Source organism: Triturus cristatus, chromosome 6 (assembly GCF_964204655.1).
Source record: "Triturus cristatus chromosome 6, aTriCri1.1, whole genome shotgun sequence".
NCBI lineage: Eukaryota > Metazoa > Chordata > Amphibia > Caudata > Salamandridae > Triturus > Triturus cristatus.
Genome location: NC_140589.1, coordinates 1,436,132,601 through 1,436,276,779, shown reverse-complemented (window position 1 = coordinate 1,436,276,779; position 144,179 = coordinate 1,436,132,601). Strand labels below are relative to the sequence as shown.

The 144,179-nt window shown below is 43.6% G+C and overlaps 1 protein-coding gene across 2 annotated transcripts; it reads left to right on the top strand.

The window, feature by feature from the left end:
* The first annotated feature begins 33,773 nt into the window (after window positions 1-33,773).
* TNFAIP3 (TNF alpha induced protein 3) lies at window positions 33,774-138,059 on the top strand. 2 transcript variants are annotated; one of them, XM_085612499.1, is made up of 9 exons: window positions 33,774-33,821; window positions 103,155-103,456; window positions 119,992-120,182; window positions 121,230-121,377; window positions 122,225-122,395; window positions 123,193-123,373; window positions 128,417-129,336; window positions 130,272-130,492; window positions 137,569-138,059. In XM_085612499.1, exons 2-9 carry the CDS (start codon window positions 103,159-103,161, stop codon window positions 137,824-137,826), a joined length of 2,388 nt encoding a protein of 795 aa, XP_085468625.1. In that variant the 5' UTR covers window positions 33,774-33,821; window positions 103,155-103,158; the 3' UTR covers window positions 137,827-138,059. The 2 variants fall into 2 exon arrangements, with proteins under 2 accessions (XP_085468625.1, XP_085468624.1); XM_085612498.1 differs by lacking the exon at window positions 33,774-33,821 and adding an exon at window positions 92,566-92,850.
* The last annotated feature ends 6,120 nt before the right edge of the window (window positions 138,060-144,179 follow it).

Below are 144,179 nucleotides of genomic sequence, written 5' to 3'. Positions count from 1 at the left end.
ATGTATGTGTCCAAGCTGTTATAAAATCAACAGATCAGTGATAGGCAAATGTTTGATATATAGTTCTAATAGAGTAAGAAAACTAGGCATTCAGGAAGATGTGCACATATATTACAGCAGTGAAAAAGGCATGTTTGCCTTCCTCAAGTGTCAGTCAAATCACCTGTGAGTTAGCCACCAATCACAGCATTTGCAGGTACCATTATATCAATGGTACCACGTTTTATATTCAGGTTCAACTAAAACAATACATTCATAAGGTCACGGAATACTGCAAAGATATTGAGACTATGGTTGAACGAATTATCCACAACTGTTGCTGCTGAACACTTTGTTCCCTCGCTACACCTTGGAATTCACAATTAGGCAGTAACTCCAGTAACGGGCTAATTGGGAAATTCTGTGTGTGGGGAAGCCTATATATATCAATTAGAATTGAGCATTGTTAACAGTGTGCAGAATATTAATCCACACTCAAATTAACACGTGTATGCAGACATGATGCCTAGCACATAAAAAAATGAACTGTGCTGATTTTTCAAAAGAGATTAATATCAGTACAAATGAAGCACATTTTTTTTAAATCTAAAGTGTGCTGGAAACAAATATTTGAATATGAGAAAAACACAACAATACACTAGGTGTTGACTTATGCACACATTATTGTTTGTGTGGAGTTTTACCCCATTTTGGTATAAATGTAATGCTCATTTCAATTGAAAATGTGTTGTCTGCAATGGTAGTGCGCTACCACACCATGCATACACCACTCCACTTCGCTCTATGCCCTTCCACTCTGCTATGCCACTCCACTGTACAACATGCTACTCCACGCCAAGGCACTCCACAACATGCCGTGACACTCCACTCCCCTCCACTTACCCCACACTACTCTACCCCACTCCACCCCAATCTATTACACTCCAATGCACCCAATCTTCCCCACTCCACCCCAATCTACCTAGCTCCACTTTACATTGCCTGCACATTACACAGAGACACTGAATCATAGTGTGTAAATCAATGTATAGGAAATGTTACATCAGACAGAGGACTACAAGTTGTAGGAGTCACAAGGCATCCATACTGGTATACAGTATAGTTTAAAAGTTCTTGGTCTGAAAAAGCACACACTGAGAATTTAAAATGTAACACCATGGTTGGGGGTTGGCTTTACTAATAAGAATTGATTTGTACCCAAGTTAAACCTTTTTGCAGCATTAGGAAAATGAAAGACTGGAGGGGAAATTCATAATGCTCTAATCTATACCTTGCCGTTTGCATGCAGCTCTTTGATAGTTAATAGCTCACTTTTCTATATTAGGATTTAAACTTATAAACTGCAAGTAACAAAAGGGGCTCTCTGACAGAAGCAGTAATGCAGTGATCTATTTACATTGCATGCAATTTGTGATCTGCATGGTTCACCTGCTTTGCATCAGGCATTTTGATCTCATCCGCTACTTTATAATGAGTCAAAACTTCCACTAGACAAAAATCAGATCTCTCTGCAGCTGGTCCATCAATCTCCAGAGTTATCCAGCCAAAGTGAAGCGGAGATGCCAGTATTGAGCCCAGGTTTTCTGGTACCACATTGTTCAGTCACTCAGGGCCAGATGTAGGTGGCTAAATACCGGTCGGTAACGCTGAAATGTGGTAAATTTCAGCGTTACCGACCGGTATTTAGCCATTCCTAATGTAAGTAAGGAATCGGTAAATAAGGAATCGGTAAATACCGATTCCTTATTGATCTTGCATTTAAGGAATCAGTAATACTGATTCCTTAAATGCAATGTAGGAAGCACATTAAAGAGTGCTTTTGAGCCTTAAGAAATCGGTAATTACCACCAACTTCAAGTCGGTGGTAATTACTGATTTCCTTTAAAAAAATCACTGTTTTGTTTTTTGTTAAGTGCCACGTGGCACACATTCATGCCCCTTGGGGAATGTATGTGCGTCACATATGCACACATGCACATTTCAGGGGTGCAACAGGGTGTCCTTTTGACACCCTGGCACTCTTGAAAGTGCTCCCGCTATTAGCGATACGGTAATAGTGAATATCTTCACATTCATTCCTATGGGCCTCCAAGCCCATAGAAATGAATGGGTAGGTGTTCCTTATTACCGAATCTCAATTACCGATTCGGTAATAAGGAATATTAAGGATTCAGTATTTTTTACCGAATCTTTACCTACATAGGAAATACTGATTTCTTAATAGCGAATCGGTAAAATTCGTATTTCAGATTTACCTACATCTTGCCCTCAATGTACATACTTCTCCAAGTCCACCTTAACACCTCCCAAGTCCCTGACCACTACCCTGCACGCATCAGTGCGGCCCTCTGTCACACCACAACCAAATATTTTTGGCCCTTGGAAAAATATTTGCGAGTACCCTTGGTCTATTGTAAATGTGATTACATGCAAATGGGACGCGTATCGGTTAAAACATTGATATGGCAAAAGGTAAAGAAAATTCAGGAGAGTGGCTGGATTGTGTGGGGGGGTGCAGATAAGTTTAGCCTAATGGATGCTAATAATGAAGCACAGGGGCACGTGCCTATTTGCCTAAACTGGAATTCCAGGTAACTATTTGTTCGTTTTTCCTATTGAAGTATCTGGGCCAGTCCCATTCATTGTTTGTAACTCTTAGAGCCTTGCTAACCATCTTGTCTTCAATTGCAGGTTTGCAGTCTGTAAGGTATTTGGATTTGAATGGTCAGGCGTGAGTACCCACAAAGACAAGGTAATTCTGTTTACGTTCCACATTGGATTTGGGGGGTACTGTGTAAATAGATTCACAATCTGCACCCCTTTTCTTTGGCAGGTTTGTGAGACTGTGCTACAAATACAGTTGTACAGGCAGACGTGAGTACAGGCAGAACAAACAGGTAATTGTTTGGTAGAGTTAAACTGTTTGTGTTTTGTAGTATAACAACATACCTTACCCATGTTTTCTTCTGTTGTAGGTTTTGCAGACAGTATCCCACACATTCGAATGGGCATACAGGAGGACAAGCAGAGCAGGTAATTGTTTGGTAGAGTTAAACTGTGGTGCATCTTGTGCATTGTAGTATAACAACATACCTTACCCATGTTTTCTTCTGTTGTAGGTTTCGCAGACAGACACATTTGAACATGCATACGTGAGTACAAGCACAACAGGTAATTGTTTGGTAGAGTTCCCTTATGGTGCACATGGTATATTGCTGTATCACAAATTCACAATGTGCTGTAACAATCTTTACCTCTATTGCAGGCTCTACGGACAGTGCTACATTCAAGTTTGAAAGGGCAGGGCAGTGGACAGAAAAATCCAGGTAATTACACTCTACGTTTTCCCAGCGATGCCTCAGTATTATGTGACAGATTGCAATCATGAGCATAGGCATCAACTTTAGCCATGTTCCTTTATTTTGCAAGGCTTTGTGGCATAGCAGGCTAAACACAGTTATCGCAAATATGTTCAAGTGCAATGCTGTACCTTCTGCAGAGTGTGATGCTTCACCACAAAGGAAGAAATGTTGCCTTGTATTGAAGGAAGAGTGGATGAAAGAAATTGTGGAGGCTGAGACACAGAAACCACGAAGCAAGGTTCGCATGCAACTTGGGGAACTATTTCAATACAGTCCAGACGTGGGCTTGATTTGCAAAGCATGTGTCGCAAAGCCAAGATTGTTGGGGACTTTTCTACAGGGAAGAAATGGATTGATGGCTGGAAACTGGGGGCCAGATGTAGGTGGCTAAATACCGGTTGGTAACGCCGAAATCCGGTAAATTTCGGCGTTACCGACCGGTATTTAGCCATTCCTAATGTAGGTAAGGAATCGGTAAATAAGGAATCGGTAAATACCAATTCCTTATTGCTCTTGCATTTAAGGAATCGGTAATACCGATTCCTTAAATGCAATGTAGGAAGCACATTAAAAAGTGTTTTGAGCCTTAAGAAATCAGTAATTACCACCAACTTTAAGTTGGTGGTAATTACCAATTTCCTTTAAAAAATCACTTTTTTGGTTTTTGTTAAGTGCCATGTGGCACACATTCATGCTCTTAGGGCATGTATGTGCACCACATGTGCACACATTCACATATCAGGGGTGCAACAGGGTGTCCTTTTGACACCCTGGCACCCTTGAAAGTGCTCCCTCTATTAGCGATCCGGTAATACCGAATCGCTAATAGTAAATGTCTTCACATTCATTCCTATGGGCCTCCAAGCCCATAGAAATGAATGGGTAGATATTCCTTATTACCGAATCTCAATTACCGATTCGGTAATAAGGAATATTAAGGATTCGGTATTGTTTACTGAATCTTTACCTACTTAGGAAATACCGATTTCTTAATAGCGAATCGGTAAAATTCGCTATTAAGAAATCGGTATTTCAGATTTACCTACATCTGGCCCCGGATTACCTGAAACGCCATCTAATTAGCAAAGTTCACAAGTCTGCCATGGTGATATTGAGAAACAGAAGTGCTGCTGCCAGGTTTGGTTTTGGAGTTTGGGCAATGCTGACAGAAACTGCCACTGACAAAGCAAATAGAATGGAAGTAGTTGAACGACAAAGATCCCTGCCTGAGGAGATAAAGATTCTCATCAACAATGTGTTGCTTGGGGAGGAGCCAAGATGGCGACCGGAGCAGACGCTTGAGCGCCCGGCTCCGTCGGTCCGTGGCCTCGGACTACTATCCTGATGCCCATCCTCGCCGATTCTCGAGGTGCACCGTGTGCGAAGACGCGCTGACCGCGCTGCTGCTTTCCCGGAGTCTCAACCCGCCCGGATGCCCGAGTTCTGGGTGCTTTTGTCCTCGGCACTGAAACCCTGCGCCCTTACGGCCTTTGCCGGCCTCCTGGAAGCTCCGCAGTTACCGGACCAGCTAGCGCTAACCTGAGCCCCGCGGTCCCGATCTCGCCTCGCACCATGGATCGTTGCCGGATGAGCCCGGGGAGAGACGGCCGGACACCTTCTGCACCCTGTGCCTGACGGGCTGGAGCTGTGGGGTGGGCCCCGGTGCGGTGAGTCTCCTGCCCCGCTCTGAGGACCGAGCTGTGGGGGGCTGCTGCCCCCTTTGCCTATTGCCTAGCCAGCGGCTAGGGGGACCGGCGAGAAGATAAGCGACTGTCGGCCGTTCCTGTTGCGGCGTAGACCTGAGGGGAATTGACCACTTGCCACGACCCCCCCCCCCCTGGCCATTGCACCGTATAGCGGCAAAACATGGCGTTGAGTGCCTGCTCGCGGCTGGGGGGTGATACTCCGGTCTCGCCCGCTGCCCACTTCGCCCTCCCTCTTCCGGACACCAGCTCCACAGTGCCGTCCCGGATTGCTGCCGATGTTGGGGCCCAGCTTCCGCTGACATGCGGCTCCGTTCTGGCTGTCCTGCGGGACTTTCAACTACAGATGTGCGCTGGCCTGCAGGCGCTGAGTGAGAGGTTTGACCCCATACTGTCGGCTGCGGGCCGTGAGCGCACTGTTTGTCATCCACAGGGCGTGGGTCCTCCGGTGCTCTTGTCCTCTTGCGGGGACGCAGCGGCGGTGTATGATTGTGCTACACTGGTGCCTTCATCTAGCGCTCCCGGCGCCCAGGGTCCACCGCTCTCCACCTCAACTGCGGATACTTTGTCCCCCTGGTCATGGCTGCCTGCTTCATTGTTCCCTGCCTCATCGCGTCCGCGAGGCTATCCTGCTGAGCGATACCTAACGGCTTCGAGGGACCGTCTGCGGTGGCCCACTGCTGCCTTTTTGTGGAACTCCTGTACCTTACTTGCCAGGTTTGGATTTTATGTGGTGCAACAAGGGACCTCAATCGATGGTCGGCGGCCATTTCGTGATCCAACTTCCCCATCCTCTCACAAGCGGCCATCTTGTCTTTGTCTGCTCGGGACACGGGGCCTTCACGCAGGAGCTGGTTTAATCCCAAGCCCGCGATCGGGCCAGGGCTAGTCTGACTTCTATCGCTATGGTTTATGGACGGGCTGGCCTGGGACTGGGACTGTATGTATGTTTTGCGCGCACTTGTCGCGACTTGTATCCCTTGCTTAAACTGTGGTGCCATGGTATCTTTGCATGCCGTTTTTGGCGTAGAGGGCTCTCAGTGTGTGGGGGCCATAACTGGCTGATGGTTCGGGGCGCTCTGGTGTCTAGTGGGCTCCTCCCCACCTTCTTTTCTGTTTTCTTCCCTTCTTTACTCTGTTCCTACTTTCTCTCTTCTCTATATTTCGGGTTCCTTGGGCGACAGGCACTATGCTGGGGGGGGGGTAGGCCGTAGCCTCCGCATTGGTGTAGGGTGGGGGGGTAATACTCTGTTCTCAATTAGTTCTATGGGCCTTTCTTCTTTTATGTCTCTGTGCTCTACTTTCTTCGATTCGGGGTCCGGGTGTGGGGTGGATCGAGTGGGGGCGGCTCTGGAGGGGCGCGTACTTGCTCATGTGACTATCCTGATATATCTCTGCACCGCCTCACTGATTGAGATTTTACTCCCATTGTTGTTCTTACTGATGTTGCTGCTCGCCCGTGTGGTGAAGCTATCTTGCGGACTCGAATCTACTTTGCTCTTATCCTTCACTGACTTTTTTCTCTGATAAAATTATCAAAAACTTAAAATTAACCTTCACTTCTCCTTCCCCGGGTTTCAAAGATATCTCCAGTATGTGACTCATAACCTGTTGTTAATCCTGACCGTTGATGCACGGGGGCTGTAATGTGGGTATCAGTGCTTTACTGTATCGTGGCCGGCCTGACGGTTGTAGGCCCGTATTTGTTCTTTTAAGATGCACGAATAAAGGTTTTTAAAAAAAAAAAAAAAAAAAAAAAACAATGTGTTGCTTGCAGTCAAGATGAACACTTCAATGTTATCTGTACAAGACATCCATGACCACCTAGCTTTGTATGTGAAAATACCAGACAGCTGGAGGAGCAAGAGCTATGTCTTTGAGTTCCTTGAGGCCATCAATAGCGTGATACACTGTGAAGGTATGGCAGAACTTTGTAACGCTTTGTATCACACATTGATAACTGATGAGAGCACAGATATTTCTGTTACAAAAATGCTCATTCTGTACTTCAAGTTCCGACCTGTAATCTCAACAGAGCACAAAACACTGTTTGGGGGCATAGGGAAGCTGACTAGTTGTAATGCTGAGGCTATCACTACTGCTGTGAAGGAATTCTACACTGCCACTCAACTGGATCTCATGAAAATGGTCATGTTCACATCCGATGGTGCGTCTGTGATGTTGGGTAAAAATAATGGTGTTGCTACTCGCCTTAAACAATCCATTCCCCATCTAGTTGAGCAGCATTGTGTCGCTCATGGAGAAGATTTGGGAGTTGATGATGCCTGGAAGAGGGTTCCAATTATTAAAGAGATGGAGACATTCTTGAGGACTGTCTACACTGTGTTCTCCAGATCTCCTGCAAGGAAGTTCAAGCTGGATGAAATGGCATTGGTCACTGATTGTAAAGTGGTCTCTTTTCGACCATTGAATGAAGTCCGGTGTCTTTCAAGGCATTTTGCAGTTGGTGCACTAATTCGGAATTACCAGGCTGTTCTTAAGTACTTTGAGCATGAGAAAGTTGAAGAGAATGATCCAGTTGCTAAATATTGTTACAAAAAGCTATTGGACTCAAACTACCATATTTCCCTTGCAGTACTTAATGACATTCTGAGTGAATTTGCATCTTTGTGCAAACTGTTCCAAAAAAGTTATTTCACTACTGTTGAAGCTGTACAGTATGCAAGAGCAAAGATTGGCCAAATTAAGGAACAGTATTTGGGGGACAGTGTCTTTTGGAGCAGCTAAGTAAGAGTTATGATGGCGTTGTACAAGGAAAGGCAAGAGTTTGACAGTGGGCCTATTTTGTCTTTTGTTTCCCTTCTTTGTGAGCACATGCAAAACAGGTTCCCTGAGGATGAACTGCAAGAATGGGCAAGTTTTGAAATCCAGTCCATAGCAACACAATCACATTTTGATTTTGGTACTGAGAATATACAAAGACTTGTTGAAAAGTATAAAAATGTCTTGGTCCTGGGTGATTGTGAAACACCAGAAGATGTTGTTCGACAATACAGAGACTATAAATATGTGGTGGCAGAACATGTAAAGGGTGGTTTATTTACCACCTTTCAAGACATGGTGAATTTCATTGTACGCAATGCCGCTCAGTATAGTGTGGTGTCTCAGCTTGTTGATGTCTGCGCAACATTTCAAGCATCTAGTGCAGATTGTGAATGAGGATTCAGCCTCATGAATACTATCAAGAGTAAACTGAGGAATAGACTAGAGCAGAAACATTTGGATATGCTGATGAGGACAAAGCCCTACCTCCTGAATGGGAAAGTTGACCTTGATAAAGTTTATCAGCACAGGAAAAATTGCAAGCATCGCCATGAGAAGCAACCCTGTCACCCATCTAGTGATGCCACTTGACTTGTCTGAACGTCCCTCTCCCACAGTCCATGTTTGCCTGGATGTCAGTTTTACAAACTATCTCTGGCGGGATAGCCCAACATTACTCAGTAGCTTTCACATCAAATTGTAAATATGTTCTGTAATTTTGTAACTTATTGTGTATATGTGATATTGTATAGGCTCTCAACATTTCCCCACCCGATGAACAGTGCTCCAGTTAAGAATATTTTGTAAAATCTTATGATGGTACCACCTTTGGAGTCTTGTGCTTTTCTAAACCTGAAGTGTACTTGCCTGTGTAACCAATTCATGTCATGGCGTCTTTATCCAATTTGCAAACCGACCCTAAGACCCTTAACGTGGAGCTGTATGTGTGAAAATGCACCATCTTTTCACTTTTTTATGTAAACCTTTGGAGTGACATTTGGCGCTGCACATGCACGCGGTCTGGTTCCTGGCGCACATAGCCATAGTTGCAGCGCACAGAGACCCTCCACTGCCGCACACATAGGAAAAAAATTAGAGGGAACATTGCTGGTCACTAATCTCTTGGCATTGTACAAGAGATTGGTTAGTGCTCATTATAAAAGCTGCAGCACGCTTATCCCAAGAGATGAAAGACGAAATACACACACTAGAGGTTCGTCTAAAAACTTTCCAAACAGTAACAGAGCTGAGGAAAAGACTGGAAGAACTTAACAAAACAATGACAGAATTTGAGGTAACCCTGAAAGATACGAAGTATCAGAAATTTAAGAAATATGCCAAAAACTTTAACCATGACAAGGTGTATCCGTACACCAGAGATGACTAGCATTTGTCAGGAAGAAATCCAGGGTATAACATGCAATCACGGAGGAAGGATGAGTAATAGAGGAGGACAGGGTTATGGATGGCAACCATACCAACCACCACCGTTCCCTGCTCCCCCTTTCTGTTATGGCCCCCCACATTACCAACCACAACCATATACCTACTGGGAGTCAGCTCCTCAACCGGATCAATCAGAATCATTGGTTCCTTTTTTAGGACAAGGAAAAGGGACACAAAGGGAAAGAATGAAGAGAAGACCACTGGTACAATGGTCACACCCGCTGGAGTCAATGAGGATGACCATGATGAGTATGGGCCTACTGAACAACCCGACAACCAGCAACTATCCAGTTTAGTTGTCAACTTGTCAGGAACTACCCTGTCAACAACACAACTGACTTTTTGGGGAAAAGGATTAGACTTTGTACCTACACTGAATTTTGACAAGTTTCTACTCAGCTGCAAGCTGAATGAGTTTATACGAAAGATCAAGCTGCAAATATTCTTTGAAAACAAAACGACAATGGAAAACCAAAGAGGGGATACTGGTTTACATCAGAAATCAACCTTCACACCCCCATCGGTTACCCTACCGGTAGAACTCCTTGCTTTTGAGAAGGCAGTTCTGATGGAAGTAAGTGATATGGATCCTAGAACTATAAAAACATTCCACAACACCACTAGGATGGAACAAGAAGCGATCCGAGAATTGGCCAACAACACGGAAATCACAATAAAACCGGCAGAGACATACCGAAAGGAACGCCTGAGATTTCTCACAGATGAAAGGAACTACAAGCGGATCAAGGAAGACCCTACAGAACGCTTACGGATTGGAATTACTAGCATGGTGGAAGAAGCGTTAGCACATGACTGGATTACAAAGAAGGAAGGAGAATTCATAGTGAATACCCACCCAGTCATACCCTATTTTTACACAATCCGAAAAATCCATAAATTACTGGAAACCCCCTCGCAACCCCCCCCCCCCCCCCCCCCCCCCCCAGGGACGCCCAATCGTTTCTGGGATCGGATCGATTTGGAGCCACTTTCAAAATTTGCAGACGCCTTCTTGTGCCCTCTAATACAAAAAAACAGCCCCTACTTGAAGGACACAAAGGAAGTACTTTGCCTCCTTCGAGACCTACAGTTCAACCCAACATGCAATGTCCTTATTGGTTTAGATGTGGAGAGTCTGTACACTAGCTTACCCTACAAAGAAACCCTAGAAATCATAGAAGAGGTCCTCTATGGAGCGGAATGGACCTACCATACACCAAAACACCTAGTCCTTGAATGCTGCAAGTGGGCTTTGACGGAAAATTACTTTTGATTTGAGGAACTTCTGTTCCAACAACAGCACAGGACCAGCATGGACAGCACTTTTGTTCCAAGTGTTTCGGGACTATATGTTCACCACCTGGAAAAACACAAAATCTTGTCCGTTAGCAACCCACACCGCCAAAAAATTCTTGAATGGAAAAGGTACATCGATGATGTCCTCCTAATTTGGAACGGCAATGAATCAGAAGCCAATGGCTTCATTGGGTGGCTAAATCGATAGGACCCGTACCTGAAATTCACTCACACCATGAGCAGATCAGAACTGGTTTTCTTAGACCCAAACATCTACGCTGCAGAAGGGGCACTCAAGACAACAACACATTTTAAACCAACTGCTAAGAACTGTCTTCTTCTATACAACAGTTTTCACCTGAGACACCCGAAAGAGAACCTCCCCTTTGGGCAGGTCCTCAGGCTCAGGAGGAACTGTTCAGAAATGAGGGACTACAAAGCTCAGGCCAAGGACCTATCCCAAAAACTCCAAAAGAGAAAATATCCATTGACCATAATCAACAAAGCGAAGAAAAGAGCAGCAAACAATCATAGGGACGCCCTTCTTGAAACATACGAGAAGGAAGACAAAGAGAAAGACAAGAGACCCATATACATCACAACCTTTAACATCACATCAGACAGGGTTACCAAGATAGTCAATAAACATTGGCGTATCCTCAACAGTGGCAAATTGAATATCCCAAAACCAATGTTCTCGCATCGGAGAGGAAAAAACCCCAGGGACATCCTGGTACACACCCGTCCAAAACCTCCACTCAAAAACGACAACAACCAAAAAGTGATTAGTACGCTACCAACAGGCCATCACCCATGTGGTAATTGTAGTGTATGTCACTTAACTACCACCACTAAAAAGGTGACCTTCAACACAGGAATAACGTGGGAATTATGACAATTCACCACCTGCAACACCGCAGGGGTGGTGTACGTGATCACGAGCCTTTGTGACCCCCACAATGTGGGCATGACCACTAGGAAGGTCAGCACGAGGATATGTGAGCATCGTAGCAACACCAGATGCCACAGAGCCAGCACCAGAATGACAGCACATTTCAACTACATGAAACACATTCCAAATGACATGCGTTGGGTAGTGTTAGAGCACATAAAACACTGCGACAACCTAGAACAGTGGTTATTAGAAAAGGAGCAAAGATGGGTGTATAAATTGCACACAGACATGGCAGGCCTGAATGACAATATTCCGTGGGGAAAGTTCACTAAATGAACCATATTACCCATATATCACACATTCAGCCCCCAACCGCATTATCACCCTGGACGAATGTTTTGAAGAACCTCGATAATACATCTATAACACCCTAGATACTACATCCTTTTGTTCTACCTCTAATTTTTCAAACCCAAAATCAAAAACTCATGCTACCAGCAAGGGCCAACTGGTCTCATATTCAACATGACCGACAAACACTGAGTGAACACTCGTCTAAACTGAGTATCACTGTGCCCTGTATGAACTTTTCTCCTACAAGTGAACCCCCACATCGGCCCTAAAGGAGTGGATAGGTGAAGAGTCAAAAGTTTCAGAGACAAATACATTTGCAAAATTAACATGCAAAGTACCGTTTATTTAGCTAATACTAACCTAAGGAAATAGAGGAAATACCACCCTCTGACCACGTAGATAGTAAGGGGTCCCCTGAGACAGATTCAGGGAACAAAGATTAAATCAGGATACTGGATACAGGAACAGGAAACAGGTAGGCCTCTATCAGCAAACCGACGGACAGTGACGATCTCCCTCTATTTTCGAGAAAGCCTTCCTCCCCTCCCCTCCTGGCCACCTCAATTATACCCTAAAATCTACATGTCCAACTCACAGTAGTTGAAACATTTACGAAAACTCAGTCTCTCATTGGTTGATTCGGGGGTGTTCTATCACACCACCATAGTCATGATCATGTTTTCTTAGTGTTCTTTGTCTAATACACTCTCCCATTACACTATAAACACATTTCCTCGAGAAGGCAACATGTTACAATTGTTTTACATTTTTTATAATTCAGCACTGTCGCTTTTGACGTAAGATGTTTGTACACTTCCTTTCATTCCCATGGCCGTCTTTCTGTTACTTGGCAGACACGCAACGTTCTTTTGAAGGTTAACCACATTAGCCTCAGCCACTTCTCTCCTCTCTCTGTCAGAGCTCGATTTTCAGCATTTAATTTCATATTTGTTCGTTTAACTCTTAACATTCATGCAGAAATATAGGCCCGTACTTTCTTCGAAAATTAATGAGAACACAGACATTATTTTTCACGAAAATGTACTTCTCACTGTTTACCTCCCACCATTGCACTAACCCAATGTTAGGTTTTCCTAACAAGAGCATTAATGTGCAAAGTGGCATTATTTTATTAATTTTAGAAGCAGAATGAAAATGCGGCCTTGTCTTTAATGCATTAGTCTTAGCATTAGTGCACGCATGCGCAAAGCATTTCCCAATGTTGTTCGTGTTGTGCATACTATTATCACAGCACACTATTAGTAAATATTACTGGGGAGTTAATTTGAGCAGGTTTTACTTTCTCAAAACCCTGCTCCATTACATCCTAAACCACAAGACTGAAGCCTATTGGTCTGTAAATGTCACCAGAACAGCAAGGTTTTTACCTCGTTGTGCTTTTACCATACACTTTTTAGCATGCATATTTTTACCACGGTCATTCCTTTTACAACGCATGCCTTTACCACACATTTAAGGTCTCCCCCCACAGATACATTGTATTTATATATAAAAACAATGCGTGGTAATGACATGCGTTATAAAAGCATATTTGTGGTAAAAAACATGTGTGGTAAAAAAAAGCGTGGTAAAGGCATACGATGTATTTACCTGCGTTGTACCCTCGTACAACCGAACAGCATGATAGTACCATATGTACATTCGACTAATTTTACCAGTTATGTAATTTTTAGAAGACATATTTGTTTTGGTGCTATTAGCTTGACATTATAATTTCAATCAGGGAGCACATAAATGAATACCTTAAGTGAAATAATGGACTTTGCTGATTGGCTGTCCGTAGTAAAAAAAGAAAAGTATTTAATTTTTATTATCACAAAAAAAGTTTATTAGACTTTGTTCATATAAACATCTCCAACATCATACATAGAATAATCCTAAAAAATACCTTAAATAAAAAAGCGTTAGAATTAAGTACTCACTAATGCACTTAAAAATGCTTAAAAAGAATCAAAATTACATTTAGTTTTACTAATTGCATAGAAAAATAAAACTAATCCCAGTGCAACGTTCTGTGATCCTAAAGCCAATAAATATTCAAATACGCTATTCACCGTTTGTAAGCCAGACTCTTTAATAACAGGTTTGAGAAACATCTTCCACGATTCTAATGCTAACTGACAGAACAGCATGACATCATCTAACTGGAGAGGAAGGCTTCGTGTACATTGGCAACAAGATCGGTGAGTGCTGTTTTTTCAGTTGTAATAAATAGAAAATTTGCAGAGTTGAAAAAGTAGCATTTGACTCCATAAATTTGGATTATAGATGTTTAACAAGTAGTCTGCCATTCCAGGTTTTAATACTAGTTCATTATATTAAGATAAGGACTTTTTAGTAGCTATAAACGTCTTATCTGCTAAAACGATTTCTCCGAAGCCAACTGCCTTAATGCAGTCTTATTTACGAGCACTATGCCCCCTACAATTATTTCTTCAAAACGGATGTGCATATCATGATCTTCAAATGAGGTTTTAAGTAATTTTGTAGTTTTTCCCCCGAGCAGGCATCACTCTGTGACAAATCTTTCTGACAGTTGTAGCCACGGTATGATTACCATTGCTAGTCAAGGAAGGTAGAAAATGTATACATGTGATTTCACAATTGCACTGTAGTGAGGATAGAGCTGGTTCTCTGCCAATAGCTTTATTGCCTGTCCCAGAAGGTAGCCAGACTCAGGAAGTGACGCATGGCCTAAACTTCAAACTTCTTAAAATTGTGAGCTACTTCCAAAAGCAATCCTGCCATACGGTAAGAGAACATTGGTGCAATTCTGCCCTGGTACTCCTTTAACAGCGGCACAAGCATCAACCCATAGAATTGCCAGTTCAAACTTAATATGCCCATCATGGCACCCTTTGCTCTATCAGCAGCATAAAAGAAGTCTTCCCTAAAGTTAAATCTGTTACTACAGAGAGCGCCTAGGTACCTATAACTATATACTACCTCAAATTTTGAATTATTTTCAAACCACCTGAACAGATGCTTTCTGCCTCCAACTTGCATCACCAGTCTTCTTTATAATCAGTTTGTGGATGTTCAAAGCCAATCAAAGCCAATTTTTAGAGCTTATCCCCCTAAAAAAACAGGCAGTCAGCATAAAATAATGCATTTATAGGAAGCCCACATAGTTGTAGAGGATTAGCTCTGCTTACGCGAGCACTGCAAAAAGGTTATGAATCTATCTATCTATCTATCTATCTATCTATCTATCTATCTATCTATCTATCTATCTATCTATATATATATATATCCCACCAAATCTCCTCTTTGCTTCAAAAAGAAGTGCACCGGCACAGGTCGTGTCGTGAAAAAATGTGTTTATTCCATGGAACCCCACAGCATGAGGGACGCACACTTTCCCAACGTTTCTGCTCTCACAGTAGCCTTGATCACGGGACTAATCTCTGCATTTTGAAATGTTGGGAAAGTGTGCGTCCCTCATGCTGTGGGGTTCCATGGAATAAACACATTTTTTCACGACAGGACCTGTGACGGTGCACTTCTTTTTGAAGCAAAGAGGAGATTTGGTGGGACATATTCAGGCTGCCTCGTCCTGATGCACTGGCTGCCCTGTGAAGGTCGGGCTCTTCCGAGGCAAATCGGAGTTGGACAGTTAATGTGGGAGCCGGACCTGCTTGCCCCTGAAAGGTGAAGTCTTTCATGTGTGGAAAGTAAGGGAAGCTGTTGAAGATTTCACTGCTGGCTGTGTCATGGTTTAAGGAGTACCTGGAACTTTTAAACACTATGGATTGTTGGGACACACCGTATTTATGCATGTAAGGGAAAAGCTGTCAGTGGAAGGAAAATTATGTAGCGCTGTGTCTATTATTCTGCTATTCAGCCCATGGACTTTTCAAAAGAGCGCTCTTTTCTCCATGCCAGGTTTTCATTATTCCCATCATGCACTCTGTTAAGAAAATGTGCCTGCGTGTTTAAAAGGACCACGTGGGGTGATTCAAAATGCAGAGATTAGTCCCGTGATCAAGGCTCCTGTGAGAGCAGAAACGTTGGGAAAGTGTGCGTCCCTCATGCTGTGGGGTTCCATGGAATAAACAAATTACTGGGGGTCTTTTTGGTAAGCTACCCATCTTCCTGGCAAAATGCAGGAAGCCCTTTGCATACTACTAAAGTGGACTGGCCAGGGGTAAATGGGAGCAGCTACCTAGTGACTAATTTAATGGGAGAATGATGGATTCTGCTCTGACCAGGAGAGGGCAAGAAAGAACTCACTTGTCCCAGTCGCTACAAATTGCACTCCAATAGATCTACGATGCATTCACCAGATTGTTTTTGAAAATGGAATTGCCAAGAAAACTGACATACTTTGCCTTCGCCAAGCTCAGGAGTTAGAATCATTTGTCCTTTGCAGAAGTAGAGCTTCAACTGGGGTATGTGCTATGTTTACATTTGTAAGTGCTTCCTGTTGAGGTTTAATTTAGCTGAAATGTGCATCAGGGCCAGAACGGATGCTCACCGTTTTGTTTATAGAACAAGAGTCCACACTGTTGCACAAAATGTCTACCCAACCTGAGTACTTTCTACTGGTTAGTTAGCAAGTGGTACCTAGTTGGGTAAATGTCCAGTGTGTATTCTACACTATAGCACTATAACCTGATAGGATCTTGACTCGCTTGGGGTCACACGCTCCTACTGTCACCGTGCAGCGGATCTAGCGCTGACACGGGACCTTGCGCTTACACAGAACACCCCGCCGCCATCACCGGCGAGGCCGCTGGCCACGCCCCTTTCGAGGCCACGCCCCCCTTACCATCCTCCGTCACATATAAAAATGTGCAACTTCAGGAAGCGCAGCGGACGAGCGCAGCGGGCGCGCCGTTTGCGCGCTGAAGGCGCACCTAAGGCAAGCCCGTCTGCGCCCGTCCGCGACGGGCCGGGACTAGGGGCTACGACCCCTGATATTACACTCTTTGGTCTACCTCATACTTACTCTAGGGAGGCTCTCCTTAGCCTCAGGCCATTACAGTGTTCTCACTTTACTACTATGAATCCTCATTGTGTTCCTTTAACCTGCCCGGTTTGCTTTCTCCCCCTTACATCCTTCCCCTCCCTAACCAACATAGCCTCATCTGATTTTCCGCCATCACGCCCAAAACCTACATCTATAGACCTGCCTCAGACTCGGACGCTGATCAGCTTAAACTGTAGATCATTAGTCAAACATAAGAGAGAGATCTTTGATCTACTCGTCTCGGTGGAACCCGTAGCCTTATTCCTCACTGAGACATGGCTAAAAGACTACTCTGGCCCGGATATTGCTGCTGCTCTCCCTGACAATTACACTTATGTTGGTAAAAACAGATTAATAAAGGATGGTGGAGGGATAGCCATAATTTATAATAGACTGTACTCCTGCAAATGGGAAGACTTTGAACTACCTAACAGCGAAGCCGGTCTTTTCAAACTTTCGCTATCTCCCAACTTTACTCTCTCCGGGATGCTCATTTATCGCCCCCCTGGCCCAGCGAGTTCCTGGGCCGCCACCTTTCCTGAGTACGTAGCACCTTTAATTCAGTATTCGACAAACTTTTCAATTATTGGTGATCTTAACCTGCACTTGAATGATCTTTCCTGCTCCACCAGCAGCAATCTTTTACAGGACTTGGCTGCTGTAAATATTATTTTACATAATTCTGGTCCTACTCATAAAGCAGGGAACCTGCTGGACCCTATTCTTTCTAATTTAGAAACCATTATATGTGAGGTTCCTTTACCTATTGTATGGTCTGACCACTATATGGTGACTTTCTCTGTTACCATTGGCTGTCCACCGAACACCCTCTCTAATTCTACAGAATCTAGACTATCCAGAAATTGGAAAAAATTGGACTTTAAGAAACTCAACTCCTGTCTTGAGAATTCTAGACCTTTCACGGAAGTCACTAGTATTGACGCAGCTGATGCTGTTAATGCCTGGCTTGCACATGCTGCCGATGTCTGCATACCGCAGCACATGCAAAAACACAACCTTCACCACCCGCCTGCGCCCTGGTTTACAGCTGCTTTAAAAAAAGAAAAAACCATCTGCAAAAACCTCGAGCGCAAATGGCGCATAAAATATGATTCCAAGCAAATTTACAAAGCTGCCTTAACTAAATATCACTCTCTATGCAAAACTGCAAAAGTTGAACATGTCAACCTAACTATCCTTGAGGCACAAAATCATCCTAAAGCACTTTTTAAGGTAGTACAAAAACTCTCGGGTGCACTGTGTCAGCCCAAACCACCTTGTCTAGATACTGCACAGTGCAACTCTCTGGCTGAATTTTTTATCGCCAAAATTGATACCATTTATTCTGATTTTGAAAAACTTGCCCCTCCTCCTTCTCTGTCTCACCTACCAGCCCCAATCACATCTTCTGATCGAGTGACTTTAGAGGATAGGTCCCTTACCCCTGCACAGCAGACCCCCCCCCACAGTATCTAACCTTACGACCTCCTGTGATTCAGGGGTCCCACGGGATACCTGTCCTCCTGCTTCACAGTTGATCGACACATGGGATCCTCTTAACATCAATACTCTCTCTGATATTATCAGTAAAATCAAATCTGGCTCCCCATTGGATCCTTTTCCCCTCAAATATTAAAAATGCTGGACAATTCGTCCCTTGAACTCATTATGGATCTTCTTAACTCCTCCCTTAGAGAAGCTATAGTATCCTCTGCATGGAAACATGCGATGGAAGTACCTCTGCTAAAAAAGGCCAATGCTGACCCTAGCATTCCATCTAACTTCCATCCTATTTCACTTCTCCCAGTTTTCTCAAAAATTATGGAAAAGCACATCAACTCTCAACTCTCTTCCCATGTTGAATCCAGGGGAATTTTACATCCATCCCAATCCGGTTTTAGGTCAGGTTTCTCGACGGAATCTACTCTATTGGGGGTCTCTGAAAACATACGATGCCGAGTGGATAGGGGGGAAACCGTGGCACTCATTTTGCTTGATTTGAGTGCCGCATTTGACACGGTTTCCCTCCCCATTCTTATCAATGCCCTTAGATCATCTGGCATTACCGGCTCAGCCCTCAACTGGTTTGTTAGTTTTTTATCAGACCGTACCTTCCAAGTCTTCTCTTCCTCATCAGCTTCCCAAACCTATAAATCGGCGTACGGTGTTCCGCAAGGTTCCATCTTGAGCCCCTTGCTCTTTAATTTGTATGTCAGACCTTTGGCTACTATTGCGGAGCAAGCTGGGCTCTCTATTTACTCGTACGCCGATGATACCCAGGTCATCTACTCTCTTTCTACGGGTTCTCACTCCTCCCCCTCTTCCCTCTGCACAGGACTCAGTAACATCGCAGCTTGGATGTATGATAACAAACTGAAACTGAACGGGGAGGAAACAGGGCTTCTTCTGTTTGGCCATAATACCACCTTATGGGGACCCCAACACTGGCCCTCTCAAATGGGCACTCTACCTATTCCATCTAAAACAGCACGCAACCTCGGCGTCATTTTTGACGACCAGTTATCTATGAAAAACCATGTGGTTAAGACTTCCTACACTTGCATCACTATCATTAAGTGGTTGCGTAAGATCATCTGGATGCTCCCCCAGGATACTCAGAAAACCGTGGTCCAGGCCTTAATCACCTCTAGACTGGACTACAGGAACATTCTTCTCCTGGGAGTCCAGAATATGGCAGCGCGACTGCTCTGTAAACTCCCCAATACATCCCCTACCTCCAACTCTCTACGCACTCTGCACTGGCTCCGCATTGAAAGCCGTACAAAATTTAAGGCCCTTTGCTTCATGTACAGAATAAATGCTGGCCTTGCCCCACCCTATCTTAACTCCTTGGTACAGCACTACTGTCCCCCCCGCACTCTGGGATCATCTAATCAGCATTTGTTCTCGGTTCCTAGAATCAAAAGATCCAGAATGGGTGGCCGCTCCTTCACCTGGCTGGCCCCCTCACTCCGGAATTCCCTTCCTCTCCGGTTGCGAACTGAACCCTGCTACCTTAAGTTTCGCAGACAGGTAAAAAATTGGTTATTCAATATGTAACAGCCTTCCTTTCTGATTCTCCCCCTCTCATTTGGTTTTTAGCGCCGGGAAACCTACGGGTAGCTGAGCGCTTTACAAACTTAAATATAATAATAATAACACTAGAGCACTAGAGCAGAAGGAAATGTCTCGATGTTGTGTGCATTTGGCAATGTGATTGTTCCTTGTGCCTCTTTCCGCAGAAATCTGTGATAAAATGAATCCTCTTAAAGAGAGGACAATGAGACTACAAAGAGGTAAGTCTCCACCAAACAAGGGGACTTCCTCCTAACTATATGAAGTAAATGCTTCTTTTTTTTGGTGCAGATGTACTCTTATTCGTCGGCATTAGGAATGCATCATGAAAATGGGTGGGAAAAGCATTGGGGGCCCTTTTGGTAAGCTGCCCATTATCATGACATAAGGTGGGAAGACCATTGCATGTGAGGTTTATTAGTGTGGTTGCGTGGTGCGTACAGTAATATATTGCTTATATATATTTTTTTTTATACCTTTGGGAGTTGCGCACCCACCGTGACCCATCATGGTGGGGTTCTACTCCAGCGTGGTTTTGACAGAACCCAAACATATATACAGACAAGGTTTTGTTTAAGGTAAGTCGTTTACTAATAAAGCAATACAAGTAGTATAATTATAGCGGGAAAACATTTGAAAGGTCATTTCAATACCTTTTAGGGAGTCGCAAAGCCATTACGCACTGTGCCACCAATTAATTACGGATTCACCCTCGGGACGTGACTCCAGCGTAATTTCTGCAGCAGTAAAACAAATATATAGACACTTTAAAAATATTGTTTAAACTAAGAGGTTCAGTAATATAGTAATAAAAGTAGTATTTTTATAGAGCAAATACATTTTAAAGGTCGTTTTAATGTATTTTGCGGAGTCATGCCGCCGCCACTATATAAGCACGAATGCATTGTGCATCCCATATGATACCGGAACCAATGTATCTGATTGGTTGAACACCTTTCTATCTTTATTAGAGGAAGATTCCACCCCTTTTCCTCCATCTTTTTGGTGTGTCTCTTGGGTTTCAAACCTTTTGTTTTGTCTCTGACAATTCTATTTTATTTTGGGTGTTTGCGTTTATTTTTGGGGCACTTGAAGATGGCATCTGGTGGAGCACAGGGTTCAGAAGATAATGATAACATCTTGGAGGATGAAGAACCACCGAAGTCACAGAAAGAAAGCATTGTTTGGGCCTTCTTCACCATTCCTGAAGGGAAAAAGAAGGTTAATGCAGGAAAAGTGACTTGCAGCCTTTGCAAAAAACTATGTCAAGAGGGTCTAGAGATGAAATATTTATGTAGGACATCATCTATGACGAAGCGCCTGCGAATCATCCACCCAACCTGCCTTCTCAAAGAAGAGAGAGAGAGAAAGAGAAAGGAGATAGCAAGCAGTTTGTGGAGATACTGCAGAACCACGCACCTCATCTAAAAACAATTTTGTGTGTAGGGGAGCAATAAATCCCTGTGATTGTTCAAAGTATAAACACTCATAAATTTTAGGTTGTTTTCTTGTTTTGTTGCAATACACTGTGTTTGAAACTTTTTTGAAAAACTTTAAAAAAAACACCAAAATCGTTAGAAAATATAAAAAATGAAAAATGTTTTTTAAAAAACATTCTTGTTAGAACCAATGACACAAGGATCTGAGAGGCAGCATAAAAGATATATAGCACAGTAAAGGCAAAATTGCCAAACAAAGCAGATGAAGCGAGAGGTTTGTATTTGATAATTGTGTTCTTTATTTCATGTTCCATGAAGAACTGTAAAAGCAGCTAACACGTTTCGCCCGTATCTGAGCTTCTTCAGGGCATCCAAGAAGAAAAGGTACTCTGTTTCAAGTCTGTTACCAGTGCATTCCTCCTTTTAGAGACCATAAAGCTGTATGAAAAATCAAGTGTTTCACACACAGGAGTTTTTATAGTTGTTGACACTGAAGTCTTTCTTGTAAAGCTTTTTAGTTAGAGATCTGTGTATATATATATATATCAGTAATATGGAGCTTCATTATGCTCAAACCGTGTCAGGTTCCGGCAGCAGTAAACTGAGGGGTTCCATTGGACGCTGCCCAATGGAACCCCTCAGGTTTTTTTACCTACACTAATATAAAGAAATGTACCTTCAGACTTTCTCCTTCATTACTATACCTGGTATACAACTACTAATAAATTTAATCCACAGTTGAAAGTTGGAGATCCTTTTCAAAATATCACCCCTAGTAGGCTGAATAATGTCTAGAGCGATGATAAGCCATTTGGATGAAATACAATATATTACTTTTGTATCCAGGAATAGTAGATAGAAGTTTGTTTGAAAAAATAGGAGGTGGTAAATTCAAAGTTTGAAAGGTAGTTTTGGTGTCAATTGAAGGTTGCCGTGATTCCATTGTGTTCATCCTCTTGCAGCCTTTAATTAGGGAGTGTAGTATCTATATGCTACATTAACTCCTTTGTGGGAGATCAAAGGACTCTTGACTTTTGAAGAACTTTATGAAGACATCACCTCAGATAGCCTGAATGATGAAAACAAGAAACACCGTATATTACTTTTTCCCAAAAATGCTCCTTAGAACTTTGGTTGAAGAAACAAGAGGTAAGAACTTCTTAGTTTGAACGGTAGTTTTGGTTTGAATTTAAGGTTGCTGTCATTAGATTACGTCCATCTACTTTCACTCTTTATGTAGACAGTGTAGTGTCCAGAAGTTATGTTAACTCCTTCATGAAAAATAACAGCTATAGTACTATATTTTCTTCCAGAAATTGATATTTGATGAGCTTTGAAGTTTGTAATTTTGGTTTCCAATTTAGATCCATCTGCTCTGCATCATTGTAACATTAATATAAGGTATTTTCCATTTCTTTGTAGATGCATTATAGACATAACATCTGGGCTACAATTTGGGCAGGACTTTGGTTTGTGTTTTTAATCAATCTGCCAAAAGGCACAGTTTTGCATTCTGGCAGGGTTAAGTTAAGAAATCGCTCATAATTTATTTGAGTGATGGAGGTAAATGAGCAGTCTTCACAGTCATGGCTCCATTTGTAGCTCAATCCAAATAAGTCATCAATATATACTTCTTCTTCTTCTAGTACTCCAAGCATAACCATTATAAATTCGTATGTGCCTTGTTGAGTGTAAATATTAATGATCCACTACATATATCTAAAAGGTCTTGAATGCCTGAAGCAGAATGTATTACAGATCTGTCACTGAGTAAATGTTGGAACAAATGATACAGTGCAGAACACAATCTTTTATCTTGTTTTTCTTCAATTTGATTTACAAGATGTGGTCAATGAAACAGTACATTGACAACAATATTTGCATAGCAGTTGACACCTGAACTGTTTTCCAACTGGTATCCTACAAAATTTCCCTCATTTTCTTGTATTTTTTCTTAACACCTTCTAGCTTGTATTGGTTTGCTTACTTTTCTTGAACATCAGTCAACTCTTTGTGAGCTTCCGTTTTGGACATATTACCCGTTTCTCATAAATAGGGTACTGACCTACATGAGGAGCGTATAGACTTCTTAACCAATTGTACTCTCTTACACAGCTTGCACCACTACTAACTTTCTTATCATCAAATTCAACTAAAAACAAACCGGACAATGTTCTAACTCAGGATAATACTACATATGACATACCTTCTTTAAATACTATACTTCAAATATTAATAAAAAGCTGCATCTACATTTAAACCTTGAGATTTATGGATAGTTGCAGCATATGCTAGAGAGAATGGAACTGTTGCTGTCACACATATAAGTCTTTTACAAGCAAAAATCATACAATACAACTGCCAATCTGCTTCACGCCATCAATCTGATCAAATTTTATGGCAAAATACACAACCTCATCCATATTTGGAAAATTAATTAAATCAATCACTTTGCCCTTAGCACCATTTATTAATCCTTCCTCCACAATTATGACGCAAAATTACTCAACACTTTTTGCACATGTGTAAACACTTTTCTAACCCACAGTAGCAACTGCTACCAGACTCAGGTGGTGGGGCAGAGAGGGTGGGGGAGGGGGTGTAGGTGGGGAAATGTAAACAATAAAATAAACAAGCATTGGCATAGCCAATAGGTCTCGCCTTTGGGACCTTATAAGTGTTTAGCCATGCAACAGTTAATGTTGTTGCAGTAAGGGTATTGTGCTGCATAACTAAATACTTATAAGGTCCCAAAGGCGAGACCTATTGGCTATGCCAATGCTTGTTTGTATAGCATCTATTTTGATGCTTTTGCCGGCGCCTTAGTACAATGGGTTGCACATGCTTAAACGTTAACCCGATTGGCTTTGGCAGTGTTTGTCTTCAGTTTGGCATTCCAATAAAATTGTGGTTTGCAAATGCTTTCGGCTTTAAAATTCATTCAATTGCTTTTGTTTTTGTTGATAAGGTGCGCCGATGCACCGATAATCCAAAAAACAAAAAAATTAAATCAAAATGAGGATAGAGAGAAAAGGAGGAAGAAAGGAATTTTGTTCCTGAAAAATTCTTGGTTTGTTTATGATGAAGTATCAGCATCCGGACAGAAAGTTTCCCCGCATCCCTCTTGTCAAAACGCGACTCTGACTATGGTGAAATGTGTTCGATAGTAAAATATGAGATTCCATGGCCTTCAGCATATTTTTGTGGCTTATACAGAGAGACAGTAGAAGATGAAGATTTAGAATGTGGTTCTTGTCTACACTGGGAACTAGTTTAACTTGCTTAGCGATGGGGGTTTGAGTTGGAACTGGATAGAGTCGAGGCATCGCCCTGTCTTATTAGTGGCATTGTTGACTAATTCGTGAAGCTGCGTATCATTTGTATACTTTAGTGGGTGTCGCAGATAACTCGACAAGTTAAAAAGGAATCATTTTATAATACAGACCGGAATTCAAGTCCTTCATGGAGGTATTGCACTTTCATATGACTTGAAACGAAAGTGAGAGCCTATGAGTCAGGACTGAAAAGAGCAAAACAATAATACGTCACTTTCATAATTATTTAAGAAGTTTGTTTTCTTGACAATATTTCTCGGAACCAAGATCTCACGGACTGAAGGATTGCCTAACTGGGAGAGAGATTTTGATACCCACACTGTGGGAGTAGCATTATCTTGATATAGATTCAAAAATTTGTAGATCTCCCATCCTAAAGCCACGTAAGAGCTAAAGTCATGAACAAGCACCCTTTTGAGATTATAGGAGTAATTCATTTGATTGAATTACAAGGCTCCTTAAACAAGCATTGGCCGTGCGGCCGTGAAAGTGATGCGGCCGCGAAAGTGAAAGTGATCACGATCGCGTGCTGTGAGCGATGCGCTTAATGAGTATGACGAGGAAAGTCAGATGGCGCCTCTGCTCATAAGCGCGCGACTGCGAGCGTAACCGCAAGCTTGAGGCCAGCAAAAGCGTGTGGTAGCATTTTCTGAAGCCCACTTACTAAAAGTCTCACCAGAGCAGCGCATGCGCTGGCTCAGGCAAGACCTAAAAAACACTTACCAGGCTACGGCCGGTGTTGCCGCCAACTCTTATCCCATCCTCTTCTGGTCTTCTTCCTGTCTGGAGTCCAGCATCAGGAAGCACCCAAGCTCCCAAGATCCCCTGACCTATCCCAATGCTGCAATGCAGCGTTGTGATTGGTCTGAGCACCGCAGTTCGGCACTCAGACCAAGCTTGTAACGCAGCCTGGAAGAAGAACATGGCAATTGTGCATGACATTTTTGGGTGGTCCGAGAGGGCCGGTCAAAATGTCATGCACACTTGGAGTGCCACCACTCTTCACCCTGCAGTGCAATGGTGTCACAGGGCCCAGCCCCACCCCCAGGAAGCAACAAGCCACTTCAGTAGGAAAAAGAAGATGATAATGATGTAGTTATTATTATTTTTTACCTTTTATCACTGCTCGGAAAGCAGTGGGGCGACGTTCTTCTGCCTTAGCGGAGGAGCCGCCACTGCTAACCCAGCAGTCCTCCTATCCAATTTTGCTTGTAGTTTTCTCAGTTAGTAGTATTGTTACTCCCTGGTGTTCTAATTTATCAATAGTTGCAATTTCTACAGTTTAAGTAATTGTTAGTTGAAGTTGGAGAACTCTTAAAGAGTAGGTATTAAACAGAATATGGATTTGTCTTTTTAAATGAAATTGTACATTAGTTGGCCTGCTGTGTTGTCTGAGTAAATGACTTTCCTAGTATGCCGACTTTCCAAAGCACGTTTCCCCTCCGTTGTCAGAACTCCTCTTCTAATGTCTTCAGAATATTCCACATCAGATGATTGCTGCATATTCTTCACTAGTTCCTTGTATTCAAATTTTAATCAAATGTTTATTTTGCCAATACTTCCCAAATAATTTCTTGTTTCATTATGGAGAAGTGATTGAAAACAGGCTGTCTTTTCACGGGGGTGAGTTGCAGTAGGTTACCGAAGACAATTAAATGCTTTCCTCCAAAGAGCACGTCATACTCTATTTTTAAAATCTGCTGTATTCTTAAGTGTACTAATGCAAGCATTCAGTTCAAAACCATGCTCACCTCATCGATTTCAAAAGCTTCAGTTTCTTCAAAACTCTTGACACCTCATGACAAGCTTCATGACGTCTGGTATTCCAGCTCATTGACATGTTCAATAGGTAGCATAAGTAGTAAGTGTAAAGTAATTCCTTTAATGTTGTGTGCAGTTAATCAAGTTGGTGCTGTTACTACACATGATAAATGTGATTCTGTAGATCTCTGTTTATAAGCGGTAAGTACTTTAATGAAAAAGCTTTTCTCAGTGCCAGCTTGACCACTGATGTACAGTAGAATTGGCTTAAATGAAGAGCATTCACATTCTTTCTTCTCGTACAGAAATTCATGCTCTATTTTATCTTTTACTTCAATATACGTTTCTTTCTGTTCATTGTTCATTTGTGCTACTAAGTGTTCGAAATCCACACTTTACTCTCTTGCTTGTTCCATTGCAGTCTCCACCTCACTCATTGCTATGGCTGCTTCATTTTGAATAATTGGTTGTCCAAGTAGATCTTGACTCAGTGGTGCAGAATTTTGGCTGCTTTGTGAACTCTCCCTAGCTACATCAGCAGCAATGCCTTCTTCCTGCTCAATCTTATCTTTCAACATTTGCAAATAGTTTGAAAAGACTGGACACTGAATGCTGTCTTTAACAGCATTGAAAGAGTCCTTGTAGCAGTCGTAGTCTACAAGTAGTTCGGAATCAGTACGCCAAGGCTTGAATAGTTGCAGAAGTGCCAAATAGAAAAACTCTCTTCTGTCTGCAGTTTCACAATTTAGTTTTCTCTGGGTAATGGGGGGCCAGATGTACGACCATTTTTAGCAATCGGAAAGGGGAAATTGGCCTGTTGGCGACTGCTAAAAGGGATTGTGGTATGTACAAACCCTATTTTGCGAGTCCGTAAGCTATTAATGACTCGCAAAATAGGGTTTGCGAGTCGCTATTAGGAAAGGGCATGCTAAGGGCATCCCTTCCTAACAGCGACTTGCACTGGTATGTACGATTGTTTTGCGACCGCAAATGCAGTCAGAAAACTTGGGTGGTAATCCACTCGTAAACAGGAAGGGGTCCCAGGGTACCCCTTCCCCTTTCTGAATGTATGCAAAAATATTTTTTAAGAGCAGGCAGTGGTCCCAAGGACCACTTCCTGCCCATAAAAAATGAAAAGAAAACGTTTCAATTTTTTTTTTTAAACGCATCCCATTTTCCTTTAAGGAAAATGGGCTGCATTTGAAAAAAAAGTTGGTTTATTTAAAAAGCAAACACAGACATGGTTGTCCGCTGTCCCCAGCAGGCCACCATCCCCGTGATATGTGGGATTCCTAAGGGGTTGCAAATAGCAACCCCATTAGGAATTCGCAAACAGTGTCTGAGACACTGTTATACATTTCATTTTGCAAGGAGCAAAAACGTTGCAATGTGCGACTCTCAAAATTGGAATGGTCGTACATCTGGCCACTGATTTCCCTTGGTGTACCTCATCAAGCAACCGTCACATCCAAGTACTACATATTTTCCTTCTTCCGTGTTTTCTGACATATTACTTTTGTATCTGTAGTATTGAAGAACTTCATAAAGGGACATGTCTTCTAGATGTGGACTTCTTCTTCGATAGTACGTATCCAACATATTTGTCTTCACAATGTACTTTGCCGGTCAAACTCCTTTAGATACTGAATTTCTGGGAAAGACTTTAATACTCTATTCTGTGTACTTACTAGGACTAGACTTACCCAAACAATTGCCTTGACTTTGAGAACAAACTGGCCGAGCTCAGCCAGACACATTACTCACAGCAGCCCATCTCTCCATGGGAAAGCATTTTCAAGCTGAAGCTATACAATTTCTTAGATATACTATTTTCTGCAGAAATCTCCTCCCACATCTCATTCATCTCTGTCTTCTCTTATTTTGTAAAGTATGAAGTGACATACTGAGCAACAGCGATAGAGTTGCAACAAATTGTAGATCGATATTTGCATTCCACAACTTCAGAATCACAGGGTTGTAGGCATTTATATATTTGGAGGCCTCTGCTCTTCTCAGGTATGTCTACTTTTTTTGGTGATTTCCATGTCAAAGAATGTCTGACTGTAGACGTAAAGCCGTTCAATCTTCCTTGTGAAATCAAGGGTTGTGGGAATCCAAATCAACATCTTGTGGAAATGTTTCCTTTGCATCTGTATTTTTGATGACAGTAGTTCCCACATTGTAATAAATTGTAATGAGCAGGGACCCAGAAAGGACTTATACAGCGTGAATTAAGTATTATGTTCTTTTATTAATGGTTGCAACAAAATATGTCTCTAACAGTCTCTTGCACGTATTGATTGGTATCTCCTTCTTTTTCAGGATCTTCCTGTGATAGTCTCCTGGTTGATGTCTTCCTGGTCAAGAGTCTCCCTCAAAGAAAGAAAGATCCAGGTAAGTGATTCCGAATATATTCTTATCAGCTAATAGAGGAGGGTGTGAGGGACCACCAATGTCAAACCCAAAAGGAAATAACGAATCAGGCCACAGTGACAAGGGTGGGAGTAGTGAACGTATCTAGCCTGGAGGGTGTCAGCACACATAAATGATAGGCACTCCTTTCACCAGTGTCTTTACTTATATTGTGCGTCCTCCCTTCTGCTCTCTCGTCCCTCCCGACCCTTGTCTATTTCTCCCTTTAAATAACCCCGAAGGTGCCCACGCACCTGTGAGAGCCAGGACCCTCCTGGGCTGTGGCGGGGTTCTTCTGTTTTGCTCTGGGACAGTTGGACTCCTCTCTCCGTTTCACCCACGGAAGCGCTTGTTCTCTTTTCGTCATCTTTCCTTTCTGTCCGGAACTCCTCTGGTTCGGGAAACGCTTCTGTGCCATCTTCCCGGCTCGTCGGCGTCTCTTTCCCCGCCTCCCGTGCCTTCTCTCTTGTTCTCTCCGCCAATGACGGCGTTCCCACGTGAACTCCCACATAGATTGTGTTTAAGCCGGTTTTAAAGGGCCCACAGTCTTCTTCTTCATTCGTATCGGCAGCAGACATAGCATTCCAATTGGGCAGCAAGTAAAGGAGGGGGAAAATATAAGATGGAATGTGATCGTTATCTCCCGTTTCTTGCATGTGTCGATTAGCGGCTTCGTGATACACCCCAACCCCAGTCTTTTCCCGATCGGGGAAAATTGGATTACGTGATAGGAAATCAGCATTCCCATTTTCCGCTCCTTTTCAATGTCGTATGTCAAAAGAATAGAGTTGTAGGGGCAAGAACCACAGTAGAACGCGTGGGTAGTTACTTTTATTACGACTCATCCACAACAGGGGAGCATGATCTGTATAGAGGGTGAAATGGGTTCCTTCTAAATAATAACGTAACTTCTCTACTGCCCATTTGATGGCCAAGCATTCTTTTTCGATTGTGGAATATTTCTTTTCCCTTGGGCATAACTTACGACTAATAAACAGTACAGGGCGCTCTAGATTGTCCTCAGTACATTGGGAGAGAACAGCTCCTAAATCTGTCTCTGATGCATCAGTCTGCAATAAGAAAGGTTTCTTGAGATTAGACGAAATTAGGACAGAGCTGCTGGTCAGGGCCTCTTTGAGAGCTGAAAATGCCCTTCTTGTTGTTTGGGGGGGTACAGTAGCTCCTTTTTTATGAGTCTTTCTTTAGCAGGCTGGTTAAGGGTGCTGCTATATCAGAATAGTTAGGTATAAACCGACGATAGTAGCCTATTAGGCCCAAAAAAGATATAATATCCTTTTTTTGTACAAGGGAAGGGAACATCCTTAATTGCCTTGACTTTTTCTTGTTGGGGTGCAATGACCCCATCCCCTAGGAGGTATCCCAAGTATTTCACTTTAGTGAAGCCGGCTTTCGATTTTTTTGAATTGACATGTAGACCTGCCATTTCGAGCAAATGAAACACCTCTCTACAGTGGGAAAGATGTTGTTCCCAGTTGGGACTAAATATGATGATGTCATCAATATATGCTGACGAATAGGCCTGGTGTTGATGAAGTACTTTATTCCGAAGACGTTGAAAAGTTGCGGGGGCCCCATGTAACCCGAAAGGCAACACTGTAAATTCATATAAGCCGTTGGGGGTACTAAAGGCTGTTTTCTCCTGATCTTCCTGCCTTAATGGAACCTGCCAATACCCCTTGGTGAGGTCGAGGGTGGTTATATATTGAGCTTCACCTAGTTTCTCGATTAATTCATCAACTCTGGGTAGGGGTTAGGCATCAAATTTTGATATAGCGTTAACCGCTCTGAAATCTATGCGGAAGCGGATGGAGCCATCGGGTTTTGGTACTATGACAATAGGGGAAGACCAGTTACTATGAGATGGTTTTATAACACCTAGTTTTAACTTGTTCTCTATCTCGGTGGTAACCGCATCTCTCTGGCTGCGGGAAGTCGCTAAGGGCGTTGTTTTACTACTTTTCCCAGAGGGGTAGTGATAGTATGTTCGACTAGGGATATTCTGCCAGGGAGATCAGAGAAAATGGAAGAAAAGGTGTCTAAGAGATGGAGGAGGGACTCTTTTTGATTTTGGGTCAGGTTTTCGTTAATGTTTATCTGGTTCACGGAAGAGGGAAAAGAGTTAGTCTCCATAAAGGCCACTTGGGCAGTTTTGGGAAGGGGACCCAACCATTTTTTTAAAAGATGTATATGGTAAATTTGGGTTCTTTTTGGTGATAACTGCAACCAATAGGTCGTAAGGCCTATTTTATCAATAACCTCATAGGGTCCCTTCCATTCTGCCTGTTTATGAGGTATGGAGGAGGGTAGAAGCACAAGAGCCCAATCATGAATGTTAAGCTGTCTCCATTTCTTCCCTTTATTACAATATGTCTGCTGCTTTCCTTGGGCTTGTTCCAGATTGGCGGAAGCAAAATCTCGTAATTTTTTCAGGCGTGATTTTAGTGCCTGAGTATATTCGAGAAGGCTTTGGGTATTCTCCTGTATCTCCTGCTCCCATGCCTCCCGTGTCATCTCCAATGGGGTTCTGGGCTGTCTTCCACAAAGGAGTTCAAATGGGGAGCAACCCAGACTGCTCTGAGTTTGACTACGGATGACAAAGAGAGCGAGGGGTAACAGCAGGTCCCACTCCCTTCCTTCTGTTGATAACATTTTTTTAAGGGTAAGTTTTAAGGTAGCATTATATCTCTCGCATAATCCATCTGTTTGGGGATAGTATGCTGATGTCCTTATTTGGGAGATGTTTAATGTTCTACAAACCTGTTTCATAAGGCGGGACACAAAGGGAGTCCCCTGGTCTGTTAATATTCTTTTGGAAACCCCACCCGGGAAAATAACTTTAGCAATTTGTCACTGATGGTTTTGGTGTTTGGGCTTCTCAAGGGGAAGGCTTCTGGATACCTGGTTGCGTAGTCAATGACAACTAGTATATATAGATACCCCTTTTTCGATTTAGGGAGGGGTCCCACCAGGTCCATACTGATTCTTTCAAATGGTTTATTAATAATTGGCAGTGGTTGTAATGGAACGGATGGTGGTGTATATGGATTCTTTCTTTGACATATCTCGCATTCCTTACAGTATCGATTTATATTGGCGTATATACCAGGCCAATAAAAATATCGTAATACTGTCTGGGTTGTTTTTGCTCTACCGCTATGACCGGCTAAGAGATGGGAATAAGCAAAAAATATAATTTGTTCCCGAAATCCTTGGGGAACTACTAATTGTGAGGGTTTTTCGGGTTTTCCCACCCGGTATAACAAACCATTTTTAATCTGGAAAAGAGGGTAAGAGGGTGGTGATGTGATATTCCTGCCTTGTTGCCAAGCGCTTTGGAGAGTGGGATCTTGGTTTTGTGCATATCTGAAGGATTTGTCTGATAACCATGGCGCTTGTGTGAGAAGGGCGGAAGGCCTGGCTGGAGCGTCCTTTAAAGAGTTTTTAAGTAGAACGTAAAACACAGGGGTGTCTGTTCCTAAGAGCACTTGTTCTGGGAGGGTGTCCATTACTCCTACTATTGCCTGTACAGAAATGTCATTGGGTAGTGTAATAGAAAGATTGGATACGGGATAAATGCGGACATCTCCATGTACACAGCGTATGGGTATTTGTTTCTTTTGGACAGAGCTGTGATTCCTTTACTAGCATGCTGCGCACAACAGATTGTCTGCACCCTGAGTCCAAAAGGGCCTTGACAGGATGTCCATTAAGTGTGAGACTTACAAAAAAGCAGGAACCACATTCCTCTGTATACAGGATACTCCGTGGGACACAACTATTATCCATTGGTTCGTCGTGGGTTTTCTTTTGGGGGAAAAACTTGGCTATATGGCCCCACTCTCCGCAATCATAACACTGGGGGCCCTTGAACGGGACGGCGTTATTTTTGGGGTTGCGATCTTTTGAGGTTTCTCCAAAGGATTTGATTTTATTTTAAGAACGCCGGCGCCCCATAGGGAAGCGTGTATTTTTCTCGAGTTCATACGATAAGGGCTTCGGTTGGGGTTGAGTAAAGGAGGTTGCCATCTCTACAGCTTGCTCTATAGTAAGGTTGGTCTGCTGTCTAAGCCATCTTTGAGTAGGTGTTGGTAAGGCCTCTAGAAATTGTTCGAAGTAGATCAGCGCCATTATATCTTCCTTGCTGTTTTCTTGAGGCCTGAGCGATTTATCAGCAACGGCTTTCAACCTAAAAAACAATGTCTTTGGGGTCTCTCTAGGATGCCCCGTTCCTTTCTAAACCACACCCGGAACGCCTCTGGATCCATCCCTAGATGGTCCAATATTACTTTCTTCATTTCTTTGTACGTTGTATTTCCCCTGGGGTTTGCCACTTGGTAGGCGGCTTGCGCCTCCCCCGTCAACGGAGGCGCCAAAAAAATGGCCACTGCACCTCTGGCCCCCGACAGGCCCGGGCGGCCCTTTCAAAATTCAGGAGGAATGCGTCCGGGTCTTCGCCAGGCTGATATTTTTGCAGTGATATAGCCGGATAACCTGCATGTACTCCTTGTCGATTCTGCTGGAGGGGGGACAAGAGCACCTGTCCTTCAACAACCTTCTGTAGGCATTCCACTTGTTGGGTCATAGTAGCCTTGAAAATGTCCCTATCAGCTTGGGCGGATGTCATTTGTCTCTCAATGGCCTATTCCAATTTTTCTTGCCTCCATATCAACTGCTGTATAAGATTCTCCATTATGCATACCTAATGGAGATTTGCCTGCATTCTCCACCAAATGTAATATATTGCAATAGACAGAGATCCAGAAAGGACCTATACAGCGTGAATTAAGTATTATGTTCTTTTATTAATGGTTGCAACAAAATATGTATCTAACAGTCTCGTGCATGTATTGATTGTTATCTCCTTCTTTTTCAGGATCTTCCCATGATAGTCTCCTGGTTGATGTCTTTCTGGTCAAGAGTCTCCCTCAAAGAAAGAAAAATCCAGGTAAGTGATTCAGAATATATTCTTATCAGCTAATAGGGGAGGGTGTGAGGGACCAACAATGTCAAACCCAAAAGGAAATAACGAATCAGGCCACAGTGACAAGGGTGGGAGTAGTGAACGTATCTAGTCTGGAGGGTGTGAGCACACATAAACGATAGGCACTCCTTTCACCAGGGTCTTTACTTATATTGTGCGTCCTCCCTTCTGCTCTCTCGTCCCTCCCGACCCTTGTATATTTCTCCCTTTAAATAACCCCGAAGGCGCCCACACACCTGTGAGAGCCACGACCCTCTTGGGCCTTGGCGAGGTTCTTCTGTTTTGCTCTGGGACGGCTGGACTCCTCTCTCCGTTTTACCCACGGAAGCGCTCATTCTCTTTTCGTCGTCTTTCCTTTCTGTCCAGAACTCCTCTGGTTCGGGAAATGCTTCTGCACCCTCTTCCCGGCTTGTCGGCGTCTCTTTCCCTGCCTCCTGTGCCTTCTCTCTTGTTCTCTCCACCAATGACGGAGTTCCCATGTGACCTTCCACGTAGATTGTGTTTAAGCTGGTTTTAAAGGGCCCACAGTCTTCTTCTTCATTCGAATCGGCAGCAGACATAGCATTCCAATTGGACTGCAAGTAAAGGAGGGGGGAAATATAAGATGGAATGTGATCGTTATCTCCAGTTTCTTGCATGTGTCGATTAGCGGCTTCGTGACACACATCTATGTGTTCGAAACCATAGAAATTGTTGTCTTATGCCCTTTTCACCACTGTCTCTTGAGATGGCACATGTCACATACTATTTTATGAAAGGCAAGACAGAGTCATCACTTTGGTGCATCTTTTATCCATAGTTTTTTTATAAAGCAAAAACCTCTGATACCATTGATCACACTTTTTACTTGTCTCAGCAAGCCTGTTTAATGACAGCGAGTATTTATCTCTTTTGTACAAGACTTAAATCTTTTAAAGCAAAAATAACATTTCTTCACTGTGTCAAGTACATGTCCTTTACATAAAACATACACAAAACTTTATGCAAACATTGAAAAATTACTTAACATATAATACATAAACTAAATGACAAATCTACAAATATAGATATAAACAAAACATGAGGAAATTATATCTCCACAGCATTCAGATATCCCTCTTTTTTTATCAAAATGTGGGAACTCAAACTTATTTTTGCCTCTACGTAAATTACTTTCTGGTCCTATGCAGGGTCAGAGAGTAGTATTCAAAGTTAGTTATGCAGGGCATTGACTAGATGTCTTGCTTTTGTTCTCCTGGGGACGAAGGTGTCTGATTACTATCCCAAGTAAATCTAGTTGTCTGTTAGCCGACACGTTTCGACCTGTGGTGAAAGTGGACCTATGTTTTATTCAAGAGGTCTTCATCAGGGCTCTTATATGGTTCCAAATGGACATCTGTCTCGTACTACCAGTTTATAGATTACTGGCGTCTTCTTTTGCCTATTGTTTTAATTCGGTAGGGCAGGGGAAACTGTAATCTGGTTCTGGTTCTTTCTTGTTTTGGGCTGTCGGATTCCCTTATCGATTCATTTCGTTCGTGTGAGCCAACTCGTCTATTATTCTATTTTTCCTCGGCTGGTTCTCCCGCTTGTTGATCGGTCTTTCCCTTAGCTTAATCTTCTGCCACTGGAAATCTTTCCGTTTCGTCCATAGTAGCATGTGAATGTGAGGAGCACCTCTTGCTTGGTACTCTTTGCAGCAAAAGAAATCTGTAACTTCACCAAGAGGAGGATTACTTTTGTTGCCAGATGAAAGACATCATGGCTTGAAATATGTGGTTAAAATATCTGCAAACATTTGCAGGATTCAAGGAGCAAAGTGCTCCTGCTGTCTTCACTTTGACGAAGTTTATGTTTGAGTTTGCTTCTCACAAAAATTCAAGCAGGTCATCCCAGGCATACTCAGCACTACTGAGTGTCAAACACCAAGTAGGTGCACCTAGATTTCTCAACATACAGTTCAGTTCTCTATGACGGCGATACCAATACTCATTGGTGCTACGTTGGCACGCCATCAAATTAATCAAGTTGGACTCCAAGTTTTCAGCCTTCCCATGAACTTTGTTAATAAATTCCTTTGCAGATGCATTTTGAAGATTAACACCTATTTTTAGTATATGTTTAATAGCATATGAAAGTCTAAACAAGTCACTCTGAAACAGAAGATGCAATATGTGGGGAATACACTGTCGAAATCTTGGATTCTCTGAGAAAAATCTGGTTGACCGGAATTCAGCTGCTGGTGTCTGTACAGGGCTGTCATCAAACCGGGCACCTTCTCCAGTAGGAAACAGCTGTGGGAAACAGCAAGCTTCTAAACTTTTCTGCCATACACTCATGGGAGCTCCTTTTGCTTGCTTCATTTGAAAAAGATCAACAGCATCACTGATCACTTCATTAGAATGCAGAGGATGGATGCTTTGTGTTCATAAATCTCTTCTGATCTGGATCGATCCACTTTTTCAATCTGTCCACTGTACATTTGTCATATCTCGAACAACATCAAAATTTTTATAATAAACATTATTTTGTACCAGGCATAATGTTTTTCTTTTAAACTTTACTAATATCCACTAACTCTTGCCAGATTGTTGTACTCTTTGTAAGCACACCATTTACTAGAATGATCACTGGTTCATGGTCCTCTCCGTGCACACCAACAGTTTTAATATTCTGTTTAAAATATAAAGGTAAGTAGACAACTCTTCTTTTAAGGCCTTTCTGAAGTTCAGTTGGTGATAGTTTCCATGTTTTAGGCTTCATACAAACTATATCCTCTTATGGGTGTACACATTGTATAAGAATGGATTCATAAACATTCAAACCTCATAATTCTTGTGGAATAGATACTAATTCTAACTTTTCATTTACTGCTCTAGCAGTTCTTACATATAATTTGCTGTCTGGACAAGTCAAACCGTTCCTCTACTAATAAATAACCAGCAAAATCTTGCCACTTATGTCTGTTCTTCTATTTAGTTTTTGAGAAAACAACATTTCAAGTTTGGCTTTTGCAGTGAGTGTATCAAAAGTTTGGGTTCTCAGAAGTGTTAAACTTCCTAATCTCTTCTGTAAAGTTATCAACACTAATACTTGTCTCCTATTACTCTTCACCTGTACATACCAATTCTTCATTTTCCTTACACTCCTGTTCAGGACCAAAGAAGCAAAATTGAACATCTTTACAAACTTTTTCTACCTCTGATGCTGTACCATGTAAAAGAGCTCTATTCATTTCTCCTAAACACAGGGCAGGAGTTTTGACAAAGTAAAGCTTCCTAACTAAATTTCACATTTTAGAGTGGTGAACAGCTAACATTCTAAAGTTATGAAAGGTGCATTGACACACTCTCATTAAATAGACATGCTAGTGAATGTCCCTGTAAATATGTATACTTCCTTACATTGCATAGATTTAATCCTTGCAAAATGCCAATTTTCAGATTCAGACTTTTGCTTGGAAAGATACGTACGGAATTTCTCAGTATATCAATGGATTCCTGCCGAACACTGCAAATACTGCTACAGTTCCATTTGGATACGGATGCCTGACTACGTCTTCCCTGTACCTCTTCAGCTATCACTTTATCAACATTCCAAGAAACATTCTCTTCTTTGGGAATGGGAGTACCATCCTTCACCTCATAACATCAACCAGTTGTTTCAATTCCATGCACTAATGTGTTCTCTTGAAAGTAGCTTTACTCATTAAAGAAAAGCTCAGTACTGGAACTATGATTCCATTTGGCACTGAAAACTTTGCAAAAATTACTTCAATTCTCAAGTCTTTTCTTTTGGCATCTTCTCCTCAAACACAATACTATTTTGTTCAGGGTTCTCATTCTGCTCGGGATCAAAAGAAATAGCTTCTTCTTCAGGGCAAAATGCCTGATCAACTACAGCCTCAACATGTTTCTTTTGTTTTGTGGTAAATATTTCTCCTTTACCGGGACTGAATTTGATACAGAAACATTATAAAATAGCTCAGTAAAATGAGAGGCAGAATCCGTGATATTAGAGGTTCGGAATGGGCTTTATTCCAATAAGCGATTATAATCGGATGCCTCAAGTTCCATCACCACGGGGGTTCAGGAAGTGAAGTACATACTTTATTGACAAGCAGTAACTTTTATAATACATACATTATAATGAAGTGAATACAGTAGGCGTAACAATTGATAAGGACATTGACGTTTGGTTTGCGTAACCGAAAATGGGTGTAATAATGAGTAAAAAGAAACATGATTGGTTGTGATGTCATGTATAGGTGGATCTATAAGATAATACTTGGCATGGATGCGCGCGCAGCAGTCTGACGTGTAATTGACGTGTAACTAGGGGGTGACGGGGACTTGACATTTAGCTCTATGTGTGGAGACAAGAAGTCTGGGGGGTCAAGTCAACCTAATCCCAAATCATATCTAACATCCTATGTTTAAAGAACTATGTTATCCATAAAAGAAGGACTCTTGGACAGAATCTATTCTATACTGACTGTGCGTGCGTGTACAAGCGTCTAAGTGTCTACACTAAATGCGAGGGGGTAGGAATATTCCATGGTAACAGGGCTATGAATTACTTGCATGAAGACAGAGAAGATGGGCCTTTTTGCTTGGTAACTGGAAGAATGTTTACTTAAACTACTAGGCAGGAATGCATCGGCTGAGGGGGAAGCAGATAATTCGAAGGTGAAATACAGTTCTTGGCAGAGAGTAAGCTGATGTCAGGCTTCGTGAGCTGCGCAGAGAATGAGACAAAGTTCATGGTCACAGATGCAGGCTCGGGCTGGAGCTTTCAGAGGCAGAAGGCAGGAAGAGTTTGATGACAGAATCAGGGCCTACTTGCCTGGACTGTAAAATGGCATAAGTGAACCATATAAAGCCGGTGGCCTTTCATATTTAGGAATGGAATATCCAGCCCATTTATGGCGGATCTGACAGAGGACTTGTTGACGGTGGACGCACATGTGTTTGCGTCATCAAGACTGGAACTGGAGGGAACATACATGTACTTGTGATATACACATGGAACCGTTGGGGTCCAAGATAGGGGACATAACTGACCAGGAAAATCCATATTTCCACATTCCCTCCTTGTCCCCTACTTGCCCTTCAAGAGATATCAATCTTCATCAATCCATTGATCTGTTCATATAGCATCATTTGTTCTTCTTTCTTCTTCCGGGATCTTGAATGAAAATCTTGATGTGGGATACACGATGTGGCACATAGACCACAAATCGCTGGTCCACATTGTAGACATAGACAGCAACTGAATAGTATGAGAAGGCCAATACCTAGGAAGGATAGAACTCTCCATCCCCAGGCTGATACCGCATTCCAAAACCAACTGGACCAAGTCCAAGTGCCTGGGTTCTGGTATATCTGGCTTACTATCTTATGAAGGCGAGTGATGGCTTTATATACAGATGGCGAATTTTCTGGTATGAATACGCAGCAGCTTGATCCGATGACCCTACAAGCTCCGCCTCTATCAGCCAGGATGACGTCAAGGACAAGACGATTTTGAAGCACAACAATCCGCATAGCAGACTGCTCTTCCGTTAAATTGCCTAAGGCGGAAATAGTCTCATTCACTACTGCTTCAAGGGTTCTAGTTAATCTACGTATCAGTTTACTGTTAGTAACAGTACCTATATAGGGAAAGATGCCTTTATTAAAATCTACATACTTGTCCCATGCCGTTTCAGTGTAATCGACAATGGGGAGATCTCTCCGTTCTCTGTTGTGTACTAAATGAATATTTCTATAATAATCAGGAGGAGCTAGGAAAACAGGTGGCAAAAGGAATGCAATGTAGCAGGTACCATCCCAATCTAGAGGTAGACGCATATATGCAGTCTGACCACATATAAAGTAGGAGTGGCGAGAAGCTCTGAATGAAGATTTGCCTTGATCACTGAATTCTACTGTAGTAGTGCATTGACTGTGGCCCATGTGTATGGAACCAACCTTTCTTACACATAATTCACCTTTTGCTGGGAATACTGACATGGTGGGTAAGACTAGCTCAACTTCGGATACGACATTTAGAATCATGAGATTAGGTGTAAAATTACCTAATCCATATACTTCATTTTCTAGATCAGTTCCTGTTCTTTTGGGGCGACCCTCCTTGTCAGGGTAACAGACTTTGAATAAAACTAGGTTCAGGTTTCCCCATATCCAATGGTCTTGGTAAACTGCTGTGTCTGAGTCTATGGAATTAATTAAACTAAACCATGCTCCACAGGAGCCATTATGTGTGAATGGATGTGGAAAGAAAGGCAGGACTCCTTCATAATTCTGATAGGGAGGGAGTCGGCCACACACCCAACAATTGGTGGCGTTACTAGTCTGATGGGAATGATGTAACATACTAATGAAAGTGTTATTGCGCAGCGCAAGTCTATAAGACAATTCATGCGGAGGTAAGTCACTAAAAGAATGTTCTGCAATAACATTGTGAATATTTCTGGCAATAGGGTAATATATGTGCAACAACATACTGGTAATAATTATTAAAAGACTCAATAAAAACAAAATTAATAATGTCACTATGCAGTGGCTACGCAGTGATTTACAATACGCCTGTCGTTTCATCATTTTTCGCGATTGTTCATGATTCAGGTCTAGAGGATACATGTCAGAGACAGATTCAACCGCTTCACCTAGGGGAGGACTTAAACAATCAAACCGTCTGACGTCCTAGGCCTTAACTTAACTTTGTAAAGTTCGCTTTCAGTTTTTTCCACCAAAGGAAGTTTTGAATCAGTCTGTGAGGGAGTGCAGGGCACAATGTCTGTATCCGAAGATAGTCCATGAAATTTCTTGATGTGGCTTGAATGAATCCAGCCCTTGCGGCCCTCGATCTTCACGGCTGTTCTTGTGGTCAACAGGACCAACTTGGGTGCTTTCCACCTGGGCTCCAGTTGAGTCTTTCGGTCAAAATTTCTCACAAAGACAAGATCCCCCGGAACCACGTCATGGGGTTTCACCTCAGTGTTGTCGGGAAAGGCTGCAGCTACCTGTGAACGAGAAGATTGTAGTGCAGACATCAAGGAAGCCAAGTAATCTGTCAGCATATTACAGTCAACATCAGTTATTTTGCGTGGTATAGGCGTCCCCCACATATTCGGTGGTCTACCGAAGATCACCTCATACGGGGATAGCCCTGTTCTAGAGTGTGCTACCATTCTCATGTAAAAAAGTGCAACTGGTAATGCTACTATCCAGTCGACCCCTTTCTCTCTGCATATTTTGGACAGTCTGATTTTCAGTGTCTGATTATGTCTTTCTACGAGACCTGCTGCTTCGGGGTGTCGGACACAGTGGAATTTCCACTGATAACCTAACAAAAGTGAAACGTGTTTCATTAGTTCGGATGAGAACGGCTGGCCGTTATCTGAGTAGACAACACGTGGTAAACCGTATCGTGGGAAGAATTCTCGAACCAACTGTTTGGCAGTAGTCGGGGCAGTGTAATCTGAAACCGGGTACGCCTCTGTCCAACGGGACAGAGCGCAGACAACTACGAGAACATATTTGAATCCTCGACATCGTTCCATCTGGATATAATCCATCTGTAGGACTTCAAAAGGGTGATCAGGAGGATGAAATCCACCCTGTTCTACGGGAACACTTTTTCCTGGGTTGAACTGGCAACAGATCATACAGGTACGGACCTTTTGTTTTGCTGCTGCTCGTAAATGTTTATTGAACCAAATGTGTTGAATGCTGTCTAGCATAGCTTTTTCTCCTAGATGTGCCGGACTATGTATAGTGTTAATTACGACTTGGACCATTGAATCAGGAAGGAACCATACAGACCTTTCCTTCATCATCCATCCTTGGTCCGTTTGGATCCCTCCTAACTCGGTCCATTTCTTTATTTCGTCTGGTGTAGCATGTGTCTGTATGTCAATTACGTCAAGAGTAGGATCTTTAACGGTCATACAATGTGTCGGTGTCGGGACTATTGTCTTTGTCATGTCGGGGGTTTGAGTTTGAGCAGTCAGTTTAGCTGTTCTGTCGGCTAGATCATTGCCTTGGGAAATGATATCAGTAACTTTCGTATGAGCTTTACATTTCATGATCGATATTGCAGTGGGTAGATGTATTGCATCTAATAATGCATGAATGAGAGGTCCGTGCTGAATGTGGGCACCGTGGGAAGTTAAATAACCTCTCTTTCGCCACAGCACGCCGAAGTCATGTACAACTCCGAATGCATAACGTGAATCAGTGTATATGTTGACTTTCTTATTCGTGGCTTGAATACAGGCTTGTGTTAGAGCGATGAGTTCTGCGGCTTGAGCTGACAAAGTATTTATACGATTAGTTTCAATGACTTCAGTATCTGTTGTGACTGCATAAGCGGCTACTAACTCTCCTGTACTTGTTCTCATGCATGAACCATCGACATAAAATGTCAAGTCTGGATCTGACAATGGAACATCGGTCAAGTCTTGTCTGGGTTTTGTCGTTACAGTAATAACTTCAATACAGTCATGGGCTAGTGGGTCTGTTCCGACTACTGGTAAAAGTGTGGCAGGATTTAATGTGTTACAGCGTCTTATTTCTATATGTGGCTGAAACAATGTAAGTTCATATCCTGTAAGTCGCGCTATAGTCAAGTGTTGTGTTTGTGTTCTATTTACAAGAACCTCTACTGCGTGTGGTACTTGAACTGTCAATGGATGTCCTAACACTATGGCATCGCTTTGTCTGATTGCTAAAGCTGTCGCTGCTACTGATTTCAGACATGCAGGCAAAGCCTGAGCTACGGGATCTAAGGTACTAGAAAAATAAGCACATGGTTTGTGTGCTCCTGCTTGTTCCTGTGTGAGTACTGACAAAGCAGTACCTTCGCGTTCTGTAACAAAGAGTGTAAACTGTTTTCTGTAACATGGTGTTGCTAAAACAGGTGCTTGACATAAAGCTTTCTTTAGGTTTTCAAAAGCTTGTGTATGTTCTTGAGTCCAAGGGAGAACAGTCGATGTGGCTGCCTCCTGTGTTGTTAATTGAATGAGTGGTTTTGCTAGAAATGCATATTGAGGGATCCACTGTCTACAATATGAAGTGAGGCCTATGAAAGCCCGCACCTCCTTTTGTGTCTTGGGTATTGGCATGTTAGCTATTAACTGAATACGGTCGGGTGTAAGCTGCCTTCCCTCCTTGTCCAGCGAGTGTCCAAGATAAACAACTTGCTGGACACAGAATTGCAGCTTAGAAGGGGACACCTTGTGCCCTTTTTCGGCTAGAAATTGTAAAACTGTCAGTGATGCTTTTTCACATTCAGGTTCGCTTCGGGCGGTGATCAGCAGATCATCGACATATTGAAGCAAGGCAGTGTTGACTGGCATGTGGATACTGTCAAGTTCTCGTTTCAGTGCTTGGCTATAGATGCTGGGGCTTTCTGTAAATCCTTGAGGTGCGCGTGTGAATTTAAAGCTACGCCCATTTAAACTAAATCCGAACAAATATTGGCTTTCCGGATCTATTGGGACGCTGAAAAAGGCGTTTTTGAGATCAATTACAGTAAAGAATGTCGCTTCGGAATCAATGGCTGTCAGTAATGACGAGATATCTGGGACCACAGGGAATTGTGGCACAATGCATTTGTTTAACTCGCGCAGATCAATAACCAATCGATATACTGGCGGCGCTGTAGGATCTGTTCGTTTGAGAATCGGTATTATCGGTGAATTACATATATTGGAGTCTGTTTCCACAACTACTCCTTGGGCAATGAGCTCGTCAATGATTTGTAGTAAAGCCACTACAGCATCTGGTGGTAACTTGTATTGTCGCATTCGTGGTAGCACCACTCCTGCCTTTAGTGTGACTCGATATGGTGTAATATTCATGCAACCAACATCAGTAGGGCCTTGTGCCCATAGACGTGTAGGTAAGGTCTGCAGTCGGGGATCCATGTCTCTAGATACATAGTGACCTTTAAAATCACGTAAAAACAATCTTACTCCTTCCGGAGAACAACATATTATAGCTCCTAGAGCTTTTAACGTTTTTATTCCTAATAGATTTTCTGGACATGATTTAGTAAGCAGTAAATCTGTAGTTCGGGTCAGAGGTCCTATCGTAAGTGGCAGAGGCTGTGACACTTCATTAACAATAGGTTTTCCTGAAAAACCAAGGGAAATATTCTGTGAGCCTGAGAGGGGTGCCCCTGGAACTTCACTACGTTTTATAGTTGTTCGACTTGCCCCTGTATCGAGTAAAAATTTTCTATCTCGACCTAATAATTTACTATGTACATAAGGTCCTTCTTGATCTACAGGAATCTCGATAAGGGGTAAGTCAACTTCCCTCTCTAGGCTAGTTCATGCGTAACGCTGATACTCGGGATATTCATACTGTGCGGTCTGATACATTTGTCGTGTTGTTGTCTGTGTGGCAGCAACAGGCAATGGGGGTGCAGCTGGCACAAACTGTATTGGCTGTTGTGCGGCTGGCATGGCCTGGGCATGCTGTATAGCTCCTTGTTCATTCTGATCTTGTCTGAGTGGCCGTGATCTTTCTTGTGTTTTACCTATGGCGATATTATGTTTTAAAACTGGACAATCGTGTACGTAATGGCCTGGCTTTTTACAATAATTGCATGTCCCTTTTACAGGTTCTGCTGAATCGGACTGTGTCATACCCCTTTTATGTCCTTCAGCTGGAACTGTCTGGGAAACTAACATCTTCATTTTTGTGTCTTTCATGCGTCTGTGTTCATGTTCTTGCTCCTCTTTAATTCTATTGTGGTGGTACTGTAACATTTGTAACATTTGTGTTGGAGTATTACCTTGCCAGGTACTTTCGAATTTTAATACTCTATTCTTTACTGGGGGCAGAGCATTTTCTACTAATTTTGTTACAAACAGATGTGGGTAGGATTCGCTACTTGCTTTTATGCCACTATTTATACCAAAACATTTTTCAAAACGGGCATAGTAATCACTAGTGTCTTCGTCTTGCTTCTGTTTACAGGCTGAAATTGTACCCCAATCTTCCTTTTTCGTAGTTAATAAACGTGGCAGTACCTGTACTAGTAGTCCTGGTAATGCCTTAGTTTTGTCCCCAAGCCCCGAACCTGGACCTCGGGCCCTTTCTTCTGCTTCTAATGCTGACCATTCTATCTTTTGATCACCTACCTCCCACTCTTTTTCCTTGAGTTTCTCATAAATGCCAGCAGGCATCAACACCTTTAATATTGTCATAATATCGGGGTAGGTATACTCTCCCATGAGTAACATGTCTTTAATTTCTCGGTGAAACCCCGCTGGGTCCTTGTCATGACTGGGTACTACTTTCTTCATTTCTAACAATTCTATTTTCGATATAGGCGTATATACAAATACGCGTTTAAACTCGTTGTCCTCACCCTTTATTGGGTGCACTTCTCGTAAGGGATTCTGTCTATCTATGTGATACGTAGTTCTTTCCTTGACGGACAATGGAACATGTTCGGAACATACAAAAAGAATATACTGCTTTCTTGATTCTAGAATTTCTTTAATTAATTCAGTACCTAGACCTCTCCATTTATTCATAAGTAAGTCAGTCAGTATGTCAGGCAAGGGACCAGGGTCCGAATGCTGACTCCGATATAGTATAATGAGTTGTTGAATCATATAAATCCCAGCTAACCTTTGTTCATCTGGGGTAAGATTCAAAAATGTGCGTACTACTGTATCATCACTATATTTTCCGGGACTGTCCACCCAATGGACAGCTGCCCTGGCTAAATCTTGTTCATCCATAGAATCGAGGAAATGATAACCCCTTCGTTCTCGGAGTAGTTTGTCGGCGGTTTGGAACGAATGCTCGTTAGACCTTATGTTAATTATAGGTATTTGAAAATTCCTGTTATTATCTGGACATATCGGATGTATTGAGTCAGTATGATATCTAGTCTGATTCCTATTACAAGATCTTCCTCTACCTACATAGGCTATGGTGTCCGACTGTCCTGTGGGCAGTCCTGACCCTTCTTCCTCGTTTTGTTCGAACTCGTCTGTCTCTAATCTCTCTTCGTGTAGGCGTTCTATTTCTTTACGGATCTTTCGGCACATGGCTATTATACAATTTTGTTTATCATGTCTCCCTTCTGATATATTCTGGCTCCATCTTGTAAGAATTTTCATGGCTTCCGGGTCTACCCCCGGTCGGTCTTGATTTCTGATCACACAGTTTATGAGGAAACGTAACAGTTCCCCCTGTATCTCTACTTTCTGGTATTCCATAGCTCTGTAAATACATTCTGGATCTCGCCCTGTTTGGACAAAATGATATATATTATCTAGATGCGCAGTCATTCCTGGTAACTTCGCTAAATACACTGCGGCTCGTCTGATACGCAATGATGCTAGGGTCATTTCGTCCTCCTTTCCAGGCACCGGGTCATATCTACAATCTATAAGAAGTTCCTTAAGCGTACGGGTACTAAGGAGTTTGGGTGTACGTGAATGCGCTGACTCTTGAAAAGTAAGTTTATTTATTCTGGGTGGCGTAGAAAAGACATTGGTAGCTCCTCCCGCGGCCCCATCTGGGGCGTCGGGTGTAAAAGGATTCGTCGAACGTGACACAGCAACTACAGGTGTGGACACAGCCATAGAAGTAGCTGTAGGAGCGGATACAGAAACAGATGTGCTTGCCGGAACTTGTGACTCGATTTGTTGCTGCAGGGATACGGGTACTGGATCTTGGCGTTGAACCTCCCTGGTATGCGGTCTATGTAGGGCAGAGTTAGCATACTCGGGAGCTGCGTCATCTAAATATGAGGAAAGAAAAACATCTTCTGCGGTTCTAGGATGCCCCTTAGGATGTACCTTTATTGGGAACAATGGGGTTGGCAAGTCTTTCGGTATCTCTGGAGTAGCCTTAGGTAATCCTTCGGCCAGAAGGGGATACATACCATTCATAAGGGCATTTCTTTGTCTGTCTACTTGTTCTGATTTCACTCGGATACCTTCCTCAATTAATAGATTCTCTCGAACTTTATTGGAACTCTCTTTACTCTTCTCCTCCTGTCTACGTGCTTTTTCTGTTCGTCTATGTGATTCTTTACGCCATAATTCAACGGCGTCTTTCTGTGACTGTCTGACTTTTCTTTTCCATAACTCTTCCTCGACTTTCATGATGCACTCTGCATCCCAGGTCCCCGCTGTGGGCCACCTCTGACTTTCTGGTAATCCCTTGGTATAGTCTACCCATAAATCAAGAAATAATATAGCGTCTAAGCCATGTTTGTGATACATAAAGTGCCCTGGGGTGTCCCTAGGAGGAATAGGGACGGCTTCTTCGAGAACCCCTTTTCTGGTAGTGATCTGTCTTAATTTCGAAAAGAGCGGCATATTGAGAACTGACCTTATACTTGATTTTGACCTGATACTTGAATTTGAACAGACTTAATACAATAAACACGATAATGAACAGTCATTCATACCACGATATACTTAAACACTTTAAACATTAAACATTAAACCTTTAACTGAAACAACAATGATGATCGTCTGCATAACTAATCACCAAGCTTAATTTTCGACAATAACTAGACAATAACTAGACACTTCGGAATACCTCGGAATACTTGATATACTGCTAAACAGTACAGATACACTGCTAAAACAGTGCAGACCGGATTTGTGTACCCAAACCCGTCTTGACCGGCACAACCTATGTGCACGTCAGAAATGCCTCCCCAGCAATGGTACTCACCGGGTAGCTTCGGAAACGGAAGGCCTCAGTAACTTGAACTTGAACCGGACCGGACTCGACTCGACTCGTCGGACACTGGGCTTGACTTCGGACTGGTGGGTCTCTGTATACCTCGGATCTTGCTCTCTCAGCTAGGCTCTGGTCGGGATACTTCGCACTTCTCACCGCCTCGTCTGGGTGTTGATCGCAGTCTCAGTCGCCCCCGCTTGACCGGAGGGAGATACAGGAAATCCTGCTGGTACGCGTTATTGTCCGTCCAGCTGTGGCAGGAGACCGGGCCTGCAACACACCGCCGGCGCGTGAGATGAGAAAGTGTCCCTGTTCGGGCGCCATCATGTGGTAAATATTTCTCCTTTACCGGGACTGAATTTGATACAGAAACATTATAAAATAGCTCAGTAAAATGAGAGGCAGAATCCGTGATATTAGAGGTTCGGAATGGGCTTTATTCCAATAAGCGATTATAATCGGATGCCTCAAGTTCCATCACCACGGGGGTTCAGGAAGTGAAGTACATACTTTATTGACAAGCAGTAACTTTTATAATACATACATTATAATGAAGTGAATACAGTAGGCGTAACAATTGATAAGGACATTGACGTTTGGTTTGCGTAACCGAAAATGGGTGTAATAATGAGTAAAAAGAAACATGATTGGTTGTGATGTCATGTATAGGTGGATCTATAAGATAATACTTGGCATGGATGCGCGCGCAGCAGTCTGACGTGTAATTGACGTGTAACTAGGGGGTGACGGGGACTTGACATTTAGCTCTATGTGTGGAGACAAGAAGTCTGGGGGGTCAAGTCAACCTAATCCCAAATCATATCTAACATCCTATGTTTAAAGAACTATGTTATCCATAAAAGAAGGACTCTTGGACAGAATCTATTCTATACTGACTGTGCGTGCGTGTACAAGCGTCTAAGTGTCTACACTAAATGCGAGGGGGTAGGAATATTCCATGGTAACAGGGCTATGAATTACTTGCATGAAGACAGAGAAGATGGGCCTTTTTGCTTGGTAACTGGAAGAATGTTTACTTAAACTACTAGGCAGGAATGCATCGGCTGAGGGGGAAGCAGATAATTCGAAGGTGAAATACAGTTCTTGGCAGAGAGTAAGCTGATGTCAGGCTTCGTGAGCTGCGCAGAGAATGAGACAAAGTTCATGGTCACAGATGCAGGCTCGGGCTGGAGCTTTCAGAGGCAGAAGGCAGGAAGAGTTTGATGACAGAATCAGGGCCTACTTGCCTGGACTGTAAAATGGCATAAGTGAACCATATAAAGCCGGTGGCCTTTCATATTTAGGAATGGAATATCCAGCCCATTTATGGCGGATCTGACAGAGGACTTGTTGACGGTGGACGCACATGTGTTTGCGTCATCAAGACTGGAACTGGAGGGAACATACATGTACTTGTGATATACACATGGAACCGTTGGGGTCCAAGATAGGGGACATAACTGACCAGGAAAATCCATATTTCCACAGTTTCACTGCTTTTGTTTTCCTCTTATACTGTTTCATAGTACATATGAGATTCTGAGTTACCCCACTACGGAACATCATGACTCTAATTTCTTTAAAAGGCCTCGGTCTCCTTGTTAAACTATCTCCGTTCTTATATCATTTATTAGTCTTGCTGTCACTTCGTTTTTTGCCTTAGCTGATTTCATACTTTCCATTTTATTAACTTGGTTGTGCTCAGTTTGTAGTTTTCTACACAGTATTTTAGGAAACTTATTATTTTTTTACCAACAGCTCTTTTCTCTTTAGCCACATTGTCCACATTGTGTCCCTTTTCTTTCTGTGTTGTAAGGAGATACTATCATTTCTTCTGTTTCTTTCTTCTTTGTGTTTTATTTGGTACTTTAAGTATCTGTTTTAAGTAGAATTAGAACTCTGGAAACAAAAGAAAAAGTAAATATATTAAGGTTTTTATTATGTATTATAAAATTACATACTTGAACTTTTTAATTTATTATATAAATACCTATGGCTTACATTAAGAGTTATTTATATGTACTAGAAGAGTACTTTACGACCTGACAAAGGTACTTAAATGCCAAGTCGACATAGCAGTTACACTGGACATACAAGCTTTGCACAAGCAGGCCTGACAGATATGTAAACAGCAACTTATCTGGATGGGTGAGTGGCTCATCTCTGCGTTTTAGTACAAATGTGAGTGTCTGTATCAGTCCCTGTATGGGTGTCTGAATATTTCTGTTTCTAATTCAGCATAAGACTAGCTATCCTAGGAACTGTATGGATATCTAAATATACATGCAAGTGGCTGTATGGATAAGTTAGTGTCTCTGTTACTTAGGGTTAGAGTATTTAAGTGTATCAACAACTAGCTGCATTACTGCTGGATACATAAGAACTCTATGTGTGTGCGACTGAATGTTTAAGTGCCTCTGTCACCGCGTGACTAGGTGTCAGTCAGTCATTCATCTTTAATCGGCTTAACCAGCCATAAATGAATACAAAAAGACATTCAATACATCTGAAACAGCGACATCTGATTCTGGCCTAGGCCAATTAACAATACTCTAACATTATATTCTTTACTAAAATTCATCCGCTGGGTCGAACAAAGTGGCTTTAAGTGTCAATATTCAATAGTTAAGCAGACAAAAACCATCACGAGGGTAAAATATGAACCATGTCAATTCCTAAATTAAGGTGCTTTTCTAGTGGCATGTATGGGAGCTGAGTACACCTCCAGAATTTCCCGGTTAATTCAAATCCGTAACCTTAAAATATGCACATTTTTTTAAGATTCAATAAAACAAAGAAACCACTTGATTTCAATTTGTGGTTCCATTAACATTTCCTGGTACATTATCACAACATGCGTCCAATTTAAACAATATGTTAAAAAACAAATCATAAAAAATACCAAGGTCATGCAACACTTAGTATACGGTTAACTCGGCGAGAATGCTCAGGGTGTTATTACTCGTATCTTTTTCTGATGGCCAATGCTGCTTTTATATAATTGGCTACCCCAATAAAAATATCAGGGGTGGCCAGTGAATAGAAACATTTAAAACCATCAGTATATGTACAAGGGTGAATTTTCTTTAACAGTGGTCTTAAAAATGTACTCCTTGGCATTTTATATAAAGTGCAGAATAAGATAAAGTGTAAAGTGCTTTGACTTGTCAAGTTATCACATGGGCAGGGTGAAAGGTCGTTAGCCCAACCACTCTGACGTTGAAACGCCAGTAGGAAATGCATGTTGCCTAGGCAAAATCTAGTTAAATAAAATCTAGTCTGCAAATTGGTAGTAAATGTTAAATAATATTGCATGGGGGACAAGTGCAGGGGAGCAATCTCATCTTGGTGGTGATAACGCACATCTACCCTTGAGTGTAAAGACTCTATGATGGCACCTTTGGCTTTCAAAGGGATGCTTTCAGGGCTATCATAGAACTGCCCCAGTCCAATTTCATAAAATGTATCTTTCACAAAAGGAAGCCATGGTATTTTTAGTGCATTGGCCAAGTTTTGACAATCTTTAAATTATTTCTCGAGAGAATGCTAGTTCTTAAGGTAACCAAATTTTCGTCCATAGGAATAAAGGAGCACAAAATATGCGTTCTTCTATATGTTCTATCCCCAATTCATCATGACATAGGTGGTAAGCTGCGCTGTTAGGCATCTTCAAAAGCCTTTTCGTGAATTTATTTTCTACAACTTGTAACTGACGGCTATTGTGATGTCCCCACACCCCAGCGCCGTGTGTTGCAATCGAGATGCATTTCGCTTTGTAAATGGTAATTTTTTCCCTGACAGGCTTATGTCTAATTTGTATGCAAAGCGAAATGCCCCTCCACAGCCCTAGTTGTGTGGTGGGCTCTTGCCGTCACTAATGAGTCCCAACTCAACTTGGTATTAAACAAATTCCCCAAGTACATAAAATTCTCAACCTTTTATATTCTTGTTTCCCATGCTACAAAAGTCTTGGTCTTTGTGTTCTTTGGTCCGCATACCATAATATAAGATTTCATAAAATTTACTTTAAGATCAAGTGACCCCATAAAATCAATAAAAGTATCCAGGGTATTCTGAAGGCCATTCGCTGTCGTGGCCATTAGCACCGTGTCGTCGGCATAAGATAGCAAGGGCACGAATTTACTGCCAATTTTGGGGAAATCAAGATTCCTACTTAACAGAGAGGCCTCTAGACCGTTTGTATATATTAAAAACAGAAAAGGGGCTAAAATGCACGCTTGGCGGACACCCTCTTTTGAAGCTATTTGGTCAGTTTTTTCCTGCCTGAGTGCCGTATCTTATGGTGTATTAGTGGCTCTTTCCTTTTATACAGAGCTATGTGAGTTCCAGTATGGGTAGGAGACTGGATCTTTTAGTGCACATATGGTTCAGCAAGTGTGCAGTATCTTAATCAAACTTCAAGCAATATGTCTTATCTTTTAAGCTCTCATCTCCCTACCCTATAGCCTACCTACAGCCTATCTTAAGGGTGACCTATATATAGTAGAAGAGGTGTTTAAGGCTTATCAACATGTTTTAAATATCAACTTGGCCTAGCAGGAAAACTGAAAATTCACACGGTAATATAGCAGGCCCTAGACATGTTCACAGCCCATCTTGTCTGGATGGATGACATGTTAATGCCACTTCTTTAGCACATACCTAAATGAGTGTTTCACTGCCTATGTGGGTGTGTCATTGGATATTTAAGTAAATTTTTTGATATATGTCTGGGTCTCTTAGTTACTCTATGGGGCTCTCAATCTGTATATAAGGAGCTGCATGAATTGTTTCCTGGCTGTGTTATTGAGTTTTGAGGTATTCAACTATGTGTGAAACTGCCTTCATTACTGCTGAATACATTAGAGCTGTATGTGTGTGTGAATGAATGTTTAAGTGCCTTTTTCACTATGTGCCTAGCTCTGTTAGTGGCTCTATTTTTTCTAGAAAGGTATGTGAGTTCTAGTATAGGTAGGAGACTAGATCTATAACTGGACATATAGGTCTACAAGTGCTCATGCAACATCATAAAAATTGAAAGAACATGGCTTATCTTTTAAGCTCATAGCTCCCTGCCCCATGACCTATCTACAGACTACCTTAGGGGTGACTTATATGTTGTAGAAGAGGACTTTAAGGCTTAGCAACGTTGTTTTGAATGTCAAGTTGGCCTACCAACAAAAATGCATATACACACTCTGCTGTAGAAGGCCGAGACATGTTTAAATACCTACTTGTCCCCATGAGTAACTTGTAAGTGTCAGTTCTTCAGTACATATCTGAAAGGGTGTCTCAGTGCCTATGTGCATGTCTCTCTATTACTCTATGGGTCTCCAGGGCCGAACTGGCCTTAGTGGGCACCAGGAAATCCCCCGGTGCGCCGCACGGGTGGGGGCTGGTTTTGGGCCCCTGGGGGCCGTTTTTGTTACAGGGCCATTTTTGCAACCGGCCCTGGCAAAGAGCTCGGCGGCACCCCCAATCCCCCGCGGGGGCGGAGGGGGGAGGCCGAGCACTTTTCCAGGCCCGGTTTTGGTTCCCAGTCCGGCCCTGGGGGTCTCTCAATGTGCATGTAAGGGGATGCATGGATTGCTTACTGGCTGTGTTAGTGAGTATTGGGAGTATTGGGATATTTAACTGTGTGTGCAAGTGCCTCCATTACTGCTGGATACATAAGAGCTGTAAGTGTGTGTGTGTGTGAGTGAAAGTTTAAGTGACTCTGTCACTGTCTGACTGAGTGTATTACTGTCTTTATCCTTTTACACATAGGCACGTGAGTTGCAGTATGGGTAGACAAGTGACTCTCTAACTGGACCTATGGGTCTGTAAGTGCTCATATAACTGAATCAAACTTGATACAATGTGTTGTCTTTTATGTTCATAGCTCTGTGTCCTGTGGCCTACCTACAGCCTGCCTTAGGGGTGAGTTATATGTAGTAGAACAGGAATTTAGGGCTTTAGCAACATGTTTTGATTGTCAAGTCGGCCTACCAAGAAAACAACATATACACAAGCTTTACAGTAGCAGGCCTGAGACATGCTAAATGCCTACTTGTCTCCATCAGTGACTTGTTAGTGTCAGTTCTTCAGTACATATCTGAAAGAGTGTCTCAGTGCCTATGTGTGTGTCTTATTGGATATGTAAGTAAGTTTGTAAGTTTATGTCTGCGTCTCTTACTCAATGGCTCTCTCAATATGTATGTAAGGGCCTGCATGGATTGCCTACTGGGTATGTTTTTTAATACTGGGGTTATCGAACTGTTTGTGCAACTGCCTCTATTAATGCTGGATACATAAGAGCAGTATGTGTGCGCGAGTGAAGGTTTATGTGCCTCTGTCACTGTCTGTCTGGGTATATAAGTGGCTCTATTCTTTTACACATTGGTATGTGAGTTGCAGTATGGGTAGGAAAGAGCCTCTGTAACTGTCTCACTGGGCGTAGTAGTGGGTCCGTGGTTTTCTAAATATGTATCTCAGTGAATGCAAAGATAGATGAGTGCAAGTATAACTGGGTATATTGCTCTGTAAGACTATTTCTAACTCGCTAAAAATTCAAAGTACTGTTCTGCCTTTTAAACATACACCTTCCTCCCCTATTAGCTGGCTACAGCTTACCCTATGGGTAATTTGTATTTAATTGAAGGAAAGCTTAAGAATAGGCTTGGGTTCTGCTCTGTGAAACTCTGCGAAGTGCCACAAAAACTCCGCTGCGCTCCGCAGATATCCGTGAGAGGCAAAGTTTGTCAAGTCGAGCTGCTTGCACTGATTTTTAGCTCCGGAAGTTTGTCCAGCACTGGAAAATCAGCCCGAACAGCACTATGTGTAGTGCAAGAGGGCACAGCTTGGTTCTGCCGCTGGAGTTGATGCTCTACTCGAGCGTCAGCTTCCTCAACGCAAGCAGCAGATTTCTCAATGTGAGCAGTCGTGACCTGCCGTGACGGCCCGCATTGCGAAATCTCACCAAGAGGAGGTCTAGCACGTGATTTTTTCTGACTAGTGATCGGCAACTTAAAGCTGGCAAGCCGCTTGAGAAAAATAAATTCTGCTCCGCGTCACTTCGCTAGGAGTGGGCAAAGTTCCATAAACTCCGCCGGCAGAGCAGAATTCTTCGCCCACCCCTACTTAAAAATTTGCAAAGCTCTCTAAATGTCAGTTCAACATAGCAGTGTAAAATGCAAACACTGGTTCTGCAGTGCATGTTTTCTACATATTTCAATCCCTTCTTCACTATGCTGCACAATCAGACGTAGAATACATCTACTACTATATAATTTGCAGATCCTACCACAGCTACAGCACTAAACTGCACCCTTGCAAATAAATTAAATATACCAATTGTGCATAAGCTAATGAAACAATATGTAGTACAGAAAAATATTCACTTCACTTCTAACAAAGTTTTCTGTCATCTAATTCCAACTATATGACCCAGTACATTACTAAATTAGTTAGTAGCTGTTTCATTATCCAAACACCTATATGTGAGACTGTGTACATGAATATATTAATTACTGTTCAAATGGTTCACTGGTTCCATAAGCACTTCACCTCATATATGATCAATTATTTCAGGGCCTTTAAAGGCATGTTACGGGATCTTTTAAGTCTATATATATATATCTATATATATATATATATATATATATATATATATATATATATGTAGGTAGGTAGGTAGATAGATAGATAGATAGATAGATAGATAGATAGATAGATAGATAGATAGATAGATAGATAGATAGATAGATAGATAGATAGATAGATAGATAGATAGATAGATAGATAGATAGATAGATAGATAGATAGATAGATAGATACACATTATCAATGACCCCATTATTAACCTACCTGTGAACTTGCTTTGTTGATCCTCAAATTTTAACACACACTCACTTCAAACTTCTTCTCACGGAAAATTATAAGTACCACTCTTTATAAGAAAGAATCCCTAATGGCAATTATTCCCTCAATGTTTCCAGTGATCCTGATGTAGTTTGCAAATCTAAACACTTCCTTCATTTTTTCCTGTTCTTACTCCAGTTTTCATTGGCCAGTTTTTTTTTAACCCTTTACTAGTTTCCTGATAAAAAGCCTAATCTGGTAGTGTCTGTGGGTAGATTCGCAACTCCCTCGGGATGCCCTGCGTGGGCCCCACGTGTAACTTCACGATGGGATCGTGAATTTATACGGGAGTCAGTAAAAGCATTTACAATAATAGCCCTACTATTTTTCAACAATATTTGACATCCTATAATAGTACTGAATTGTTCTATTTCACAGAATATACCATCTCTAAAGTACTCTGATTTGTTGTTTCAAACTAGAGGGTATTTAGAACCCTTCCTCCACACTGCTTTACCACTGTTACCATAGCAACCTTCTTTGAAACACTCTACTGTACCAGTAAGTTAAAAGTTCACATCACTTTCTAACAGCAGCATACCAGCTTCAAGTTCAACTGTAGCAGGTGCGGTTGACTGCTTCAAAATGTAAGCAAATCCATATTTGCAGAACTCCTCTTAAATGTATCCAAAGCCAATCACAGATCTACTTCCTTGACCTTTTCAATCACTACATTTTTTCAGCTACCAAATTATTTACACCACCCAATCAAATACGTCCTTTTCTTAAACCAGGTCCACTCCTCCATTTTAAGTGCCTTTTATTCTACCAACTGTCACATTCAGCTACAGCCTGCTCTATCCTTTAAATGGTTAGAGTGTGGATTGAGGGTCACAGCTATGATTTTTGGGCCAGGGAGTGTGCTAGAAAGCTTGGCATTGACAGAGACTTGGGTTGGCCTATGTGGACAATACCTGGATTAGCCAGAGAGGGTTAAATTGGCACCAATTGCTACCTTTAATTGAGAGCATTGCAGATTGCTAACATCCAGACATCATAATTGCGCATTTTGGTGGAAGTGACCTAGGCACTCTTACTGGGGTAGGATTGAAAATTGCAATGAAGAAGACCTTTGGCCTATTAATGGCACCTTTCCCTTGCACTGCCTTGGTGTACTTTTGTCAAAGGCAGAAATTGAAATGGTCAGACGAATTCTGTCCACAAATAGACAAAGCCAGGAAACATGTTAATAAAACTGTTTCTGCATTCCTTGGAAACCACAACACGGATTCCATCTACAACAACAACTTGTGCTATGACATGGAGCATATATATAGAAGTGAAGGAGTACATTTCTCAGAGAAGGGCAACAGGATATTCCTTAACAACTTGAAACACTGCATCCTGCTTTATGTGTAGTTAATATCTATGCACAATAAACCCTAAGGCTCTTCTAAGTGCCACTCTATTATCAAACACTATATAATTTCATTTTTCAAAAACAATTTGGAGCCGTGACTCCGTCGTGTATCTCCAAACCAAAAGCATGAATTCAATGCACAAAGCCACATTTAAGATTCTTAACTCTCAGTTTGACTCTATATACGTGACAATGGATGTATGAGTAGTTTTGTAGGTATCTAATGTGCTTGTAAGTGGGTGTGTTAGTGTCTGAGTGGGCCTATCAGTGGGTATGTGAGTGTCTACCTGGGTCTGTGACTGAGAGTTTAAGTGGGTCTGTGAGTGGGTGCGTAAGTGTCTAAGTGGATCTGTGAGTAGATGCATGAGCTTCCGAGTGGATGAGAAAGTGGGTGTATGAGTGTCTGAGTGGGTCTGTGAGTGGGTGCATGAGTGTCTGAGTATGCAGTGCAAGAAGCAGTATGGATATAATATCACTGTATTTTTAATCCTGTCAGGAGGAACAAGCTACTAAATAATCTTTTTGTTCCTTACTAGGCAGTTTTAGCTTCACCACCTCACTAGTTTTACTGTTTTGCGCTGCATCCTCACCATTTATCTTTGAGTATCTCTCATCCATGGGATTTAGTGTACCCCCCATAAGGTAGGTCCATTTAAAACATCCCTGAGCTCCCTCTTCTCAGAGAAGAGGTTGTAGCCCTTGGTGGGACTAGGTTTTCCCACTAAGAGGAGATACCCAGATGATGAAGCATGCCACCTTCTGTAGGTGAGGGTATTCATCCTGGAAGGGTTTTCTCCCACTAGGTAATAGTGTGAGATTCTAGTCCGTCACTCAGGGTGTTTAGTTTTGTAAAGTCTAGACCCAAGGATTTGTCTGTGTTGATATAAGCGTAATGTGTGAGAGTCTGAGTGGTGTGTGAGTCTTTGAGTGGGTCTGTGAGTGGGCCCATGAGTCTGTGAGTGGGTCTGTGAGTGGGTACATGAGTGTCTGAGTGAGTCTGTGAGTGGGTGCATGAGAATATGAGTGGGTCTGTAAGTAAGTGCATGAGTCTCTGAGTAGGTCTCAGATTGGATCTGTGGGGTGTCAGTGGATCTGTCAGTGGGTTTGTGATCCTGTGAGTGGGTGCATGAGTCTCTGAGTGAATCTGTGAGTGGGTATATGAGAGTCTGAGTGGGTCTATGAGTGGGTGTGTGAGTGTCTGAGTGGGTCTGGGAGGGTGTCTGTGAGTATCTGATTGGGCCTGTGAGTAGGTGCATGAGAATATGAGTGGGTGTGTGAGTGGGTGCACAAGTGTCTGAGTGGGTTTGTAATTCACTGCATGTGTCTCTGAGTAGGTCTGTGAGTGGTTACATGAGCCTCTGAGTGGGTCTATGAGTGGTTGCATGAGTGTCTCAGTGGATCTGTGTGTGGGTATGTGAGTCTCTGAGTGGGTATGTATGTAGCTGCTTGAGTCTCTGAGAGGGTCTGTGAGTGCATGTATCAGTGTCTCAGTGGGTCTGTGACTGGGTGCTTGAGTGCCTCAGTGTGTCTCTGAGTGGGTGCATGGGTCTCTGAGTGGGTCTGTGACTGGGTGTGTGACTATGAGTTGGTCTGTGAATATGTACATGAGTCTCTGAGTGGGTATGTGAGTGGGTGCATGAGTCTCTAAGTGAGTCTGTAACTGGGTGTATGAGTGTCTGAGTGGGTCTGGTACTGGGTGCATGAGTGTCTGAGTGGGTCTGTGTCTGGGTACGTGAGTGTCTTAGTGGGTCTGTGACTGGGTGCATAAGCATCTGAGTAGGTCCGTGTCTGGGTGCATAAGTGTCTGAATGGGTCTGTGAGTGGGTGCGTTAATGTTTGGGTGACCCTGTAAATGGGTGTGTCAGTCTCTGAGTAAGTATGTGACTGGGAGCATAAGTGTCTGATTGGGTCTGTGAGTGGGTGTGTCAGTCTGTGAGTCGTCTGTGAGTGGGTGTGTGAGTGTCTGAGTGAGTCTGTGAGTGGGTGCATAAGTGTGAGTGGGTCTGTGAGTGGATGCATGAGTCTCTGACTGGGTCTGTGAGTGGGTGTGTCAGTCTCTGAGTCAGTTTGTGAATGGATTTTTTAGTGTCTAAGTGAGTTTGTGAGTGGGTGCATGAGTGTCTGAGTGGGTATGCAAGTGGCTGCATGAGTCTTTATGGATCTGTGACTGGGTGTGTGAGTGTCTGAGTGGGTCTGTGAGTGGGTTCATGAGCGTCTGAGTGGGTCTGTGTTAAGGTGTGTTAGTGTCTTAATGGGTCTGTGAGTGGGTGCGTTAGTGTTTGAGTGACTCTGTAAATGGGTGTGTCAGTCTCTGAGTGTGTATGTGACTGGATATGTGATTGGGTGCATGAGTGTCTGCATGGGTCTGTGAGTTTGTGAGTTAGTCTGTGAGTGGGTGTGTGAGTGTCTGAGTGAGTCTGTGAGTGGATGCATAAGTGTGTGAGTGGGTCTGTGAGTAGATGCATGAGTCACTGACTGGGTCTGTGAGTGGGTGTGTCAGTCTCTCAGTAAGTTTGTGTGTGGATTTGTTAGTGTCTAAGTGAGTTTGTGAGTGGGTGAATGAGTGTCTGAGTGGGTATATGAGTGGCTGCATGTGCATCTGAGTGGGTCTGTGGCTGGGTTTGTTAGTGTCCTAATGGGTTTGTGAGTGGGTGTGTTATTGTTTGAGTGACTCTAAATGGGTGTGTCAGTCTCTGAGTGTGTATGTGACTGGGTATGTGATGGGGTGCATGAGTGTCTGAGTGGGTCTGTGAGTGGGTGCATCAGTTTGTGAGTTAGTCTGAGTGGGTGTGTGAGTGTCTAAGTGAGTCTGTGAGTGGATGCATAAGTGTGTGAGTAGGTCTGTGAGTGGGTGCATGAGTGTCTTAGTGAATCTGTGAGTGGATACACGGGTGTCCACGTGGGCCTATGAGTGGGTATATGAGTCTCTGAGTAGGTTTATGTGCGGGTGTGTAAGTGTCTGAGTGAGTCTGTGAGTAGGTAAGTGAGTGTCTGAGTGGGTCTGTGACTATGTGTGTGACTCTGAATAGGTCTGTCAGTGCATGCATATGAGTGAGTGTGTGAATATATTTGTATTAATTTCAGCAAGGTTTGGGACTCCAACGCAACATTACACTGGGTGCCATGCTGAGCTTCCCGACTGGTCCATGACTCCAACCACCTGTCAAAAAAAATGGTTTACCCGTATTCAGACTCACACCGTGTCCGTCAAAGACTCCTACAATACGTCCATGGGGTCAGGGTACCCCTTCCCTGACACCTTCTATACTTTCTAACCATATTTTCCATCCCCCAGGACTGTGTCCCACTTATAAAATGGCAGACACAACTTTCTACACAGGTGTTGGCCCCGCTTGACAGATCACCCTGAAATTTTCTATGCACAACTGGAATCACTGGCACCTTTTTATTGGAATATTTTGTGAAGATTTGTCAAACGGCGCCAAAGATATAGGCAAGTAAAAAAAAAATTCCTATGGAAACATGGCCCTAAATTAGACCAATGAATGACTTTATGGCATTTGCATATGACTAAGACTCAGTAGAGTCGAAACGCGTTATGCTACTTTTTCTGCCAGAATAAAGGGTTTATGAACTAAGTACAGTTGCTGTGCTTGATCACGAATACCAGAAGGTGGAATGCGGATTTCTTTGTGGAATATTCTATTGGGAATATCTTTGGCGCCGATTGACGAATCTTCGCAAAATTTTCCAATCTTTTTGCCAGCTCCGCTCCGCTCCTACCCTGTAAGTTTCGCTTTGATTCATCAAGCGGGGGCTGAGAAAAAAGAGGGGTCCCAAAACGCGTTTTCCCCATGCAATTTCCCATAGGATCTGCTGCTACAGCCCGAACCGCTGAACGGAATGACACCAAATTTGGCAAAGAGGTAGTCCTCAGTTCAGACTCGTGCCTTTTGCATAAATGGTGTGAATCTGTTCAGTAGTTCCTGAGAAAATTAAGGTAAAAAAGTTAGTGATATCTATGGCCGCGGAGGATCCGCGGATCCTCCACGCACCCTCCCCGAACCCTCCCGAGCATGAGCTAAATGCTAATTGGCTGCCAACACTCTGAATCAGGAAGTGTTGGCAGCCATCTTGTGCCTCGGTAGAACCGAGGCACAAGAAAGCACAAAAACAAAGACGCAAAACGCAACAAGGGGGCAGGGTAGAAACACCCTGACCCCCTAGGCCTGCTCAGGGGGTCCCACAAGGACCCCCAAGGCCCAAAAAATGTTGTATTTTTTTTTTTAAATCGCGGGATGCGCGTAGGGTCCGCGCATCCCGCTAACGAAAAAAAACGAAGCGCAGTCTCCCGCGCTTCGTTTAGATTTAGTCCCCGGGGGGGCCAAGTCCCGGGGGCAATATGGTTTTATAATGGGGGCCCAGAGGGGCCCCCCAGCCCCGGGGACCACCACCCCCCGGGGCTTATGTTAATGTATGCGGGGGGACTCATGGACCCCCGCAGCCCCGGGGTCCGCAACCCCCAGGGCTTTTTTTATTTTTTTTATTTTTTAACCCTGTGTGGGGGGGCTCGAGCCCTCACACACGCCCCGGGACCGCCACCTCCCCGGGTCACTAAATATGTTAAAGCCCCGGGGACCACCACCCCCCGGGGCTTTAACTTAAGTGGGGGGGCATGCGGCCCCCCCCTGGAGCCAATGATGGCCCTGGGGACCACCACCCCCCAGGGCCGGCTCCTGCAGTGTCCCGGGGTGCCCACCCCCGGGACACTGCTGTTTGCTATGGCAGGGTGGGAGCCTCGTGGCTCCCGCCCTGCCATAGCAAACTGCTTTGGTATTTGGAAGAGAGAGCAGGAAACCTGCTCTCTCTTCTAAATACCAAAGACAATTGCTTTTCCACACGGGGAGCAGCATGTTAGCTGCTCCCCATGTGGAAAAGCAATGCCGGCTCCCGCAGGACGCGGGGAGCCGGCGGGCCGTGGGGGGATTGGGGACCCTCCCACGGCCCCCAACGGAGGTCAGGCCCTGGGGGATGGGGTCCCCGAGGCAATAAGTGGCCCGGGAGGGGGGCCACGCAGCCCCCCTCCACAATTTTTTTTTTTTAAATGGCCCCGGGGATGGGGGCAGCCTATGGAGCATCCGGCCCGACTTATCCCCCCATTGATAAACTCGGCTCCGAGTTGCCAACCATGCCTGATGCGCCTCCTCCATTAACATCGAGGCATAGCTCTGTTGCGCAAACAGGAGCCGACGACAATCCCGGCCTCCACCCTCCACAGTGCTCCGGCTCTCCAGGGCGACTATCTCAGCTTCCGCCTGTAGGGCCCTTTCCCCCTTGCGCCGACGCGCCATGGCACAATACGAGATATCCACCCCACGAAGCATCGATTTAAGCGCCTCCCACACCGGGCCGGCCTCAGGGACCGAGCCCACATTAATGGACAAGTACTGCTCCAACGCCTCCCGCATACACGACCCATAGTCCTCCTGCTGCAGGTGCCACACCGACATGCGCCACCGAAACGGCTGCCGCGAATGCCCCACAAGAACCGCTCCATGTCCCCCCCTTCACAGCCCTCCGGAAAACCCACAAAACGCAGATTATTCCTTCGGGCCCGCCCCTCCGCATCCTCCACTCGCTCCGCCAGGCCCCTCTGCACCACCTCCAACGCCTTAACTCGATTCTTAAGTGTCCCCACGTCATCTTCCACCCCAGAGATCCTTGTCTCGGCCTCCGTGATGCGATCCACGGCATTCCGTAGGTCCTGGCAGAGCAGTGTAACATCCGCCCCCACTGCGCCGATTTTGGCGTCCAGCAGGTCTCTTGACTGCGTAATAGCAGCCATCAGCTCCGCATTACTGGGGTCTTCTGGATGCGACGTGCTTGGGACCGCTGCGGTCGCCCCATGACCCGTGAACTTGTCAATCGGGCCCTGCTTGGTCTGGCCACTGCCCTTGCCATCCCTCGTCATCGTGCGTCACGGGCTGCGGTCCTCCCGGTCCCAGTCACACACTCCGCCGCCTCAAGGGCCGCCCCCCGGACAGCAATATGGTAGGCAATCCCACGCCGCCACTCTCGTCCAACGCCCCTACTGGATCGTCCCGATGGGCAGGCAAGCCCAGGAATATCTCTGCCAGTCATTCGCCCCCGCCCGGGGGCCACCAGACAGCGCCCCCTCCAGCACACCGCTAGGTAGGGTGGGGAGGGGGGCAAGCCACCGCAGCCCTATACAGCTGCCGAGACGCCCGCTACCCCCACGATCCGTCCATCGTCCGGCCTCCTCAATGCACACCCCAGCTAGCTTCTCCACGGCGCGAGGATCGCCCGCACTCCTCTTGGGCCGGCTCGACCACCGAGCTTACACCACCCTGCCACACCAGCCGCTCTCACCATGAATGGCTCGTGCAGGGGGCCCCCAGTCACTCTCACGGCCCTGGGACCAACCAGACTGCCGAAACCTCTTTGTCTCTCTCTTCCGGGCCTCAGATATGTCGCGGACCCTCCTCCTCCTCCGGGTACTGCCGGCGACCGGGGGGCACAGGGAAGGAACAACGCCCCCCCGGCTGCACTCACCCGCTCACCGGTGTTTCTCTCCAAGCGCCGCCACCACTCTCGGCCTGCTCACTTCGCCTCGGGCCCCCGGGCCCCGTACGGAGCTCCTCCTGGGTCTCCCGCGATAATGGCGCCGCCCCCGCGGCCCCCATTGTGTGGTTTTCACCAGAAAATGTTCAGTGTCCATTTTTGAAACGTACAAATATTCCTCTAAAATCAGCCGAACTACGAATTCCGATTTACTCACCTGTTATCAGGAGAGAACCCAGGGCTGCATCATTTAGCTCAGCACTGACCCTGAAAAGTAATTCAGGTCCGCTCACACCGCATACTCAGCGGTTCCAACGCTGTCCCTTGCGAGATAGCGTGAGCGGATCTAAAGTGGCGAGAGGCTGAACAGGGGAGGAGTGACTTGTCTTTCCTGAATATAATTTTTAAATCACATTGTGCAGCAAAAAGGCCAACAGCCCACGGTGGTCGTAATTTTGGACTTCCAGCCCCAGAATGCTCTATGTTATTACTCACCTGACTGACATCAGTTTATTAAAAGGGAGAATGCTGGGTAGTCCTTGGTTGGTCTTCTTTGCAGCAAGCAGTACACCTATGATTAAGAGCGGAAGCCCGAAACGCGTCAGGGAACTGCATGACGCGGGCATTCAAGGAATCCTCCCTGACCCGACAACGCCACATTGAGAGTGCACCTTGCTTTTGGGAGCTTTGTGGAACAGAATATATATATATATATATATATACATATATACATATACAGCAGAGTTAAATTTGAAGCACGATCTCAGGTCACATAAACACCAACCAACAATCCAATTACTGATAAGGGGATTTATTGAAAGTTATAAATCCTCCGTGACGCGTTTTGACCTGGGAAGGTCTTGATCACACAATGGAGTGATAGTTCATAGTGCCTTACATACATTTCCTGGTAAACCTAGTAAAAGGATGCAATCCATGTCAGTACACAAAATGGTACAAGGTATTGCAAAATGCGGCCGCAATCTTGGGACGGTAAATAAAAGGTAAATTGCCTCATGTATCACATCTATAAGAGAAATACTACATCTCATGTGGAAGAAAAGATACCCATATTGATGCGCTAAATGACAACAGTGTTGCTTGTATTGGGTACTCCAATCTAATGTAATTGAAAATAAAATGTGTTTGAAAATTAAATGATGTGTTATTATGTCAGCATCAACTAGCTTATGTTGAGGTGATGCTAGGAATAACTACCGTCTCACGGCCACTGTCGGTTTGATGTCCCAAAATTAAAAACACGCTGCGGCTTCGTGAGCAGGCGTCAGGATGTGTGTATTCATGTGTGTCTCCCAATAGTGCATTCTAGTACCTGTTGTTGCCAACACAGCACTGTCCGTGGTCATGTATGTATCGCCCCTAGTGGTCAACTGCCAGAGCTATTGGCATGGTTCGCCACCACCCATGTGGTATCTCATCACTAACTGCGTGTCTTAGGTGGTATGGTCATCCCTAGCTCCCGCTCTCCTTAGCATTCGTGTCTGCGCGCTGTATTCATCTGGAAAAAGGTTGCAGTGTTACCAGGGCTTCCATCCTAAGTGAATTGTGTATATGTCAACCATAGTGGTAGGTCGCCTCTTCTGTCATAAAAAAATGTCTTGTCCCTAGGAAGGTCACATGCCCATGTCTGCAATCACACTAGTGGTATGTCTGCCCATGTGACCCACTGCATCAGACCAGTGTCTCAGTGTTCTGTTTTCCCCAATTTATGAGAGATGATCTGACAGAAAGTGTCTGGTCAAGTACGTTGCACATAGCCTTGAATTTGTTGTTGCCCACAGACGTGTCTAAAGATTGCCCAGGATAAAATGCAAGGCCCTATATCCAAATTAACACACCTTATATGTCATTTTTTCTAAGTGCACATAAATAACAAATTAAATCATGTGTAATAACAATCGAAGATGTCTTATCTGTGAGCTGTGATGCAACACGGTGATGTCATGAAGAAAAGGGTAGGGACCCCGTTGTCACAAGCAGGAGACATGGATCCCTTCCTTTCCTTCTGTAAGAGATACAGAGAGAGAAGAAGAAAAGCAGTGTCACACTAGATCAAAACCAGTCACAGATGTTCTAAGTACAAGTAACGTCAAACACTGTCGCATGGTTGACAATTAAAAACAGAAACATTTGGATTGTTCATAAAAAGACAGAAAATGTTACTGCAGTTTTAGGTGAATTTGGGATAACACAAATGATTCTACAGAGGTATGATAGCACCCTGATGGTGATGAAACCTGTATGTTACTGCCTAAGGCTCCTGTGAGTGTACTGCCATTTCTTCATCCAAATTATGTCCATTCGGGTAGCGTGTGCCCAATCCTATTATGTGCCTAGACTCACATTGCCTGAGTTTGAGTGTGCGAATGCCTCCTCTTCTGTTCCCACTCACCTTTTCTGTTGCAAAGTACACTAGTTTGGAGTTGTCTGAAAAATTGTGTGTTTCGTAAAGCCCCGCTATAGGATATTGTTGTTGTTTTTTTTTTTTTTTATGGCCCTCGTGTGCTCCAAAATTATTTTCTTGGCCATATGTGTTGGGCTCCCTACATACCTCAGCTTGCAGGGGCATTCCAGGACATACACTATGAATGTGGTACTGCATGATAGAAACTGTTTGATGGGAATAGAGCTGTTAGTACTTGTGTTGAAATACTCTTTTTTTCATACGGCTGCTGCTACAGGCTTTGCAGTGGCCACATGGAAAAAAGCCCTGCAGGTTGACTTCTCTGATCTGTTCCGTACTAGTAAGGTCACTGTGCACAAGTAAATCTCGAAGGTTGCGTCCCCTCCTGTATGTAACACTGGGTCTCGCTGGCATGCACCTGCCTGTGATGGGGTCCTCTCTCAGCATGTTCCAATTGCGTGCTATGGTCTTGTGGATGGTGTCAGCATTTCCATTGCACATGAGGATCACTATGGTTTTATTGCTGTCAGTGATTTCAGAGTCGCTGTTGACCTTATCCTCAAAAATGGTGCACCTGTCTGTGTTCTTCACCCTGTCTATTGCTCTCTTGAGTACCCAAGAAGGGTAAGCCCTTTCCTGGAATCTAGCAATCATGGTTCCTTGCTCCCTGGTGAATGCCTCCACGGAGCTACAATTGCGTTTAATTCTGAGTAGTTCCCCATAGGGGATGCACCACTTAAGATTGTCCGGGTGACTGCTCATACCGTGGAGCAAAGTGTTTCCTGCAGTGCATTTTCTAAATAGGCTGGTGTCTATCTCCACCTTCGTGTCCAGGTACTCTACCCTTTTACTGCTGATCGCACTGGTGAATTTGAGGTTGTGGGCATTGTGGTTGAGTTTGTCTACAAACTCACAGGCTTCCTGATCACTGCCTTTCCAGGCGACAAACAAGTCGTCTATATACCTGAGCCACAGGAGGACATTGGCTAGGTCCTGATGTAAATTGGTATCATTCCTTATCTCCTCTTCCCAGGCCCCCATGAACAGGTTTGCAAAGCTCGCAGCAAAGTAAGTGCCCATTGCCGTACTGAGGGTCTGTCTGCATAGGCACTCATGGAACAAAAAGATATTGTTCGTAAGACAGTGCCTGATCATGTCTAATATCATCTGTGTATGTTCAAGGTATCGAATGGATCTTCTTCCAATGAATTTGGCACGGGCCGATAAACCCTGTTCATGGTCAATCACTGTATAGAGTGAATTTATGTCCATGGTCATGAGGAGGTAGTCCTCCTGCCACTCCGGATCTTTGATTTTGTTGAGAAAATCCTTTGTGTCTTTCACGTATGAGGGCAATGTTGTGACAAACTCCCTAAGGAAATGGTCTGCATAGCGTGAAAAAGTTTTCCAGGGCACTCCCCCTGGATGAGACTATTGATCTCCCTGGGCGGTTGGTTTTATTCTTGTGTACCTTCGGAAGGAGGTACATCACTGGGAGTATAGGGTGGTCTTTTTTAAGGAAACTAAATTCTTCCCACTCAATAAGCCCTTTGTCCCTCCAATCTTCCAGTTTGCCCCAGATGGTGGTGATACTGTTGTTATACTCTGCTCTAGATGTAATTGTTTATGCATTGGTGTTGCTGAGTTGGTGCATGGCCTCTTTCACATACATTTCCTTGGTAAGTATCACGTTTCCCCCTTTATCAGCGGGTCTGATGATCACATCATTGTCTGCTGCCAAATCCTTCATGGCCCTTTTCTGTGAAAAGGTCAAATTATGTTTAAACCTTCTCATTTTCTTTGCCCACTTCAATTGTCTAAATTTCAGGAGTTCCATCCCTACCATCTCCTGAAAGGTGTCAATATTGTCATGGGGCACGTTTGGTAGGAAAGTTGACTTCGGTCTGAACTGTGTCTCTGCTGCCTTATCGTAAGTTCCAGTTCCCTGCAAATCCTAGCTGAATTTTAAAAAGTCCTGTGTGGATGACATCACTGTAGCCACCAGTAAAAACATTGATTCATCTTCAGGCCTTGCCTTAGGTCTTGGTACCATAATCCAGTAAGAAGGACCTGACTACTGCCCACCACTGCATGAGGCCTGTAGGCTGGTACTGGGCCTTATCTTGTCTTAAGGTTGTCTGTCACGTATGCCAGATGTGGACAGTACTGCAGGTCCTGCACACAATGCACAGGAGAAAAAAGAGGGTGAAAGAAAATAGGAGTGTGCCAAACACTCCAACAACACCCCTAGGCCCCAGTGCACAACTGGAAACAAATTAAACTTGCATGAAGCCCGGCCTCAAACCCCTAGATAAAGACATGCAGGTTTACACATCCCATAAAACAAGGGACAGATAAAATGAAAATTACAGCTCCACATTTACAGGAAGATGGAGCACAAATCTGCTCTCCACCCACAGCCCATTCCCACCTTTCAAATTGCTACCAGAAAGCATTGATAGTCCCCGGTGTTGTGGCAGAGAAGGCTCCTTGCTGGACCTGCATCCCTCCAGGTGAAAGAAAAGGAGGGAAAGTTGAAACAAGCATTGGCAAAGCCATTAGGTCTTGCCTATGCTTGAAGTCAAGAAAGAAAAGCACTGTACGCGGCCAGCATTGACTGCGTTATAGCACTTTTTTAAGCCATGAAGCACAGCAGCCTGCTCTGCTGTGCAGTATGTTTAATAAAGGGGGCGAGGCAACACAAGGGAGGCATGTAGGAGGAGGGTGGGATCAGCAACAACTGAACAGGGGAAAGCAACACGAGGGATATGCAGAGGAGGGGAGAGGGCAACAGATGCAGGCTCCATGAAGAAGGGATGGGTGGGATGGAAAATAATAAACAGTACCTTAATCACAGTACAAGCAGCGGACGGGCATTAATTAGGTTGAATCAATCTGTGCTTGTTCCATGCTCCACAGAAAGGAACGGAGGGTGACGCGTGGCCTACGCAGGCCAATTTGGAAGCAGCAAAAAAAAGTTAACCTGAAGCCAACAAATAGTAAGTATGGATGTCCTCCAAGCCCTTTATTGTAAACAATAATGTCTCACAAGCAAGAGCTCATGTGGCATGCTCTGTCTCAGGTTAGGCCCAAAAATAACAAGCATTTGCCTATTAGAATCTAATAATATGTGTCACAAACCGTTTTTTTTAACTTTTTCCTGAAAGACTCTGAGAGTCTCAGTCTCCTTCAAAACAAATTCTGGATTCAATAAAAGGATTTCATTCCTAATAGATTAAGAATATTCTTATTTGCCCTGGCACACCTATCAGTTATTAAATAATGTTGTGCGACAAAAAGTCTGCCACTGAGCTGGAGCACGTGTTCCAGCGTTTTTAGCAACTTTTGATCTGTGTGAGCTAGATACAATTTTTTTTCTTTAAAATCTTCAAATTATGCAGAAGATCATAACCCCCGCCTGTGCTCAGTGTGTCCACCTTGTGGGTAGGTGAAAGGCAAAGACAGAGACCACGAGCAGATCATTTTCCCCTCAGGAGGACCCATGAACCCTTGGCCCCAATCAACAACCAGCCCCGGCCCCTTCCCTTTAGTGCAAAGCATCAAGGCCAGCCTTATCATCCTGAGTCCGCCAGACGGACATTCGGTGAAGGAGCAAAGTGCAAACCTGCACAAACGTCGGCTACCACATGCACAAAAAAGGCCCACAATTGCCCTAACGCTCCATGCCCAACTGCCCTGCTTCCCAATCCGAGGCTGTCAGTGAGTTGAAAACAGACACGGACACGTGAAGATTATGCACTTCCGTCCCAGAGAGATAGTTCAGGAAGTTTAGCGTCTGTTGCAGTCTAATGTGTATCAATAGCAAGTGAAAGGTCCCAGCGCAAGTAGGATAGCTTGGGTGTTTCACTCTCAGCACCCACATACAATTGACCCAAATAAGATCAATAAGTGCCCTAAATGTAATAATGCCACAAAGGCATCTTCCAGAACTTCCCATCCTTAGACTTCTGAGTACTAGATTACCTCCGCTATTCCCAGGTTACTGTGTGAGCTTGTGGCGAACAGTCTGGTCATGCTGTCTCCAAAGGCGTGCTTGCTGGGCCTCAACCGAGTCTACCCCGTTTCTGCGCACTTCGTATGTATGGATAAAAACATTGGATTCATTCCATCAGGCTATTTCTCCAGATCCCATCATTGTAGAGGGCGCCTATTACACTGCTCTTTCCAAGAGAAAAATGGCAATAAACTGGATGGGTCCGGATTCTCCCAAAAAAGATGACTGGACTCAGGACATAGAAGTGGGGGCTCTGTACGAGGAACTCTGAAAAGATGACAGACTGATTATCTGGCAAGCACATGAACATAATTTGCTGTACCCCAGTGCTTAATTTGAGCAGGTGCTTTCCGGTACTCAGCACCGGCAACTTAATCCTCAGCATCGGTGCTTATAGCACCCGATAAGGACACACTCATTTGGAAGGCATGTGATTTTCCGCCCAGTCCTCTCCTGAATAATAAGTGCCGGGGCTCTAGTCAGGAGGCAGTTTGCACCAGCACATTTCTCCTGTTATCGCTACCTCCTGGAGAGAGCCCAGGCACTTCTTATTTTACAAATTAACCACTGCTGTACCCACAAGACTGACTGCTCTCTAGAACGCACTGATGGTCAGAACTGTCGCACAGCCGACCTGCTCTGCACATCCACAGTGTGCCGAGCAAAAGGCACAAGTGCCCAGGGGTGGGAATCTCAATTGTGTTTTCTTAGGGTGTACGTGCTGATGTGATTGATTCCCCCACCCCCCTCAATACAGATCTCTATATGCATGGTATGTTATTTAATGTCATGTCTGTAGGTATAGACGCGTCTGTCATGTTTCCAGGTATCCATGACGAGGGACCTGTTATATTTGTTTGCTTTATGTGAAAATCAATAAATATATTTTTTATAGGACAACTATGATTTGAGGCTTTTTTATTGATTTATTATGTTCATGTTATGTTAGGGTCTTATTCGCCCTACGAATTATAATAAAATGTTCAAAAAAGATATGCTGGTAGCCTAAATTCACCGTTGCGTGTAGGAGTGTCTCGTTTTCAAGACGCGTAGTCTGCTCTGCCTGCCAGCTCTTGATAGTACACATTTGCCCTGTTTCCTCGGCCGAGCCTGCGAGCCGTACATGTGCACATCGCCTGTCCAGGCATGTGCACATCTGAGATTTCCTGCAATCATGTCACGGCTCACACGTACAGACTCCTCCCTTCAGATTTTTAGCAGTCATTTGAATTAACAGCTGAATTATTTCTAATCCTGGGCGTAGTTCGTGAAGTAGCACTTCGCGAAGCTACGCAAAGTGCACTTCGCACTACCCGAGCTACGCGTAGCACTTCGCGAACTGCGTAGTACCTTGTTCGCACTGTGCCAGATGTCGTTTTCAATGATTGCACAGTGCGGACAAGCAACCGGCACTGTGCAATCATTGAAAATGGCATCTTGCACAGTGCGAGCTGTAGTTTTCTGCTGCTCGAGTAGATTTTTACTCGAGCGGCAGCTTTCTCAACACGAACTGGTAGTTTCTCATCGCGAGCGGTTGCGTGCATACGCGACCACTCGCAATGAGAAACCTGACCTCCTCGCGTTGGGAATCTCGCCGGGAGGTTTATTTTCCATGCTCGCGATCGCCAACTTGACGTTGCTGATCGCGAACAAGGAAAAAGTCTCGCCGGAATGTCATTTTGCTTGCTCGCGGTCGCCAACTTGACGTTGAGGACCGCGAGCAAGCAAAAAATGACCGCAGCACTACGCAACACTACGCTACGCGTGTTCGCACTGTGCTACGTGCAATTCGCGTAGAGCAAAGTAGCGCGAACTTCGCAAACTACGCGACCGTAGCATAGTGCTTTGCCCAGGCTTAATTATTTCTCATGTGGACATTTTAATGTACTTACTGTCATTATACTGTATTATGAATTCATTTGTTTATAAAATAAAAAATAACTTGAAACCCAAAAAAACAAGGAAAGAGATACAAGCTAGAAAGCGTCCTTGGTTACAAACTCAGCACTCTGTGTCACGAGTGCAGTGGGGGCATTGAGCGCCCGAAAGTGAAAGCTGAGATCAAGCATGAAAGCTAAGATCCCAGAGAAGAGACACTGTGCATGTGCACATCTGCGATCCGGGAAGTGCACATCTACTGTCCCTCTTCGGACGCAAAACCCACAACAATAGATCTCGCCAAGCACAGTAAAAAGCATACACACCTGGAGCTAGGGGATGATACACTGAAGGCCAAAATTAGAAATGGGAGTATTGCATGTACCACATGGCACAGAAAGTAATGAGCAGCAGTGATTCGAGCCCCGTGAGGGTGTCAACGCTTCTCTCTTACCTCTCCACAATGCCCTTATAACCTCCTCTGACACAATCTCCCCACTCAATTACCTTCAAGACTGGTAACAAAAGGAGGTCAAACAGAGAAAAAGTTAGAAGACTAATATCCGAATGCCTTTGCTTAACCACCCAACAAGGCCAACCCTGCAGCTGAGACATGAGCAGAACATCCAAGATAAAGCACCCATTGTCTCTCCACACAGCTCTGGCTAGGGACTGCATTGTAATGCATCTGTACACATTATGTTTGGTTTTCTTATATCCTGTCAATGGGCTTCGCCAAGCGGGGTTTAGAACGTTTGTATTGCTCTTGGTTGCCATGTGAGTGGTGAGGTTTGAACTCAGCCAGTTGCTCTGAGCTGGCACAGAGAGAAGTCATGCCTGACTTCTATGCTCAATAAACCTCTTTATTCATGATTAAGAGTATGGTAATTTACTCCACCAAAACAGACTCTCCGTCTCAAGGGCAAGGAGGGAGAGAAAACAAATAGGAAATAACATGGAATGAGGAAACATAAGGGTTACCAATGTGTTATGGAGCAGTAACCTAAGATTAGATCTGACAGGTCAAGAGGGAATTCCCACCCTGGAAGGGGAGAAACAGAAGGGGCTTTTCCTGCTTCCCAGGAGCAGTGACGGAAGACCGCACATACACTTGAAGAAAAGGTGCGAAGTCTACCCCTTCACCAATGAAGGCCCAGTCTTCTCAACAGTCAGAAAGGCTAATGCACTGAGCCTACAAGAAGAGGCTAGAGAAGAAGACAGTGGCCTACAGAGGAGTGCCCCTGAAAAGAAATGCATGCCTACAGAACAGGAAGAATATGCCTACAATACATTGCTTAAAACAGAGATGAACAAGCCCACAACAGAGAAGAGAACAATATCAAGAAGACCTGGCTAAATGGGGTCTAGAAGAAAAGGATTACCTGGTCCAGCAGCACCTCAGAAGAAAATGGTACCTGGCTAAGCATCAGTGCAGAAGAAAAGATGTATGTGATGCAGAGGTGGCCCAATATGTCCATGGCCTTGAAGAGGACCAGTAGAAAAGAAAACTGACTGACAAAAGAAAGCACATAATCTGACAATTGAAACTTCACTATCTACTAGTCCTACAGCATTGAATGTTTAGAAGGAACATGGCCCAGACAGTGCCAGGCAATGAAACATTCACAGACAAATGCACCGTGCCTAAGAACTGTAGCAAAGAATGATGAGGCAGAGACCTAGAAGAGATTGAGCATTCTCAGTGTATTTCTGTAGAAGAGCTTGCTATGCTGATCCCATGGCATCAATTCTATTGGATAGCTTCTCAAGAAGATCAGTGCTATGTGATGGGTGAATGTTACTCTGTGATGGTTCACCTATGTCATCCTCCGCAGAGATGTGCGATGGGCTCCAATCATCACCGGCTGCTCTGTGTTAATGGGATGTACATCAATATCAGGTACACCATGGAAATCAAGCAAGGCATACTCCTCAGGTGAGATAACTCTCCTCACTCAGCTACATTAGTGTGGTAGGAGTGTCGTCAGATGATCCTGTAATTACAACATTAGATATAGAAGATTAATTGTATATTAGGTGGTATATTCTATGTGTTACATTACTGTGTAATGAATTTATGGTTTTCTTGAAAGTAGCCTCTGTAGTAGTAGACAATAAAATGAATAAGTGTATTTTGAGTAGAACGGGCGGGTACTTAATTGAAGTTGCATTGCCTGCAGTTGGTTTTGTTGAAGTGTCAGAAGTTGGTTTAGTAAAAGGGTCAGCGGTTTGTATACTTGAAAGGTCAGTGGCTGGTTTAGTTGAAGGGCCAGTAGGTGCTTTATTTAAAAATCCCATAGTTGACGTAGTTGAAGGACGAACAGGTGCTTTAGATGGAAGGCCAACAGTTTTTTTTATATGAGTACAATGCAGTATTGCCTGCATTATTGTAGCCACCAGCTGACACAGAAGATGCATAATTTTGTTTAGTAGTTTAGAAGCCTGGAGCTGGAGCTGTATTAGAGGTATCTCGTATAGAAGGACACTCATCTACAACTGGATTGTCATGCATATGTTAAACTCCTAGAAAAGACAGTTCACAAAATAATCATTAAGTGCAAACCATAGAAAAATTCCTTATAATTTTTATCTTACAAATTATATTTAAATGCACGTGAATGTCATATTTGTGTGAAGGCAAACACTGATATTCGTCATCATTTTTTTTTTCATTTTACGTTTGAAATCGTTACAACTTTTTTCACACCTTCTGTCATAAGGGTAAGTAGCAACAGCTTTTACTTTGTGCTTGATAGATTCACAAAACTGTGTTCTTATTTTGGAGGAATTTTCATCATGCACTAGCCCATCAAGCAATCATGATCAGTGGCCACCTCATTAGCAATCACCTCTCTGGGTCAGAAAATGCAAACGTGTGTACTGTGTTCATAGACTTGATAAGCTCTTGACAATTTTAATGTGTCTTCATTCCCTCTATGAAGATGAATAGCAGTAGATCAGTTTAGCAATTTGATTAACCAAATGAGCATTTAACAAAATGACTGCCTCCTACATATGATGTGTAACTTCTGCTCAGCAGATAGAATTCTGCATAATATGTGGTTCTGCTTATTGATGTCATTATCTTTTTTAAAGATTTATTTTTAAGACCTGTGACAGTGTTACAAATGTTATTACATATAGCACAAAGCTTTATTTTAAATTATTACATTTTTGACATATTTTCGTGTTATTTACTTTTTGCTTGCTCATAGGTGTAGCAAGCGTATATGTTACGTGCATGTCGCGTGGTTCATGTTCCCGTGCTGGCGACAGGCAGGTGGGTAGTTTTGTTATTTAAATGTGTGTACATATAAATGTGTCTCGCATGCCCTGTGAGCGGTTAAAGTGGATTCCAACTTCAGTTGAGGTATTTCTGACCTGGGATCCTGTCTGGCCAATCGCAGGACGTTGTGGGCATTTCTCCAAATAAACAGTTTTTTTAATTCAAGCATACTTGGTCCGTCCATCATTACATATTGGTGTTGAGCGGACCCTGCCCTACTCTTCGCCCACTGGGGCTTTTTGGGAGATGTTGCCTGTTTATTCGACATCTCTGAAATTAGCTGACTCAGCTGGATTTATTAGATTCTCCTTTGCTGTATGCCGTCTTCATTTGCAAACACCAGGCAAGCGTCGTCTGCATTTTGCCGAAAGTGGATTTGGCTGTATATGCATCATTTTGGACACCGTACATGTATTGTGGCTCACGCTGTGCCATGCACCCGCTAACGCCTGTGTGCACGCAGTGTCCTTACACCAACATCTCAGCGTGCAATGCTCTGACGTCACATCAGCATTCAACGTGTCGGCCATATTGCTTTGAGGGTAATTTCTGACGCCGTGCCAGTTTCCGTAGTGACTGCTTCAAGCGCCTACCTCAAGAAACACTTTGGGAGGGAGGAGGGCAAGCCAAAACCGAGACCAATTTTTGTGTGTGTAAAAGGCCGCTTTATTGAAACAGGTGCATATCGCAATTTATCAACACTGGCAATCTCACTATACATAAATTACCTGACCCCCTGTTCCCCCCCACCCCTACGATCCCCACATCAAATCCCACACCCTGCCAAATACAAAATAACATTACATAACAACCATATTACACAGTCTTACACAATATTGCATTTACAAATCCTGTCCTCCAATGACCCAAACCCCTACCTGCCTTTGTGCTACTGTAACTAACAAACATCTAGTCTAAACCTAGCCTACCTGGTTACCCTTTCCCTGCCCCTGCTCACAAACTACCAACACTTAACTAAAAACTTCAGCCAATCTTGGCCAACTTTCAACAACCCCGTCACCCGGAAAAAGGTGGGAGGGTAGGCGGAAACGCCACCTCCCCACTTTCCTGCCCCCCTGCCTCCTAGGTCTGACCCATTAGTGTCACTGCACATTCAACATCCTGGCCTGGACCTCCCTGATTTCCAGTAGGTACAAATCCATGCCCATCCTAGATAAATGAACTCCATCGCCCCTGAAAAATCCGGGTGTATCATACGTAATGTCCCTATGAGAAATTCTAGAAAAACCCAGATGCCTGCAAAAATGCACCATTTCAGTGTTGAGCTTTCTCTGGGCCTTATCTACCGCCCCCGGATGAACCGCTCCTTTCCAGACCCTACGTGGAACAAATTCTGTCCAAATGACAGCACAACCCAACCACTGCTGCTTTATCAAAGACAAATCCCACTTCTTGCTCCTCATTAAAGCCAAACCCGTTTCCTTTACCGTGTCATTCTCCCCCAGATGTATCACCAGCACATCGGGGCACCTACCAGCCACCAAGACGACATTCAGAACCTGCAACAACTCCTTCCATCGCATGCCCCCTCTGCCCCTCCACTACATTTTTGCCAAATCTTTATTAAAGCCTAAATTTCCCCCAAAATAACTGGCGCAGGATTGGACCTGTGCCCACTTTATAAAGGAATGTCCTACAATCCAGATAATCATCTCCCTGGTGACGAGAAAAATGGAATGAGCAGGAGAAACAACAGAACCGTGTTACATCCCCCCGATGCGCTGCGCACATAGCGCTGGTAGCAACCCGAAGACCATCTCTCCAACCTCATGATGTCCCCTCGCCCCCAGCCCGTTATTCGCCTCCGACGCTGCCCCAATCCTGAAGGAATGTGTCCCAAAACCCTTGCCATCAATCCCCAGCTCCGAAAGTGCTTTCCTCAAAACCGCTAAAAGCTGAAAAGTCGTTGCACTCCGCCCATTCGCATGTACAAAAACAAAACCACCTGAGCCGGACGCAAGGTTACTCCACTTCACTTCCCACCTACACGGGCAAGTTAGCTGCGGATCGGCAGCCTGCAAGGACACCCATTTTCCCCGTCCCCTCTGATCCGTTTTAGATTTTCGCAGCCAAATGCAAATTCTATCCTTATAAGGAGACACCTAACCCCATAGAAGACCTCCCCCTGATTTCGTTCCCATCATTTCAGACACACGGAAGGCCCCAAAAAACATCCACACCATCAGTGTGGAAAAAAGACAAACCTCATATCCCTCGGTATATAACCCTGGCAACGTCCGTGGCACCCTCCCTAACAAATCCCAAGACAGGGGGTTCCTAATTCTGCTTGCCCGACCACGTTCTCGGGCCCAACCCTCCAGCATCCGTGTCCCGATTTCTCCTGCGGTTGGCGCATAACCCCACAACAATTTCCCCACAAATGCAATCCCTGCTTGCTTACCCGCAAACGTGACCCTAGAAAGTCCTTTATCAATCAAATCTAGAATGAACTGAATCACGTCCTCCCCTCGAAGCGCCGGTGAGTCCCGCCACCTAGCACCTGAGAGCAAAACTTCCTCCCATGCTGTCCTGTATGCTGTCCTCGTGGATTGAGCAAGGGACCCTAAAACCAGCTTCAACATCCTGTGTTGCCTACGTACCACAAATGCTGCGGCATGCGGGTTGGGGTCCTGTCTGCGTCCTTGGCTAGCCCACGGAATCTCCCCCACTGTGAACGAGACAAAGCATCCGCGATGTCATTGTCCACTCCTGGCACATGCACTGCTCGAAAGGCAATATTATGATGTAAGCAACCAGACACAAACACCATCAGTAACTTAAAAACTTGTTCATCCCTGGCAGACTGGTGGCTCACAAATTCCACAACCGCTATGTTGTCAATTCTGAAAGTCACCTTCCTGTGCGCCAATTATTCTCCCCATAGGGTGACAGCCGCCACCAGTGGGAAGAATTCCAAGAATGCTATACTCCTACCCCCCAGCCCACTCCGTCAGCCACTGCACACCATTTCCCTTGCCAGTAGAGGCCAAAACCCTTGCTACCTGCGGCATCAGAAAAGATCTGGACATCCCACACCATGGCACCCTCCAGCATCAGTGGAATTCCATTGAAATTCTGCAAGAAAAACTGCCACATTCGCAAGTCTTCTCTCACACCCGCAGACAACCGCACATGATGATGTGGAGGTCTCTGTCCTGCTAGTGCCCTGCCCAGTCGCCTGTAAAATGTCCACCCTACTCTCACCACTCTACAAGCAAAGTTGAGGTGACCTAACAGCACCTGAATCTCTTTCACCGTGACCTTGCTTTTCGACAACATTGTTGCCAGCAGCCCCGAAATTTGCTGCTTTTTGTCCTCCGGAAGGCGTGCCTCCATCAATTGCGAGTCCAATTCAATGCCCAAAAAGGACAGAGCCATGCAGGGCCCCATAGTCTTTTCCGGTGCCAACGGCACCCCAAGTTCCCTCATGATCTCATTGAAACTGTCCAGCGCCTTCTGGCAGTCCCTGGAGTCCGAGGTGCCAACAAAGAAAAAGTCATCCAGGTAGTGTGTTACCCCTTGGTGACCCGTCCGTTCCAAGAACAACCATTAAAGGAATGTGCTGAAGCACTCAAAAAGTGCGCAAGACATAGAACAACCCATCAGTAATGCTTTGTCCATGTACCATTTACCATTGAAATGGATGCCCAGAAGATCCCAATCATCCGGGTGGACTGGAAGCAACCTGAAAGCTAACTTTATGTTGCACTTAGCCATCATCGCCGTTGCGCCCGTGGTCACTACCAGTGACATGGCCACGTCAACTGATGAATAGGACACAGTAGCCTCCCGTTAGTCAATGAAATCGTTCACCGAGCCTCCTTCTGGCCACGACAGATGTTGTATTAAACGGAACTGCCCATGTTCCTTTTGCAGCACCACTCCTATGGGTGACACAATCAAATGTTCCAGTGGCCAATCCTCAAGGGTCCTGCCATGCGGCCCTCACGCACCTCTTTATCCAATATGTCTTGCACTATTTCCAGATGTGCTTTCTCTGACTGTAAATTGTCTGCCCACCTTCTCATCCTAGGCCCCCCATACCCAAATCTAAAGCCCTCTTGAAAGCCATTCCGCAAGCGTTCTGCAGCCTCTTGGTTACCATAACTCCGCAGGGCTACGATCAATTTATCTGTCCTAACCAAAGTATGAGCCTTTTGGCCCAGGCCCCTTTGCCCCTCGCCCTCCCATGAAGGGCTGCTGCTGCTGTCCCCCCGTTCTAAACCCCCCTGCCTGCCACTGTTGGTTTCCCTGTTGCTGCCCCTGCCCGCCCCCGAAGCAATTAACCAAGGCGTGTCTGCCTCCGCAATTCGAGCAGTCATGCCGAAATCTGCAGTACTCCTGTGTGCCCAGTCCCTTGTTAAAATCACAGCAAGCCCCCTTTGTTCCCGTCTGTCCTCTACCTGTGCCGCCCACCCTTCCTCGGGTGGGGCGCCCATGAAAGGGCCGATACTCGAGCAGTAGGCCGCTTGCCATGAAGATAGTTTTCCCCGCTTCGAACAACCCCATCGTATGTTGCCATAAGTCTGAGTCCAATTCACGCCATTTTGCCTCCGTGTCCCACGCCATGCGTGCTCTAAATTCCTCGTCATATTATGCCCAAGCATATCCCCCCCTGTAATATGGGCCTTCCTGATCACATCCATATACCTGAACATAGCCACGCACCTCTCCGGGTACTTCTTGCAGTACACACTGGCATATTTCAAGAATGCCGCTGACCAATTCTCAATAGTGAGCGGCACTTTCGGCTTCTTGGCCAATTCATACTCCTCCTCTTTTGATCCCTCTTTTGCCCTAACTTCTCTGTGCAGCAGCTTAAGCATCTCCAAATATTCACCCTTCCAGATCCGCTCCTTAGTTGCCAGCATTAAGTGCGCGCCCAAAGGCTTGGTCACTCCCATATAAGGTAACCGCTTTATCTTTAACTCCTTACTCTCTAATTTATTCTCCGACTCCCCAGTCGATATTGACACCGTCTCTGTTTTGTCTGTAACCCTGTCCACTGTGTTCCCTGACGCCTTACCTGCGTCATCTGTGCCACACCCACATCCAGCACATACTTGCCTTTCCGCAACCTACCGCCCTTTACCTCCTCCTTGTCTCCCCCTCCCACACTCACTGACACCATTAGCGGTCGCAATCCCCCATCACGTTTACCTGGCTCTAAGGACTCCACCCATCTTCCTTCCATCCGCCTTGCACAAATGGCTTACCGTTCATCCCAACGAGATATCCGACCCGTAAGCTCTGCCGGGTGTCGGGGCACCTGTAACACACTAGACACAGTGTTACTCAGCCCCTGCGTGCCCTCATCCTCGAAGTCCCTCAACTCGCCCTCTTCCATGCAGTCCTCGTCATAATCTAATTCCACCTGCTCCCCAAATCCCCAGGCCTTCTCAGCCGGAGGTGCAGACTGCACCCTCCTATCCCTGCTCAAATGCCTTTCTTTGGAGCTCCTCCGTCCACGACATGCCCCGGACCGTATAGGCCCAGTGGGTGTTGGGGCCGGCGAGCACGCCCTGGACCTACTTATGCCAGCTGCACCGTAATCCCACACCGGTACTGGGTACGCCGCGTGAGGCTCCACCCTCCCTTCTCAGCGCCATTGAGCCGCTCCCAGTTCTGCCAAGTCTGGCGCCCTCTGTTGCTCCACTTCCTGTAAGAAAAATGAATGGTCTGGTGTGCTAAGCCTACCCCTCCTCTCTCTCCCATCCCAGCTCCTCTTCCTGCCTGCCCCTAAAGTGCCAGCCACCCACGGCTGCCCATGCCCGCCCTACCACACTAAGGTCCACCGCTTCCCCCTCATCTACCTGCTCCCTCTCCCCGTCACTCCAGTCCAAACCTGCCATGCCCCGCAACGATGCCCCACTGGGCCCTGCCACTGACTCCCAAGACACCCTGATCAACTCCCCTCCTACACCCCCGCTGGTCCCCACCCAGGCCTGCCCCTGTCCTCCCACCCTGACTCTTCCCGGCCCCCCGCGGAAGGTAACCCTCCCCCTGACATGACCTCCCTTTACCCCGCACGTCCTCAGTCCACGAGGGAAAAATATCCAGCCCCTCTCAGTCCCTTGCACTCCCCTCAGACTCCAAGTCAATGGGGGCACCCTCACCCCCGTCCTCCACAACCCAAAGCTCGTCTCCAATCACCCCCTCCCAAGTCATTCCCCGGCATGGCCTTGACGCCCACCCAACCCCCAGCCCCCCCACGTCTGCTCCCGCTGCCCCCACAGGGATACCCTGCCCAGAGGCCTCCTTGCACCCCTTCCTGCCCCCCTTACTCCGTCTCTTATCACCCACAACCCCCCTGCTGCCAACAATGATAAGTCTCCCTGTGGCTGGGGGCCTTCAACTGGGCTTTTATCCGGCCCCTGAGCCACTTTTTTGCTGCCCTTCCTACCCCCCCGCTGCCCTGCAGCGTTGCCGGCATTCCGTGCCTCCCCCTCTACCTCCTCAAATGGCTGCACCCTTTTCATTGTCTGCCTAGCCGCGTGTTTCCCCCGGTGGGCCCCACCCCCACGCCGTGAATTGTCACCCGGGGGGAGGACTCCGCATCCCTTCTCCCTCGCGGGGCCGCTCTCCTGACATAGGAGCGGCCCCCGGGCCTCTGTGGACGTCGCTGGGAAGACGCGCCCTCCCACCGAGTTCCTCTGGTTTTCACCTCCCTCGCCGCCAAATCGCTCCCTCCATCCCGCGCTAACGACCCGCAGAAAAGGGCCCCGCCCTCCCTCCCTGCGTGGCCCCCCTCACTCACCTGGCTCCTCCTAGCCTTCTGGGGGGCGAGCAGGCCATCACCGCGGCCGCCACCCCCGCAGCCTCGCGCCTCGCCAGGCACGTTTTCACAGAGGCCTCAGGCATTAGAAGGTCGAGCCAGCCGGCCTCGCTGAGGAGACGAACCGCTTCAAGCATGCGGGAATCCTCTGCTGCCATAACCAATATCTGCTAGTGCAAACTACTCTCCAAATGCCTACCACTCAACCTACACTATCACCAGGCCTGACAAAAGCAAAATGCTAAACCTACAGCGCTCCCAGCCACCAGGTCACCAAACCTGTAATGGTGGCTGGGGAGGCGCGAATCCGGCCCTTAAACCCTTGGGCTATTTTTGAAATTGGGCTACAATTGGGCTATTCCCAATGTAGCCCAAACCCCAGAAAATGGCTGCTAATCGGCTCGCCCCACCTCCTCCCAATCTTCCAGGGGGGGCAGACCTCACTGTGTTCGGCTGCCCCCAAACCCCCCTTCTTCTCATGAAGTCTACCGCAACAATTGCCTCTTTCATCCCGGCTAGTGTTCGCTTAGGTAATTACTGTTACATTTAGTTGAGGTCTTTGAAAAGGTGTTGTGACTTGCTGAACTGATATTTTGGGGGACATTTTCCTTTGTTGTACATACTATTGCTTTCAGCAGCTGCTTTGTATACACTTAATTTTTAACTAGAGCGCAGCTTTCTGTGACATGGCAACTGCTCAACAAATTACACAGCCACCTCCCTTTTTGGCCAGGCCTGGCAAGCCAACTATTAAGTGGGCATTATGGCTTAGACTCTCTGAAAATCACATTATGGCCATTGATGTGGGTAATCACAGCCTCCAGCGGAAGTTTGCATTATTGTATGGCAGTCTGGTTCTCACAGCACAGGAAATATTTGACAATTTGCCTCACAATCAACCGCCTGCAGCCCAATCTGGGGATACTCAATGGAATACATATGTTAAAGCTCTTGAGCGATTACAAAAACAATTTTCAAAGGAACTTAGTATTATGTTAGAGTGCCATCATTTTTAGGTCTCGCCTGAGCGCTAGCGCATGTGCTAGCTCAGGCGAGACCTTTTGTAAGCGGGTTTTCAAAGTGCTACCAGAGGGCCTAAAGCCTGCGTGCATGTGAGCGTGAACATGCACAGGCCTCTCCTTTTGCACGCACCACTCCCGCGTTTTTTTTGGCGTGTGCGCACGCCCACAACTCCCAGGCTTGTTGCTCGCGCTTCTTGTTTTTAAACGCGCGCGCGCTTCTTTTATTTTCAGCAGTATATTCCCAAGGGCATTGGAGGGCTCTACATGAGCATGAGATTCAATTGCAGCACACCACACTCCCGTATTCCTGATGTTTCCTCTGTTTTATGTTCTCTCATGCCCGTCTCCTGCTCCAAGCCTGGCTCTGTTATCTGCGCCGCCCCTTTCACTCTTCTCTCTCATGAGAGTATCTCTCTTTTTACCCTCGCCCCCTCCCCTTACCATTGCTTGCCCGGTATCGAGTGCTTCTATGTCCGCTCCTGCTCGCCCCCCTCTCCGCCTGGCCCCTTTGCACAGTGCCCCTTTCATTGGCAGTGCCGCCCATCCCGGTGGACGCCGCCAGCCCAGCCCGTGACTCTATTATTCGAGCAGCAGCTGGTGTCTGCTGCAGTCAGCGTCACCACACCAGAAGGTAAGATTAAATATTTACCACTCTGAAATGAAGTGGCAAGTCACGCCAAACAATTAAAGATGTAGAGCCCCGCACCCCCGCTTCTTCACGAGCCCGTGCCTTCCAATAGAGCCCAAACTTTATCTTAAAGCGCCTTCCTCCCCTTTAGCAAAATACAGCACTTACAGCTACAGTTCCAACTTCACACCACCAACTCTTCCATGTCGCCGTATTGACGTCAGCGTCTGCCACATTACGCTGCCTTCAAGGTGTTGTGATGCAGCCAGACTGGCTGCCCGCCTCATTGATAACCTTGCCGGCCTCATTGATACCCATGACTAACAGCCAGTTGAAATAATGTGATTTTTTAATACATACTGCAGTTAGGCTGGTTCTTAGTGCACTAAGCATCCGGTGTTACCAGTACCCGATTGCATAGCCAACTCTTACACAGAAAGTCCAACCCGCCCAGTGCCCGAGGTTTCTGTGTGGAGATACTTCAGGGCCCCTCGTGTCTCCGTCCCCTCCCACGATATGACACAAAGAGAAGTTGCTTATTCTTCATTCTAGTTTCCCTCCTCATTATTTCATTTAAATGAACACCGACAAATGTACGCCAGGTCCATTGAGTCCGCACTTCACAGGACTATGAAATTTGAGTATACAAATTAATCATAATCAAAGCTTGTGACCAAAGCCGAGGCCTCTGGCATTCTGAGTGACTTACATTTTTGTAGAAACCACCATCCCAGTGGAGTCTCTTGGCATTGATCTAAGCATGGCATCGCCAAGCAATAACTTCAGATTTTTCTTGTTTTTTTATGGGATGCGCATCCAACGTCTTAACTTATATTAAAGAGGTTAAATACATGTGCAGGACATCTAGACTGCAATATAAAGCTGTTGTTGCATAGACCAACAAAATGATGCTAGCTAAATTTCTACATCTCAGAAACATTATTTACACTGGCAAAAAGCAATGACATTCCTGTGTACTATTCAAACAGATTATAGCACTGAGGAGAACTAGGCACTTATCAAAGATTTTTACCGATCAACTACTGCTGGGAGTGCAATGATTCCTGTGTGGAGAACAATATGTATAAGAGACATGGTGAATGTAACACTAAAGTAATGGTACTATTGTAAATTACTGCCCGTTCACAAATCACATTTGTTCTTAAGCATACTGTATTTACTTATACAATGTAAATCATTGTTTCTAGGTCATTTATCGAAGTACAATTATCCACAATATGACTAACACTTATTTTGAGCCTTAACCCTTCTTTTTTTCCCTTAAAATAAACATGCTATCATTGAGATGTTTCCTATGCAATGGATTAGAGACGCTTGTCAAGCACAAGCATTGGCATAGCCAATAGGTCTCGCCTTTGGGACCTTATAAGTGTTTAGCCATGCAACAGTTGATGTTGTTGCACCACGGATATTGTGCGGCATAACTAAATAATTATAAGGTCCCAAAAGCGAGACCTATTGGCTATGCCAATCCTTGTTTCAAACGTAGTCAAGTTGTGGATGAAAGAGTGGAAGAATACATTGCTGGCCTTAGGATCTTGGCATCCACTTGTGATGTTGGGTCTAATATGAACACAAGTATACGTGATCAATTTGTGTTCATGTGCTCTTCGCGCAAAATTCAAGAAAGATTACTGAGTTGCTGCAATCCTATTCTTAATGAGGCCATTGGCCTTGCTTGCTAAAAGTATCAAATGATCTCTTATGTCATCAAAGGTTCTACATGCTGAGGCTTCTGTGAGGGTACTGACTGTTGAAGAAAATGGTCAGGATCAACCTGTATGTTTGGTGAATACCAAAAACAGTAACTATAAAAGGCGTACAGTGAAAAACTCCAACTGTGTATTTCAGGTGTGATTCTAAGAGCCACATCAGAAATGTTACAGGATGTCCAGCCACTGGGAAGTGTTGCAGTGTGCAGAGGTAACAGGAACAGTACTGTCAGACTTAGTAGTGTGGATGCTGATATTTATAATTGTACTGAGTCTATCAATAATGTTGTTTCAACCAGAGTGCAATTCCATTTGTACGTCTGTTGAGGATCCTAACTGTTAAGCTGTGATTGATGGTGTTGCCATATAGGTAATGGCTGACTCAGGGTCTCTAATTACCATCCTGAGGGATACTACATTTCACGAGCACTGGCATAGGTCTTTGACACCTACTGATGTAAACCCTAAGGCAGTTGTTGAAAAAGCTATAGAGATGCTGGGTTTCTTCTCGGCCAAAGTGGTTTGCATGGGTAGGGAAACAACCACCAAGAGCTATGTAACTGTGAGGGGTAAATACATTTTGGGGTGGCAGGATTTGGCCAAAATGGGCGTGCTATTGAAACCAATGCTGATATTCCTATTGTATTAGGGGAGTTACCCGATGTTTATGTCTGCAGAATAACAGATCCTATTAAGAGGATTCTGACTGAGTTGAAAGAACTTTCCCGTGAAGAAGTGGGCAGTGTATTAGGCTTTGAACACTGCCTCAAGTCTCAAGCCCAACCTATGGTGCACAAGGTGAGATCGGTTCCACTGAGTGTCAGAGAAGAACTGAAACTCGTGTTGCAGGATTTGTGCCTGCAAGGCGTTATTGAGCCTTGTGATTCTTCAATCTAGGTCGCACCCATTGTGGTCGAGCACAAGAGGTCTGGGGAGCTCAGACTCTATGCCGATTTTTAGGAGCCTTAATGCCCACAAACTCATAGATTTTCACCCTCTCCCTAGGATTCAGAAGCTGCTGGCCAACTTAGGGGGTGAAGTGCTTCTCTTTGATTGATTTAAGGTCAGCCTATCATCAGGTGGCTCTGGCAAAAGAGTCACAGGAGTTGACCCCGTTCGTCACACCATTTGGGGCATTCAAGTACCTGAGATTGCCGTTCGGTCGGGCATCCGCTGCCAGTGTTTTTTCAAAAGCTTATGGACCATCTGTTCGGCAATCCTGGGGGAGTGCAGGCCTACCAGGATGATGTTCTGATTTTTGCAGACACCATAGAGGAGCATACCCATGTGTTGAGACAGGTACTATCTATTCTTTCACAAAGAAACATGACAATCAGAGAAGACAAATGCAAATTTGCCACCAGTGAATTAGAATATTTAGGTCATACCATTTCTGCATCTAGAATCAAACCTAACTGTTCCCTCAACAAGGCCATTAAGGAGGCTACGGCTCCCTCTAATAGAGATGCCCTGCGCTCCTTTCTAGGTCTTGAAGAGTACTACGCTAGGATTGGTCCCAGTTATGCCCAGGCATTAGAACCCCTGAGCGAAAAATAACAGAGGCCCCCTGTCCAATAAATGTGACAATTCCTAGGGCAGGGTACTATTCAAGTAGAGTGTATATCCCTAGGCAATAGGATCAGAACATACTTAATCTTTAGATATATATGCCCATCTGGTGCAGTTTTAATTAAAAAAACTGAGTGCAACAATCAGAAAAAACAAGCAGTTATATAAATTTAAAAACATATATTTAATGACCTATTAAAAAACCATGTTATATTACACTTTGGTTTAGACTCATCTATACATATATGTAAACATTAGCATTTTAATACATATTATTTTTAAAAAACACAATTACATATATAAAAACATTTCTTTGTGGCAGACAATTTTAATCTTTTCGACGCGCGTTTCGACGCATACTGCGTCTTCATCAGGAAAAAACCACACGTTGACTTCGTATTTGTATTTCTTTTATATTTCAAGCAGCTAAAGATCTGTTTCTTTCATATGTGCACCAACATTTCTTGGCTAGTATCCAGCGAGTTATGTTGGAAAAAGTTATGGTTGAATTCCTTATTATTTTATTTCCAATCAATGGTTTATTTCAGACTTTTTCGTAGTAAAAGATCCAAATATATGATACTGTTTGTATATACTCCGTCCTTTAATATTTGATTATTCCGTGATGAGGCTCGTGTGTGACGAGATTTTAAAAGGATGGTGATCTTTTTAGCATAGCTTAATGATTTCCCATAGGTATCGGTATCGGCGGCGTTTCTGCGTCCTGCTCGGTCATTTCAGAATGTAGAACCCCTGAGGACGCTGTTGAAAAAAGGTGAGCAATTTCTTTGGTTCACTGACAAAGAAAGTGCTTTCACCGAGATCAAGGTACTCACAGAAAAGGCCCCTGCATTGAGTTCTTATCAAGAAGGGCATTCATCTATCATCACTGTAGATGCAAGCTAGATGGGTTTAGGGGCAATTTTATGTCAAACGGGGTCAGGAAAGGAACACACAGTGGCCTTTGCATCTAGGTCACTCAAGCAGTACGAGAAACAGTACAGTACTATTGAGCGTGAGGCATTGGCTTGTTCATGGGCCATCCACAAGTTCAAGATGTAAATGTGAGGCCATACTGTTGAATATGGATCACAAGCCTTTGGTTCATATTTTTACTGCAGTGACAGGTAACAACTTATCAGCCAGACTGACTAGGCTTGTTTTCAAATTACAAGAATTTGTTTTTGAGATTAAGCATGTCTCAGGAGGTAGAAACTTTTGTGCGGACTGTCTCTTACGTATGCCAATTAAAGTCTCTAGTGATGACGGTTTGCTGGATTAAGTGGTGTGTGTAGCTTCCGTCGATGCTGTCAGCGGAGAGTACAGTACAGGTCTGAGTCAGTCTGAGTGGTTGGCTGCTTGTCAAAGTAATGAGTTCTCTCACAACATTGTTCTTGGGTGGCCTGAGAAAAGACAACTAGTTGGAGAATTGAAGTTGTTTTGCCAGGTGGCAGATGAATTGTCTTTGGCTAATGGTCTACTGTTGACAGGGGATTTGCACATACCTCCTACCATATTATGTAACGTCATTATTACTCAAGGACATCAAGGCCACCTTGGTTCGACCAAAACTATTATGCGTGCGAAGCAATATTACTGGTGGCTAGGTATTGATGCACAAGTTAGATTTTTGACTGCCAAGTGTCCAGAATGTCTTTTGTCAGACAAACACTGGAAAGTGCACAACACTCCGTTACATCCTGTGCCATATCCAGAGGCATTGTGGGAGAAATCAGGTCTGGATTTTTCTGGACCATGTCTATTACTACCTGTTCATATAAAGTATCTCGTTCTGGTGGTGGACTACCACTCAAAATGGATGTACATTCCTTTTGTAAAATCGCCTGACACTGAATCAGCAGCAGAGTATTTAGAGCAGGTTTTCAGTCTGGATGGTGCTCTCAGAAGTATTGTCACTGACAGTGAGACTCACTTTACCTCTGAGCGTATGTCCAAGTTCTTGAAGGAACATGATATCACACATCTGCAGGTGGGGTTGTATTCCCCTTCCTCCAATGGACTCGTAGAGAGAGGCAACAGGATCATTAAGAATGGAGTACGCGCTGATTTAGCTGCTAATCTGGCTTGAAAGTCTTTCTGAAGCAGAGAGTGTGGTGTTACAACACAACACCCCATTGTACTACATCGGTTACACCGTTTTCTTTTCTCAGGAGCATAAACGTCCATACAACCTTTTTTCCCACTTGGTTGGAGAAACAAGTTGGTAATCTGGAGACGAGTGATACTGCACACAAAGAAAAGGTTGTCTCAAAAGTTATCGCTAATCAAAGTAAGATAAAGGAGAAATTTGATAAAAAGCACAATGTGTTATCCCAAGACATTGGTAAAGGTGACTGGGTATTAATCAGAAGTCCAGTTAAAGTTAAGAAGCGAGAATCTATTTACTCTGCTCCTGTTAAGGTTGCAAGGGCCGGTAAGGCCGCTGCACTACTTGAGGGCAGAAGGCAGTAGAATAAATGCCAATTAGTGACGCTTTCTGTTCAAGAAGCCAACATCATACTGAGCAAGGGAAAACCAGCGTTGGAATCTGATTGGGCAACCTGGGTGTAACCCACGTTGACCACAACTGATGATCTGCGGCAACCTGAACTTCCCTGCCCCACTGATTCTGCTGCTGTGGCCACACCTACACACAGGACACAGGGTGACACACGCGACAACAGGGTGTCAACCAGGTTCAAGGACTTTCTGATGTATTGAGCCTGTGACACATGTGATATTAGGGTACTAGCCATGTTCAAATATTTTCTAGCGTATTATGCATCCGTTGTTCATGTATTTTGCTGGATTTTACTTTTAGGGTTAGTCTTGAATGTTTGGTGTTTCTTGTTCTATTTTAAGGGGGAAGTGATGTAGTGAGAGTATATCTTACACGCCTGTCATGTGGTTCATGTTCCCATGCTGGCGACAGGCACATGGGTAGGTTTATTGTTATTTAAATGTGTGTACATATAAATGTGTCTTGCGTGCCCTGCAACAGGTGAGTGTGGATTCCAACTTCAGTTGAGGCATTTCTGAACTGGGATCTTGTTTGGTCAATCATAGTACATCGTAGACATTTCTCTGAATAAACTGGCTTTTGAATTCAAGCATACTTAGTCCGTACATCATTACAATAGGCCTGTGCATTTCACATTGACATTCTCTTTTTTATAAAATGTAATCAAGTTTTATTACCTAAAAAACTAATGCGCATGTACACTAACTCAGGTAGCCAACACTCCGCATGTAACATCCTGTGTTATTTTTATGAAAACATGCAATTTCTTAAACACACAATATTGGCCATCGGAAATTTCTGATTCTGTGGGCAGCCGCAAAAAAACCTTGGCGGCAAAATGTTATCTTCAAGGAAGCAGAAAATGGTTTGGGTTTGTGTGCGATTTTCTTCACACACATCATAACTGGGGCCTTGGTAGAGTAGTTGACTCCACTAGGCACAAGTAGTCTACAAAGTGCAGTGCTCACACTAGAGTATGTTGGATCATTTTATACTTTTTCCGATTTCATATTATTCCAGTCTCAACCATAATTGTACTTTTTTAATTAAAATATGAGCGGTCGTTGTTCTTTTCTCAACCTCTGTGCAGACACTAGAATATACTAAACAGGTGGTGGGTGTTCTCAAAGCCTAATCACTGTGCCACTATCCTCCCTTCAGTTTATCGTTTTTTAATTTTTGCAGTTGTATATGACGCTGACTCGGCCCAAGTGAATTAAAGAGCTTTACGTGAGCACCAGTTGCATTACACAAGATCATATTTTATTTTTAGGCACCAGAACATTAAGCGATTTGCCCGTAATCACAGGATTTTGAGCTGACGCCGGGACACGAATGGGATTCACCACTTCCAAAGTTGGCAGTTCTATTAAAAAGTAAATGTGCATTTTTTAGGTCGAGCCAATGGCAGCGCGCATGCGCTGCATAGGAAATCGACCTCTTGGAATCACTTCACCTTCAGGAGAAGCTTGTGCCTGTGGTGCTTACACGCCATTGGCCTTTGCGTCTGGCTTCAGCACGCAATTGGGCATAGGCGTGTGGAGGTCCCAGAGGGTTTTGCTCTCTGGAGCCAGCAGCGGCGCACAGGGGCCATCTGGGTTTAATTAACGTGTGCGCGCTTGTCTCCCACGCAGTGTCTCTCCCCCCTCTTTCAGGCTGTGTTTGTAAGTATTCTCTGTGCGCTGCAGTTACGATGTTTATGGAGCGGCGTGCATGGGCCATCTGTTTTTTTTTATCATTAGCATGGTTTAAATGTTTATTTTAGTCTCTGCGGGCTCTCACCGGGCTTGTCACGATCTCACGTGGAACAGGGCACTCTCCTGTCTTCGGGCCGGGCTCCACTATCACCCGGCCTCTCTAGTCCCTGCTTGAGTTTTGTTCCGATTCATTCACCGGTTTGTTCCCATTCTATCCGGACAAGGCTCGGGACGTATCGCCGGGCCTCACAGGCCGCGCGCTCTCCATCAGTTCCTCCCAGGATTACACGTTACTAATTCTTTCTCCACCCCTCCTCCTCGGAGGCCGTTACAAATTAACAGAGCCCCCTCCACCTCCCTCTGCTCATCCCTCATCCTCCGCCCCAAGGTCAGGGAGAGGATTAATCCCAGCTCAGCCAAGGAAAGGGCCTGTCTGTTTTCGCGTTCCGGATAATGCATCCCGTACTCTGTCACCGCCTATGCAATTCCATTCTCATTCAGCCTCTGTCAGACCTCTTAATCTGACAGTGGCAAGACCCCAACCACCACTGTACCTTTTAATAGTCTCCCTTATCCACCATTTTACTATGCGATGTTTCTGCCTATACTAACTGCCCCGTCCCCTCGTGTCCCCATCAGGTCACTTCTTTAATCTTTATAGTTACAACTGCCAGGCTTGTTTTACTCTTGCAATGCGACCTGGGTGTGTAAACAAGAGCACGAGCAGACCAGCTGAGTCACGGTTCACCCAGAGCAGGTTCCAGCATCGAGAGCAGATGTGCCCGCCCCCACCACTCTTCTTTGTGCCGGAATCGGGATTGACCCTGCAAATCAGGGACGCCTAGTCATCATTCACTTCTGCCTCTGCGTTCCTGTTTGTGAAATGGCCCCAAATTGGTCTCTGTGCGTTGTCTTCCAGCCCTCCATCTCGGAGTACCTTTGAGACAGACTTCTGTTAAGGTTTCAGAGCGGGTACGCCTGGCAAAGTTGTCTCTAAAATGTGCTGAACGGCTAAACACTTATGCGGTCCCAAAGGCGAGACCTATTGGCTATGCCAATGCTTTTTTTTTTTTTTTTTTTGCAAACATACACCAGAGGTTGTCAAATGATTTTTAGACCTCCCTTGCTTTATGGGGTTATAAATACATGGTAGGTTTCACTGTATATACTGACCTGGCTTTGACTGCTTCTAAAAACGATTTAATACAAAAAAGAGCAAAGGGCGATGTGGTCCGTCGGCTAAACTGCCGACTTTGGTGCTGGAAACCAGGGTTCGATCCTCGGGGTCGCGTCCACATCCTGTGATTCTGGGCAAATCACTTAATTTCTCTCGTGCCTGAATATGTAAACACGGTGCTCATGTACAGCACTCCAATACCTTCGGGGCGAGTTCGCGCTATATAAAAGATACAACAACACAAATAGCCACAGAACGCTGTACAAGTTCAGCAGCAACAAATACGATCCAGCCGTATTAGTGTCTTTAGCGCCCTCACTGGCTGTTTGCTCTCCTCTTCCCCAACGCGAGCCACTCGGTTCCCTCCGGGGCGTTGCCTTGGTTACACCTAGTAGGCTTAACTACATCTGCCGTGGCTCCGCCTCTTCCTGAATTTTGACAGCTCGGAATTTCCCCGTGAGTGGAAATTCCCCTGGTCAGGAAATGCAATAGAGAAAAGACAAACAGAAAGAAAGACCCCACAGTGTTTAGTTAGGTCAAACGCCAGCGGGATAAGGCGACTGTTGAGTCAGGAAGGAGAACAGTTAGGGGCCTGCCCAGGAGCCTTTCACTTCACCAGGCGAGGCTGAATGGAGCTTGTATGGGGAGGACACTCACGCGCTGCACAGAGAGCAACAGCCTGAGCCGCACCGCCCGCCATTTGCAAAGAACAATCGTAACGCCGGACGAAAGGTAAATTATTCCATCCTCAGACTTCGGGTTGGTCGTTTTGTTTACGTTTTTTCCTTCGTTGCTTACTGTACCCAATCATTTCATGGATGGGTTGAACCCAGATGTTCTCTAATCCTATCGTCTTTTTTATTTTACTATGTGGGTGGGTAAGTGTGTTTGGGGGGCCGTCGTTAAATTTGAAAATAAGGCGCTGGCATTTATTATAGCGATGTGTGTGAACACTGAAAGCCACAGATTAAATCCCGCCCGTGGCGGTGTAACGTTCCACCTTTCGAGAGGTCTGTAAAATGGGTACCACGTTTGTTTTGGTTTCGATAGCATCATTTCTTAAGTGCTTGGCCTGCACTTTATGTACTGTCAATCCTATTGTCCTTCTACGAGTCAGACTACTTCTTACCGATGCAAGTGTAACTGTTCCACTTTCGGTCGTGACTGTTTATTTTTTGGTTGTTGTTTTCTTTGTACCATCAACACGTCTTTCTCTGGGAGCTCCTTAATGAGCATCACCGGTGACACCATCAACTAACCCTGGCTTTCAAGCCAACAGCAGCTGCTGGATTCTCTTGGCCAATACTTACAATGCTAAACATGAAACTACACGTCCCAAAATGAAACATATTGCAGACTAAAAAGCTGAAGACTGGCTGAAAGTTTAACAAGTGACGTGGGTCCGCTAGGCAGCTGCTTCTTTGGGGTCTGAGCTCTACATATTATATCGTCACCCCTGCACAGGACAAATAATTTCTCTGTGGAATCAAGTTATCCTGTGACACGTTTAGTCCTGACTTTCTTTTTTAGACAACTACACTTTTCATTCTGGACTTGTACATTTTAAACCCACTGTACCATACATGTTGCCCATCTTGGTTTTCTAGCCAATGTTTTCTGGGACTTGAAATGTTGCTTATCAGGTTTATCAGGCATGTGGTGCTGCGAGTTTCGAATTAACAATATGTAAATCTAAAAAGCATTAATAGCAGTCGGGCCACTTGAAAACTGTGACTTCCCTCTTCGCTCGAAGGACGATCTCAAAATTACATGTTATTGGATTGCTCGTTTGGCATGCTATAATTCTATAATTCTTAGTTCACGTGCAGCGGTGAACGTTGCTCAATTTATTCTACTTCTTGATAAGCTCACAGAAACTGTTGTGAAAGGAAATTTGTTTGCAATCGTGCTTGTTTTAGAAGGACCTGGTGAGGGGCTCTACCATTTTTTGGGATGTCGCTTAGCTGTCTATTTGCAAAAAATCTATTGAGGGTTTACCAAGCAATTACAGGGGCTTTAAGCCTGCCCATTGGTTGGCTTTATTGTCATTATCATTTGATTGCTTTTTATGTTAGCATGTCGTGTCCATCTTGTATTTGTCCCTTTCCTGGAGCATCATTTCTTTACCATTCTTTTGATTGACTGACTTGTGTTATCCCACTGCTCACTTTAAAGGAACTTTTTCTTTTTGATTAAGCTCTCCATGAGAATGCATGTGTTGTCCAGCTCTGTCCCTCGTGTGCTTCCCCCAATGGCCATTTTTCTTTGTTGTTTTCTCATGTGTGCTGCTCTCTGTCTAGTGTACTCCTCTCTACCTCTCCCGCACTTTGTATTGCGATCGCTGTCATGTCCTTCTCCCCTGTCCATGTACTGCTCTCCTCCTGTAGTGCTTCTCCCCCTTGCCCTGCATATCTTTCTCCACCATGTGCTCTTGTCTCCCCCCCCCCCCCATTTTGCTTTCTCCCTCATGCACTGCTTTTCTACTCCTCTCCCTACTCTTCCGTTACACCCCAATCCCCTGCTGTCGGTTCTTTAAAAAATAAATTGGGATTTTGTGCTAAAATATTTTCATTTTTTTAAATTTACTAATCCAAGTGGCATACTCCATCTTGGGTTGGTAAATAAAAAAGCAGAGCAAATGGCACCGCTACTTCCACTGGTGTGTGCATGCATTGTAATACATGCACACACATACGTAATCGTTCATGTATGCGCCAGCCGAATGACAGTTACTACATCGCCCTATATTCTTGTAGTTTAAAAAAAAATCTGCAGGTGCTGTACAACATGAAGAAAAATAATGTAGCTTTTTCTCAGATGATGTAAAGCATCGGTAAAAGGCATTGCAAAGTCAATAGGTCCCAAAGGATAAGCACCATTGTCTTTGCCAATGTTTTTTTTTTGGGGGGGGGGGGGGGGCACAGGACAAGTGTTCTGCAGCTACTAATTTCCTGTGAAACAGGCTTGCTCTATAAAGCTGGTTTCTGAACTAAACTTTGCTTTAAATTTGGCCTGGAATTTGTTTACATTGAAGCACAGGTGCTACTAAAGACACTGAAGTTCCTTGCAATATACCAAAGTCTCTTCTCTGGCTTTCTTCTCTGGCTTTCAGTTTTCTCAGATCAGTGAGTACCACATCACATCTAGGGGTCCTATTAACAAAAGCTTTTATGAGTACTGCAAAGAGTGCTACAAGCGTAGTCTTTTATATACTCTAACATGCCTTTGTAAAAAATGTAAATTTGATACTTGTATAGCGCACTACTCACCCGCAAGGGTCTCAAGGCGCTTGTACGAATACCGCTGTGGAACCCATCCTGGCTTTCCCTGTGAGGCGTCCACTCCTGGGCGCCCCCAAGGTGGAGGCCAGGCATCCTTAGCGTTGTGGGGGCCGTTGTGGAGATTAAGCAAGCTATTGCCCAGAGTTGCAGAGTGGGACTCCATGATTGGAATAGGCACCGAGGCGAGAATTATCAGGTCCGTGGAATTTTGAGCCCAAGACCCGCCGAGGCGGGGAATTGAACCCTGGTCCCGGGCTAGACCTCTGCATCAGGGTCTGCCGCTCTAATCATTGAGCCACTCTGCCGCTCTAATCATTGAGTTGCTGCACCAACTGCTGCATTTCTGTTTTGGGGGATAGGTCTGCAAAATCAGATTGACCCCATTACCCACTGCACCCCCCCAGCCCAGTTTGCAGCCTTATATTTTTTAATTACAACTCTAGAGGGTATAGTTCTGTTGGTGTGGTTTATAAACTGGGATTTAGGTTACGGATTAGAGCAGTGATACGCACAGTACGGCCCAGGGGCCACATGCGGCCCTTCTGACCTTTACATGCGGTCCCCTGGTCAAGAGCAGCACTGGGCTAATGTTTATGTGACTCAGCACTAACTTATATTTTTTTTAAATAAATAAGCAGTCATTTATTTAAAGGTTAATTGAAATTAAAGAACGGAAGTAACTATGGTGTCCTAAACCACCTAACTTTAGAGACACCTTCATTTATAAAAACATCTTGCAGTAAAAGTAAGATAAATTCTGTTAATTCATAAACATGCAGCACTGTTTCACCGTAGTACATCAGATTATTAGTGCATTGATAAGTATATTTTTTTTTAAGTGATAGTTTTCAAACATGAATTAAGAAATATTCATTCTTCCCTACACCCTGACAACAATGCCAAAAGTGTAGGAAGAGGCAAGTCAGTTGTCATGCACTTCTGGGGGCTGCAGTTTCTATTATATTAATAATTCCCTTGGATCACACAGTTTGGTTAGGCGGAGAAGCTGGGATTAATCACAAGTTGTTGGTTTCACATTGTGCAATCCAGACACTATATGTATACTGCCAGCTTCCCTTACACCCACCTGACCACAAACCCCAGCCGCCAACTTGCTGGTATCAATGTAGCCTTCGGTCATAACACAGACCAAGTTTGTCGCCCCTGGGAACATGTTTGTGAGTACCCATGGGTTAGAGGATGGTCAGATTTGAATGAAAACTGGTTTTCGTTAGCGGAGTTTAGGAAGACGTTTTCTAATCAAGAAGTTACTTTCTCCAAATTGGGATTTGTTTCAGTATACATGCAGTGAAGGGGCAGGGCCAGATTTCTAAACCAAGCTTTCTAATACTAATGTTCTGCTCAATAGTTAAAATGATATTAGAGACTTTTATCTTTACTTGCAGCTTAACTGTTCTTGCTGTATGTCTCTTGTGTGCTTGGACTTTAATCCCTGGATACTGCAAACTCTTGGTTTTCATCCAGCACAGTATATCGCTTTTCTAGTCAATTCACTTTGTACAGCCTCACTCCCACTAATGGATGTAATAAAAAAAGTTATTATCATAAATGTTGATATCCGTTCTACTGTTGATGGCTTTTTGTGGACCCTCCCTTTTGTTGGATGTATTTACATAACATATTCTAGGCTTGAACAAAATATTAAGGTTGTTAAAGTTCTAATTCACCACTCTGGGCCCAGAGATCTTGTGCCATTATGTTGCATGGTAGTCTGCAGAGGACGTAGATGTGTACATGTCAGCTGGTGGCTTCTTCTAGGTTCTTTGAACCTCGTGTACACCTTTATGCGCGCTGCCATGCTTGCTGCCCTCTTTACCTATATGGAGCAAGTCTTAACATCTTTAGAATACTAATCCGTGACTGTAATTTAAAACTCACGTAGAAAGATGTACCTTCCTTATATATGTATTTGCATATATGCAAGCAAGTTATTCATATTTTTTTTAATGAGTCATCCATGAATTGCTGGTTTTCCATCTAGGTCAAGACAGTCGGGGCCTTTGTACGATTTAGGAAAACATTCATTAACTGTAAGTTTCCAGAGTGATTTGGGAAGAAGAAACAGGTTGGCAGGGCCAGTCCGCATTCACTCAGGTGACAATTCGTGTATTGTCCTAGTTTTGAGCATTATTAGTTTTCAATAGCAAAGCTTTATGGCAAACTTTGCAACATCATGAAGGCTATGTTTTCCTTTTTGCCACTTATGCATAGAAAAACATTGCAAAAGTCAAAGTGGTATAGGAAAATGTATGCATTTGTTTGACATTCTGCACAGAAAAGCTTTGGAAATGGTAACATTGTAGAGAACAATTGTTGCATAGATTTCCCAGCCAGTGCTTGCTTCGATTACAGGTGCAATTATCTTGCAACGTGGAACAATTTTGTGAATGTAATCTGGGAAACTGTGCGGCCTTCACAGAGTGAATATCTGGAACGTTTTAAAACCGCTGGAAAAAAAAACTTTGCATCCCGCATTAGCAGAACTGGTTGACAGGACCATCACTCACACACCCATAACTTGGAAATCTATTTAAATGAGTGCCGTCCTGTAAGGGTATAAGAATTTCCAATACCCTTGATAACAGTACTCTAAAACCAGAGAATGGACTTCTAGAATAGAATGTGCCAGTAGACTGTTTTTTTATGTTAATGTAAATGCTCCTATGTCATGGGAAGGCAAGATTGGCCAACATACATAGGGCCTTATTGCGAGTACTGTGGTCCTGGGACCGCCGTACTCGCTGTGATGGTCCGACCTCCGCCATGGTCTGCCCTATTATGAGTGTGGCAGTGACAAGACCTCCACCAGGATCAAGGATCTTGCTGCGGCGGCGGTCTTCAAAGGACCTGAATATGCTGGTGTGCTAATGCCGGCACCGCCGAGTATATTACGACCTGCATTTTCACTGCCCATTTCATGGCAGGGACCCCGCTATGAAAAGGGTGGCGGAAATGCAGGTTAAGGAGGCCTTAACAGGGACCCGGCTGAATATGTCTATGGGGTGCATGTGGGGGGGGGGCACATGAGGTGCCCCCCTGGAATCACACCTTTGTTCCTGCACGGTATGGCATGCATTACATGGTGCATGCCACACCATGCACAAACGTGCTGCAGGCTCTCTCACAGTGGCGGTATGCCGATTAGGCTCTTCTATGAGCCTAACATACTACAGCAGTGAGACTGCTGCAGCCTCCCGCCCACCCTGGATTAAACTCGCAACCCGGCAGGCGGCGGATGCACGACGGGCTTGGCAGTTTTCCCGGGACCACGGCGGTGGTGGTGGCGGTACCAGACAAAGACCGCAAAATTCATAATAAAGTCCTTAGCCTTCTCGTGTGTCAGTGGCATATATGCCTTTAAAAAGCCAAGTGGGTCAAGGCACATGCTGCAGAAACCAGTGTAACTTTAAAGGCACAGGTGTCTTGGGATCCTAGCAGCTTCGACTCTCCCATCTTTTGTTTCTGGTAAAATTAACTCGGTAAAAGTAATACCTAGTACTTGTAGTGCCAGAAAACTGACATTTTTTCAATGTAAAGTACAATATAAAAACATGATAATAGTATGATTATGATGGATGCAGAAGATTCACTTTCTTGTTTGCATCATGTACAAGTCACTTGCCACTTTTTTCGTCTATCTCAGGGAAGGCAACCACTGTAACATTAAATTAGTCATTATTGCTGCTACATGTTGCTGGGAGAGTAAACCAGTGGATTTAGCACGGAAAGCAGTTTCAAAACAAGCAAAGGCAAAAGCAGAATTCTGGCGTTCATTTGACTCCCGAGCAAAATATAAAGAAAAACCCTGCTACAGTGAAAAATGCAAAAAAAGTGTTTTCTATATACAATGCATTTATGAGTGGAATAATTCAATGTGTGATAATTAAGTGTACTATTGAGAAGTAAAATAGCCACTAATGTATTACAATGCAAGCACTCCATACAAGGTGGAATGATACAACAAACTGCCAGTTTCATCATGTGAGAGAGTAATAGTCCTCTGGACGGAGCCACAGCCCGCATTATGTATATTGTAAAGAATTATTAACAATAGGTCTCCTAGATAGCTACGCTGTCAAGCAAGACATATAAAGAATTTCGTGAGTGTAGTAAAATCCTAATTACTCTTTGCAAGTGTAGGGCTTGCTTAGGCATTTCCAGTGAGAAGCCGATGCACCTTTTAATATGCTCGCTGACTGCTCGTCTTCTGATAGGATGAGAAGTCTGGAAGTGCTGGCCCATTTTTGTACCTAGTGATTGTAAACCTGGAGGCAAAGATAGGAAAGGCCCATTTAATCAGCTGGTGTGCACCAACATATTCAAGCCAGTAAGTCACCTTTTATCCAAATCTGTGTTATTGTGTTGACCAAGCAGATGGTCCTGCGGTTTCTATACGCTACTGCGCAAACAGGTTGTTTTTTGCAGTTCGCATTCTCCCAGGATGTCCTACTTCTACAAACAGTGTGTCTGGGCTGCTAAGGTCTGTAAGACATAACCCTACAGCACCTGTGATGCTGGGGCGAGGAGTGGTCTACCTGAGGGTGCTCCAGCTCACCATTCAATTTCCAGGCCCCCTGGCCGATACCATCTCTGTCATTAAACTCCATATTCCGAGACAATGACAACAGGCCAAAACCAAAATGGTGCTAAACCTGAAGCTCCCAGACACTACTGCTGCAGCCAAAACCCAGTGGTGCTGCTATGGTTGCATAGACTCTAATACAAACAAGAAACCAGGGCACCCTGCTGCCTCGTTGGGTAGTAAAAGACAGCTGCACCAATGATGGCTGTGTCTTTGCCGGTACCCCACGAATGTCCCCAGGCACTGCAACTAGGACAATGGCCCATTTCCTTCTCTTATGAAAATTCAGAGTCCCAGACATCAAACAGCCTCTTTGTCATTAAAGCAGTCTCCCGCCTACTTACAGCAGAACACAGAACCTAACCCCACTGTCTTTAAATGTATTTTATTTGTTGGAGGGGTATGCAGAAGCATTGTTATGACTGGCTGCTTTTGCGGTGAGTGACAGGAATTTCAGTGGCTTCCTCACCAGATTTTGAGGTTGAATCCTATCGTTTTGCTTTACACCACTGGTGTTACCGCACATATCGCGTTTATGCGTGTTCGATAAAAACTGGCAGGGTAAACCTACCAACATTTATTGAGGGAGAAATGGCCGGTATTTACCGGACCATGCAGATTTTTGGCGCGTTAAATGGTTGTAATACGGAATTGTTTTTGCTGGGGTGTTTTTATTGCAAGAAGCGATGTTCTGATCCCCCCCCCCCTCTCACCAAGCCTGACGACAGTCGCAACAATGTTTTTGTCTTCTCCTTGATTGACATGGTGCCTTAGTCACGTTTTTTAAACATTGTTGCACTTGATGAACATTGTGTCTTTCAACAATGCCAATTTGTTAACTTCGACATAAAAACATCAAATAGATGGTTTCCGGGTGTATCTCCCTTTTATTGGGGTGGACTGCAATTAATCAAAAATGATTTTTTTTAAAACAATCACATACACTTTCTCTAACTTCCAAAAGCTGGGTCTTACATTATCATTTACGGACTCGGGTTCTTTATTTGTAGGAGACGGTTCCTTCGATCAGCCCAGTAATTTTCTCACTGCCAAGAAAAAATGGTAGACTGTTCCTGTTCTTTTCATTTGTATCACTTGAAGGTTACTTCAGATGCAAACATTATTTGCGCCCCTCTTTAGCACTTACATAAATTAGGAGCAGAGTGCAAACACATCAGGCTTACCACCAGTTTTTGTCCCACTCGTGTAAAATGTAAAAAATAAACTTTTAAAGGATGCAAATAAATCTGTGCATTTTAGTCCCACTTTTTACCACCAGAGTGTTAATTGGCGCTATACCACACCTGATGCTGGATGCTCTCATTTTTAGAACTTGAGTGTTTTTGCACCAAGTAGTAACACTACATTTTAAATAACCCCATTACTGTTTAAACTAAGACAAGGGAGGATCCGATTGTACTGAAACACTTGCATAACTCGGTGCCAATAATTCATCTATTTGACTTTTTGCTGGTGTGTCAGATTCTACAGCTTCAAGTTATGAGAGACACTATTGCACACCTGTGGCACATTAGTTGACTCGTTTTCTCTTCTCTTCTCAATTGCTGCCAAAGCCACTTTGAGCCGAATGATATCCTATCCAAATAGGCAATATTTGGGTTCTAGGACTTTTTGTTTGTCCTTTCAAAATATTGTGTGAATTCATCCGTTGGCAATTTACCTCCAACCCATAATAGCCTAAATGTATAGTGCTGTCTTTCTAGAGTGGGTGGGCTGAGTGATGCAGAGTATTTACCTGGCCTTTGTGCAACCACCCACCCACTTCAGTGTTTAGAGCACACCAAAGTGCAAAACTCCCCAGAGTGGAAACTGCTCTTTAGTGTAGGGGGATATAAGCATATGTTCATATATTATGATGTGGCATTGAGTAATAGCAGCAAACTCCCCCATAATGTCCTTGTGATAGTCTCAAAAGAAAACCAGCCAAGTAACTTTCAGTTGTAACAGAATACCATTACCACAGCTTTTACCAATACACCTTGGAGAAATCGCATTACGGTTTAGCTGAGAATGTCACACAGGCTGTCAGTGAAGGCCAGGACGTGTTGAAGACCTGTGCTCTTACACAAACTGCCAAACCATCATAAGTAGACATTTCAATTTTATGTTCCAGCTAGAAAATTCTGCTCTAGTGCAAGAGGAAGCCTGAATCGCAAGGGCAGGCGGTAGGTTCTTATTATTTCATGCAGTAAAGTTCTAGAATGACTTCACAGAATACTAAGAACACAGGAGGGTTTGTTAATCTTTCGCCATCTTCTGAAAATCCCTTAGCTCTGATTTTCCTAACTTGAGTTTATATCTTCCTTAAGAATTTAGCACTTGATCAGCCTCAGATGATGATAAAATCTGCTTCGGTGTTGGTGGTTGCATGGTGGTGGAGCAGCAAAACGTGCCGACATGAACTTTTAATTGAACAAAAACGTGTACAACATACGTGTCTTACATTGCCTGCGAGTTGGGGCGCTCATATAGCTAAACAGCACCATCCTAGGGCATTGTTTAATCTCCTACTTTAAAATTATCAGTATTCTATATAGAGGAAAGTCACAAGTACACATCTGTGAGATTGTGAAAGTGTAATGTGGTCGCATGTCTTGAATTCTTAGATGAGTCCAAAAACGATTTTACAGCCCCCACAGTATCTGCTGAATATATGAGAGGATTTTAGACTCTCCGGGTCTCTGTCTCACATCACGGAGCACAAACTAACTTCCTCCACCAGTGGTTTACAACCATTTATAGTGCTGTTTACCTATCACTAGTAGTTTGATATGCATGGCTGGGGGCCTTTTCCTTGACGTGTGCCCTATGAGACTTTGTCTGGTGTCCTTTGAGCCAGCTTTGGGGAAATGACCGTGCTGTGTCACTCCTAGTCACGGCCTGAAAATCCGGGTATTCCCATTCCTAAAGTCTTTGGGTTTGCAGACGGTTTGAAGTGATGTCACTTAATGGTGATTACGGTATGACTAAATATGCTTTCTACAGGGAGTACATGAGGAAGTCCTGGAAACTACAGTCACCAATTCTACTAGGGGATTTCTAGAGCGGGGCTTTATGTAAGAAGTTGTGTGCTGTACATTAAGATGTGACTAACACTCACCTCTTCTTTCTTCTCTGTTCTCCCTCCATAGCAAGATGTCGGGCCCACAAGTGCTGCCACATGCTTTGTACATGAGCAATATGTTGAAAGCAGTGAAGATCAGAGAAAAAACTCCCGAAGACATTGTCAGACCAACCAATGGCATCATCCATCATTTCAAAACGATGCACAGATATTCCTTGGAATTATTCCGAACTTGCCAATTTTGTGTCCAGTTTCGGGAGGTGCTACAGAAAGCGCTGATTGACAGAGCTATCCAGACCACGCTGGAATGCCAGAAGAGGTTGAATTGGTGTCATGAAGTTAGGAAAATGGTGCCGCTAAAGACAAATGGTAAGTACCATACATCTACATTGAAAGATCCTCAACCGGGTGAGAGTGGTGGCTAATAGATGCGCTGCTTGGCATACTACATTCATGTTACTTTACAGAATTGACTGTACTGGTCAGAGAACAGAAATTGTTATTTCTCTTAACACCCTAAAGGCTGAAGTTTGCTAATAGTACTTGTAAGGTTGGCAACCCAGCTTCACTGTATGACTGACTTACACAGCCTTTGAAATTGGGAATATTTCATTCAGTAAAATGAGTAAAAGATGACGGCTTTTGATTTGATTTAAGTTTATACAGCTGTGTCCTGGGCTTGTGTATTGTAACTTCCCTTCTTAGTTTTTACTACATCTTTGCATAAGATTCATAATTTTAACCTTGGCTAGTTTGAAAATTGTTTTTTGTTTCTCTAATTTGGTTTAAGGGTGTGCGTCTTGTCGTTCTTATGTTCACCTAATTGTTGTACAGGCCAAGTATTGTGAATCTTACTATTGACCAAAAACGTTTAAGTCACCAGGACGTCTAATATCTCACGTGTACTGTAAATTTGAATTAGTGGCAAGATTATTCAGGGTAAATGCGTTTTTGTTGTTCAGGCTAACCAAGGAATAAAAGTTCTACATACTGTTGAAAGATGTGTTCTGCCATCTCTACATCAGAACAGGCATTGTGAAAGACAATAAATCTAATCTTTAAAAGTCTGAGCTATGAGCTTTACTAATTCTTATTTGCTTTAGCTAATGCCAAATTGGCTGCTAGTGAGTCAAGACACATTAATGTCTTGACACACTGGAATGGGTTTTCTATTAATAGCCATTGTAGATGGCTGACAACCGTGCATCGTGGCACATGCATGAGAATGGAACCATTCCAAGATGGCCACTGTTGCTGCATGTGTGGTGTATGTCATTGTGCATGGGTATACATCAAGAAATCCAAGATGACTGCCAATTCATATGTATGCTTGGTTGTGCAATGGGGGCTATTTTGACATTTTTAATTTACTATTCAAACATGGCTGACCCCATCTTTGAATGGCAAATTGAGCCTAAAAAAGGAAAGTGTGTGCAAAAAACAGAAAATGAGCAGCACTATAGCATTTGCAGATGCTGGGCCATCATAATATCAATAAGAAAATAAACTGAAAGCAGGACTGGGATGTGAGGAGGAACAAGGTGACAAGGAAGAGACTGAGCAAAGACATGCATTTACATGGGATGTTGAAAAAGAAAGAGTCTTCTCAAACAGGCAGTAAAAGAATACATCTAATTCAGTCAGAAAACTTTGAGACCGAAATGCTCCTGACAGGACAAAAATTAGGGAGAAACACTATTGAATCAAGAGCAGAGCCCTGAGATAGACGACAACGTCTCCCAATCATGAGCAAGGGGCTGATCCTAAGGCCACTCTAATAATATGTATTTATTGGAAACTGTGTAGGTCTGCAACAGGCAGCTGAAACTGCAGCCAAGACAAGGCCCATCGTTTGTACTTTAAACGTTATTACAAAAGGTATTTATTACTTAAAGGACTTTTTGCCTAGGTGTGATGCATTGTTTTGCCTGCAGTGTTGAGTAGGCATCAATCGGATTATGCCTGTGTGGTGGCATCATATGTATTATTCTAGAATGCTGTCATATTTCTAGTGATCACAAATAAAATACTAAGTGTATTTTTTACCACACCAACCACATATTACTTATTACTGTTTCACATTTCGTTGTCCACATCTGCAGGATCCCAAATAAGCAGGCAGCAGGTGGCCTGACACAATGCTTTCCTTTGTTCACACACTATTAATCAATCTGCCATCTAAACAAAAAACGTATACAACAACAGTCCGGAGAGTGTTGGCCAACCTCAAAATGGTTTCCCTGCCTGGTAAAAAAAAATCCCTTCTAAACCTATTCATAAACCAGGAATAGTTGGCAATTTAACATCTCTAAAACTGGATGGGTTTACATGCTTTTTTAATTTGGTCCTGCGATGTTGGATTATAATCACATAGCCTATCTGATGAACCCTATTCTTCCACCACACCTTCTCATGGTCTCTATAAATTGAAGCCACAGCTGACCTCTGACCATCAAGATATCTGGGTGTTTTACATTCACTAGCGCAAATCCCATAATGATGTCCACTAAATGCGACCTGCCTGAGGATTTGTTGCTAATAAACTTTGTTCGAAGGTGCCACTTGCATATTATCCTCCGCACTTGTGCCTTTATTCTTCACAGAATACAGAACTGTTTTTCATGTCCAGTGCCATGTCAGTAGATTGGTCTCAAACCTATAGTAGTTTATGAAATACAAAACAAATAATATATGATAATCATTGCATTATGCAAAAACGTCTTTTAAGTTGAAATGACCACCCCATTACACTCATGAATTGAATTTTATCTTAAAATATTTTGTAGTGCTAACCATGCATTTACCAGAAAAACCATGAGTTGAATAATTGCAGCCCTGTGGTTGGCGTGCAGTTGTTCTACTTAAAATATTGTATTGTAGATTTAATAGAAGCATTTTCCATCAATGTCATGATATATTAATGGATAGAATGGAGTGCAACTTTTAGGACCATCTGTTTATAAATATTGGCTGCAGATGAGGCTTGGACCAGGAACTAGCAAACAAGAAAGTGGAAATTTTGCTTCTTACGGCTGTTTTGAGGTAGGGACTTGAAGCTCCGTCCACTCTCCACCCACATTTTTCATTGGCTCGTGTCATTGTCCACTGTAAACTGTGGTTGTTCATTGGTCAAAAAGCTTAGTTGTCCCTCCTTAGTTCCACCATGTCTCATTTTGTAACCTCCCATGACAACACCCCCTGTTACGTGTGTTGTTGCTCTATAGGCTTTAATTACAGCCTCCAAGCACTATTTTCTCAAATAGCGTTGTCCTGTCTGCTACTGCAGGCAGGGCACGCTCTCTCCTAACGCTTTTTAAAAAATTTATAGATTACCTTTGCAATGCAATAAGTCAAGCATTTGCGAGAGATTAAGCTATTGGCATTGTAAATGACAATGTCTTTTATTTATCTGTTTTAAAAACAACACATAAATAAAAGTCATTGTCATTTACAATGCCAATAGCTCAAACTCTCATAAATGCGAGACCTATTGCATTGCAAATGCTTGTTAATTTGATTGTGACTGTATTTTAACTGTGGTTTTAAAATGAATTTCAGAGTCTTTTTAAACATAGCTTATGGTGTTATATATACCTACATTGACCTCTTTTATTTTTCGTTTTCCCATTTTGTGAAAGGAAACCTATCTTTAGTGATTCTCTATTAATTGGCTTCCAGTGGTACCCTGCCCCTCAAGTCTTCATGACACAAAAGCCATTTTAATGTGCATTCAGAGTACCTGTACTATTCCAAATACCAAATTTGTAAAGACAGCAGGGCTCCTTGCAAAACTGCATATGCTTGTGCAAGGCTGGGTGAGGATCTGGAGTAGCCTGACCCAACTCGCCACACTCCTTTGGAGACTCTCAAGCCGGTGTCACTATGAGGCTAACATAGTAATTATCACATTATTCAATTGTGGTCACCTCGTCAGCAGATATGGCCAGGGGCACAACTCTCTACCCTCTTTGTTTTGAATTCCGTGCCCACTGATCTGTTATAAATGGAAGATGCGATGGATACCTGCTGACTAGTCTAATCACCGATGCGGACGCCTCTTTAAGACTTTAATTGAATGATTGTCTCACTATTTGTCATCCTAGTGTATTTGGTGTGATGTAATATTTACTGTTTTTCTGCCACAAGCTGAAAAAACTGGATTAATGTCTGGTACTCTTCCACAGCCTCACAGATGTCCATCTCCTTTCTCATTTAATAACGCCTTTGTCATAAATAGGGCCGGGCTGCTGTACATTTTCGGTATCCGCTTTTGCTTTCCAACACAACACCTTCCCTAGCCAGAAATTTGCTGGGAAGTCTTATCTGAGGTGGGTTTACTTCGATAACGACAATGGCCTGATATTAATTGAAGGTATAGTTTTACTGTATCGTAACAGTGTAGTCATCTACCAAATTGTGGCAACTTTGTATACATTTTTTTTTTTTTAAAGAGCATCAACTTGGTAGACTTCATGCAGAGAGATTTAAAAAGATCAACCGTCCAGAAAGTCCCATGAAAACAAAAGAATGGGGATGCATTGCACCCTTCAAAGGCCCAGGCGCTTATTACTGAAAGTAACCAGATGACACAGGAATTACCTTCCTTTATCGTGTACACCAATTATTTGAAGCTCATAGAACCAAAAGGGGTTTTGTACCTATTTAATGTAATGCAGAACTGTTGTTGTGATGTCAAAAAGTATGTGAAGTGAGATATGAAAAACTTTAATGTGGGGTACTTCTTGAATACCACTTTTTTCATGATAAATATGTTTTGAAGGCCTCTGCTCCTACTGGTTTCACAGCAGCACTCCAACATATACTACCCTCGTCCTAAGCAGTGTTTGATGAACAGTAGATTTCTAAGAGCCTGGACCACTAGTTCTCAATTTGTGCACCTTTAACATAAACCAAGAATCAAAAGTGCTGACTGTAAGCCACAAACAACAGACCACAGGAAATTAAGGGAAACAGGTGAAATGAACATGCATTGAGCGATGTAAGAAGCCCGTCCGAATGCATGAGACTGTAAACAATGGCCACTCTAATGTTGAACGAATGAGTGTAAATGTATCAGTGTCCTGGGGTTAATGTCTCAAGGTAACTTGTTCGTTCTTTTTTTTTTTTAGCCTACACCCAGTCATAAGTTGCAATGCGATTTATATGCCATGTCACGCAAGATAATGGACAAAATATAGCAGGGATGCAATTTGCAATGTGTCTTGTATATTGGATCTTCTCCATTGGCAGAGGGTTGCAAAATGAACTGCCTACTGAATATAATTCAGGCAGGTCACTATTTGCCCATCCCTGTGATTGATTGTGAATGCAGGGATGGTGGCCTGCAAGAGACAGCAGACCTCTATTTCTGTCTCTGCATTAACAATGGGAATCATTTTTTCAAAGGGTCAAATGCTGTGCTCTCCCCACAGCAGCCCAACATATTTCTGAAGATGAAGCTGTCTGGCAGGTACTTCCAAACCACCCCAGTTCAGATGTCTATATCTAGTCAATGGTTTGCAGCCTCAATTGCAGACATTTCATTAACACTTGTATTTAGGGGGGGAGGAGCCAAGATGGCGGACGGACAGGACGTCTGAGCTCCCGGCTCCGCAGCCCGTCTGCTGTTTACATGACATCCTGATCTTTAATCCTGCCTACGGCGCGAGCAAATGTAACCACGAATGCGCTGATACTTTCCGCATTCCTCCGATGTTCCCGCCGGCTTTTTTGGTCGAGGATTCATAGAGTTTGCCGACTTTGGACTTTGCCCACGCATTCTGGCCCGACCACCACCGCCGGACACCGCTTATCACGTACGGTGAGACGACCTGGGGCTGGACCGGCGCCGGGGGAAATGTGACCGGACGTGGAGTGGGCGGCCTGGCGGAGCCTTCTTCGCGACGGAGAGAATTCCTGTACGACTGGGTCCGGGCTGGCGAATCTTCCTTTGTCCTCCTACCAGCGGTCAGAGCGGTATCCGTTTGAGAGCGCCCACCACCCGCATTGCAACACAGCCGAGGGCTCTCCCACCGTGTGAGCCCCGTATAGCGAGCAGCAACTCCCCTTGCCCTCACTACTGTTCCTCCGTCCTATGGAGTCGCCCTCACCCCTCCGGGGTGGGCTGGCGGCGGCAATGGTGTCGGTCCCGGTCTGCTTCGCCGGAGAGGCGGAGGCCGCCATGTCCCTGACGCAGGCTTCACTGCCTGCTGTCGAGCTGGAGGGTGTCCCGGTGGCGCCTTTACATACTGTCGGCATGCTGCAGCAGGGAGCGGACCTGACCCATGGTGATATCCTTCTAGCCCTGGGGGACTTGCGGGCGACATGGTGCCAACGCACTCGAGAACTGGAGCGGAGGATCGATGCTGCTATGCCATCCAGGGAACTACTGCGGTTGTCTGACCCCCCAATGCCTCTCATTCCCTTCGAGGCGGATACAAATTGGCGACAGGGGGATACTGTGGAACGTCCTCTCCCTGGTTATAGTGTCGAGGGTTTTTCTAATGATAAAGTTGCAGACACAAAGCTCCCTTCCACTTTACAAGCTGAGACTCTGCCTCTGCGGGTGTTGCCGTGTCTGCCCCAACATCGCCGGAGTGTGTGCCGTTCGGTGGGGAAAACTGTGTTTGTCACTATCGATGTGGTGATGGTCCATGACTGGGAACTCTCGCTTCTTCTCCCTCTGCGTCTTCTTTGCCGGGAGCGGCCATCTTGCTCCTTTGTTCTGCCTGAGGTACACTCCCAGCGGCGGCCATGTTTGGTGGGGTCTCCGCGTTCAGGCCAGGGTTGATGTTGCCTCCCTTGATGATCCTGCTTGACCGCCTGGCATGACCCGGACTAGAATATTTGCTTATGTATCGGTTGTGCCGCATGTGTGTAAATTGCTACTGTTTACCGCGGGGGTGGATCTGTGGGGCCGCTCAGGATCGGGCCGGGGCTGGGCGATTCCCTTTAGCTTGCTGTACGTATTGGCGGGCGGGGACTAGGATGAGACTGCTAATTATCTGCGTTGCTCGCACATTTGGAATGGAGTCTCCCCACCTGCCGCTTTGCTTGCTTCTTCAGTTGTGCTGATGATACTCAGGGTGGGGGATGCTTAAGGGGCTGTGGTGACCGGGAGTATGTAACATTTCCTCCTCCTGCCTTCTCCGGGAGTCGGAGACTGGGAGGTTATTTCCCACTCTCCAGACTCTCTTTCCTACTTGGGGTTCATTTGGGGCGACAGGCATGCCTATTGGGGGGGGGTGGGCCGTGGCCTTCCGCTGGTATGCAGGGTGGGGGGATGGGATGTGTTCTATGTCTTCTTCGTCTCTATGGCCCTCTTTCTCTTTCTTTCTCTCTTCCTCTTTGGTCTCTTTTTCTTTTATGTTTCTTCGTTTCTTCGGGGTCGGGGTTCAGTGTTCGTAAGGAGTTTATTGTGTTCTATCATTCTGTGGTATAGTGTATGCTCTTAGTTCCTGGATGGTGGCCACCTGTCTCCTTACCAATGCCTTCCTATATAACGCCTCCTTCTGGGTGCTCCGTGAACGGTGATGTCTCTCCTGATCAGTGATTAGCTTCGACTCTTTTCGAAGTACACTACGTTGTACTCGACAAAACCATAAAATTAAACCTTTTCTTATCCTGACATTATTGTTCTATGTTCTCCAATGTCATAGCGGCCGGCCCCGAGGGGTTGTAGGCAGACGCTGTGTATTGTGCATCTACCGAAATAAAGGTTTTAAAAAAAAAAAAAAAAAAAAAAAAAACACTTGTATTTAGGAGATGGCACCTCTTTCTTGCTCCCTCCTGTTTGTGATTCATAATAAGCCGCAAAGGGCAAATTGCAAGGTGGAAAGTCTTTTTCGATTTGAAAAGTACCTTTGGTACGTTACAGCTTTGTAGTTTGCGTTCTTAAAGCCTGTGATTGTAAATCGCAGGCTTTGCAACAAAATGCAGGCCTAATGGTTTTTATTACAATGGGTTGCAGGAAAATCAAGCCTTTAACCTTCCTGTGTCCAGTCACAGTTTCTAGTTTTATGTCTTTTGGACATTGGGGTTAAATCTCTAGTTGTCATAGTTGGACCGCCAATATGTTAATACTGCAGAGGGATTTAGTTGGCTTTTTAAGGTTTTGCACTGTGTTGTCCCCACTATAACAAAACCTAGAATTGGTGTTCGACACCTTCTCATGCTAAGATTGGCATGCGCCTGGTATAAGTCTTGCTGTAATAGCTCTTGTAGATCAAATCCCAGTGATTGAAGGTACTCCACTCCAATTTGAGAGTGGATGAATTAGTCATCTCTTCTTTCCTTAATGACTTGTGCCACTACAGTAAAACGCCATTGCTGCCAAACCCTTCGAGAACTGCCTTGTATATGCCTAAATGCAATGCACTGTGCTGCCTCTGACTAAATCTCTTATGAACCATGAACTTGCTAGTGATTTTAAAGTGTGTGCCCTCCTGGAAACACCAATGACTCGTCATAATTGGCTTATAGTGGATTACTTGTGGTGTGTGGTTTTTTTTGTCATTGAACTATTTTGGACACAGCTGAAAAAGGTGCCATCTCTGCCTGTAAATCCAGCATCTAGATTTACAGAACAGTTCCTGTGGATTTCTTTGGGCACATACTACTGCAGGAAATCTGCAAAGTGCTTGGATTTTACGGCAATGTAAGTGTGGGTTTGGAGGTTGGACTTATTTTTCTTGCGATTGCCTCAAAAATATAACATTGTTCGAAGATGTTTCTCACCCTCAATGCATCTTTATGCCAACCTTTACATATAACAATTTTACCCAGACATTTACGGTTGGCGAGTACATAAGGAATGTTTGAGTGCTCTCAACGTTTCAAGTTTGTCGGTAGTCCCATCATTCCAGTTGGCTAACCCCCTACCGCTACCATAGGAACTACCACTTTTCCACATCTTTCAAGAAGTTACTAATGCAGAAATTCGGGCAGTTTTTCCACAGTTGTAAATGTCATAAGTCACCTGGATTGCGTCAATTGGGATCTGTTATTTGTGGTCTTGGATTACTATTTTTATACAAAGGTTCTGTGAATTGGACCCATTTTTATTGGGCTAGTGAGACAACCATCAGGGCTATCCATTATCTACATTTATAATATATTTGTAATTCAAAAAGTAGAAAAGGTTTTCAGCACATTGCTCCATTGCAAACGATATATGGGAGTTGTATTTATCAGAAAGCAAATTAAAGTAATGTGGTATTCCACAAATATTCCGTTCTTTGGAAAAAATATGTAATTTAAAAAGTACAAAGGGTTTTAAGCACATTGTTCCACTGCAAATGATAATAGGGGGGTTGTACCAACCAGGAAGCAAATTCAAGTAATGTGGTATTCCACAAATATTCCATTCTTTGGAAAATGGTGTACTATATATTTGAAAGTTAAATGTCTAGATGCCATTTTAAAAATATAGGGAGACGTTGGAGGTTCACTTAAAAATAATCTGAGCAAAAGCAGAAGCAAATAACGTTTGTCACAAGTAATCCAGCATATATGTGTCTGTCTCTCTTTCACTTGCACAATGAGTAGATATTCCATCGCACCCTGCCACGCCCTATCGGGAAAGTCCGACCCGCACACAGTGGTGTTGCATATCAGTGAATCCGAAAGAGAATACAATGCCTGTTACCAAAGTGCTAACTGAACCAGTTAGTACAGGGGAATTCCAGGCTGGAAGGAAGTTTGCACTACTAGTTGTCAATAAGTAACTGAAAGTACAGTGTACGCTCTTATCTACACTCTAGATTTTACAGAGGGGAACTTTTTGCAGGACGTAAAATTTGATGCGTTGGATCTCATTTCCCCAGTTTCAAATAATAAAGCCAGAGTTGTCTGCAGTTACAAGAAGTGCAAGACGAGTTGAGTTTTTTTCATGTAACGTTAATGTTTTATTTTTTTGTATGCAAGATAATGTGATTTTAGTTATGTATTAGTTTTTTTTGTTTCAATGTAGACTCCTATATGTATTTAATACATTTGCCTCGGTCAAGGGACATAACATTATATACTATTCCCAAACTGATGTACGTTTGTTAAAAACCCTTACAGATTACCCAATAAAAGTAGCACGTACTTCTTTTATTTTTGGGGGGAACACTTTGTGCGGATTCCAGAAAGTGGGTCAATGTTATAATCAGTCCAAAAAAAGATTGTATGTACTAGGATGGAGTGAGACGCACACACACGTACACCTCTCTCTCACTCTATCTCTGAGGTAGATTGTGAGTGTTGCTTTGCAGCTAGGCCCTTGCTCCTCATTTGTAGTCAGTAATGCATTGTAGTGTAACATTTACATTGAGTTTACTTCCCCCTGTGTGGGGCGCTAAATTGTTTGCCGTCATGGGTAGCATATTACACCATTTAGGGTGTTTGGTTGGAAAGGTGTTGTCTTTATTTTTATCCCATGTGGGAAGTGTTTCCTTGTCATGTGTTATGAATACTGAGCAGATGGCACAGGTAAGAGCGGTGGGGTGGGGTGGGTAGGGGGTAGTCGACTGACGACTGGACAGAAAAAGTTAAAAAAATTAAATCACTTATCTTGCGTTTGCTGAATCGCTGAGCGCAAGGTAAGTAGTTTTATTTTTTTAAATGTAATTTTACCTATCCTGTCGACTCCCACCCACCCCACATCCCCCTGCCCCGCCCGCCCAGCCGCTCTTACCTGTGACAGCCGGGCCTGGTACTAAGGTGTGTTTATCATGGTATGGTATGCACCACTCAGCAATGTGATGAATGAAATATTGTGAGAGATGGGTACCCAGTTTTTGATTTTTGTTAGCTGGCCGCTTTGATCAGCTCTGCATGTTCCTTTATGGTATTTCTAATGCTCGCAGTCCAAGCACAAGGCTATTCATTCTGTTTTTTTTTTTATTTCGATGGTCCTGAGCAGGCATGGGTTGGAGGGCGAGATGGCCAGGAGATCTGCTGGGATGGAGTTCGTTACAATCACCCCTTATATGAATATCATTGTGAGATGTAAAGAAGTAGCCACAGCATATAGTTAGCTGGGACATGCAGTGGTGGACTAAATTAAAGTACTCCGCTGGCCAGCATCATGCGGCAGACCTCTTCAGTTATTTCATGCCTGTTGAAAAATTGAGGAGGAGGGTTCTGGGTGAATTTACATTACTCTAAAATCCCCAGTAGCATGTTGAGCCCCCAATGTCGCGGGGGGCCCCAAGCTCCATGGGGTCCCCATGTGCACGGGTGGCAGGCCCCTGGCCTAAGAGCTCCTGACCTGGTCCAGAGCGTGAGGGACCCCCTCCATGTACTTTGCAGCCCCCCCCCCCCCCACCTCAAGGTTCGTGACACCACTGAAAATAACAATACTAGACACTGGCCAACCCTTCATATCTCGTGCAGTGGCGTAACGAAACTTGAGGAGGGCCCTTGCAAGGTATGTGGAAGGGCCCCCTCTGGGCTCAATCAGGAGCTCCCGGGCCGGAGCATTGTGCTGAGGGGGCCCCCTGGAGCTTGGGGGTCCCCCCGCACCTGTGTTATGCCCCTGAACTTGTGTGTCTTAGTTGTTAAATTGGTTGACAAAATGAGGAAAGTGTGCTGGTCAGGCCTTGCATATCTATGCACTGTAGCAACTATTGTTCTGGGTTCTAGCTCAGTGTTATAGGCTGGTGTGATTATCTTAGAAACAGCCATGTTTTCATCTCTCTTCTGAATTAAAAATATTGGCTGGTAGTGAGTTCCAAAGCTTGGTAGCTTGTACTGACAAAGCGGTGCCTCCTAATGATTTCTTATGGTAAAATGGTATGACTATCTGTGGTGCAAGGCTGGAGCACAGTGTCCTGTTTATATTACTTGAATTTACCTTGTAGGCAGGGCTTTAAGTGGGATGAAAAAACTATGGGGGGGGTCTCATAGGGGCGTTGCTGACATAATTAAGGGCGTGGCTTAAAACACTCAAGCTAAAAATCTGTACTTAGCGTAGTGTGCTGTCCCACTTGTATTTTGCTGCTTCTGTCACTGCATCCAGATATATAACCCGACAAGTAACATTACACCTACAACAAGCCAGGACTATTGGCTTTGTCAATGGTTGTAAATTAAATAAGCAACAACTATGACTTCGTTGTATATGCTTCCGTTCTTGTGGGCGATACTGTGGCGTAAGTCTAGAGCTGCGGACTTTAGAGCTGAGAAAGTAGGTTTGAGCCTGACGTCGGCTCAACATCCGGTGATTCAAAACTAGAAAATGTCCTATTGTAATGTAAATGGTGCTCATGTGAAGTGCTCCAAATTTGCGCTATATAAAACTGAAAAATTAGTCTTTTTGAAGTTGCATCAAAAGCATTGACGCTTGGTACTATTGCAGAGTTATTATTTTTTTTTCACTCTGAGATTGAGGGTAAAAAAACGAAGAGCCAGGAAGGGACCCGTCTTGGCACCTGCTTTTAAGATCTGCCGGTGATGAGCGCCAGCAGGACCCAGCCCACTTAAAGCCCTGCTTGTAGGTATAGTGGTGCTCTTCCTTGGGAGACACTGGGTAATGTGGAATGCTTTGGAATATTGCTCGTCTTGTTGCAGGATTCCACTAGATAAATCCTCAAACCTGGAGAAACGCACTTTCAAAGTACCTTGTAAAAAACGACACTACTACAGCTATAACTACAAAAATGTTTACAACGTTACAGAGCTCAAGTACATTCTGTTCAGCATACGTCATTCACCGGGTTTCGGGATCAGCTGTTTTGAGAACAGTGAAGCAGGATAAGCAAGTGTGCCTGCATTATTTTCAACTGTTAGCTCGCCCGCGTGACCTTTTCAGAGGACTATTAAAGACTGGAAAAAAGAAACAGCCTCGCGCCGGCGCCTCTCGCACAGCAGCCTGGTGGATAAGCGAAACTCTATCCCGCGGTCGTCAATAGTGTCTCACACAGCCTCAGGCTCGGGAATCCTCCCATTTTGCCCAGGCTGTGACTCGGCCAATGTCTTGTGTAAAATGGGACATTCCTCTATGACTCTTCCACGAAAATCTGGGAATTTACAACAATGTTCTATTCTCTGTCGTTCTTTAGTTATGTAATCACATGCGTACACTCCCTTTGTTGGCTTTTACCGAAGAGCCTCTGTCTACCAAAATAAAGAATCTGCATATGAGAGCGCGCCGAAATCACAAAGTATCCCTGCGTGCGTGTAAGTGGATTTACATGCAAACACGCAAAGTGGCTGGAGATTTCCTGATCCGGTGGACATTTGTGATTGAAAACTTTGGGTAGTAATTGTAGGGCAGAGGTGGGGCAGCGAGTGCTCTAGGAGGAGAGGCCAAGCAATACCATGTCCACACCCGCAAACTCTCACGTTTGTCGATTATCCACAGATTCCTGGAAATCTACGATTTGTGTGGGTTCTGTGCATACTCTTGTATTTTGATATTGACTAAAAACGCACAAATCCACATGAAACAAACATGTAAGTCTCCACTTTACAGATTTCCGCATGTATTGGTGAATTCGGCCCAATTGTGCTTATTGTCACACCGATTGTGGCTCCGTTTGTCATCACCAACCCGTCCAGTCAGCCCAGCTCTCCCTGTATTGGTGAATAGTGGCAGTGCACACACTCAATTGGTCATTTAGACAATAGCATTAGTAAAAAAACAGGCCCAAATTATCTTTGCACCTGCTGTTTGCTGAAGCACTGATTTGATGGTCAGCCCAATTTCCCCTTTCATTTACCAGCTAATAGTAATAGGTAATGCAAATTGCAGGACATATGGACATAACACCATTTGCAACGTTACGATCCTTCATTACCAAGCGTGAATGTCGGGATCCCCTGGGATGTTTTTACTCCCGATGTTACTGCAGTATTCTTAATGAACTCCTTAGAAACAAGCATTGGTAAATGCATTAAGTTTCACCTATGTGATTAATAATAAGCTGTTTTTTGTTGTAAATTGTAGCTCGCTGAGTAGTTGTACTACATAAGTTACAGAAAATCTGTTAATGTGTTAGGACTTGTTTATGTACAAGAAGGCAATATATTGTGCTGTTTCTAGTGGTATAGTGTGGGTAATAGCAATATTTTGAAAAATGAAATAAGAGAGAAATAATAGAATTGAATAATGTAATTGCAATATTATGTGTTTAAAGAGGTTTTAACACGTTTTGTGCTTGGTGCCACTGCACCTGCTGCACAATTCAAATCATGACCCTGTTGTCTCCAAGGTATGTGCACTTGTGACTGCCTGTTTAGTAGTAAAATATAGCAATTTTAGGTCTTTAGTAGGGTGCCTAGACCTTTAGGTGCCGGTGTCACTGCTCCTGTTGCAGCATTTAAATCATGACCCTGTTGTCTGCAAGGTAACTACACTTGTGACTGCCTGTTTAGTAGTAAAATATAGCAATTTTAGGTCTTTAGTAGGGTGCCTAGAGCTTTAGATGCCAGTGTCACTGCTCCTGTTGCAGCATTTAAATCATGACCCTGTTGTCTGCAAGGTAACTACACTTGTGACTGCCTGTTTAGTTTTATATTTTAGCAATACAATGGTGTTGGTGGTGTCCCTAGAGCTTTTTGCCCTTGCCTTTTAACAGCAATTCTGGGTGCCTGTATAGTACTCAAATATGGCAATATTATGTGTTTAGAGGAGTTCTGACAACTTTTGGACCTGTTGCTACTGCACCTTTCAAACATGGCCCTGTTGTCTGCAAGGTAACTGCACGTGTGGCTGCCTGTTTAGTAGTAAACTATAGCATAGCTTGTGTATATTAATTTTATTTTTACTTGCAATGTTTATTACAACATTTAGAATTTTATCATAATGACAAAATAGATTGATTTGAAAAAATCAATCCGATAATGCCTACAAAGGCCAAAGAAAGGTACCGGGGCATGAATAGGAAATGCCAAAAACTTTCCAAGGCTAAAACATCTGCTTTACACAACTGAGTAATAAAAAAACAAGCATTCCAGGATGCTGTTAGAAGCTGTCTGCCTTTTCTGTGGGAAGAGATCTTATCTTGACACGGCATGGGGCTTAAACAGTGTGAATAGCTTTAGCAGAAGTACCATAAATACGTACAGCCAGGGGAAGTTAACAAAACAAAAAAAAAAAAACACTAAAGTGAATGAACACAGTAATTTGGCAATGGGTACTGTTAAGAGCCGCGTTTTAAGATATATTGAATATAGGATATTTCTGAGCGCTAGCGCTGTGCAGGCGAAACCTAAAAAGTGCCTCAATTATTGACCATTGCAGTTGCTTAGTTATAATAAATGACTATGCTGTACCTGAATCCTGTTCGCCCAGCTTCCTGGTGATTTTTGAACACTCGTTTGTTCTTAAGAAAATTCTAAAATTGTACTATAAAAAGTGAATTTTCTTTGACTGTACCCAAAAAAGAGCTTATTGGTGATTTTGTTACATTATAAGCATGCTTTAGTTAGTTTTACATTTATTGGGTAGAAAATAAGTTAGAAAAGTTAGGACAAGAAATCATTCAGGTGTGATGTGCAACACTCAGGTGACTAGAATTAGAGGGTTATGAGGTTTTGGGGGTTTCATACCGTCTATACCTAGCGCCAGGCTACCTTTCAGTTTATAGCTGCACTTTATACATTTTAATACCGTCATTACTCCATTTGATGTGTTTGTGGTTGTCCTGCTCACTGCTCTTTCTCTACCACAAGGTTCAATCCAGCTATAGTTCAGCCTATGCCCTTTGCATGGTAGTGTGCAGTTCTATCTCCAGTTGCTTTGTGTGCTTTTTTTGTATGTTTGGAAAGGGGCATTGGGTAAACAAGAAGTGTGGTGTGACCTGCTTTTTGTGGCGGAAGGTGGAACTGTTTGGAACCCCGGTAGTTGTGTAGCCTTCATTAAGGGATTCATAAGGCTTTGCTGGGAGCTTGTCATGGTTGGTCACAGGTTGTGCTGCAGTTGCTTGCTACCACCTCTTTTGTATATTGTGGTTTGTTGGCCAGTTAGGCGGAATGGGATCCAGGCTGGCACAGTGATTTATAAGCCACACTACAGCATGCTTATTTTTTTGCACAACAGCAACACCGGCACAAGGCAGTTCTCTACAATTGCCTGGGGTGTCTCCAACAATAGGTCTCCAGTTGATTTCTAAAAGCATCAAAATATGGCACCTTTGCAAAAGAAAGTTGCAGCAAAACATAGATTGGAAGATATCCTGGCATCATCTTCCTACTGTGCCTGCACTGCAAAATTGTCAGGATAATTTTAAATCTTGTTGTGGCTCAAGAAACATACTGAAACCCTAGTTACAAGTGGTGGAATTTCAACCGGAGTGATAACAGGTGAAATTCTGCTACCCGCAGTTCTGGGTGTCTCCAGACCTGGAATTATCGGGTTTGTAAACTGAGGACTCAATAATTCCAGGCCTAGGGACACCTTGACTCTCTTTGATCTTGCAGTGGCAAAGTCTGCAGGTAGCAGCACCGCCCGTTCCCTGACCAAACCTTTCATCAGTATAAGGAGAGAAGATAATGCTCTATCCGGATAGACAAAAGCCTTCCGGGACCACTCGAGCCCCTGGATCCCCATCAACGCTGATGCTTTCCAACTCCTCAGAGCAGGGGATACATTTCGGCAGTTCCCAGAATCCATGTAAATCCCCTGGTAAAAGAACCAGATATCCCTGGGTCCATGCTGTTATTCCTAATTGTTGGGGGCGGCGGGGGGGGGGGGGGGGTGGTGGCTTGTAATCAGCGGAATTTGGTGTGGAAATTCAGACCCTCCAGTATTTCTGCACCAAAATCTGCCAACCTTGTGATGGGGGTCAAATTGTCTCTAGGTGTGACTTAAAAAAAATTATGGTGGTTCGAGGACCCCTCTAGCTATGCTGCATTGTGTTCTTTTATGGAATTCTTGATATTAGTAAAAAATAAACCGGATGCCTTTCCTCTTGCAGGAGATGGAAATTGTCTGATGCATGCTGTGTCCCAGTACATGTGGGGAATTCAAGACGTTGACCTCGTTCTAAGAAAAACCCTCCACAGCGCCTTGAAGGAAACTGATGCACGGAACTTTAAACTCCGGTGGCAGAGGGAGTCCCTAAAGTCCATTGAATTTGTGGAAACAGGACTGTGTTTTGACACTAGGGTAAGGTTATCCGTATTTTCTGAATGGTCCCTTTGCTATGTGTACATATACATACATACATACATACACACTCACTCCGTGGCACCTGCCTTACCAAGGAGACCAGCCTCATTTGAAAGTTCACATCTGTTATTACATCATGAACTGAACTCCATGCCTAATTCTCAATAGTGTCAGGTATCAGCCTGTTTTCGGCCATACTTTCCAAGATTTGCAGATGCACATCATTTACTCTGAGCACTTTGTCTAGACCGGAGCAAAGCTGTCAACCTCTGACTCCAGGTCTAACCAAAGATGCTGTCGGCAGCTGCAATGAATCTCCAGATCTAACATTAGTAAATGTGTCACTCTTTTTATGCCTTCAATGTGTGTCATTGTGTTTAAACTATTTTACCGGATGTGTACATAACCTGCTTGCATGCATACAGGGAGCCAAGCAACTGAGGCAGTGTGCAGAAGGTTGCCTATGGGGTTGCTTCAGATAAAATGTCTGTTAGCGCTGTAAATAATAGGCCCCATGTTCTGCTAACTTCACAAGTATTCAGGCACCTGAAGCACAACACCAGCTGTGGTGTGAATTGGTCTGCCCTTAGAGCAAGGACTATGGGCGAATTAGTAACCCGCAAAATAATTTCATGGGTCAGGAGCTCAAGCTCTGTTGTAAGAGAGAAAGTTGCTGAGAGATGGTGCTGTTTCACATTCAACCAACCCAAAAGAGTCTGACCTCAGGGGTACGGAGCTTGTCTTAGAGTCTGGAGATTTTTTAGTTGTAGTCCCTGCTCACAAAGTCCTTTTATATGTGTAAAGCTGACATGTGACTTTGTAAAATAAGTTCCAATTGATTTTCAACTAGAACTCTTCTAGGTTTGTGTGACAGGTTTTGGGGTGGCATATGGATATGAAATAGAAAATGACTAACTTTGCCGTGGGGAATTATTAATCCTACGCAATGCATTACTACGGGGTAGGGCTTATATGTCTGCTCACCTGTTCGAACCTTGGTATGTATATGTATTATCAGTTAACTGTCTTTCCTTTTGCCCTCAGAACTGGGAGGAAGAATGGGAACACCTTGTTAAAATGGCCTCCACAGAGACGTCAGTGGGCCGGAAGGGGCTGCGGTATAACTCGCTTGAAGAAATCCATATATTTGTTCTGGTCAACATCCTTCGAAGGCCAATTATCATTATTGCAGGTGAATTTTCATGAACTGATTAGCAAGTTGGGCATTCAACTGGACATATTGCACAGTTATCATTATTGGCAAGCTGCAGGTGTTGCAGCTCATCAGCAAGATAATACTAGCATATAAACCATGCACTGCCACCAATTTATGCATTTCACACAGTGCCAATATGAAATGAGGTGATATCGTACTGTGGCTGAGCTATCAATTATTTATGCTTGACGTAGGTAGGGCTGTCAAGATGTCAATGATTTTATAAAGGCATATTATAGGGTGGCTCAGAGCGTACTTTTGAGGAGTGGTTTAGAGATCAGAAAGGTGAAAAGTCCAAAGAGATTAGCATGGCTGTTTATCATAAAATCCGATTTGACATCCACATTTATCAGCGTTGGTTACATTTGACAAAGGTCAGATGGGGCAAAGTGTTGCATTTATTTTAAATCAACATGCAGAAAGTTGGTCGATGTGTTTCTGATAAGGGCCTATTGCTAGGTAGCAAGTAAGTTAGTATGTTTTTGTTTGTAGTTGTCGTTTTTTTCCTGTTTTGTGTGATACCTCATTGTGATTCCTTGTAAGAAATAGTGATTTTGAACATATCATTTCTGCTGTGATCGATTTTATTAATTTGCTGACCACATTTCTATTGTATTGGGACAAGGGAGGAAGGAGATTTACTTTGTGTATTTGGCCACTGTCGGGTTGAAGGTATCTTGACTCCATTGAGAACAATTGTTTCACCAGTTAGATATAGGTCTTCTAATATTGTTTTTATGCTCATGATTTCACATAGCTATACATAAACGATGGTAACAATAAGTACTAACGTGCAACAATACATCCTTTTATTTTGCTACAGATCACATGTTGCGAACCTTGGAATCTGGTTCCAATTTCTCCCCTCTCACCGTGGGTGGAATTTACCTCCCACTTCACTGGCCTGCTCAAGAATGCTACAAGTATCCCATTGTCCTTGGCTACGACAACCAGCATTTTGCGCCACTAGTCACTCTGAAAGATAGTGGTCCAGGTATGGTTTCAAATGTGTTACTTATGTGACATATTCTCTCCTGTTCTTCCTCACAGAGAGGTTGTAAATTCTGGTCAACAGGTGACTCCATTTCACCAAGGACGCAGTGCCCCACTCTACTTAGTTGAGGCAAGTACAGTGATAGAAGGTTGCTTGAGGGTTAACGGTTTCCCATTTGCACCCATTCAAATAAGTTCAGACCAATAATAAGAAGACTGTGAGGCTGTTAAAGGTTTCCAGACCTCCCACTGGTGATACTGTGTGGTGTCTGTCTCCTTTGCCAGTACTTCCAACTTGGAGTACTGTGTCCTTTTAGTAGTTAATGCACACAATGTTCTATTTCTTTAGGGTGGTTACCTAATAAGTAATTCCTAAACACATACCTCATTAATTAGGGAGAAGAGTTGGCCTAACGGCTAGGGCGGTCGACCTCGAATCTGGGGAACTGGGTCGAGTCTCGGCAATGACGCTGAACATCCTGTGATTCTAGGCAAATAACTTAATCTCCCCGTGCCCAACAAAAAATGAATGTGGCCTCATGTAAAGCAACTGGTGCTGTGTAAAGCGCTCTGATACCCAATTCGGGTCAGTTCGCGCTATATAACACTCTGAAAAAATGAAAATTAACAGGAAAGAAAGCTACTCTCAACTTCATAAATATGTGAACAACAAATGTCAAACCAGGCATTGGCCACAATTACCACTAGAATTCCAAATAAACAGGATATTTATTTTTTGTTAAACATTAATCCTATTGGGTAAATGAAAAATAACACTCTTACTCCTTTACCCTGTAGAAATCCGGGCTGTCCCACTAGTGCAGAAGGAAAGAGGACACTTTGAGGATTTGAAAGTCCACTTCCTGACTGACGGAGAAGAGAGGATGAAAGACAAACTCCTGAAAGAGTACCTTATGGTAATCGAAATTCCCGTTCAAGGACTGGACCCCGGTACCACACAGTTGATCAATGCAGCAAGGTAATTGCTATTTCCGGCTGGTTCCACCTGGTTGTACGGTTGAAAGTGGCTGCTGAGGAAGATGTGCAATGTGATAAAACCTCGCAAAGTTGATCTGTTAAAAAACACAATGATGTAAACAATATGCTATGTACTCCCAACATCATGGTCTAGTGGTTAATACTTCAGGCCTGCTGATGGACAACATTTCAGAATTCAGAGTGTAACGTAGGAAATTTTCACACAAATTGCACATATTGTATGAAACACCCTTTGCTGGGCGCCTGCTTGAAAACAGTATTAGAGGGTATATCTCACGTACAAACGTAACACAGTAGGTGTGAGTGAGATAATCATTTTTATGTGGAAAAACAGTTGACCTAACATTTTCTACTCAATCTAGTCTAAACAGATCAGAATTATATGAAAGTGTGATTAGGATTTTATAAAATTGTGGGAAACCATGCAAAATATATATATATTGTATGTATATCTGTATGTCCTTGTGTGTGTGTCCACGGTCACGGTTTTTACAGGTATGCGCCAAACCACAAGTGGTGCCACTGTTAGCGCCTTTTTAAATAGTAGCCACAAACTTCTTAATGGGAAAGAGAATCTGCACTCAAAGATTGTTTAAAATCCTCTTCTTTATTCATCAGGCCATACTGCGATCAAACAATTCTGAAACGCATTTCAGGTTGACCAGCCTTTCTCAATCCGAGTTAATCGCCATCTTTGTTCACTCAAATTTGACGCATTGACTCGTTTCGGCAGCATCGCAATCGTAATCAAGGCTGCGATGCAGCCAAAACGTGTCAAGAAGTAGCACTCAAAATTGGATTAATGAATACCCCGATGGTGCGACTACCTTCTGTGCATCTTTGTGGGAAGGATGTCATGAATGTCTAAGCAGGAGAGCTGATCCCGCCACAAGTTGCTTACCTCCCATTCAGGAAGCATATCCGCATCCAGCAACTACAAGAAGGCAGGATACATTTATATTTAATCTATATCTCTCCCATGAAATGGATTTCTATGTTTGCTAATAACTTTGGCGCCATTTGACAAATCTTCATGAAACATGAAAAAAAGTCTTATCTCCTTAGCCCATTCCCGGAAAGGTTCGGTGTGACCCATCAGCCGGGGGCCGAGAAGAAGGGGAGGACTCAAAACACATTTTCACCATGCAATATTCCGTTCAGTAGTTTTTGAGATATTAAGGTTCAAAATGTATAGCTATTTGAGTGTGGCCAAGTGATATGATTGGCAGGCAACAGCTTGTTTTGCTGATAACTGTTGTGGCGTTTGTCGAATCTTCATGAAACGATCCAAAAATAAAGTTCATCCACCTTAGCTCCTTCCTGGAAGGAAAGTTTTTTGGGGTGATCTATCAAGTGGGATTCAAAGAAAAATTGCCCATGCAAATCCCATAGGGAATTTTAGATAGTGCTGCAGCTAAAACGAATGAATGGAATTACACTAAATTTGGCCGACAGCTAGATTTTTACCCATAACACATGCTTTTGTGATTTGCTGTAAATCAGTTCAATAGTTTTGAGAAATTAAGTTTAAAAATGTATAGATATCTGGACAGTTGGGTAGGCAAGAGTTTAGCGAGATTCCTACAGGCATGCAACTTCAAATACTGGAGTGATCTCATTGGCCATGAAGGCCTTTTTTCCAGTCAGCCCTCTTGCTCTCGTGTGAGCATGGTGCTCTTTCAAGTTCCTGCAAGAGCACTTGTGCTGAGTGGCTGCCTGCAACATAAAGACAAATTTTCTGCTGCCATTAAAGGACTCAGGTACTCGGTCCTCATGTCCTGAAAATAAAAAAGAATTAAGGGATATCTTGACTTTCACTAGTCCTTGTATGTTCATGAGGGGCCCCGGCTGGATCAAATGTGAAAATGTTTTTTTAAGGACGCTGTGATCCTATGGGAGTCTCTCAGGAGCCAGCACAGCCCCCTGTGCTCCCGAGAGAGTTTTGTGGGAGCACAGACGGACTTGCTGGTACCTTAGGGCTTCTTGCAGGGATTGAGAAAATAATTTAATGGACCGTTTAAAGGACTGCATGGCTGGGATTTGGCTGCCTGCGGGGGGGGGGGGGGGGGGGAGGGGGGGGAGTTGGGCACAGGCATGGCGAAATTCTGTGCACAGTGGGGGGCGTTGACCACCTGCATGGGGTTAGGTGCAGGGAGTGGCTAAATGGCCAACCCCACACTGTGCATGGCAAAAGGCTGTGCATGGCGGGGGTTGGCATAGTTACGGATGCGAATAAAATCTTACTGTTTGTTGAAAAAAGGTGGGAATTCGCTAAAAAAAACAAAGGGTTATAGTGAAGTTATAATTAGGTGTGGTAATAATATCTTACTTTACTTTAAAAAAAACAAAGCCTTTGAAATTCACTGGGAAAAAAAACCCTAAATGTTAAAGTGACGTTAGAGTTAGGTAAAAGTACCGGGTAAAACTTAGCATTTTAAACTCAAGAAACCACTGAAAATCACTGGTTATAGTTAACTGTAGAAACTATAACTCCTGCACTCACCAGGCACTGCTTATGATCTCGCATATTACATCACTTACTAAATGTTCTGTGACATCATTGAAAACATAACTGATGAAATCTTAAATGACATCATTGATAACAACTCTTTCTTCACAAGTAAAAGAAGGCACTTAATCCGAGATAACCTATTTCCTTAAATCCCAAAACTGGAATCTACAAAAATTAATGAAAACCTGAATTTCTACCTCTTGACCGGTGCAGGGTTGTATTTGTTTAATTGTAAGCTTAGAGTTAGATTAAAGAATATTGAATTCATCTCTCAAATCCCTCATTGACGCCCTAATGGGATCTTGGGGGAACCATCATCTCTATAGCTGAATTCATAATATAATTCAGGTCTATCTACACCTTTAACTAAATTCACCTTTTTCATTACTACTCGCTATATACCACACATCTCTATAAGAACTTTTATCTGTTTCTACCCTTTTCTTGCCTAACTTGGTCACCTACGCAAAGGCTCTTTCTAGTCCCTGCTTGGATTGGAGCACCCTACCATTCCAACCTTTTCAACAAAAGCAAGACCTATTCTTTCCAGTACATTATATGTTCTTATAGATGGCTTTGCGTCAGCTCCATGCTCATGATGATTGGATGGCTTTGTTGTCTATCTTACTTGTATGTTCTTGCTTAAGTGGCTTTACTCCCTATTCTTGTGTTTGTCCCTCCCAGAAGCATTTCGGTCTCACAGTGTTCTGATCGTATGGGTTGTATCTTTCCACAGCATACTTGACAGGCTTCTTTCTTTATTTGCTTTTGGGCACTCCATGAGAGCACATTTGTTTCCTTGCTCTCTTCCACTTTCCTCTTTATACACACACAAACATCTCCCCTTTTCCTTATTATACATGCTCAACCACCTGTGCGCTTGTTTTCACAACACCCCACGCTTCCAGTGTTTGCCTCCTTGTCCTCCTCCCAATCCCACTGGGTGTGATTTTGTTATTTTTTTTAAAGAATGCCTAGTAGCTGGCAGGTGCTACGAAGCAACGTGTGCCTTTTTTTGCACTCTTCACACAGCTTGTTTTGCCTTTATTTATTATTTTAATTTACTTTTTATATGCTTTATGATGCATGCCTTGTGATGCACTCATGACACATGGTGGCCTTTTTTGGCTTAAGCATTCTCTGGAACAATATTATAGACATACAGTGCCCACATTATAAAGCTCCAAAGTTATATTATGATGACCATATTATTTCTGGTATAATACAATAGATCGAGTTGCTAGCCCAGCAATCGCCATGATGCTCAGCATAATATGATGAGCATACTTTACTGTGCCACAATACAAAAGCAAATTATTCAGTGGCATAATGCAGTGAGAATGTTAAATTCCATAGAGATCATATTCTTCAGATGCAAATTTGTGGACTCATTTTGTGGCACAGTGATGGATATCTTCCCTAGCATAATCTAATGGACTCATTATTTTTCACAGTATCATGCTATTTCTTGGCAATTGACACATTCACATCTTTGCACAATCTCTTTTTGAGAGAGAGAGTGTGTGTGAGAGAGTGTGTGTGTGTGTGAGAGAGAACATCAACACTGTTGCAGTACAGTCATGGTCTACAGTGCCAATTTAGATTCATATTGACCTGAACTATGACAGGAATGCCAAAGAGTGGTAATGTCGGACAGATCTGGACAAATATGAGGCCCTGTCAGGAATCCTATATCCTCTACAATCGCGTGTTTTGGGGGTGGTGTGGGGTTGAGTATGGGAAATTGTTCTAATGTTAATTCTATATTGCTGGCAACTATGTTTATCAATCACAGAGATGCTATGAGACTGGCTGAGATGTGCTCTGCATAGGCCCATATACTGCTAGAACTAATGAGTTTATTTCCCTTGCTTATTTCTCTAGCATTTATTACTCCTTAGTGAATTGAGAGAAAGTACATTTGTGGAAGGTTAAGTGGTAGAGTCTCCTTGTGAAGAAGCAAACAAAAGAGCTGTACATTGAATAGTGAGATTCTAGGACACAATCAGCTAATGCATGAAAGGCCATCTTTCTGCAGAAGTACCTCTTTTTAGCAAAGGAAGAAGGATGATATCTACATTCCGGGGACATAATCTTACATTCAATTGCTATTTTACAGCTGCAGATACAGTTCCTGATTGATATCCGAGCCTAAAGTCCTGTCCTGGCCACAGCTTCCCCCTCCAAAATTACCAATGTGCTTGGCTCAACAAGTCTCTTGCTATGCTTTTTTCATAATGGGAATGTTAAGGGCTGCGGTAGGAATTTCTTGCTCAAAATAAAGAGTATGTGCTTGCAATCAGAATGTGTAGGAATTTCGAGGCATATGGTTTCAAATGTGTACATGGAATTCCAGACCCTCCTTTAGTGATGTTACCTAAGGAGGCTAATGTAAAGCACTATATTACAGCTGCTAGTATATTTCGCTTTGTATAGCTTCTTCCTCTTACACCCTGAGTCATGTTTTTTCTTCAGTGTATTGATTAAGTTTGTATTTTTTTTATTTTTTAGGTTGGATGAAGGCAACTTGCCAAAAGAGATCAATTTGGTGGACGATTACTTTCAACTTGTACTGCACGAATACAAGAAGTGGCAAGAACTTTCAGAGCAGTCCAGTAGGGGGACTACTGCTAGGACCAGGATAGAACTGTCCCTTTCGCAGCTATCCCTGGTGGAGGTCAAATGTGAAACTCCCAACTGCCCCTTTTACATGTCTGTTAGTACACAGCCACATTGCCATGAGTGCTATGAGCGGAAGGAACAGGAAAACAAGCTAAGGCGGCAAAATTCTAAGAAAGGCTCTGAAAAACTGAAACCACTAGGGTTGGAATCCTGCAAGGGTGATCCATACAACCCTATGGCATGGACAACTGAGACATCCTTGACAGGGCCTCGCTCTGCCCCTGCAACTGTCCCCAGCCTTTTTCTGTACAGTGAAACCAACGCAATGAAGTGCAAGACACCCGACTGCCCATTCACATTGCGTGTGGAGCTCAATGGACTCTGTGAACGCTGCCACCAGGCCAGATTGGCTAATTCCTACAATAACATAGAAACAACCAATCATACAGACCTCATGCAATGTACAGTGTGCCATCAGGACACAACAAGGACATTTAATGGCATTTGTAGTGCTTGTTTCAGAAAGGCAATGGAGCGGACTACCTCAAACTCCAGTTCCAGTTTTCCAACCATGAATCATCAAAGGTCATTGTCAGACCCTTCACACTTGTCAGGGGCCTTACCTTACATGTCTGGTCAGACAACACACAGTAGCGATCCAGGGAATTCACCTTTTGAATCCTTGTCAGTCAGTCTGGAAGACCGGCCAGAGAACCAGAATTGCAGGAAACCCGGATGCCCCTTCTTTGGGACAGTGGAAAAAGAAGGCTTCTGCACAATATGTTTTTATGAGTTTCGAGAAAATCATAGTAAGTTAATGCAACTTGTTTGCTGTTAACCACAATACCTTTCCAACAAATCATTACAATTTTAATGTTAAACCTTTTTAAGGTTACCTAGAGAAAGAGCTGCATAAAGAAACATGAAATTCCAAGGTTGATAATAGAAGAAATTGGGTCAGTGGACCATCAGAGTCTGTCTATTGAGCAAATCATTTTGCCCTAGAGAAATTCATCAGTTTACAGCCACAGTGCAAGAAGCATCTTCTTTTTCCTGGATAAATATAGCATTTAAAAATTAATCTAATGTAATGTGATCTCAGGTAAATTTCGAATTGGATTGGATCTAGTGGTCACTTCTATTTTGGTAACAGTAGATAATTGTATGTAAAGCAGGCCACATGGTGCATTTTAACTTCCCTTTCTTAATTGCCATTATTGAACACTCCTCTAAATTTCAGCCAGAGCATTTGCACAAAATGAGAGCTTTATGTCCAAGTTTTCACTCTCTGCTACCTGTTTCTCGGCGCACTTTGTGGAGATGCCGCGAATGAGTGGGAGGATTTGTTTCGAGTAATATCCAAATAAGTTGGCTGCCTAGAAATAGCCACTGAAATATTTGTTGTTTATATCACAGACCATTTTAATTACTGCTGCTATCCTTCCTATTATTGTTTTCTTGTTATCCAAAATATTGTTTCTTATAATGTCAGCAACGAAGTGCTCAATTTTAATCTCTTATATTTAATCACGTGTAGCATATAATATACAGAATAGCTTGCTGATTATTTATTCAGAAGTCTCGAATTTGAGTATATCTTGCATGTTGAAACCTGTCACCGGATTACTGGAATTTGCTTGTAAAACATATCTGAAAATAGACAAAAAAAGGATGTTACTTAAGTTCAGGTGTGTATTAGATGTTTTATTTTATGAAGCCTTAAATTGGAACATCTTTCCTGCAGGTCAGGCACCAGTCCTACACCGAAGATCACCAATGAGAAATTCCCCATTCTCGGGACAGTCTGAGCCTTCTGCCACATTTCACAATACAGTACCGTGCCAGGGCCGGGGTTGCAGCACTTTGGGAAACACAATGTTTGAAGGATACTGCCAAAAGTGTTTTATTGAAGCCCAAAGCAGGAGACTCCATGACCAGAGAAGAACAGAGGAGCAGCGAACTGACGTAAGTAAACATCAAACTGGATTTCTGTAATGAGGTATTTTGGAGATCTACCAACTATTGCCAGTTGCTCTGTGGTTTAAGTACCTTATTGTCACTGACTGGTTTGAAGGTGAGATAGATGCCAGGCTGTTACCTGACCTCACACAAGGAAATACAATGCAACCAGACATGAATGTTCAGGCTACCTTTCGATCCACTGGCTCGGAATACCTTGTACGTCTGGTGACCCAGGTCTTTACAGTTTACTTGATGAGGCGTGGTTTTCTGATTCAACAAGATTGTTAGTATCCAGCATGCACTGTGCAAGCATTTGTTACTTTGTAGAGTATTTCAATTAAGTAAAACTTTGTTATATTATATACTAAAGATTAACATTGATGGCAATGATAGTATTGTGTCTGGCTTTTCCTTTCATTTCCTTTTCAATGTCTTGCGTGTCTTTGTTGGAAATCAATAACATTTAGTCATCTCAAAAAAAGATTAACGCTAATGGGTTTTCATGCCTTAACAAATGGAAAACATAGCTCGTTGTGGGAGTGATTTTTACTTCATAAGATTTTTGTCTACTATATATTTTTTAGATCTTGGGTATTAATGGAGGCCACTATCAGTTGTGCCTGTTGAAGTTTTGGTGGAGAGCATTTAGGAAGTTTGTGGCACCGGTATTTCAGTTCTCTGCCATGAGTTGATTAGTTTGAGAAGGTTGAAAGTTGACACTGGCCTCCACAGAAACAAGACAGGTTTGCATATGGCTTGTATCGGTCCAGAGTTTCACAGTGGGCAGAAACAACTTTGACTCGAATGTGGTCCAAATGATCACCTGTGATTGAGATTAATTGAAGCATTCCTTCAGCCACTTTGCTGTTTGATACAACAGGCAGATGGCAGAGCTACTTGAAAATGGGTATATTTTTGTCAACAAAATCTATGTGGTTAGGTAGTGCCAATCTTATGTTATATCTTGATATTTTTTAAAGCACCATATGCCAAAACCTGGGCTTTGTAGCATTTCTGGTGATGCTGAGCACAGCAAGGTAAAGACACACCGCAGGACAGGCCTAAAATCAGAGGAGAGCAGACTTTTTTAGGAGAAGATCAACTTAGAAGCAAATGCATACCCAAACGCAAACCAACACATTATGACTCCGTAGGAACAAACAGAGCCAAGTGAAAAGGAGATCTGACAAACTTGCATGGTACTGAAAAGACTGAATCCTTGGTTGACTCTTTTGAAATAAAATCCGGTCACAAAAGACCAGCGGCAGAGTGGTCTTTAGAGGTGACTTTACAATGGCATATCCATCTCCCTCTTGAAGATCCTGCAGCGTAGAAAGCTCATACTTTGTTCTGAAGTGAACCTGCTGCTTAACAGGTAGTCACTGAAATGCTATTTACTGTCATTGATGTAGATCTGGCGAGATTACTCACTCTATGGTATGACATTTTATGAGGTTTTTGCGAGTTTTACTGAATACCATTTGAATCATGTGAGTAATGCTCCTCTTGAGACGAGGGAGTTTATCGGTTTCAAATCTCAGGGGCAGGTTGTTTCAGTGGCTTGGTGGCCATTTTGCATTTACCATCAACAGGTCATCATTCCTCTTTGCTCCCAGGAGATGACTAGTTCAAGACAAACATCTAATGTATCCATGAGTTTAGACGAGGTCTTAGTAAAGTAATCTCTAAGCCTTGTCTCCACCTTCCAAGCGAAAACCTGTGAGATGAATGTTTCCTGTAGTTGACTCGGTTTGCAAGGGGTATCTGCAGTTTGAATGATTTGAAAGAGATTGCTAACTAAGAAAACATTTTCAATACTTGGGAAAGGCAACATGGTTTTGCATATTGAACCCATATGCTTTAATCATATTCATGCTGTTGATTTGCCCAAACACTCAGGTTGCATTCAAAATCTAATGCAATGAAAAATGAACCGTGCAGTATATAGGCATATTCACTGTGCCTATGGGCCTAGCAAGCTATGGGAGTGATTATAGGCTCTCAACTGCCTTTAACATTCACCTCCATTCAGTGGGCCTCAATTTACGAAGCATTAATTGTGAGTAGTGGTGCCTCATTCCAAGCTAAAGTGCAACTTACTCATGTAGTTCCAGGACTAAGACATGCTTACAAACAAAAACAGATTTATGAATACCTAAATATTTTTTCTAGTTACTAAGCATGTTGTATTCCTGGAAATCCACGTGGAGGACACAGCTACGGTTAGAGTGAGGCATAACTACTTAACGGGAAATGCACTGTCATCTGGCCTCAATAATCCTGGCTGATTCATACTCAAAACAGAGGCCCAACTAGAGAATGAGGTGAGGCGCTGGAGATGGGGGTTTGGGGAGAGAAAGAGATCGAGCAAGCGTAATCGTGGATACCAGGAATATCAAAGTGGGCTCCCGGGTGGAGCAATGAAAACACTTTCTGCATGGAAAGGGCAGCATTTTTGGAAGTGAACTTCTGAAAGAAAGTTGATTGAAAGTGCAGCCCGTATGAGAGTACAAGACTTGCCAGCCTTTTACTGCAGCCTTTGTCTGTTCATCAAGGGAGTTGAGCATGTACAGAGAGGCTTTTAGCCATGCAATCCAATTAAGGACAGTACCATTGCTTCCTGTCTTCCGTAAGTATTTTATGGTTGCGGACACCTAGGGCCTGATTAGGATGCCGGACGGAAAGCCTCCGACCAGCAGTCGGAGACTCTCCGCACGACATCCTGAGTTTCCCTCTGACCGCCGTATTTTGATGACAGTGGTCGAAACTAAACCAGCTGGATGGTCCTGTTCCTCTTCTGTCGGGCTCTGTGAGTCCGACAGAACATGAGCGGAATAGTAATCACTATAAAGACAGCTGAGCCAGGCTCAGCTCCACCGTCTGGATTACGATGTCGGTTTCCGACTGCCAATCCATGTCGGCCTTTCCAACATGGTTTGGCTGCCAGAAATTTCCTCCATGGCCCTCTGCAATGGGGTCTGGGTGGTAGCTATCGTGCCCCCCTCAACATCCCTGCACCGTGTGGCAGGCACCACATGGGTCCTGCCACACGGTGCAGGTATGTTTTAAAACCTCAATTTCTCAATGGAAGCTTGTGCTGTGGGCATTGTCCGCCCGCTGCACAAGCTTCCATTGAGAAATGGAGGTTTGCGAGCGCACCATGGCCGGTGGCATCAAAATGCTGCAGTCAGACCCACTGCACTGAGGTCGGGCGGTTCGTTTTGTCTGCCCGACATCGTAATAAGGCCCACAGTGGGGTGGTACACCCATAGGGAGATAACCTTTTCGGAGAAGAAAACAGCGGAGCACTCCAACCTGGTCAAACACAGGTGATCAGAATTTTGTGTTAGAGCAGGACATCACATGGCAAACTGCAGCATACACATTATACCAGCATAGATGAGACAAATTGCACAAAAGCACTTTTAAAATAAATGAATTAGAAGCTGGTTGAGGTGGGGGGAAAAGCACACAGACAAGTAAGAGCAATACAAGCAATGGTGAGGGGGATAGCAGCATATGGAAGAGAAAACAAAAATTAAAAAATTGTTCCTGAAAAGGTGAACACTGGTGGAAGCATAAAAGGAGCCAATCTGAGAGGTGGTAAATAGGCTATGCTCCATGAAAGGAACAAAGACAAGATAAGCTAAAATAAATAAATCCAGCTAAAAGAAACAAACAAATTTGAGTGGCAATAAAAAAAACAATGGTAAGCAATAGGCAGGCTTTAAGTCCAGGTTGGCTCTCAGGAGTCCCCGGTATGTCCTTCACAATTAGACAGATGTGCTGTCTGACCGGCTAGACCTAAAATGGGTTACATTGCTTTTGTTTTAGCAGGGTTTGGTCAACCGCTCGGCTCATAGCATTAACCTGCTTACTTGACAAGAAAAACTATGTAGGTTGATATATTCAATAGAAGCTCCAAAAAACATAAGCAAACTGAAATTGGAAACCCAGTTTAATTTTTTTTACCAGACTTGCCATCTTTTCGAATTGTTTTCATTGTACTACACGATAACCAGTAGTAAAATGCAGAAGTTGTGACACAGGTACAATTGACACCTATCCCTATTCAGCCCTCATTCTTTAATTTGCTAAAATAAAATAGAAGAAGGTTACTGAAGACAAATAGCAACATCACATAACTTTGTGACAGCTATATTTAACAATCTCCTCTAAGAAACTAACTTGCATTCTCAAAACAAATATCCATGCATCACAAGATAAAAATTGCAATTCATTAAATAATGAAATTATGAATTTCTTTCAGAATGTAATTTTTACAATATATGAAATATTTTAAAAGGCAAGCTAATTTACGTACAAGCACAATAAATAGAAAGAAGTTCAACAAGCTATAAATTTAAAGGAAAAACCTAAAGCTTATATATAGTGTGATTAATACATTAAACTTTTAAGGGGAAAAATAAATTCCTCTTCCAATATCTATTTCAGATTTACGTAATGGGAAACAGTAATTGTGTTTGTGTGTATCCCAATATTATATCTAAAAAATCGAGATGTTCTAAATCCATTTCTCTGCCTAAAAAATGTGCCAACAGTAACAAAAGTGACACAACTTGGTGGAAGTTTTAAAAGAGCAACAATTTTCTTTGCAAACATTCACACATCATATATTGTAAATGTATGTTTTTTTACTGATATAACTCCAGTTCCGTGTGAAGGAACTAAATTTGGATACGGACCTTATACGTCTTATCCGTATACCAATATCTATAGGGAATATTTTAATGTTTGTTGTTTCAAAAGAAATGCCCTGGCCAAGTTTCTATTAAGAATTGTCTAAAGACATAAACAAGTGTATGAGAAGTTGCATGCCCAAAGCTTTGGCTTCAAAGTAAAATCCCTTCAGGCAAAATTCCAGTCCTAAATTTTCAGTCGTAGTGCACAGTGGCAACTGTAATGCTTTTTCCTTCTAATTTTCAAATGCAGGGCCAAAGTAAAGGATGAGAGCGAGCTGTTCAGCTGTAGAGGTCAATTGATATAATTGTTTGCTTGTTGTATAGAGTAACCATGCTTTAGGAAGTTTAAATCTCCTCAGGCCAACAAGTTTTTCCTTCTCTCAATGGGATGTCCAACTTAAATCACTTGTCAAAAACAACCCTGTGTACTTGTACTGGTTGACCACTTCAATCCTACAGTCATCAGCCAAATTCAATTTGACTTCACAAGCTCCAGATTACTTTACGAAGCATTATTTGATTGTGCAGATTGTCTTTTTGAAAGCCCTGAGCCTCTGGAAGTGGCTTACAGTCTCATAACGTGGCTCTGTCCAATCTTCTATTTAGAGTTCAAATCTTCGACCAAAGAAATTGTGGCACCAAAGAAATTTAAAGTGAATTATTTTTTAAATGTAAAATATTACAAGAATATCTAAAAATAAAATCTTACTGTTTTAAAAGGGAGTGGGCTAGGTTTATATTTGACTATCACTTGGATAAGCTGCCTTGTGAAGCTCCATATTGCAGAGCAGACGTTGCCCATCCCATCCTGTGATTTGATAACAGAAACATTTGCTAGGTAAAGCTATGCCCCGTATTGACCGGAAGAGAGAGATATATATATATATCTGTCATGCCCACTTTCATAACTCATAAGAGTCGCATAGATGGGAAGCCATTTATATGGAGCAAATGAACAAACATCAAGTTACATTTTTTTCAAAGCGGTTTTGAATAGTGGTGATCTCCTTAGAGGAACCAATGAAACATTTCATCTAGTACACACAGACTGCTGGAGATATTTACAGCTATGTCGCTGTCCTAATCTGGCTTTGATGCGTCCTGTGGGAGCAACCAAATGCTCCCCACTAGCACTGCATTGAGGGGGAAATGGTAGGGGTTTAAGCTCCTCCATATCAGTGAAGCATGCGTTCTCTGCAAAAGTTTCAAATTCACGGAGTGATAAATGGGCAGAATGCCCAAGTTGCTCTTTCTTGGAAGTTCATTGGGACACAGATTTAGACTCCCATAATAAAGCATTTAGAGAAGCTGAAGGGAAGGTGCTACAGTTCAAGATTCTTCATAATTGGTATCAGTCACCACTAACAATAGTCCATGCAGATGTTTAATCACAAACTATATGCTGGGGATGGATGGCTTCTAGATCCACATTTAGTCCAAAAAAGACATATAACATGGAGGAACTCTTTCCAATAGTGATCATCTTTGTTATCATTATTGATTCTCAGGCTTTTTCTCCCTCTTAAAACATGACAGTGGTCAACATCTGCAATAGGGCTAAACAATGAATTTGGTGTTAGTAAGGGACACCATGGGTCTTGTCTTAAAGCACTGGGCAATGGAATATATTAGATTAGCCTTCAAGGTTATGTAGAATAATAAAGAGGAAAGCATCAATGGCACTTTGTGCCAGTTTTTTAATTTGCTGCTTTCTGCGTTCTTGTGGGAAGAGTGTTCTTCAGATTGGTTCTTATACTGCTATCTTGATTCTCTGATCCTGTTGAGTTGGGGGCATAAATTGCAAAGAGTCATTTTAAACATTTATGTGCCTTCACTAATAAATGTGCCCTGGTTTTGGATCATAACTGTGTGATTCAATATGCCTTTTGGTCTCGGTTAACGTTCTAGGTTATTATTTTGACAGTTCAGCTGATTTTAATACTGATAGCCTTCTTATGTATGGCTGCTTCAGTTACCAATAAAGACAATCTTTTGCCGATAAAAGTGATTCTGCTGCCGGTGAGAGTTTCATGGCTTCACTAGCAAGCTGTTTCTAGCTTGAAACCACCGTGAAATAGAACTGTGTTGCTCATGAAAATAGAACTATCCTTGTGTTATTGTTTCCAGGTTGTGTTTGAGCAATTGTTTACCGGGAAAATTAGTTTAGTGTTGATTGCAGCCCAAGTGGTAAGATTTGGAATAGTAACCCATCTCCTAATCACAGAAAGCTGCCTGTGCCCTATAATACGCCTTTGCTTCAATTATAGTCAATATATTCCTTTCACTAGTCAGAAAGTATTGTTATTTGTTACTATACGAGCTGCTTTCCTTGTTTAGTTGAGTTGTGTGTGACATGTGATTATGCTTTCCTTCTAGAGGTTAGAACGAGTCCGAGAAGTGCAACGCAGCTCATCCACCGTCCTGCGGAAAAAGTGTGCCAAGACCTCTTGTAATAGTACTGTGGCACAGCAAAATGACCAACTGTGTACAGAATGTCAGCGTGGAGCACGACGGGAGTTGCCCCAAGAGCCTCCAAAGCAGCGTTGTCGGGCAACTGGTTGTGAACACTTTGGGAACCTCAAATGTCGAGGCTTCTGTAACGAGTGCTACCAGTTCACACAGAAATATCATTAAAACGAAAAGCGAGGGAAGACTGATAAAGGACTTTTTCACTGGACAAGAACTTTAAAACACTGCACTTTTGTGATCCTCCGTCACACTCTGAGGATTATGGCTGCTTTTTTGTGTGACTTACTTGGATACTACATATTTTATGTGTATGCATACTATTTTGTAAATTGTAAATTATTAACCAGATGCTCCATGTTAATGTAGATGAATAACTTAATACAATTCTTTGTGATTTACTCTGGCCTCAAAAATGTCAGCTTTTTGCTAATGAAATACTAATGAATGCAAAGGGTCCGGCAGGTAACTTGGGCTCGTGGTCACACAATTGCATTGGTACACACTTATGGCTTTTATCTTTTGTGCTTTTCACAAAGAATTTTAAAATCAAAAACATGGGAAGAAGACTCCTACGCTGTGAAACCTATGTGCTGTTGGCACCACGTAGGGCTTTTGGCCATTACCACCCTATGTACAAAATGCATATTTGAGGTTTGGGTCCATGGTAATGGTATTGAGTCGTTGTTTTTTTCCAATGGCATCATCACCTTTCATATCATAACCCTTTCCAGATGTCTCGTCACTTTGTCTACGGATTTACTTAATTGCTTTTGGGGTAGCAAAAAACGCATCTCAAAAGTACTTGCCCATCCAACCAAAAACTGAAGGTACGTTTTCATTTCAACAGCTCCTTTGCTGGTTTCATTGGTGTACTCTGTAAATCATTAAGCAATAATCAAATTCTTCATCCATGTCTCATATCTACTTGTTCCTTAATTACGTAGAACTGTGCAAAAGTAATGCACAGCTCCTGATCAGCTTCTCTGGTTGCCTGTTCAATGATTCAATGATTGTTCTTTTTGTACTTTCCAAACTTCAAGTAGAGATTTGTAGGAAGGATGTGGCGTGTTTGACTCCGAGGGCAGCTGTACTTCGTTTTGGTTTAAGTTTGCTTCTCTGCTGTATACTTTTGTTGTGACCTTAGCTAATACCTTTGATTTTACCAAAACTATACATATAATATACTTACTAATCCGGGCTTCCAGCCAACCCTCCATTCATTGGTCTGTTATTCTGTCACTCACGTTTTTTCCACCCACTGCTGCATTGCAGCATGAGGCAGTAGGTGAACCCATTTCAGCCTTTTCCTAACTTCACTGTGAGTAATGGCATTCTTCCCTTTCACAAACAGCACATCCACACGCAAAGTAGTACACTTAAGTACCGGGGACCACTGTGTCAATTTGTGCTTTATGAGACCAAAACAATTTTTTTGACCAATGATTTAAAAAATATATATTTAGATTAATGAGAACTCACCTTCTTCCCAAACAAAGTTTTGCAAAAGCCATGAAAAAATCAAAGCGCTTTGCAAAAGATGGCAACTATTTATTAGCTTTGCCAGTGCTTGTTTCAAGATGAAGGCCACAGACGATGGTGCTCTTCTACTTAGATGCTTTCTATAGAAGTGGCTTTTCATCAGGAAATGTTGATCCACTGTACATCAGTAGAATATCTGACATCTTCCTTTGTTTATTTAAATCCTGTTTCTCAAAATATGAATGTTACTCATTTGGGCTATTTAAATATTAAAGAATATATTACTATTTAACATTATATATTTTAGGGTTTGTGCATCCGTTTCTGTTCCAGCTAATACATTAATGATTAGATTTACATTATGATCAACAGACTAATGTATTTTAAAATTACTGTTATTTAATAGATATTAATAAATAGCACAACCAGTCATGTTTTCTTGGCACTAAACTTGTGCGAGCAAGCAGATGTGGTAAAGTTTAAGATGATAGAAAAGGATTGACAAAACCCAGGGTTTGAGAAAAAATCTAAATGTAGGAAGGTTTGCTTCATGATGGATAGGTTAAGTAAAGAGCTTCATAGCTTGTCTTAATGACAATTATTCATACTTCTGAGTACCAGTTTCGAAAGATACCTTTTTGCTGTCATGGAGCAGCCAGCGGTTTTTGTGCAGCATCAGTCTTTACCACTACCTAGCGTTTGTGTTCAGTTCCTTCGGGTAATATAACACTACAGTTAAATGACCAAGTTACTACTTTTAATCAGTTGGCTCTCCAAGAGCATGGAGGGTGAGCAGGCAGTCAGGAAGTTGGCAGAGAGTTTAATAGTGTGTGTGTGGTCCATTTACTCCTAGTTATTTAACTAAGGTTTCCATTGGACATGTGTCTTTGTAGTAAGAGTAGATCTTTTAATTATGTACAGAAAGGAAGGATAGTTTAAAGACCCATACAGAAAACCATAATGGTGTAGCTTCTTCTTGGGCTGAGACGTGACCCCTCACGCAGTCATGGTACTTACATAGGTGCCCATAGTAACAAAAATACTATGGGCCACTATCCCACACAGTATGAAATGAGGAAGGGTCAGGGCAGCCGAAACTGCCTCTGGGAACACTAGTCTTTTTAGTCTTTGTTATGGCTGTTTTGCCAATACTCCAGTCAGTACGGCAAATATACGAGACAGAGTGCAACAAGTAATCTCATCCAGAAAGCCAATGCCCTAAATTAACTGGATTCCACCGATTATCTACGGTGATGATTTGAGAGTGCCATGTGCTCCTTTCCAAAGTTGCGCTTCACTGTCCAGTTCTCAGAGTGACTGGGAATCCATGGATCTGGGCATTGGGAACAGCTCAATAAAGGGGAGCTAGCAGTCAAAGTTAATGCGGGGGGGGGGGGTACCAGTTCTGGTTTTCGGCAAGCACCCAAAATACACCATGAGTAAACAACATTTATATGTTGAAACAGACCCTTCTCAATCTGCCATTGGTAAGGGCACCCACATGGCGGAGGGTACTTGCAGGACAAACAAGATCATCAGTAGGGATTATGGCACTGGCCCATGTTCATCTGTATCCTCAACCCATAGTGTCTAATTCAAGGTTCCACTGCAGGGATTTCTACACTTCGATTCTGCTCTGTCTTGCCCACCTTGTACTCCATGAAGGCTAAACACCATTGACAAAAACACAGGGAGGAAAGGGAATTGGGGAAAAAAACATACGTCACTGCTACAAGCTGCTGTTGGCTCCTGAGTGCCTAACAATTGTGGTTCCTGGGTGCCTCACAATATTGAGATAACTGTCTTCAATCAACTGTCTTTTTTCTGAATCTTCTCAGTCAAGGGCCTGCTCCTCTGCACACTGGGAGGGAAAGCCTTCTTTTCGGTAGTGTGCCTCCTTTTCTATCTTTAATATGCAGTCTTTCCTTCACCATGATGCAAGGTATGGTGGGTGTTTTATAGGTACAGGGGATCTGAGCACTCGTGCTCAATCCTGTAATGGTAAACTAAGCGCCTGGCATCTAGGTTACCTGTCATTCACCCTCAGCACATTAGAGATGAAGGTGGGACTGGAACCCACTGGTGTTCCTTGAAGGCCCCTGTAGGAGTAGTCATGCGCACCACTGAGGTGCTACTTCGATGGTCTATAGAAACAAGCCATCAGTGAGGGACAGCTGCTGTGACTGAGGTGTCGGCGCACAGTTCCATACCTGGCGTGTGCCCAGCCTGTATATGAAGCCCCGGTGGGTGTGACTCGGGGTGAATACACAGTGAAAGAATAATAACCCAATACATCCACTGTTGAGGAGACAGTTTCGGCATAAACGATCCACATGTGTGAAGTACTGCATAAGTCACCTGTGTGCCCAACTGAAGGAAGCGACATGGCACTTTTCCCGCTGCATTTTACACCTCCCACAGTGCGTGCATCATGGGTAATGACAAGCAGGCTGCAGCACCCATATGGCAGACGGGTATGGCCGTCAACCCAGTAAGAGCTTTCGCAGCACCAATAACAGAGCCCCCAACAGACCCCCCCCTTAGAAGATATGGATGGAGCTGTTTAGTAACTAATTAAAAACCATACACTAGAAAACCACAGGTTAAAATGATCCCTGCTGCTCCACAACATTGAGAGGAGATCCTTAGCTGAAATCTGGCCAACAATGGTGGTGAATCTGACTATGAATAGTGTCGGCACTAGAAGCACATTTTAACCCACAACTAAACCCATAGTATGAAAGCTTCATGCTATGGCAAGCCCAACAGAAAGAGGAATTGAGGGATCATTACTGCGCCTGACTCAGAACTGGCAAACACTTCCGCACAATTAAAGGCACAGATTATTTAGGGGTACTGATCGCCTGTCCTCCGGCAGCCCATACCGATCAACACAAATGGGTTTGGAGGCCATCTTCTTGCTCGGGAGTTTGCATGAACTGTCAAATGCACAAGCACAAAAATGAAATCTGCAACAGCCTAAATGACAGACCAAATTGAGCTTCAAAAGACTAGACCCTTGAAGGGAGGGAAAGGTGGACACCTTCAGAGAAAGAACTGGGTAGCATTTAGCTGAAAGAACATGCCTGTGCTTGCTTCTCATGTTGGTGTTGTGGGAGTGGTCAGTGCCCTGTGGCCTTGTGCCCAACTCAGTGGAAAGTGTGCTGCAGCAGTGGCCAACAGAATCGTTTTGCATATATTTGCAGAGTTGGGTGGCGCAACTGTCTATAAAGCAGAAGATCAGCAGTGCCAATGACCTTGTACGTCATATCCCAGGACCAGGATAATTGCAAACAAATATGTTCGACGGTATGATCAAAGGGAATAGGAATTATTCCTTATGCAATTTGTTTAAATGACAACCATGGAAAATATATTTCAATCCAAATGCACAGCCAAGTACATCAGCTGATGATCACCACATTTGGACATGGTAACTTTGGTGAATGTCATGGATAAGTAGCAATATTCCAAGTTGACACCATGGCAAAAACTCTTGGCCACCAAAACTAAAATATGCATCCATGGGAGACTAGAACCATAGCCACTAGCCGAAACATTAATGATGACTTTCCCATGTAATGTAACAGTGAAGTCTAAAATGTTTGTGACTGAGGGTGACACAGGCACACTACTTAGTATGTGAGACTAACTTTCTTTGCCAAGAGTGTAGACACATGCCAGATTGAAGATATTCTATAAGAGCTTAAGTATCTGTTTACATGACTAGTTACCCTAAAATCATGACTAGTAAAGTTCCATATTCATGACACAGAAAAACCCATTACCCTATGACAGAGAAGAATACCATTCAACCTACGTCGTCCACCGGAGGCATAACTACTAAAACTCGAAGAACAGGGTGTGATTGTGAAAGTATAAAGCCCAACACCCTGAGTGTCCCAAAGCTAGGCACATCCAAACCCAGCCATCCTGGCCTCCCTAATCATGTCATCAAGAGAGAGAGCCATTTGACCCCCTCAATTGGCAAAGCAAAATGGTTGTTGAGACTCAATCTAAACTTAGGATATCATTGTTTGTTCTTGGAAGAGGCCAAACGGTACATAACCACCTTTTCCAGACACCATGGCTTGAGAAAGTACAAAAGTTTTGCTTTGTCTTCAACTTCACTGGTGTTTCAAAAAAAAATTCTGGAAGCCCAAGCAATACTTGGGGTCGTGAACTTAAACAATGACAATTTATGTGTGAAAACCAACTCAGGACACCGCCACTGGGTGTGTGACAACGCATCTGTCATAGCACCGGGTGTTTTCCCAGATCTGAAGCTTATACCTAGCCTTCCTGGACAGCACCACATATATCTGGATTAACCATGTCCTTTCAAAGCCCGCACAAAGTACAACTGCATACTAGATGATATTAGTGGGAAGCAAGGGGTTTTACTATGACAGAGGCGATGATGGAATTAAGTGGTCCCACAGTTTAAAGAGCTTGCCCGTCAGGCAAGTTCTCGAAGTTGCTAGGTACAACATAAGTAAGACAAGGAGGAAGAGCACTCAGGAACTGTTGCTGAGAGGAGGTGGTCTTGGCAGCAAAGAGGTGCATATTTTCCCAACCCACCATGCAACTAAAGGGTTTATGGGACTGCTCCACAGAGAAGTTTGTTGTCCTGTCCAAAAGGTACAACAAGAAAACATGAGGGGAAACTACTATGTTCGAGGCATATGAGCTGCAGATTACACACTGTGCATAGATCGCCATCTGGTGTTGGGCCCCAATGTTTGTACTTGTTTTTGTCTTGGAAAGTCTTTGGAAGTCACGAGGTATGTGACTCCTCCTTTGGATGATAGTGCGCATGGGCATCGGCTCCATCCTTAGTTTGTTTTTTTCCGCCATCGGGCTCGGATGTGTTCTTGCGTTCCAGTCGGAACCGTTAACGGTTTTCTCTTTCGACGCGCAATCCTCCCCTTCTCAACGGTATTGTTTCAATCGCGTTTTCCAATCACACGCGACCCTTAAATTTCGAAGACTTCGATTCCGGTAGTCGACGAAGGTCTTCGGGCCTACCTGGGCCTCAT

What these genes read in the sequence shown, in the direction of transcription:
- TNFAIP3 (XM_085612498.1), top strand. Translation starts at nt 92,759, where the DNA reads ATGGGGAGGACACTCACGCGCTGCACAGAGAGCAACAGCCTGAGCCGC. An exon ending in CAGTTGATCAATGCAGCAAG is followed by an intron (nt 123,374 to 128,416) that starts GTAATTGCTATT and finishes TTTATTTTTTAG; the next exon opens with GTTGGATGAAGGCAACTTGC. An exon ending in CAGAGGAGCAGCGAACTGAC is followed by an intron (nt 130,493 to 137,568) that starts GTAAGTAAACAT and finishes CTTTCCTTCTAG; the next exon opens with AGGTTAGAACGAGTCCGAGA.